This window comes from Prionailurus bengalensis, chromosome E4 (genome assembly GCF_016509475.1).
Source record: "Prionailurus bengalensis isolate Pbe53 chromosome E4, Fcat_Pben_1.1_paternal_pri, whole genome shotgun sequence".
In the NCBI taxonomy this organism is placed as follows: Eukaryota; Metazoa; Chordata; class Mammalia; order Carnivora; family Felidae; genus Prionailurus; species Prionailurus bengalensis.
The window spans coordinates 2,006,115-2,137,855 of record NC_057360.1 but is presented as its reverse complement, the minus strand read 5'-3'; the positions used below and the strand labels follow the sequence as shown (position 1 = coordinate 2,137,855).

Sequence of the window (131,741 nt, the reverse complement as noted above, 5' to 3'; positions counted from 1 at the left end):
GACAGACTGCGTGCGGGGAGGGACGGGAGCCCTGGGCCCGATTCGCTCCTGGTGGGCGGTTGGGGCGGCAGGGACTGTGTGTCCAACCCTTTGGGCTCTCCCAAAGCGGGCAGCCCTCTTCTCCACCTACCCGCCCCACCCCTCCTCTCTCGGTCTCCCTCCCCCGCCCTTCCTCTCCCTTCCTTTCCTGGATCTTGGAGTCTTCAGGCAGAGGGCAAGTGGACGGGAGGTCAGACCCTCTGTCTGACTGTGCTGGGTCCTTCTTTCCTGAATCGTGGGAGGCTGTGCTCTACTGAGTTCCTATGCCGGGTTTACAGATCAGGAGATAGTTCCAGAATCCAGAGAGGCCCCGAGGACTCCCAAGCCGGCCTCCACAAGAGACTCGGGTGCTCACTGGTCAGTTCCCCTGCACCCTCCCACGGGAGGCCGACACGCCCGTCCCCTCCAGTCTTGGGGGGCGTCTTTCAGGCCCCTTGGGCTCATTAGGTTCCCCGTCTCAGGCAGTGATGATGGAGCCAGATCCCCGCAGCCCCAAAGTGCCCTGGGTGTAGCCGCCCCCCCCTCCCCCCGGGACCGGGAGGCCAGCCTCCGAGGAAGGCCGAGCTTTGCTGGCTGTGTGGCCGCGGAGGTGAGGTTTTACAGTCCCCGGTGGCCCAGCCAGAAACTCTGCCCAGGGTCAGGAGTCACAACGATCCCGGGCTGTGTGGACGCCCCCGCAGTCCTGTGTCCCAGCCCCATCCGTCTGTGGCACCTGCTCCCTGTGCCCCCAGAGGACAGACCCGCCCAGAGGGACGAGGTGCTGCCCGTGGGCGGTCTTTTCTGCTTTTTGAACTGGCAAGAAATGCCAGCATTCGGGCCGCCTGGGGGGACTCAAGTTGGCTGAGCATCCGACTTGGTCGTGACCTCACAGCTGGTGGGTTCCAGCCCCTCCGTCCATCTGGGAGCCTGGAGGCTGCTCCGAATTCTGTGTCTGCCCCTCCCCTGCTTATATGCCTTCAAGCGCTCTCTCTGTCTCTGTCTCTGTCTCTGTCTCTGTCTCTTTCTCTCTCTCTCTCTCTCTCTCACAAATAAATGAACATAAAAAAAAGAAAAGCAAAGAAAAGAAAAGCCAGCATTCAGTTTGCAGCCTGGTCATCCCGCACACTGACTACACATTTTCCTTCATGACTTTTCTGGAAGGCTCGCGGTATATCCCCCGCGTTGAAACGAGATGGCAGCCTTTCCCTCTCTCCTCCCTCTGCTCTCGATGAGGTTTTAATTGCGTGTGCTGGTATTTACCTGAGAAATAACCTCGGTGGGGACACAGTGGAAACCCGGGATCGCGATCGGGAATGAGGGGTTGCGGAGGGAGACTTTATCTTACACCTGCTGGTGCTGCTGTATTTTTGTTTTTGAACTGTGCATATGTTGGTGTTATACGTATATTTTGAAAACCTAGGTTTTTTGAAGGTATTTTATTATTTTTTCAAATGTGTCACTTATTTTTGAGAGAGCACAAGCCGGGGTGGGGGGGGGGGGACAGAGGATCCAAAGGGGACTCTGCACTGACAGCAGTAAGCCTGATGTGGGGCTCGAACTAACGAATGGAGAGATCAAGACCTGAACTGAAGTCAGAAGCTCCACCAACTGAGCCACCCAGGGGCTCCAAAATGAAGTTTTTGATGAATAAGTGGCAATGTGGTATTCCGGGTTGGATCTGGGTTTTTTTGTTTTTTGGTTTTTTTTTTAATCAAGTCTACACCTGGGGCGCCTGGGTGGCTCAGTTAAGCGCCCGACTTCGGCTCAGGTCCTGATCTCACAGTCTGTGAGTTCGAGCCCCGCGTCGGGCTCTGTGCTGACAGCTCAGAGCCTGGAGCCTGTTTCAGATTCTGTGTCTCCCTCTCTGCCCCTCCCCTGCTCTTGTTCTGTCTCTCTCTCTCTCTCAAAGATAAATGAACATTGAAAACATTTTTAGAAAATAAAAAAAGTAAAGTCTACACCCAACAGGGCTGGAACTCACAACCCAAGATCACATGCTCCACACCGACCGAGCCAGCCGGGTGCCCTGGGTTGGATCCTTAGAAAGGACAAAGGACATTAGTGGGAAAAACTGGTAAAATCTGAATGTTTTTATAAAACTGTTAGAACACGGAAGCAGAGGATGCACGTAATGTATCTGGAACGAGATACTGTTTCACCGTGGGAATAGATTTCCCGGTTCGGGATTTGCGCTGACCAGCGTTAGGAAGCTGGAAGCTTCTACACATCTCATCTGATGTGTATCCGTTCGCTGAAAATTACAGGCTTCCCGCTCCCCTTCTGTTTGCCAGGCACGTCTAAACTCCTAAGTGGTTTTTGCCAACCCCGAGGTCGGGATCCCCTACCCAGTTATCCTGTTGGAAGCATACGATGAGTGTTTTTGTTAATTCTTCTATACCCGTTTTTGGAAAACAGAGAGAACCCCATCCCTGGCAATATCTTTTTTAAAAAAATCATTCTGGTGGGGCTCCTGGGGGGCTCAGTTGGTTAAGCGTCCGACTTTGGCTCGGGTCATGATCTCGTGGCTCGTGGGTACGAGCCCCGCGTCGGGCTCTGTGCCGACAACTCGGAGCCAGGAGCCTCCTTTGGAATCTGTGTCTCCCTCTCTCTCTGCCCCCCTCCCCCGCTCACACTCTGTCTCTCTCTCTCTCAAAAATAAATACATGTTAAAAAACTTTTTTGAAAAACAAAATCATTCCGGCAAGTTATTTGCTCGAGGCTCCGTAAGGCACTTTCCTCTACCAAAGCCAGTTTACCAGTTCTGGAATGGCTACCCTGAGGTTCAGGGTTAGCCCAAGGCAAGGGCCACGGACCGGGTCGAGGTCCCCTCTCATCCACATCTGGGCTCCGCCCACTCACCACTTGGCCTGCTCGGGGTTTGGGCCCTTATTTGCATTTGGTGCGTCGGTCACCCTTGTCGAACCAGAAGGGGTGGGCAAGGGGAAATAGATGACCCACATCCAGGAAAGAGAAGTGAAGAAGAAAGCGAAAAGCAATGAGCTAAAACAAAACAAAAAAGGATCGCGATCTGCAGCAGCCCCAGCGGGCAGGCGGGAGCCACTCGGGGTCACTGTCCTTCCTTTGCATCCTTAACCTTTCCCCCCACGGCTCCTGTCCTTGACGCCCCCAACATCACAGACGCCTGCCTTTCCTCTCCAAGTGCTAAGTACCCTCTTCCCGGCTTTGTTGTTCAAGTCAGGCCCTCCACGCGGCCCTGAGAGCCGCCCCCGCCCTGCTCCGGGGCTGGTGTTTATTGATCAGAGACCCAGGAAAGGGAGGGTCGATGGCTTCTGCTTCCACCCTGAGTCCCTTTGATCCTGGCCTCGCTTTGATTTCCCCTCCTCTCGCTGCCCTGCCCGGCCTCTTCAGTTCCTGAAGTGTATTCTGGAAACAGAGGTTACAAGAGATTGAGAGACGACACCCCCCCCCCCCAAAAGGTATTAATGCGCCAGGAAAGCGATAAAAGGTTAAGGAGCCTCTTTTGTTGTTTGGTTAGCGCCAAACACATTCCAATACAGCCTCCAAATCGCTTTTGAACTCGACACACACGTTGAGTTGTTTTGTTTTTCTTTTTTTCCTTTCTTTCAGTTATTCCCACCCAAATCCTCTGGGTAGCGTCTTTCTCCACCCAGACTCACAGAAGCAAGTGAAGTTAAAAAGAACCCCTCCACGCCGGAGACAGAGAACCATAGGTTTTCCAGGTTTCTGTCCACACGCTTGATAACAAAGAACAGAAAAGACCGGCAGCAGATTTGGCCCTCGCACCCGACATTCGTCTACACCTGTCCCTGCAACACGCCTGTTGAGCGCTTTGAAGGGGGCCTGGTGCCCCTGAGCTCGTATCTTGCTTAATTTCACGGTAACTGATTTCAATAGAAGCGGCCTCTCGTGGCTACAGGCAGCTGACAGGACGGCTCTTAAATCATCACCCAGCAAATCCCTCTTCCCTGAGAACTGTTTACAAAGACGTATGCAGGTGGCTCAGAATCGCCCGCTGGGTTTGAATTCTAGACTCTCCTTCTCCGTGGCTGGAACAGAACTCTGGATCGTCGAAATGACTACCTCGGTTTCGTCCCGGACAGTCTCATACAGATTTGGCTGAACGGTGTGTTGAATATCGCTGTAGCATCCGTGCACGGTCTTCTTTTTATTATTGTTGTTTTTTCTTTGTTTTCTGAGACAGAGACAGGGAGCCAGTGGGGGAGGGGCAGAGAGAGAGGGAGACACGGACTCCGAAGCAGGCTCCGGGCTCCCAGCCATCAGCACAGAGCCCGACGCGGGGCTCGAGCTCCCCGGAGTAACCGAGGACCCACTCCGGCCTTGGTGTCCCGGCCGGCAAGAGTATTGGGTGTGTGTTCCCAAAATGCTTCCTTTTGCTGGATATTTTTGCCTCTAACAGAGGAGAGACATCGTGCGGGTAAAATACAAAGCCAAGTTGGTCCAGTCAGACGCAGGCTCCCGGTGGGTGTGGGAGATGAGCCGCTTTCCAGTAGGTACTGTTCCATTTTCGTTGGTCCCGGGAGGGACCTCTCGGCCTGTGGGCGTGTAGCTGTCAAGGCCACATGAACTTCCCGCACTCTCTCAGGGGAGGAGCCAGCGACACAGGCCCCTTCTTTCCGATTGCGCTCAGCAAGCCCGGAGCGCCAACCCTGAGCCGGGCACTGCGCTCCAGGAGGGAGAGGAAGCTCTCCTCGCCGCTGGGCCTTCCTGGTGAGCAGCCGGGCTGCCCGGCCAGCGGGCCAAGTTAATCCTGTATTAATAAAGCCCACCCAAGCGCCACTGACCCAGAGCAAACTGACCCGGGGGAGCGGGCGGTAGAGACTCAGCCCGCTCCCTCATAATGCCCAAAATGTGCTTTCGCTTCGGGCATATCACCTGAACAAAAACCCTGCCAGAGAGGGCCCTGCTTTGAACTTGGTTGACCATTCCGGGATTGTTTAAACTCATCCACGGGCAGACTGTGGTCTCCCCGCGCCACTTCCCGTGCAAAGGAAAAAGAAAAAGAAAAAAATGCTCTGTGGAGAAATGGCACATTCCAGGCCAGTATTCCAGAGTCTGGAATATTTAGTCATATCTGCAGAGGACAAAAGTATTCAACACTACTGAGGCATTCTCTCGAGGAAGAAGTCGAAGAGGCCCCCGCCGGTCAAACAGGACAAGTGGAGCGCCAACAAGAATAACAAAAGCAATAGGTTGCAACACATCGAACATGTTAAAGTCCATTCTTTCGTGATGGTCATAAAAAACGAAACTGATCACGTTCGGCCGGTTCTAGGGAACAATCCCTTTATCTAAGAGCTGGCAGGCAGGGGCGCCTGGGTGGCTCGTCGGTCGAGCCCCCGGCTTCGGCTCAGGTCATCACCTCGCAGTTCGTGGGTCCGAGCTCGGTGGGTTCTGTGCTGATGGCTCGAAGCCCGGAGGCTGCTTCGGATTCCGTGTCTCCCTCTCTCTTGTCCCTCCTCCGCTCCCACTCTGTCTCTCAAGAATAAATAACACGCGTAAAAAAGGTTAACAACAACAAAAACAACAACCTGGTACACAAAGTGTTTATCCTGCCTTTATCTGTACGACTGTAACTCAAGGTACACAGTGGATAAAGAGAAGGCCCTCGGGACGCAAGCGCTCTGCCGACACCCAGACGTGGAAATGCTCTGATCAGCGGAGAAGGAATGACAGAGGTACACAATCCTCATCTTGCAACCTTTAATGAAGGCGTGAGCCTGACAGCGATCCTCATGGCTGCTAGCTGTCCTTCCTTGTAGAAATATACACCACCACCTCGGAGTGAGTCATTCTCCCCAAAATAGAGATCCGGATCGTAAGCCGGCGATTGGAGCTCGCCACCGGGTCAACAGAAGAACGGGGAGCAGTAGCAGGTCACGAAGCGCCACAGGGACACCGTCAACAAAGCCCAGACTGTGGGAAATTCAGGACAAACGTCAGCCTCTTCATCGAGTACATTGGAGAGAGAGAAAGAGAGGGGGGGGAGAACCATCTATAGACCAAAAGGGACCAAAGAGCCCTGTCGACTCGATGCAATGCTGGGATCCTGACGTGAACAAACCCCCCCGTAAAAATTCATTTCTGGGGGGGCGCCTGGGTGGCGCAGTCGGTTAAGCGTCCGACTTCAGCCAGGTCACGATCTCGCGGTCCGTGAGTTCGAGCCCCGCGTCGGGCTCTGGGCTGATGGCTCAGAGCCTGGAGCCTGTTTCCGATTCTGTGTCTCCCTCTCTCTCTGTCCCTCCCCCGTTCATGCTCTGTCTCTCTCTGTCCCAAAAATAAATAAACGTTGAAAAAAAAAATTAAAAAAAAAAAAATTCACTTCTGGGGCGCCCGGCCGGCTCAGTCGGTGGAGCTTTGGGACTCTGGGTCTCCGGGGTGGTGAGTTTGAGCCCCACATTGGGCACAGAGATGACTTTAAAAGAAAGTTCATTTCTTCGACCAATGAGGCATTTCGACATGAGCTATGAGAAGATATTAGGAAATTGGGGTTAATTTTTTGTGTGTCATGAGAGCGATTCTGTGTCATATTTTTGCCACCCCCAACCCTTTCGTGTAAAACCTCTTCCGTGCTTGTGTGCAATGTACACATATATGTAACTGTTCAGGGAAACTATACACGCGTGGTTTTTATACAGACAAATCTTGTTTACCTAACCCGAAAATAGTTTTTTTCATGTCTATTTATTTTTGAGAGAGAGAGAGACAGAGTGCAAGCAAGGGAGGGGCAGAGAGAGTGGGAGACAGAGGCCGAAGCAGGCCCCAGGCTCTGAGCTGTCAGCACAGAGCCGGACGCGGGGTTTGAACCCACAAACCGCCACATCGTGACTTGAGCCGAAGGCGATGCTGAACCCACTGAGACCCCCCCAGGCGCCCCATACCGCAGTTACCCTGAAACTCTTGTAATCTCCCATGGGTTCTAGGCTTGGGAGGACTCAGGATAGGCCCAGGATGCCCCAGGGCATTTCCCCAGCCGCCGCCCCCCGCCCCCCCCCCCCCCTCCCCCCCCCCCCCCGCCTTCTGGGAAAACCCTGCTCTGAGAGCACCTGAGGGGAGGCTGAGTAGGGGGCTTGCCGGGATGAGGAGTCAGTCTCTCTTACCTGGGGTCCGTGAGGCACCTTGGACCTGAGGGCTGGGGTCTCAATCTCAGACTCTAAAAGGCCTCTGTTTCGGCCCCACGGCTGCTCCTGGCACTGAGCCCAGCTCCGTGTCCTCCCCACGCACATGGCCTCGTCCACACAGCCACCCCAGCTCCAGGCCTGGGGAGGACGGCTTGGCGCTCTGTCCCCACGAAGTGTGGGTGTCAACCCCCAGAAGGAGCCCTGGCCCCCAGACCGGCTGGGGGGTGGGGTGGGGAGGGCTTCTGCGGGGTCCTCCCGGCCCTCCTGCCCGCTACACCTGACCCGGATCGCCAGCACCTGCCTGCCCTCCCTGGGGACCCTCAGAGGCTGGGTCTGGCTTGTCCCCCCTTTCCGCCCCCAACGCAGTATCTGGAACCCGCAGAGGCTCAGGGCACGGTTCATCATGAATAACAGGCGGGGGTCCGCAGCGTCCCTCGTGAGTGAGCTCGGGCAGGTCCTGCCGTCTCGGGGTCCAGGAACTCCGACAGGAAGCACCGATTCTCAGACTTGTCTTCAGTCAGTCCCTTATCACTTGTCGGATCCGGGGCAGGCCCCCACCCCTCAAAGCTTTGCTTTTCTCGGGCTGCAGTGTCTGGGGGAGCAGAGGGGCTTACCCACCAGGGGGGGCTTCCTTGGCCGGAAGTGCCGGCCAAGGGCAAGAGAGGGCTCTCCAAGCCGGAAGTCCGGGCCAACACGCGCGGTAATGAACACGCACCGGAACACGGCCCTGGGGGTCCCGATGACCCCGACGGCGGTGCTGGAGGGACCCTGTGCGCTCTCTCCGGCTCTGCCCACCCCACCCCCCCCCGCCCGTCTGTCACGTCCCACCAGCTGCCCTGCAGTGTGTCCTCAGCTGTGTTCACCTGGGCGCCCACCTGGCCTGCGAGCTCCCCGTGGGGCAGGACCCCAGGTGTGCGGGGTGGGGGGCGAGGGGTGCTCTGGGGCCAGCTCAAAGGGTGCACGAGGGCCGTGAGCCCCCGAGGGTGCCGCGGTGAGGATCGCTGAGACAGAGGACACGGGGAGGGGGGGTATCCGTGCAAGAGCAACCGTGAGGTTCACCGTCTCTTTCTAGAAGGCTCCATGGGGTCTCTGTCAGCCCCTGTACGTCTATGTCGCGAGGAACTGACCCGGGTGGTGGTGGGGGGGCTCAGCTGGGGTGACTGACAGCCGCCCCCCCCCCCAGCCTCCGTGTTGCCAGCAGGGAAATGGGCGCAGCGGTACCCGCCTGCCACCTTCTTCCTGGAGGTTCTCTGAGGCTGGAAGCTTCTCGGGGCATTTTCAAAGGCTCCGATGAAAGGCGCTGGTGGGATGAAACGTTCTCGGGGCCATAGGAAGTTTCTCGCAGTTTTGAAGCCTTGGAGGCTGCAGGAAGTGGTCAGTGACGGGTACTTGTGAAGCCCCGGAGGGTGATGAGGGTGGAGAATTAGCAAGCGGATCGGATCGGCCACACCTGGGGCGTGAGGGGCCCTTATCTGGGAGGAAAATCTGTCATTTCCCTGGGGGTGGGGGGTTTGGGGTAAGTGGTGGAGGCCAGAAAGGCAGGGCCTTGGACAAGGCCTGCCCCTCCTGGGGCCTCAGTTTCCCCACGTGTGAAAGGAGAATGACTTTAAAACCCTGACTGCAGGCTGCGCCCCAACTCTGCTGCCCTCCCTGGCTTGGAGACCCCAAGTCAACACGCTATCCCCGCCCGGGGTATGCTTGCAGGGGTGCTGGTTTGAGTCTCACCGGGTCCCACGAGGGACTCTGGACCTGCCCCGGGACCTTGCCGGGCAACAAGGATTCTTTGCTGGGCCACGCTTTAGTCTGGCCCCTGAACCTTCTCCCAGCCCCATCTGGAAACTTCTGGGTAAAAACCCAGTGTTAGAAAGGACGCTGCTGGGTCAGTTTGGCAGGAACACGCCCTCCCTCCCCGCCTTGTGCCCCGATGTTCTCCACTGTCCCCAGGTGATCTCTGGCCCCCTTGGCCTGCCTCCGACAAGGATCCTGTTGGGTCATTTCAGCCAGAACCCCCCCGCACCCCGCCCCCTGCTATAATTCAATGTAATTTTAGTAATGACCTTTCAGTAATCTTTCCTGCACTGCCCCACCTGCTCGTTGGCTGTACCCCCACTTGCCCGTGCGGTGTTCCCAGATGAGACCGATCTCTGTCCCTCCTCTGCAAGAGTCCATTGTATCAAGATCGTCCCGGGGAGTCTGAGTGGCTCAGTCAGTTAAGTGTCCGACTCCGGCTCAGGTCATGATCTCGCAGTTCACGAGTTCGAGCCCCGCGTCCGGCTCTGTGCTGACAGCTCGGAGGCTGGAGCCTGCTGTGGATTCTATGGCTCCCTCTCTGTCTGCCCCTCTCCCATGCGTGCTCTCTTCTCAAAAATAAAGCTATTACAAAAAAAAAAAAAAAAAAAAAGATTGTCCCGAATAAAGTCTGCCTTTCCACTTTTCACAAGTGTCCTGCTAAATTTTTTCTTTACCGCAGAGTCTGGCCACTTGGAACACACCGTGCGGGGGCCTCCTGACCCAGAACGGCCCTCAGGCTGTCTGTCCCCACAGGTACAGGAAATGGGAGAAGAGTGAGTGATGTGTTGGGAGTTGCAGGGACAGAAGGGACAGACAGAGGTGGCCAGACACCCAGTGGGTTTTTCTTTTGCACCAAGTCCTTTGGCCCCCGGCCCCTCCTTCCTGTTGCTAGGATCGCTGCCTGCCCCTCCTCATTTTCCAGAATCTTCCCTCCCTTCCCCCCCTGCCCCTCCCCCCGCCCCGCCTCCACGTCTGAGGCTCTGTGGCCGGCCCTGAGCGATGCCCCAGGCCCGTGTCACTTCATACAACAAGGCTGCAGTGTGCAGTGGACAGAGGCGGCCCTCGACTGCCCAGACAGCCACCTCCTAGCTACCTGTGTTGCAGGTGCATTTTCATCCGAGGCCTCAAAATCCTTAGGACTCAATACGTTGAGCTTTTAGTCCAAAATCTTTACTTACTTAATTTAGTTTTATTTTTAAAAAAAACTTGTTAACATTTATGTATTTTTGAGAGAGACAGAGACAGAGCGTGAGCAGAGGAGGGGCAGAGAGAGAGAGAGAGAGAGAGAAGGAGACACAGAAGCTGCAGCAGGCTCCAGGCTCTGAGCTGTCAGCACAGAGCCCAACGCGGGGCTCGAACTTGTGAACCAGGTCATGGCCTGAGCCGAAGTCGGACGCTCAACGGAGCGAGCCACCCGGGTGACCCTACCTCTCTCTGTATAGAGCAGCACTCAAGCCTGTAGCCTAAGCCCAGTGCTGACAGCTGGTTAAAGTCCTCGTAAGAATACAGGCGGATCATGGGGCGCCTGGGTGGCTCGGTCGGTTGAGCATCCGACTCTCGATTCCGGCTCAGGTCATGATCTCACGGTGTCCCCCGTGTGCCTGCCTAGAGCCTGGCGCTGGGAAGACCATGAGTGAACACAGCGCTCGCGTTCTGATGGAGAGGAAAGAGAAGAAACAAAATAAGCGATTGATGATACAACAATTTAGCACGGCATACCCACATGGCTTATTAGAGGTGCTACAAAGAAACAGTGGGAAGGAGGAGGGGGTGTGCGGAGCCGATGCTCTTGAACGCAGGGCAGGGCCCCCCAGGGAGAAGGCCACACTGGATAACGACTCCCGGGTGGTGGTGGCCGTGGCCACCTGGGCAGGGACAGCCCGCAGCAGGCCCTGGGGACAGCAGGTCCAGAGTATGAGGTAGGAGGCAGGGGAGAGATGGGGGGGGGGAGGTGACAGCAGGTGGGGTGGGGGCTCCAGGATCGCCCTGGGCGGTGATCTGTGACAGCAGCCACTGATTGCGTCCCCTTGTGCTGAGCTCTGTACTCACTGCGGTCCCTGCTGGAACATTCTCTACTCGAAGCCCCGAAGCAGCCCCGGGGTGGTAACTACATTCATCGGCCCGTTTATTGCCCTGCTTTCATGGAGGTGATATTCACGCAGCATGAAATTAACCACTTCTGAGCATCCGAAACAGTGACGCTTTGTACACGTGCAGCCGTCCGCGGTCACCTGCGTCTGGACACGTGGTGTCCTTGGCCCCGAGGAGACACCGCCCCCCCCACCCCGGGCCCACTCCCCAGTCCCGCTCTTTCCCTCCCCCAGCCTCTAACAACCACCGGCCGGTCTGTTGTCTTTCTCTGCCGACTTGCCTCTTCTGGGTATTTCATATCACGTGTGACCTTTCGCGACCGGCTTCTTCCATTTGGTGCAACATTTCCAAGGCTCACCTAACGTGTCTCCTACTCCGTTCCCTTTTATGGCTGGGTAATATCCAGTTGTGTGGACATCACTTATTTCACAGGTAAAGAAATTGGGGCTTTGGGGATGGGACGGAATAACTGACTCAGGCCTCGCTCACCCAAGGGGCTTACCGGCCAAGGCTGGACTTGATTCTGTGTCTCCCACTCTCTCTGCCCCTCCCTTGCTCATGCTCGCTCGCTCGCTCTCTCTCTCTCTGTCAAAAATAAATTTAAAAAACATTAAAAGAGGAAAAAGAAATTGTGTTGTGAAATGGCATTTATCGCCATGAGCGAACAATATATTGCTGAGTGGGAAAAGCAATGTTCGTGACAACACAATACGGGAAATACACCAGTTTCTACAAAGAAAATACGCACACGTATATTCGCAGAAAAGCTTCGGGAGGGGGCATCTCCCAAAATATTAACTCTGCTTATTTTTAGATAAGGAAGGTTATAGGTTGCACTCACTTATTAAATCTGGGGTGGGGGGGGTCCACCAATAAATGCTGCTTTAAAAATCCATCAGTCAGTTGGAGGACTCCCCAGAGAAGCTGCCCCAGAGGCCGCTTGCTGCCCTCACCTGCATTTCTCCTCCGCGGACAAGGAGAAACCGCTGCGAAGCTTCTCCCAGAGCCGGGAGGATCCTTCTCTGCAGGAAATCCAGGAAGGTGGGGCGCGAGGTGGGGACAGTGGGTGGGTCAGCAGAGCTGTGGGGACTTTGGATCCAGTATGGCTCCTCCGGGTGGCTCAGTTGGCTGAGCGTCCGACTTCATCTCAGGTCACGATCTCGCGGTTCGTGAGTTCGAGCCCCGCGTCGGGCTCTGCACTGACAGCTCAGAACCTGGAGCCTGTTTCCGATTCTGTGTCTCCCTCGCTCTCTGCTCCTCCCCCACTCATGCTCTGTCTCTCTCTCTCTCAAAACTAAACACATTAAAAAAAAAAAAAGGGGGCGCCTGGGTGGCGCAGTCGGTTAAGCGTCCGACTTCAGCCAGGTCACGATCTCGCAGCCCGTGAGTTCGAGTCCCGCGTCAGGCTCTGGGCTGATGGCTCGGAGCCTGGAGCCTGTTTCCGATTCTGTGTCTCCCTCTCTCTCTGCCCCTTCCCCGTTCATGCTCTGTCTCTCTCTGTCCCAAGGATAAATAAATGTTGAAAAAAAAATTTTTTTTTAAATAAAAAAAAAAAAAAAAAAAAAAAAGAATGGGCAAAGACTGTCTGTTCCCACAGCCCTGCCTCCCAGACAGCCTAAAAAATTCCTTTTCAAATAAACAGATGATCCTGATATACGACAGCCCTGTGCCGCGGGGACACTCTTGGTACTTATTTTAAGGTCCTTTATAACGGAGATTTTATTTGATTATCACCCTGATGTCTGCCGGAATCCTGCAGTCTGACACCTAGAAGACAGCCCCCAGGTCCCTGCTCCGGGGGCTCGCTCACCACATTTTCCTGGATATCAGGACATCCTGCTGTTTGAAGATATGCGGTGTGACCAGGGCTGTTCTTCGGAGGTTCTGCCTCTGAAGCCTCACAGGCGTTTCTGTTTTTCTCGGCCTTGGGGGACAAGCAGCCTGGGCGGGTGGGGATCCGTGGGCGGGGCTGGGGACACTAGGATGTCTGTCCTGCCAGGCTCAGATCCTTCCCCCAGACTCTCACTTCCTGCGGCTGGACAGCCGTGGAGACCACAGGCCAGTCGGCGATCCATCCGAGCCCAGGACCTGAATTTGACCAATGAACACGGTGAGCGGTTTGCACACTTTGAACCCACGCTAAAATTTCCGGGGCGGTATCGACGCCGACGCTAATTTCTCTCGAGTTGTTCGCAATTTCAAAAATCCTATCACCGACCGCAGCCCCCCGCGATCCGGCTGCTTTCGTGGCAGATGCTTTCCAGGCGTTTCCATGCACGGATGAAACCCTGGCCCGCTTGGCTGTTACCCCGGAAGTCACGCTTAAACGTACAGAGTTCTGTTACCAGAAGCTCTGCCTGCCTTTCTGTTTCATAGAACATTTAAGACCCGGCGCAAAAATGATTGTGCAGATATGTTCTTTTACCTCGGGATTTTTTTTTTTTTCAGATAGTAAACGGGATACTAAAAATGATCCATTTTATAAGACGCTTGGGGTCTCGTAAGGTTGAGATCCACGGCCCTCGGACCTCCAGGCTCATCAGAACAGGACCACGTCTGTCTGCGCCCGAAATATATTGCCCGCTAAATATTCGTTGAGTGAATATCTCAATTACGGCAATAATTTGGGGAAGTTGCCACCAGCCCCTTGCTCTGTCCTGTGCATGTAGTAAGTGACTGTTACTCTCCCTCCGCAGAGCGGATCCTGGGGATGTGTCCTTGCAACCCCAAGATCAAGAGTTGCACGCACCACTGACTGAGCCAGCCAGGTACTAAATTCCACTTAGTGGATGTATATATCCCCCTTGTCCCTTATGGTGTAGGGGCGCCCGGGTGGGTCAGTCAGTTAAGCGTCCGACTTCGGCTCAGGTCACGATCTCATGGTTCGTGGGTTCGAGCCCCGAATGGAGCTCTGTGCTGACAGCGTGGAGCCTGCTTGGGATTCTCTCTCTCTCTGTCTAAAAGTCAATAAAGAAACATTACAAAAAAGTGATATTAAAAGAACAGACATTTACGAAGAATTTATTGTGCCAGTGTGGTTGTGTGTGTTGACACACGCCTGGTAAGGTACGATTATTGTCACTTTGTGGCTGTGCCACTGAGGCCCAGAGTGGTTATTTAACATGCTCGAGATCACACAGCGAGAATGGTGGGAGAACGGGCTCCAGAATTGTACGGACCGGCTCTAGGGTCTAGCATATTTAGTAACCATACTCGCCTGCCTTCGTCCTATTATTATAAATCTCCCTGACCCTCTGTTTCCTCTTCCGTGAAATGGGTTCATAATACCTACTTCACGAGACTTTGAGGACTAGATGAGGCAAGGCACGGGAAGTGCTTGGGGCATGGTATGTGCGAAATAAATTCACCGACCATCGTGAATATCCCGGGGGGGCTGTTTATCCAGATGGCGGTTCCAGGGCCGGGGTGTCTGTGGACAACCAAGGTCTTGCAAGGACGCATCGCCTTGAGCAACACCCATGATCCGCTCTGCGCAGGGAGAGCGACGGCTGGTGGCGGCTTAGGCTCTGTGGCAGGGACGTTCGGAGCCCCGAGAAGCTGTTAGCAGTGTTAGTTGGCTGAATGCAGGGGCCCCGCAGGCCGCTAAGACTCCGGGGGTACAGGCCGACCGGGGCTGGAGACACAGCCAGCCCTTCAGGCTGAGGAGTCGGACAGACCTGACCACACACGGAGACTTCTCCACCGGCTCTGTGACTCAGTTTCCTCATTTTACTGATTGAGTCAAAATTTTAATTTATTTAAGTAATCTCTACACCCAGCGTGGGGCTCAAACTCACGACCCCGAGATCTCAAGTCACATGCTCTACCCGTTGAGCCCTCCAGGCATCCCCCAGTTTCCTCGTTTTAATATAGGAACAAGGGGACTTATTTCAAACAGCATTTTTTTTTAAAAAGTTTATTTATGTATTTTGGGAAGGAGAGAATGAGAGAGAGGGAGAGAGAGGATCCCAAGCAGGTTCTGCACCGTCAGCGCAGAGCCCGACGCAGGACTCGAACTCACGAACCGTGAGATCGTGACCTGAGCCGAAACCAGGAGTCAGACGCTTAATCGAAGGAGCCACCCCTGAAGGGGAGTTCTTTAGCACAAAGAATAGACAATGAGGCACCAAACGAGTGTTTACTTAGAAAGAGAAATGACACCCCGATGACTCGCAAATGTTAAAAAGAGCTGACCCGTAGGGCAAAATTCAAATGACACGGGAATCGTGGCTGTCATTCCTGTCGCTTGACTTCCTGAGACACCTCTTCGCTTATTTTTCTTCCGACTTTTCTTTTGGCTGCATGTCCCTTGTCTCCAGGCGATAACAATGTCCTGTGGAGAGAAAGGAAAGATAATTCGGTCCTTCCTCCAGCATGGCTGATGGGCTCTGGGTTTTCACATCCTTCATTTAGGGGAAGTGTCACCGTGCTCGGTGTCTCGCCCCCGCCCCTCCGCGCAGAGCCCCGGCCTTTATTCTGGCTCTGCGGAGCCCAGGCGGAGCCACAGAGGCCGTCGCCACCGACGCCCCCAACCTCCTGCGCCACCTAGGCGGTGGCCACGGGGCCGCGGGGCTGGGGCCGCAGGGCTGAGTCCGCAGCCCGGAGAGGACGGGAGCGCAGGGAGTCCACCTGCCACCGCGCTCCCGCCTCCGGCCAGCAGGTGGGGCTGCGGGGCCCTGAAGTTTCAGCATTAGTCTGAGCAGCTTTTTAACAGGTCCTTGAATCAAGGGCCTCCTCTCCTAACCAGCTTCTTCCTACTGTCAGTGGGGGGTACTACTTCGTAATAACTATTTATTACTATTATCATTACCATCATCACCACCATCATCATCATTATTATTATTATATGGATTTAGCATTTGCAAGACGGGAAGAATGTACCCCACATTGCTAACACTGGTTAGATCTCAGTAATGGGGGGCTGCCTAGGTGGCTCAGACAGTTAAGTGTCAGACTTCAGCTCAGGTCATGATCTCCCTGTTCGTGAGTTCGAGCCCCGCATCGGGCTCTGTGCCCACAGCTCGGAGCCCGGAGCCTGCTTCGGATTCTGGATCTCCCTCTCTCTCTGCCCCTCCCCGGCTCGTGCTCTGTCTCTCAAAAATAAATAAATGTTAGGGGCGCCTGGGTGGCGCAGTCGGTTAAGCGTCTGACTTCAGCCAGGTCACGATCTCGCGGTCGGTGAGTTCGAGCCCCGCGTCGAGCTCTGGGCTGATGGCTCTGAGCCTGGAGCCTGTTTCCGATTCTGTGTCTCCCTCTCTCTCTGCCCCTCCCCCGCTCATGCTCTCTCTCTGTCCCAAAAAAAAAAAAAAAAAAAAAAAGTTGAAGAAAAAATAAATAAATGTTAGAAAAAAAAATTTTAAGCAAAGATCTCAGTAATGGGATTATGGGAGATTTGTTTTTAAAAATACATACTTAAAAATTTTTTTTTAAACATTTATTTCTGAGAGACAGAGGGAGACGGAGCATGAGCAGGGGAGGGGCAGAGAGAGAGGGAGACACAGAATCCGAAGCAGGCTCCAGGCTCTGAACTGTCGGCACAGAGCCCGACACGGGGCTCGAACTCACAGGCCATGAGATCATGACCTGAGCCGAAGTCGGACATTCAACCGACTGAGCCACGCAGGTGCTCCTAAAAGCACATACTTTAAAAAATATATTTATTTTTATTTATTTTTAAAAGAGAGAGTAGGGGAGGAGCAGAGAGAGGCGGACAGAGGATCCGATGCAGGCTCTAGGCTGACAGCCCAGAACAATTTTGACTTTTTTCCAGGTAAAGAGACAGAGGTCCGGAAAGTGAGTCTAAGGTCACAACATCTAAAAACTGACAGATCGAGGGGCACCTGGGTGGCTCCGTCCACTAAGCGTCCGACTTCAGCTCAGGTCATGATCTCACGGTTCGTGAGTTCGAGCCCCGCATCGGGCTCTGTGCTGATGGCTCAGAGCCTGGAGCCTCCTTCGGATTCTGTGTCTCTTTCTCTCTCTCTGCCCCTCCGCCGCTCACGCTGACTCTCTCTCAAAAATAAGTAAACATTAAAAAAATTTTTTTAAAGAATTATCAGGGGCGCCTGGGTGGCGCAGTCGATTAAGCGTCCGACTTCAGCCAGGTCACGATCTCGCGGTCCGGGAGTTCGAGCCCCGCGTCAGGCTCTGGGCTGATGGCTCAGAGTCTGGAGCCTGTTTCCGATTCTGTGTCTCCCTCTCTCTCTGCCCCTCCCCCGTTCATGCTCTGTCTCTCTCTGTCCCAAAAATAAATAAATTAAAAAAACGTTGAAGAAAAAATAAATAAATGTTAGAAAAAAAAATTTTAAGCAAAGATCTCAGTAATGGGATTATGGGAGATTTGTTTTTAAAAACACATACTTAAAAAAAATTTTTTTAAACATTTATTTCTTTTTTTAAAGGATTTTTTTTTCAACGTTTATTTATTTTTGGGACAGAGAGAGACAGAGCATGAACGGGGGAGGGGCAGAGAGAGGGGGAGACACAGAATCGGAAACAGGCTCCAGGCTCTGAGCCATCAGCCCAGAGCCTGACGCGGGGCTCGAACTCACGGACCGCGAGATCGTGACCTGGCTGAAGTCGGACGCTTAACCGACTGCGCCACCCAGGCGCCCCTAAACATTTATTTCTGAGAGACAGAGGGAGACGGAGCATGAGCAGGGGAGGGGCAGAGAGAGAGGGAGACACAGAATCCGAAGCAGGCTCCAGGCTCTGAACTGTCGGCACAGAGCCCGACACGGGGCTCGAACTCACAGGCCATGAGATCATGACCTGAGCCGAAGTCGGACATTCAACCGACTGAGCCACGCAGGTGCTCCTAAAAGCACATACTTTAAAAAATATATTTATTTTTACTTATTTTTAAAAGAGAGAGTAGGGGAGGAGCAGAGAGAGGCGGACAGAGGATCCGATGCAGGCTCTAGGCTGACAGCCCAGAACAATTTTGACTTTTTTCCAGGTAAAGAGACAGAGGTCCGGAAAGTGAGTCTAAGGTCACAACATCTAAAAACTGACAGATCGAGGGGCACCTGGGTGGCTCCGTCCATTAAGCATCCGACTTCGGCTCAGGTCATGATCTCATGGTTCGTGAGTTCGAGCCCCGCATCGGGCTCTGTGCTGATGGCTCAGAGCCTGGAGCCTCCTTCGGATTCTGTGTCTCTTTCTCTCTCTCTGCCCCTCCGCCGCTCACGCTGACTCTCTCTCAAAAATAAGTAAACATTAAAAAAAATTTTTTTAGGGGCGCCTGGGTGGCGCAGTCGGTTAAGCGTCCGGCTTCAGCCAGGTCACGATCTCGCGGTCAGCGAGTTCGAGTCCCGCGTCGGGCTCTGGGCTGATGGCTCAGAGCCTGGAGCCTGTTTCCGATTCTGTCTCCCTCTCTCTCTGCCCCTCCCCCATTCATGCTCTGTCTCTCTCTGTCCCAAAAATAAATAAACGTTGAAAAAAAAAATTTTTTTTTAAAAATTTTTTTTAAAGAATTATCAACGATGGGGTGCCTGGGTGGCTCAGTCGGTTGAGCGGCTGACTTCAACTTGGGTCATGATCTCGCTGTCCGTGAGTTCGAGCCCCGCGTCGGGCTCGGTGCTGACAGCTCAGAGCCTGGAGCCTGTTTCAGATTCTGTGTCTCCCTCTCTCTGACCCTCCCCCATTCATGCTCTGTCTCTCTCTGTCTCAAAAATAAATAAACGTTAAAAAAAATTAAAAAAAAAAAGAATTATCAATGATCAATCAGAATTCTCTCTTCAAACCCTCCAGGCAGGATGCCATTTTCTTTCTTCTGTATTAGGGAGTTACAAACACGAATACATGCCCATGGTGGCCACGCAGGTACCACTGTAAAAAGATATTGGTGCAAAATGATCCATCAGAGCAAGGACGGTGTCCCTCACGACTGGCTGGGGCGACTGTTGCAAACTTAGAGCACATGTCCCTCCTCAAGGAGGCAGCCTCCGGTCAGGGTCATCCAGCGCCAAGGGCAGGCGCAGATCTGAAGGCGGTAACAACCAATTCAAGCTAACAACCTCGCAAGCCTCATAAAACGCTTCTATCCTGTGACAGGGGCTGTGGGGCTCCAGAGGCATGACCTTGGCCCTCCCTGTGCTTGCAGTCAAGGAGTACAAAATAATTATCCCCACTAAAGCGTTCTGTGCGACTCAAGCGCAACATTTATGGAGTACTGATTATCACAGAGAAAGCAGGAAACGCACGGAGTTGAACTCAGTCTCTGGGAATCTAATAACATTTCGCAGAGAAGGTGAATACCGTGCGGAGGGAACAGAGGGAAACGTTGATCTGAGGGAGGAAACTTCTAAAAGAATCTCAGAAATGGTAAAACTGGGACCCCTGGGCGGCTCAGTTGGCTGGGTGTCTGACTCCTGATTTTGGCTCAGGTCATGATCTCATGGTTTGTGGGATCGAGCCCCATGTTGGGCTCTGGGCTGACAGCTCGGAGCCTGGAGCCTGCTTCGGATTCTGTGTCTCCTTCTCTCTCTGTCCCTGCCCCCCCCCCCCCCCCGCCCCGCTCACACTCTGTCTCTCCCTCTCAAAAATAAACATTAAAAATTTTTTTTGAAAGAAAAAAAAAGCCTGCTTGGGATTCTATGCCTCCCTCTCTCTACCCCATGCTCTCTCTCTCTCAAAATAAATAAACATAAAAAAGATTATTCAATATGTTAAACTCCAAAACAGTAAAAAAAAAAAAGTCAATGATTAGTTTATCAGATTTTACCTGTCCATCTTCCTAGGTATGTTCTATAGGTTTTAATGCTTATACTGTTTTTTTTTTAATCTTTTTTTTTTTATGTTTATTTTTGAGAGAAAGTGAGAAAGAGCGAGTGCCGGGGGAGGGGGGCAGAAAGAGAGATGGGAACAGAGAATCCAGAGCAGGCTCCGTGCGGACGGCACGGAGCCCGACGCGGGGCTCGATCTCACAAACCCGGAGATCCTGACCTGAGCCGAAGTCCGATGCCTAACCGATTGAGCCACCCAGGCGCCCCTATTTATACTTGTTAAAAAAAAATTTTTTTTTTTCAGGTTACGAAAGGAATGCTTATCGCAGAAAACTCAGAAGACGGAATCTGTATTTCCAAGAAGAATTCTATTTACTCATCACGTGACAGTTACTGGATACTCAGGCTGGAGCAGTGAGCCTAGCACATCAAGGAAATACAGTTGGGACTTCTTGGCGCTTTGGCCATGTAATATGAATGCGAATAAATATGTAATATGTAATACGAATAAAGATCCAGGCTAAGTGGAAACAAGTCACTGGGGCTCAGAGTAGCAGAATGAGAGTCCCCTACGACTAGAGGCGGCTTCACCATCAACGAACGAAGCTCGTTCCTAAGCCCGCGCGCACACAGGCCCTTCCAAGGCCGCTGCGGTATTTTCGCCTGGTCCAAAGCTTCTGTCGAAGTTTCTAAAACAAGATACGTAAGCCCACTGTCTCTTTGCGTCCTCCCTTCCCTCTGTCACTCCTCCGCGTTAGAGGGTTCAGGAATGGGACTTTCTGGGGACCTGGGGACGATGATTAAGGGATACCTTTAACTGGAGCTCTGTTAAATCAGTGCTCACGGTGGCTGTAGGAACGGCTTTCTGAAATACACCTACTGCCCGTAATGTCAACTCAGCCAGCACCGTGTCACAAGCGTGCAGGGCCAGGGGGCAGAGGAGCTCTGTGACACCTGGCACAGAAAATACATGGGCAGTGGGGGACCGAGGCGGGGGGGGAGGGACAAGATGTGAAAGGAAATGAGAAACTGGTCCACAGGAAATCCTTGCAACCGTCAAGAGGAAAAAATTATTGGTGGAAGAATCAAGTCTCTCAATGCCTAATCTCAAATGCCCAACCAGGGCGCCTGGGGGGCTCAGTCAGTTAAGCGTGTGCAACTCTCGGTTTCAGCTCAGGTCGCGATCTCACGGTTCGTGGGTTTGAGCCCCGTGATGGGCTCTGTGCTGAATGCTGAGCCTGCTTGGGATTCTCTTTCTCTTCTCTCTCTGCCCTCCCCTGATTGCACTCAATCGCTCTCTCAAAATAAACATTAAAAAAATAATAATAAGGGGCGCCTGGGTGGCTCACGATCTCACGGTTCGTGGGTTTGAGCCCCGTGACGGGCTCTGTGCTGAATGCTGAGCCTGCTTGGGATTCTCTTTCTCTTCTCTCTCTGCCCCTCCCCTGATTGCACTCAATCGCTCTCTCAAAATAAACATTAAAAAAATAATAATAAGGGGCGCCTGGGTGGCTTAGTCGCTCGAGCGTCCGATTTTGGCTCAGGTTATGATCTTGTGGTTCACGAGTTTAAAAAATTGAAAAAAAATAATGGAACATATTAGAATTCTTGGGTTTACGGGATACAAACTCCTACTCTTTCTTACTACAACGAATCTGTCTGTAGTTGAAGTCACATGTTTTGTTTATCTTAATGAATCAGAACCTGTCTTAACGGAGCAGACAAATCTTGTTCTGAAAAACACTGGGAATCCACCAAAAACCATACGCAAAATGCCATTCAAGCCGCCAAACATCCCTGAAATATTAGAGCTCAGATGTGAAAGAAACTCGATACAGGTTTTTCCAAATTTGACAATAATCTTTAAAACAATACACTACACACTAATAACAGTAATGACGCGGGAAACTAAAACATAAACAATAATACACTTTTTTTTTTTTGGCCTGTCAAAGTATCTACGACTTTATTTTTCATTCTCAAGATAGTTAACATACAGTACAGTCTTGGCTTCAGGAGTAGAACCCAGTGATTCATCGCAAATGACACCCAGGGTTCATCCCAACAAGGGGCCTTCTCAATGCCCATCACCCATTTTCCCCACCCCATCAACCCCCGGTTTGTTCTCTGTATTTAAAAGTTTCTTATGGTTTGCCTCCCTCTCTGTTTTTATCTTATTTTTCCTTCCCTCCGAATAAAAAGTTTTTTTAAAAAAATATTTATTTTTGAGAGACAGCGCGAGTAGGGGAGGGTCAGAGAGAAAGAGGGAGGCACAGAATCAGAAGCAGGTTCCAGGCTCTGTGCTGACAGGTTGGGGCTCGAACCCACCAGCTCTGAGGTCATGACCTGAGTCGAAGTCAGACACTTAATCAATTGAGCCATGAGCCACCCAGGGGTCCCCTAATAAAAAGTTTTTGATCACCATGCTGAGAATAAGACTGACCTTTCTATTTTCTTTATAGAAACTATTACAAAATGTCACAGGAAAAGGTAATTGAAAGTATGTGGCCTTGGGGCACCTGGGTGGCTCAGTCGGTTAAGTGTCCGACTTCAGCTCAGGTCACGATCTCGCGGTCGGTGAGTTCGAGCCCCGCGTCAGGCTCTGTGCTGACGGCTCAGAGCCTGGAGCCTGCTTCCCATTCTGTGTCTCCCTCTCTCTCTGCCCCTCCCCCGTTCATGCTCTGTCTCTCTCTGTCCCAAAAATAAATAAACGTTAAAAAAAAAATTAAAAAAAAAAAGAAAGTATGCAGCCTGAAAATGTGGGGAAAATTATCATAAATGGTGCCCATAAAGTCTAGACACACAGGTAAATATGCACAATGCTGCCAAGGGCATTTTCAATCTTTAAAAAAAATAAACTGTGTTTCTGGACTTTTGGACACCCTGTAGAAGTGTGTCAGGAAGGTAACAAATATTTTACGGTCGTGTGTGATGCTTGTGGCTTTTTTCAACTTATCAAAGTGTCATTTGTGATCTCTCTTTCTAAACGTATTTACCTACATAATTTTTGGATTTTTTTAAAGAAGGGTTTTTTTTTTTAAGTTTACTTATTTTGAGACAGAGAGAGAGAGAATGAATGAGCAGGGGAGAGACAGAGGGTGAGGGACAGAGAATCCCAAGCAGGCTCCTCACTGACAGCCAGCGTGTAGGCGGAGTCTCGAACTCACTAGATCATGACCTGAGCCAAAACCAAGTTAGATGCTTAACCAGCCGAGCCCCCCCAGGAGCCCCTTGGGTATTTTTTTTAATAGGGGCCCCACAAATCGTAGGAGCTCCCGGTCCTGCAAAACCAGCGTCTACCAATTTAATACAACCTCACAGGAGCCCAGGAACTTTCTGCAGCCTCAGTTACCCCTTAAAAAAAGGCATTGGCTCAGCATTTCCTTCGGTTTGCGTGGAGACCAAAGCAGAGTGGGGGGCGGTTGTGGGAAGCACACGACCCCGCGGACGGGAGGAGTCTCGGCCGGTAGGGCAGGACACGTGCCCGCAGTCACCCCAGCTCTCCCGTCGGCGACCCCAGTTCCTCTGGCCCCGCCCCCAGTGGCCCCGCCCCTCCGCGACCACAGCCCCGCGGGCCCCGCCCCTCCGTGACCCGCGCCCCCCTCCGACCGGAACCCCGAGGGCCCCGCTGGCCCCGCCCCTCCGTGACCCCCGCCCCACTGCGGCGTCAGCCCCCGCGGGCCCCACCCCTTCCACGACTCCGGCCCCCTAGGCACCTCCCCTCCGCGACCCCCACCCCCATCTCCGACCCGAGCCCCGCGGGCCTCGCTGGCTCCGCCGTTCCCCCGCGACCCCGCCCCGCGGGGCCCTGACCGCCGTGCTGAAGGAGCTGGGGCGGGCGGGGGGGGGAGGACGACGCCCGCGGGCGGACGCGGGCCGGGGGGGCGGGTCGGGGCTGGCCGGGGCGGGGCCAGCGGACCTGGGGGTCGCGGAGGGGCGGGGCGCGGGCCTCAGCCCCTCTCGCGGAGCCTGAGATCCTTCTCAGCGGCGGAAGTTCCGGCGTCGCCGAGGGTCAGAGGTCAGCAGGAAGTCGATACGTGGCCGCCGCCTGTCCCCCGCCGAGGAGGCGCAGCAGCCGGAGATGGCGGCGGTGCTGAACGCAGAGCGGCTCGAGGTCTCGGTCGACGGCCTCACGCTGAGCCCGGACCCGGAGGAGCGGCCCGGCGCGGAGGGCGCCCCGCTGCTGCCGCCGCCGCTGCCGCCGCCCTCTCCTCCCGGGGCGGGCCGGGGGCCGGGCCCCGCAGGGCAGCAGCCGGAGCCCGGGGAGGCGGCGGCCGGGGGCGCGGCGGAGGAGGCGCGGCGGCTGGAGCAGCGCTGGGGCTTCGGCCTGGAGGAGCTGTACGGCCTGGCGCTGCGCTTCTTCAAAGGTGAGCCGGCCCGGCCGCACCCCCGCCTCGGCCGCCCCGCGGAGTCCGCCCGGGGCCCGAGCGTGACGGGGCCAGTGCCCGCCTGGCCCGCCCGGGCCGCGGCGACCCGAGCAGGCTGCGTCCTTGGGGGGGGGGGGTCCCCGAAGTTTGTCTGCCCCCTCTGGGCCGCTGGGTCACACACCTCCGACGGGCCCGGAACCTGGGTGTTGCGGTCCTGGTCCTGCCTCCCCGAGGTTACCAGGACGTTTGACCTGATTCAGCTTCTCGGGTTTCCACGGGCCGGGGTGGAAGAATGAGCCGTTTTCTCTCCTAGAGGATCCCGTTCTGGGATGGTTTTTTGTTTGCGGTTGGTCTTGGTTTCGTTTTGTTTTGCTTTGCTTTTTTTTAACGGTCGTATTCCTTTTCTTGCTTCCTGTGGCTTGGCACACCAGGTTCCCCCGATTTTTACCCCTTTTCTGGGGAGGAAGATACCTTCCCATCGGTTCCTTACTTTCCCTTTGCAGTCTTTCCGGGGAACCATCAACTCGAATAGGACTTGCACACCTGGCGGTTTTGATGTGGCCGCGAGGAAGTATTAAGCTAATGCGTCCCCTCCGGCTCGTCCACCTCTAAAAGGAAGGGGTGCCCTCAGTGTTCTAGTAACTTCTAGATGGTTAAAATTGTACTGGGAAGCAATGTGCAAGAGTGAGTTCTCAGTTAAGGCCTACAAGTACCCTCTGTTTCTCGCACAATTAATTGTAAGACGTCTCTTGTCTTGGAGCAGGATTGTGGTGTGTGGGTTGTTTTTTTTTTTTTTTTTTTTCTTTCTCCTTTTTTGGGTGATTCACTGGTGGCGATACCAATCACATGATCTTTTCAGTGGGAAAGACTGATGAGACGCCTGTTAGTTTGATTCTTAGAGATATTTAGATCTTGTGGGGCGGATCCGCGGCCGAATGCAACTTTAAAAGTGGTTGCTAGGTTTCGGGTACATTCCAGAACAGCATATTTATGACACTTTTCCCAGAGGGAGTTCCTTTTGGAGGGCAGGACATACTTGAGTAGCTGAAGTTGTGTAGTTCGTGGTAGGGATACGTTCAGAAGTTACTTGTTTTCTCTGGGCATAACTTTGTGCAAACTAATGGAAGCGTTTTATAAGTTTTCTAGAACATTTGGTTATTCCACATTCATTGCATTTTTTTTTTTTAATTAAAAAGCTTACCCTTGAAATGTTCATGGTGCTTGCACATTGAGTTCAGCCCTCTGCGCACTGGCCAGCGTGGGGAATTGTAATGGCTAATGGGTCTTAGGTCACTGGCTTGAATTTCGTGTTTCCTATGGTGGTGATAGATTACCACTTAGATAAAAATCTGGTGGCTCCTATACAACTCCTCTATAACTACATTTTACTTCAAACTTTTATTTTTGGAACTTGACTTTTCCAAATGTTCAATAAGCTTCAAGTATATTGTAGCACAAAGGTATTTGAGACTAGGAAAGGGCCAACTTTTAATCCTAGCTTTGGCCACATGACCAACAACAAAAAAAAGGTAACAATCTTCTGAGCCTGTCTTATTTGAAAATAGTAATATTTTCTTTGTAAGATTAAAACACTGTATAACCTGCAGTAAATTTGGCATTGTTTCGGGGGTCGGGAAGCCCCCGGATTCTATTTACCATGTAAATTCCTAGGCAGTTAACTTTTCCAGACTCAGTTTCTGTGTGTGTGTGTGTGTGTGTGTGTGTGTGTGTATACAGCTGGATTAGATGATGATATTTGACGTCTCCGACATAAGACTTGGTCTAAAGCTAACATTCTTTTTTTTTTTTTAATTTTTTTTTTCAACATTTATTTATTTTTGGGACAGAGAGAGATAGAGCATGAACGGGGGAGGGGCAGAGAGAGAGGGAGACACAGAATCGGAAACAGGCTCCAGGCTCCGAGCCATCAGCCCAGAGCCCGACGCGGGGCTCGAACTCACGGACCGCGAGATCGTGACCTGGCTGAAGTCGGACGCTTAACCGACTGCGCCACCCAGGCGCCCCTAAAGCTAACATTCTTTTAACATTCTTGTTGAGTAGTAGGAGTCCTTGAGGAACCTGTAATTTGGGGGCCTAGTTACCAGTGACCTTGGAGAATAAAAGCTACATTGATAGGTATGGTTCTTTTAGTTCCTAAGTTAAGCTCTCAAAGCGGCATTCAAATACTTAAAAGGAGAAATAACATGGCAGTTAAAGTTACCTTTCTGTGTAGATCACTTCGTGGTCAGCAATGATGAGGCTGTTAGGATAGGAGACACCTGGTGGGGGGCGTCTGAAAGCAGTCAGAATTATGGGTGAGTCAACTGTTGCTGCCTTTGTTTTAACGTGTAATCCCAGCGCGGTGCTTGGCATTTTTGTCAGTTTTGCAAGGTTTTCTTTAAAAAAATTTTTAAAGGTTTGTTCAGTTTTGAGAGGGAGAGTGCGAGCGGGGAAGGGGCAGAGAGCGAGGGAGACAGAGGATCCAAAGCAGGCTGCATACTGACAGCAGAGAGCCTGATGCGGGGACTCGAACTCATGAACCATGAGACCATGACCTGAGCCAAGGTCAGACACTGTAACCGACTGAGCCACCCAAGCGTCCTGCAACGTTTTCTGATAGATCACTGTTTTGTGGTTTTGTACTAGAATCTCAACAAGAATTAGAAATGACATTCCATTTTATCTTCTGCTGTGGAATAAATAGGAACCTTGAGAGTGTGGATATCTGTTGAAAATAACTTGGATTGGGAGTCACAGACCCCATTTCTCATTCCACCCCTGTCACTGTGGTCACAAGCCAGTAACCGGACCCAGTATGTCAACTACCTACTGTCTTAATTTTATGCAGGTAAAAATAAAATCATAGATGAAAATACAGGTAAATGTCAGTTAGCATCTTCCCATCTAAACTTCAGACCTCGTTGGGTACCCGGCTGGCTCAGTCGGTAGAGCCTGTGTTTCTTGATCTTGGGGTTGTGAGTTCGAGCCCCACACTGGGTGTCAAGATTATTTAAACAAATGAGTTTAAGACTAAATAAACAAACTTGAGACGGTGTTAAGTCCCCAGTACAGATAACGTTCTAAGTAGGTGGGTCAGGTCACCAATATAGATGAACAGTACATTCACTTTTGCTGTGAAGGGACTTAGGGTCCAAGAGAGGAGTTAAAGACCCTGTGGCAGTCACATCAGGTACCATTTTGAGAACCCTAGATATGTTATTTTGTTGCCACAGACCTTTGAGTATTTGGGGTATTGTTGGGGCTTCCTAGTTGAGAAACTTGATCCAGGCCACTGGCGCGTTAGAGGCAGGGCCGGCTCGCTCTCTGATTCCAGAGAGGTCTCCCCACTGCAGGAGGTGGAAAGCACACCCTGCTTCTTCTGAAGGTGTGCTGAGGAAAATATTCAGAGTTACTACCCTGCTGCCTCATCGCTTTTTGGGAACTTTTTAAATATGTTTGCCTGGAAATATTAAGGGCTCATGGAAAGATGCATACGGTTTTTCTCCACGTGATCACTTTATGGAGTCTCTTTGGATATCTGGAGGAGTGAAGCGTGAGAGAGCCATCTGAATTCCTATGTAATATTGCTATCAGGTTCGAGATTTTGAATGTAATGGGGCAAAAATTGCCTCCAAAGGACTGAAGTAAATGTGCTTATCAAAATATTGACCTGCTAAATCCCATTGCTGCTAATACAGTATTAGATTTTTTGGGAGGCCTGCACTTAGCTAATGTAATGATCTTTTTAAACTCGTGTAAATTGAAAATGGATGTGTTAATTCATTAGGGATTGAAAAATGGTGATAGTCTAATGGTCTTTCTTTCACTGGAATGCTTTTCTTCATATGCTATTTGGTTTGGAGTAGAAATTCAAACAGGAAAGGAAGAATGCGTCTTTCCCTTTATTAGTTTTCAGAATAATGAGTTCTTTCTCTAGTGGCCTCAACAGGTGACACTTTTTTTTGATGTCATTATGTACTCATGCTTTTAAACGTATTTGATTTTTTTTTTTTAAGCTCTTGTCGATGCTCAATACTGTCTTTAGCAAGTGGGAGCCTTGTCAAATTCGCTCATAAGTTCCTTTGACATGACTAGTAGTTTTTCATAGCTTCCTTGCTATCTGGTGTGGTGAGATTTTCCAGGTTATTCGTATACATTTCCTGCCTCAGCAGGAATTAGCCGTTTGTCCAAGGAGACGAGGTTCCAACCTGTTAGTGGGAAACAGCCTTTGAAGAGCCATCATCTGGGTGATAGGAGTGGGTGCTCTTTGCTACTGGATTGGTCATTGTTTCTAGGCCTTTTCAGTAGACAGATCTAGGGATCTGGGGTGTGTGTGTGTGTGTGTGTGCGCGCGCGTGTGTGAGTGCATGTGTGAGAGCGAGCAAGCGAGCATGACAGGAGTATTTTTGAGGGTATGGTATGTAAAACCTGTAGTCGAATTCGGCAGAACTGAAGTCGTAAGTCTTGGACTCAGTGTCTTTATGGAATTGTTGATGCATTTCCACTAGCATTCCTGTTGATTAGACTTGGTCGTATGCTCAGTTATGTTACGGGTCTCAGAGAGGCAGTCACGTGGACATGCTGAGATGGTTCCATTCGTTTTGTCATCTTTAAGCACAGGCATTTCCCACCATTTGTATGAATGGCCCCATCAAGGTTTTACAGTGATGTGCAGCTGTCGTTCATTCTTTGGTAGCCTGTGTCATTAGTGTGTGCCTCCTGGACTTGAGTGGTCTAGCCCCAGATAATTTGAAATTGAATTATTACTATCCAACATCTATTAAATTTTGAATTTATATTTTCTGCTTTCTTTATTGTCTTCACCTTTAGATACAAGGGTGTAATAGTGTAAGAGAACATACAGACCTACGAGACCGTCCTAAGAAAGGAACGATAGGCGCTGAGAATAGTAATACCTTTCACGCGTCTGATTTTCTTACTGGCTAGTTCATGTTACATTTGAGCTGAACTGAAATTTTCATGTGAAGACAGATTCAGGGATGTGTGTACGTGTGTGTTTCATGTGAATTACTTTGACATTCCCCCGGAAGCCTCCCCTTCATTTAATACATATTCAGGAAAGTACACAGCTCATAAGTGTGTGGTGATGAACTTCCACAAGGTGCCCCCTCTGGAAACCGTCCCCAAGAGGAGATAGTGTCTGCAGTAGCTCCCCTCACCGCTGGTTTCACCCCCCACGGTGGTCAGCTGGGGTCCGGAAGCTGGTGATCTTCCTGACACCGCGTCAGAAGGTCGTGGTAGCCTTGATGCCGCGTCCCAGCTCCTGCGTCGTTTACCCCACATCACCTCGTTCATCACCTCATTCATCGCGTGCGTGTTTTATCATCTCCCGTCATCACAAGGGTGAGTACGGGCCAGTAAGGCCACGTCCACATCACTTTTATTACAGTGTATTGTTAGAATTGTTTTATCTTAGTATTCTTGTTCTGTTACTGTGCCTAATTTGATAAATTTAGTTTTATCACGGGTGTATATGTATAGGAAAAAGCATTCTATATAAAGGGTTCGGTCCTCTCCGTGGTTTCAGTCATCCACAGGGGTCTTGGATTGTGTACCCCACGGATAAGGGAGGTCTACTGTGCTTTTATCTGTTTGCTACATGGGAGCTACTGTGGCTTAATATTTACTGAGTTGAGCTCTGGAGTCAGCACCGTCTAGGGTGCTTTTTCTTATCCTGCCACTCAGTTTTGTAAACCCTGTGTCTTCCTTTATTCAGAGGTTTGTTGTGGGGCACCTGGGGAACTCAGTCGGTTAAGCATCCGACTTGGCTCAGGTCATGATCTCCTGGTTTGTGGGCTGGAGCCCCGCATCGGGCTCTGTGCTGGCAGCTCAGAGCCTGGAGCCTGCTTCGGCTTCTGTGTCTCCCTCTCTCTCTGCCCCCCCCCCCCCCCCAACCAGCACATTAATCTGATCTCGGGCTGGTTTGATGGAAATACAGTATCTAGGGTGAGGGAAGAGAGAGACATGCTGCTCTCTTCTGTGCAGATCCGACCATCCCTGGGTAATGCTTTTTGTTTGAGGCAGCATCCTTTAGGGTTAAAGACAAATCGAGTCTTTCAGAAGAGAGCCACTTGTCCAGGTGTGGGACATCATTAGCATAATGGCCACTGTCAGTGTGTGCTTTGTGGGCACTCCACCAGCACATTGGAACACGTTGTTTGTAACCCTCACAAGAACCCTGTGGAGAAGTCATCTCCATTTTATAGGTGACAATATTGAGGCTCAGAAAGGTTAAATAATTTGTCCCTATTGTATACTTAACAGAGCTGGGATATAAAACGTAGATCTTTAGCAAGTGTGAGGGAATTAGCTACGGATGTTTAGCCTAGAGTGTAGAGAACTCTGGGCAAACATGATGGGTATTTTGTGGCTTTTTTGAGGTCTTATCTGTGAAATGTGTTTTCTTTAATGCCGAGAGCTGGAAATAGACCCTGTGGATAGAAATTTGAGAGATCGAGAGGCCTGGGTGGCTCAGCCAGTTAAGCTTCCTGCTCGATCTCAGCTCAGGTCATGATCTCACGATTTGTGAGATCGAGCCCCGTGTCAGGCTCTGCACTGACAGCACAGAGCCTGCTTGAGATTCTCTCTCTTTTCCTTTCTCTGCCGCCCCTGGTTGTACACACTTGCTCTCTCTCTCTCTCTCAAAATAAATAAATAAAAAAAGAAGTGCGAGAGATCGACTCAGTAAAGAACTAAAAACCACAGCCACGCGGAGATGGAATCGCGTGCCTGGGACAGGGAGTTCCCATCACCTGCACCTGCTCAGGCGTAAGGTAGCAGTTGCTGGGGGGATATGCTTTGAGTCCCCTTTCTTAATCGTTGGTGAACCTGCTACAGGTTTTTTCTTTGCGGTGACCGCGAGACTTAGTGAAATAGTTTCTAGTTCACATTAGTTTAAGCTGTAACCTCCACCGCTTCTCCTTCTCTCACACTCCAGGGTTGCTGCTGCTGCTGTTCACATCTTTATTATGTTGTGTATCCAGAGACACGTTGTTGTGGGCCATGTGGAAATGTACAGGGGGTCTGAGCTTTGGTTGCGAGATTCAGTCACTGATCGTCACTATCCTCTCCGGCTCATGGATTGTATGGTTTCATTTCACAGATAAAGGCCAGAAGGGACATTGAAATGGTTTGTTACATCACTCCACCTTTACCTCCAAAGAAAAGAGAAAAATAGGATTTCTGTGTATAAACCTATTCTTGCAGTCGATGTGTGAGACTAATAACCTTTTGTATAATTAATTTCAGGTGGAAGGGACTTAATTTTTCAGAGCTTTGGGCTTGCTAACTGACTCCAGTACTGTTACCAATTATGTTGTTGTATTAGAACTGTTAAATACTTGTGCATTTTTTAATATGACACTATTATCAGATTATGTTGTCATATTAGAACTGTAAATACTTTGAATTTTTTTAAAGTTTATTTTGAGAGAGAGTGTGTGAGGTGAGCAAGCGCGGGGGAAGGGCAGAGAAAGAATCCCAGATAGGGTCTGCACTGATAGCATGGGGCTCGATCCCACAATTCGTGAGATCATGACCTGAGCTGAAGACAAGAGTCGGATGCCTAACCGACTGAGCCACCCAGGCGCCCCTTTATGAATTTAATAAGAACATAATCTAGAAGCCACTTCTATTTTTAGTTGCTTGGGAAAATATGTTTTGTGTATTGTGTTAGTGTCCTATTACTGCTGAAACAAATTACCACAAGTTCAGTGGCTTAAAACAACACCTGTTTTACAGTACTGGGGGTCAAGAGTTCAAGATGAGTCCCTTCCCAGAATTTCAAGGTATAATTCCATTGTGTTCTAGCTTTCAGTGTTCCAGCTCTAAAGATGTCTGTAGTCTTTCTTATTCCTGATCCTGTGTTGTGACCTGTTTCTCTTCCTACAAGTTTGAGAATTTTCTCTGTCTTTAGCATTTGAGAATTTCTGTTTATCTCCTTTCTGTTTATTTTTTGAATGATGATGTTCAATATTTGATAGTCATTCTAGTCTCAAGCTGCATCCTTCATTTCTGGGAAATTTCCTTATATTATTTCATGATAATTTCCACCCTTTTTTCCTCTGATTTCACTCTATGGTAATGTTAATACTAAGTTACTGGAACTTCTGGGGCACCTGGGTGGCTCAGTCAGTTGAGCATCCGACTTTGGCTGAGGTCATGATCTCACGGTTTGTGGGTTCGGGCCTCATGTCAGGCTCTGTGCTGACGGCTCAGAGGCTGGAGCCTGCTTCCGATTCTGTATCTTCCTCTCTCTCTCTCTGCCCCTCCCCTGCTTGTGCTGTCTCTCTCTCAAAAATAAACATTAAAAAAAATATATTGGATCTTCTGAATTGAACTTATAATTCTCTTATCTTTTCCATCTCTGTCTTTTAGGAGATATTCTCAACTCCATTTTCTAGCCAATGAAATATTTAAAAATACTTTTTTAATGTTTGTTTTAGAGGAGGGGGGCAGAGAGAGGAGACATAGAATCTGAAGTAGACTCCAGGTTCTGAGCTGTGAGTACAGAGCTAGGTCAGGCTTGAAGTCATCAACTGCGAAATCGTGACCTGAGCCAAAGTCGGATGCCCAACTGACTGAGCCACCCAGGCGCCCTGGAAGATTTTTTTTTTTAATTTGTTTTTACATTTTCCATTTCTAAGAGTTTTTATTCCCTAAATTGTCTTTCTTTCTCGTCCCTCGTTTTGCTTAATGGACACATTAGCTTCTGTCTCTGAGGATATTAAGTGTAAGTTGAAGTAATATTGAAAGTTGAAGGATATTAAGTGTAAGCCTGGGTGGCTCGGGCGGTTCAGCGTCCGACTTCAGCTCAGGTCACAATCTCGCAGTCTGTGAGTTCGAGCCCCGCGTCGGGCTCTGTGCCGACAGCTTGGAGCCTGGAGCCTGCTTCGGATTCAGTGTCTCCTTCTCTCTCTGCCCCTCCCCTGCTCATGCTCTGTCACCCTCTGTCTCTCAATAATAAATAAATGTTAAAAAAAAAAAAAAAAGGTTCAGGTGTGGGGGTGTGGGTGTTCCCGTGTTGGAAGCATTCTCAAATATCTGGTGATCGTCAAGTATTCATTCCTGTTGGAGGGTAAGGGACCGAATGGTTACTGTAGCCTTGAGTAACAGCCTTAATTGTAGGGTGATAAAGCAGAGGTTTCATAGGGGAACCCTCAAACCATCAGTACCTTTCGAATTAGTAATTGTAGGGTTTTTGTTTTTTTTTTAACATTTATTTATTTTTGAGACAGCATGAACAGGGGAGGGTCAGAGAAAGAGGGAGACACAGAATCTGAAACAGGCTCCACGCTCTGAGCTGTCAGCACAGAGCCCGACGCGGGGCTCGAACCCACGGACCGCGAGATCGTGATCTGAGCCAAAGTCGGACACTTAACCGACTGAGCCACCCAGGCGCCCCAGTAATTGTAGGTTTTATCTTTGGGGTCAGTTTTTCCCCGCAGATACTCCTGGCTGCTTCCTGGGTTGTAGGAACTTAGTTGTCAGCATTCAGGAAGTAGGCCGGAGAAGGGAGGGTGGGGGGAAGTTGTTGACCGTTGATGAGGGCAACTCGTTGCTCGGTTTTTAGTCCTGCATTTCACTCCCAGCCTGGTGCTCCCCCATCTGGAGCACGTGTGATTCGGGTTCTCCAGTAAACGTCAGCCCTCTGCTGAAGTAGGGGCCGGGTAGCCGCCTGCCTGCTTGGGGTTGTCGAACACAGTGGGAGGGAGGGGTGCCTCCTTCTTAGTACCCCTAAGAAGCATTACTTTTTCCATCTAGACTCCAGCTTCTTATGAACCTGGAGCCTCAGGAACCCGGTTCCTGAACCTTCCCAGCGTTCTCTAAATTGCCTCCCTTGTTTGTTTGCGTGGAGGTTTTTCATCGAGGATCAGAGCTAATGGTGTGTGTTTAATTCATCATGGTTAGCTGGAACTTTGTAAATACTTTCTCTATCCTTTTAATTATACTGGCATTTTTTTTTTTTTGAATACCTGGAAGTCATTTGGCTTCTGAGTTTACTTCTTCCTCTAGTCAGGAGTCGGCAAACTTTCCCTATAAAAGGGCCAGATAGGGGGCGCCCGGGTGGCTCAGTCGGTTAAGCGTCTGACTTTGGCTCAGGTTATGATCTCGCGGTTTGTGGGCTCTGCTGACAGCTCAGAGTCTGGAGCCTGCTTCGGATTCTGCGTCTCCTTCTCTGTCTGCCCCTCCCCTGCTCACATTCTGTCTGTCTATTTCTGTCAATAAATAAACATAAAAAAAAAAATAAAGGGCTAGATAGTATTTTAGTCTCTAATGGCTACATATGGTCTGTGTTCATTTATATTCTTTGTTTTTGTTTTTCCATTTTTGCTTTTTTGTTGTTGCTTTACAGCCCTTGAAAACTGTAAAAGCCAGGGGCACCTGGCTGGCTCATTCGGTAGAGATGTGACTCTTGATCTCAGGGTCATGAGTTGAAGCCCCACGTTGGGCATAGCGCTTACTTTAAACAAGAAAACTTGGGGCGCCTGGGTGGCGCAGTCAGTTAAGCGTCCGACTTCAGCCAGGTCACGATCTCACGGTCCGTGAGTTCGAGCCCCGCGTCAGGCTCTGGGCTGATGGCTCAGAGCCTGGAGCCTGTTTCGGATTCTGTGTCTCCCTCTCTCTCTGCCCCTCCCCCGTTCATGCTCTGTCTCTCTGTCCCAAAAATAAATAAACGTTGAAAAAAAAATTTAAAAAAATAAACAAGAAAACTTTACAAAAGCCATTCTTAGCTCCCAGGTCTTATAAAGACAGCAGTGGGCATGATCGATCCAGTTTGCCACTCCCTGCTTTAGTCTGTCTCCTTTAGGTAAAACTGATTTGTGACCTTTTATCGGTCTTCGGTTTTATAGAAAATGAACTTTTTAAAATCGTTGTTGCTGGACAGATGCCAACAGGTGATCCCTTTCAGTCCAGTCAGTTAAGAATGACTAGCTTTGCGGGGCGCCTGTGTGGCTCAGTCATTTAGGCATCCAACTTCGGCTCAGGTCATGATCTCGTAGTTTGTGAGTTCGAGCCCCGCATCGGGCTCTGTGCTGACGGCTCAGAGCCTGGAACCTGCTTCGGATTCTGTGTCTCCCCCTCTCTGTGCCCCTCCCATGCTCATGCTCTGTCTCGCTCTGTCTCTCAATAATAAATACACGTTTAAAAAAAAAAAAAAAAGAATGACTAGCTTTGCAGTCACGCTCCCCTTTGGTGATGGTAGCCGTCTGCTTGTTGCTGTGTCTTTATGCGGTTGTACCTGAAAAATAGCCCTGCCGTTTCTTTCTAAGCGTACTTCACGTTTGTTTTTTGGTTGCCGTAGAAAACAGAGTATAACTTGGTAATAATTAACCGTGTGACTGCAGGAACCTAAGGTGATGCCAGTCTGTATTCCTTTCCGGCAGCACTGAACTAGAACTTCCCTTTAGGAATGTGGTCCTGGTGAGAGATTTTTGAGTTTCATCAAGGCTTTTTCTGTGTAGTTAATGGCGTTACAACTTCCCTATTAAGCGTATTTAATGCCTGTGGAACCGTAAGTAATTGAGAAGAAAATTATTCTCATCTGACTTGGAAAACCGGACAAAACACATCCTGTGTTGAGAACACGAGCACTGTGTGGGCTGTGTGTACCAAGGGCGGGATTTGCACATCCTCCTGGGTTGTGGCTCTTCCTCCGGGGAGGATAATGGATCTGTTAACCTTGTCCCAAAGGCTGAAAGATGAGTTGTCTTGACTTTTTACAAATGTTTGTTAAAAAAGGAAAAAGTGTACATGTATTTGATATTAAAGTACGTTATGCATATTGAAGAAAATTTGGGAATATAAAAAATGACTAAAGAAAACTCTGTAAGCCGATCTTTCAGAAAGATGACGTTTCGATGCATTTCCTTTTCTTTGTCTTGTCGTGCTTGTTTTTGGTTCAGACACATTTGGTCCCCAGGTTGGATGATGCCGATTAATGTGAAGATCCCATAGTAGAATTTAACGAAAGATGATGGAACAGTTCTTGAACAAGTGTGCACATGATTCTGTGGAAATGCCAGTACAGTTGATAAGAACGAACATACCGTTTTGCTAATTCTCACAGAAATTGACCTATGAAGTTAGTTTTTTCTTTAGTCGGGCATGGGTTAGGTGGTACCCATGAACCAAGCGTGGTGCTGAGTGCTCGGGTTCATGGTGGTGAACAGATTAATTTGACGCTGGGCCACAGCTAACACTGAAAATGTATTCTTTCTTTCTTTCTTTCTTTCTTTCTTTCTTTCTTTCTTTCTTTCTTTTTTTGTGTGTGAGATTTTATTTATTTATTTCTTTACATTTTATTTATTTTTGAGAGAGAGAGAGAGAGACAGAGTGCAAGCAGGGAAGGGGCAGAGAGAGAGAGAGAATCCGAAGCAGACTCCAGGCTCCGAGGTGTCCGCACAGAGCCCAACGTGGGTCTCGAACCCATGAACCGTGAGATCATGACCCGAGCCGAAGTCGGACGCTTCACTGACTGAGCCCCCCAGGAACCCCTGTGAGATTTTATTTTTAAGTAATCTCTACACCCAGCCTGGGGCTCAAACTCACAGACCAGACGTCACGAGTCCCATGCTGCTCCAGCTGAGCCAGGCAGTAAAAAGGGCAGATGTTAAAACGACATTCAGAAATCCGGAAACTCACCCTGCCTGTGGATGAGTCACTTTTTAGGGCGGGAGGTTAGGCTGACAACTTGCTAATTAATTGTCACAGTTTCGTTGTTTGCCTACCCTCTCCCTTCTTCCCCTGCTCCTAGTTTGCAGGGCTAGGTCTTTGAAATAAAGGAGTAAATTCATTACCTGGTAAGAAATGGACCCTCCCTCCACTGAAATAACTGTAGTAGTCATAGGCTAGAAAAATTGTGTTGATATGTACTAGACTGTTGGTGTCAAATCCTCTCCCTGCAGCAAGTAGGAGAGAGTGTGTGTGTGTGTGTGTGTGTGTGTGTGTGTGTGTGTGTAGGTTTGAAAATTGCTATATTACATGACTAATCGGGAAAGTGGTCTTCTAGTGGATAAAGTTTCCATCTGATTTTATCTTTATTTACATTTATTTAGGTCAAAGCAACCACTTCCATACAATTCAGGCTTTTTTTTTTCCCCTAAAGGAGAAAGCAACAAACCCCAGCAATCCTGACTGAACAAAGCAAGGACTTGTACCTCCTGTGCTCCACCCCTGCTGTTTCTTAGGCTCACTTCACCTTGAGTCACCAGCACGTAATTTCTTTTTATAAGGCTCAAAATGGTATCCTTAGAAGTAGTTCTTTTTGGCTTTAAAAAACAAAACATGGGGCACCTGGGTGGCTCAGTCGGTTGAGCATCCAACTTCGGCTCAGGTCACGGTCTCGCAGTCTGTGAGTTCGAGCCCCTTGTCGGCCTCTGTGCTGACAGCTCAGAGCCTGGAGCCTGCTTTGGATTCTGTGTCTCCTTCTCTCTCTGCCCCTCCCCCACTAGTGCTGTCTCTGTCTCTCTGTCTCTCTGTCAAAAATAAACATTTTTTTAAAATACTAAAAAAAACCCAAGACACCTTCTTCTTCTTTTTTTAGGTTTATTTTTATTTATTTTGAGAGCGAGCGAGAGAGAGAGCACATACGCAAGTGGCGGAGGAGCAGAGAGAGAGAGAGAGAGAGAGAGAGAGAGAGAATATGAGAGAATTCCAAGCAGGCTCCGCACAGTCAGCACAGAGCCTGACCAGGGCTTGAACCAATGAATCGTGAGATCATGACTTGAGCCAAAACCAAGAGTCGGATGCCTAGCCGACTGAGACCCCCAGGCACCCTGAAATAGCATTCTAAGAGATTTTGAAGTGGGAATTGCCTCTTACTTGGTAAATAAATAACTCTGCTAATCCTGTCCAAAAAGCTTTAGAGGAAGTTCCTCCTTGGTGCTAATTGTCTAGTGATACTGTTTGCTCAGTAGCAAAGACAGATGGCAGGTCCACAGGTTGCTTGAGTTGTTTGGATTTGTATTAAATAAATAAGATCAGTGTCCCAGTGTCTTTTCTTAATATTTTTTTCCAAATACCGCATGAGTTTGTTCTTACTGGAAAAAAAAGTGCAGGTACATAGAAGTATATAAAAGTTCTCTGGGGCTCTTGGGTGGCTCAGTCGATTAAGCGTCTGACTTCGGCTCAGGTCAGGATCTCACGGTTCGTGAGTTCGAGCCCTGTGTCGGGCTCTGTGCTGACAGCTCAGAGCCTGGAGCCTGCTTGGGGTTCTGTGTCTCCCTCTCTCTGCCCCTCCCCAGCTCATGTTCTCTCTCTCTCTCTCTCTCTCTATCTCTCTCTCTCTCTCAAAAATAAATAAACGTTAAAAAAAATTAAAAAAAAAAAAAGGAAACTCCTCTTAACAGTTCAGCTTACGAGCACATTTTCCTTTGAAAGATTACAATGACAAGTAAGGCTTAAATTCTCTGTGAGACTCCTTCGGTTTCCTTTGGTGTGATGTGACTCCTGGATTTTTTTAATTTGCATTTACATTCATGTAAACGTACCTGTAGAATATGTATGTGGGTGTGTTTACTTGCTGTATTGTGTCAACTCTGAGATCCTTTTTTTTCCCGTTTTTTAAAAGTTTATTTTTGAGAGAGCACGTGAGTACGTGCACGTGGGAGGAGCAGACAGAGAAAGAGAAGGAGACAGAATTCCAAGCGGGCTTTGCGCTATCAGCACAGAGCCCGATGGGCTCGAACTCAACTCTGAAACCATGACCGCAGCCAAAATCCGGGGTCGTGTACGCTCAACGGAGCTACCCAGGCGCCCCGTTTTTAAAAGCTTTAAGACTCCCTAATATCTTACATGCTATTAAGAAAGAAAACCTGCTTATTTGTAACTTGAAAATGTCAGCTGGTAAAACCAAGTCTGATTTTAGAGATGTTCAAGTGTGTGGTTGGGGGAGTGCTTAGGATTGATGAAGCGTGTTGTGTGCTCTGACTGTGTATCATCTTCTGCCGCTTGCGTTTTTCACTTACTACTTCCTAGAGTCATATATGCCACAGTCCAAATATGTTACATTATTTAGCCGTTTCTTTCTCGAAGAACTTTTAGATTGTTCAGGATGGCAAGCACACAGCGGCAGCGAATATCCCTGCACGTGCCTCTGTCCGTTTTCGGGACAGTATGAAGGGGAGAGAACGAGAATTGGAAGGACTGGATGGCAGGGTGTGCACCTTTATGATTTTGGAATCTATCGCTAACTTGTCTTCCAAGAAAACTTCTAACATAACTGTTACCTTCCAAGGTAACCGCGTATACTTGACAGCATCGTCCGGGAGCGTGGGTGCCTCTTTGTCCCGGTCTTACCAGCTCTTGATGTTACCTGACTTTTTTTTTTTACCATATCAGGGCACAAGTTTTGGTTATGGTTTGGTATGGTTTTGATTGCCATTTTCGTGACTAGTTGATTAAATATGTTGGGATGCTTATTGGCCGCTTCTTTTTTTTTTTTTTTTTTTTTCCTGCTGAGTTTCCTGTTCATAAGCTTTAACCCACATTCTTTTCTCATCAGTGATTTTATTTTGGTGACGACTATGTACTAGGATAAAATTTGTAGGCAATACATACTACTTTTTGTAATTAAAAAAATTTTTCTTTATTTAAAGAGAGAGGGAAAGAGGGAGAGTGCACAGGATGAGGGGGAGAAGCAGAGAATCCCAAAGAGGCTTCCCAGGGTGGAGCCCGATGAAGGGCTGGAACCCGTGAACCATGAGATCATGACTGGAGCCGAAACCAAGAGTTGGACGCTTAACCGATTGAGCCACCTGGGCTCCCCGAGTGTCCAACTCTTGATTTCGGCTCAGGGGGTGATCCTGGGTTGTGGGATCAAGCCCCTCATTGGGCTCGACACTGAGTATGGAGCCTGCTTGGAATTCATTCATTCTCTCTCTCTTTCTCCCTCCCTCTCTCTCTCCCTCCCTCTCTCTCCCTCTCTCTCCCTCCCTCCCTCCCTCCCTCCCTCCCTCTCTCTCTCTCTCTCTCTCTGTCTCTGTCTCTTCCTCTCCTCCACCACCCCTGCCCCTCTCCCCTGCTCCCATGCTCTCTCTCTGAAATGAAGTTAAAAACTGTAAAAATGATTGTTGAACAAGTTTTAATATGTAGAAAATGTCAGGTGGTACAGTTTGTATGTGTGTGCCTGTTAGCTTGACAGATTGGTTTCTTCTGTAGAAGTTTTAACATAGATATCGGTGCTTGGCTTCATTAAAAACAACTCCGCATAGGGGCGCCTGGGTGGCGCAGTCGGTTAAGCGTCCGACTTCAACCAGGTCACGATCTCTCGGTCCGTGAGTTCGAGCCCCGCGTCGGGCTCTGGGCTGATGGCTCAGAGCCTGGAGCCTGTTTCCCATTCTGTGTCTCCCTCTCTCTGCTCCTCCCCCGTTCATGCTCTGTCTCTCTCCGTCCCAAAAATAAATAAATGTTGAAAAAAAAAAATTTAAAAAAAAAAACAACTCCGCATAAAGGGTTTCTGCCTTAGACTCTATTAAAATTCAGTATATGAAATAAAACTCTCACCGTAAGATCTGTATCTATCGCAGGTAGTTTGTGACTACCTTAGAGAGCGAAACGGCGTCGTCGGATACCAAAAGTACTTTTTTTTTTTGCCAATTCTGATTGTTTCTGTGTTTCTTTTTCTTGCAGAAAAAGATGGCAAAGCCTTTCATCCCACTTACGAAGAAAAACTGAAGCTTGTGGCACTGCATAAGCAGGTTCTTATGGGTCCATATAATCCAGACACTTGTCCTGAGGTTGGATTCTTTGATGTGTTGGGGAATGACAGGAGGTAACGATGTTTTGTTGTATAACGGATTTAGCGACAGTAATGTTGAGTCGAGTGGAGAGCCAGTTGGTTAAGATGTAAACAGCGGGCTCCTTAGCTTAGAGTCAGACTGAAACAGACATTGCCGCTCGCAGCTTCTGGAATCTTCACGTGTGTGTGTGTTTGGCGTGGAGATGTGTTTGCATAAATAATGTGGAAGAAGTTTACTCCTCTGATTATGAACATAAGACAAGCGCGGCTAAAGTTGATCCTCCCCAAATAATACAAAAAGCAGCCACATAAAGTATACAGTAAGCCGTGTCCTTGTGGGACGCGCACAGAGTTGTGGCAGAAAAAGAATGCACCGTGGAGCGCGTTCAGTTACGACTAAAATGCGGTGACAGGAGGAGAGGGACTCTTCGATACCCCTTTGCTGGCGTGGGAAGGACCCGCAGGGCATTCAGTCGCGGTTACGGCTGTGAGTTTGGGCCGCGCGTGGCCTAGCTCGTTTAGTCAACCCCACTTGCTCGTTGAAACTGAGGACTTGAGCCTTTGCCTTATACTAGGGTCCCTCTCCGATTTAGTTCTGATTGAGAATTGCTCGCGCGTAGGCTTATGTGAAGGCACGTTCCGCTCTGTGGCGAGGAGGTGACCTGTCCCGCTTTCCCTCCAGGAGAGAGTGGGCGGCCCTGGGAAATACCTCTAAACAGGACGCCATGGTAGAGTTTGTCGAGCTCCTGAACAGGTGTTGCCATCTCTTCTCCACGTACGTCGCGTCCCACAAAATCGAGAAGGAGGAGCAAGAAAAGAAAAGGTGAGGTTCGAGGGCACGGCGCGTGTCCTCCCGGTGCGGCCCGGCCCGACGCTGCTGCGTGTGGGATCTGTCCTCCATCGGGTGCCCACTCCTTAGGGCGGTCGTCCAGCCCCGCTGGTGGGAGCGGCCGATTGTCCTGGGAGTTTGGGGGCTGGGCTGCCACTCTCGCCTGGCTGTCCCTTCCGCAGACACCTCCGCCCCGTCGTGGCGGCGTTCCTCGTCCTGGTCACGCTGAGGTTTTGAGCGAGCTCCCCCGTAACCTGGGCCACCGTCCCCACCCTGCGCCCCTGGTCCGACTCACCCTTTGCTGCCTTTTCCCTCGATCTTCTAGAACAGTGTGCTCCGTAGCACGGCTGTCACCCGTGCTACTCGGTCGGCCTTATGGAGACATTCGTGTTGGCTCTGGCTCCCAGATGGCCTGTTAGGTATTTGCAGAGGTTGGAGGGGGAGTTGCTGAGTACGCTGTTTAGGTTTATGGGGTTTTCTGTCGTGGTTGTGAGTCCAGCAGCATTGCGGTGAACGCGTTTATCTACAGGGTGTACTTCCGATGACTTTGATTATCTAAAATTTCTGGGTAATGAAAGTGACACCATAAAACCGGTTTTTCCTCAGATTGTATTTACTTTGGAAACAGTTGGTTCTCTGGTGTTCTACCTTAACCTGAATTGGAAACAACAGAAGAGAAAACAGCCTGATAGGAAGAAGACAGAAACCGTGAAAAATAGGCACAAACACTAGAGAAGGATAGCGGTCAGGGCCACTTAACGTGAAGGTGAACTTCTCCGTCACAGCACAAGGACGTAGACAGCCCTTGTGTCTGTGGTTGTAACCACCGGCTCATCAAGGGACAGCCCTAGGTGCAGTCCGTTCCTGTGTAGGATGATAGGAAATCGTTTCGGACGTTTTCAGAAGGCACTTATCCAAAAGAAGATTGTTTTTATCCAAAGGACAAGTTTTGATTTTTTAAAAAACGTTCGTTCATTTGCGTATTTATTTATTTACTTGTTTACTTATTTAGATATTTATTTTTTTAAATGTTTGTTTATTTTTGAGAGAGCACGCGCAAGCCAGGGAGGGACAGAGAGAAAGGGGGACAGAGGATCCCAAGTAGGTTCTGTGCTGACAGCAGCAAGCCCGATGTGGGGCGCCAGCTCACAAACTGTGAGATCGTGACCTGAGCTGAAGTCAGATGCTCAACCGACTGAGCCACTCAGGCGCCCCACGTGTTTGTTTATTCTTAAGAGAGCGTGTGCAAGCGGGGGAGGGGCAGAGAGAGAGGGAGACACAGAATCCGAAGCAGGCTCCGGGCTCTGGGCTGTTGGCACAGAGCCCAAGGTGGGGCTCGGACTCTTGAACTTCAAGATCATGACCTGAGCTGAAGTTGGAAGTTTAACCAACTGAGCCACCTAGGCGCCCTGTATTTTTCTTTTTAACACTGTAGTTCTGTCATGAGATCAAGTTCATCTAGCACTCCTTGAAAGCGTTTAAGACTAGAGTTCCTCAGTCCAGAAGTCTCGCTCTGGCCTTGGAACATCTTACCCCCTGCCATCTGTGACAGGTTACAAGTAGGTCATGTTATCGCTATATTTTGAGCCTTGGCTGTGGCTCGGATGTGTTGTTAATCAATTATAGGAGTTTTGGGAGAAAAGCGGGGTGACCCACGCAGTTGTCATGGTAAGACCAAGAAGTGTGGTGTCTTCTCAGATGCTCAGAGATCTTCTGTGTCCCGTCCTCAGCCACCCTGCCGTCCGCACCGCGCGTAGCCAGAGAGGCACCAGGGGAGGGCGAGGGCTGGATGGGGCGGCACCCACATTTCCTGCTGTTCTTTTTCTCTTTTATGTTCAAAGCTTTGTAACTTATTTTTTTAAATAATTTTTTTTTAATGTTTGTTAATTTTTGAGAGAGAGAGAGACACACACACGCAGAGCGTGAAGGAGGGAGGGGCAGAGAGAGGGAGGAGACACAGAATCCGAAGCACGCTCCAGGCTCCGAGCTGTCAGCACAGAGCCCATCGCGGGGCTCGAACTCACGAACCGTGAGATCGTGACCTGAGTTGAAGTCAGACACTTAACCGACTGAGCCACCCAGGCGCCCCTTATTTTAATTTTAAGTAGGCTCCACCACAACGTGGGCCTTGAACTCACAACCCTGAGATTAAGAGTCTCATGCTCTACCAACTAAGCCAGTGGGCGTCTGAAAGCTTTGATATTTTTTATTTTTATTTATTTATTTTTAAATTTTTAAAAATTTTTTTAACGTTTATTTATTTTTGAGAGAGAGACAGAGCATGAACGGGGGAGGGTCAGAGAGAGGGAGACACAGAATCTGGAACAGGCTCCAGGCTCTGAGCTGTCAGCACAGAGCCCGACGCGGGGCTCGAACCCACGGACCGCGAGATCATGACCTGAGCCGAAGTCGGCCGCTTAATCGACTGAGCCACCCAGGCGCCTCTTATTTTAATTTTAAGTAGGCTCCACCGCAACGTGGGCCTTGAACTCACAACCCTGAGAGTAAGAGTCTCGTGCTCTACCGACTAAGCCAGTGGGCATCTGAAAGCTTTGGTATTGTTTAAACTCAGAAGTAACCTACAGATCTGTGCCCTAGAAATGTTTTTCATTAGCAACACGTAAAGCACAGGCCAGAGCCCTGTCCCCGCTTTGCTGTCAGTGCCGTCTTCTCTCCGCAGATGGTAACGGACCCAGGAAGGCGTCCTTTGTATTTGCCTGCTCTTCGCATTACACGAGCAGAGTAAACATCAGTACGTTCGGCCACGACTCGTAGTTTTGTGGCTCCGTGGCACTGGAGGGGCAACGTTCACTTCTGTACTGGTGTCGAGAGCACCGTGCCGGGCTGGGAGGGCGCCGGGCTGGGAAACCTTCGGGCTGTGGGCGTATGGTCGTGATCGCAGTGGTGTCTTCCCGACGGACACCTCTCTGTGCTGCCCGGTGGCCGATGTCCCTGCCGTGGTCCTGCGTGCGGTGACGTGGGCTCCGGAGGGGAGATGGCTCCTGGCGGAGCGCGCACGTTTCGCAGCGTGAGAAGACCACCGCGTCCTCTCGGGGCCGAGTCCGCGGTCACCGGGAAAGACGGCCTCGGTTATTTTGAAGCGGGAGCCCTCGTGCGGCGCTCACGGTGTCTGTCCTCCCTGTCCTCCCCCGTAGGAAGGAGGAGGAGGAGCGAAGGCGGCGGGAAGAAGAGGAGCGAGAGCGGGTGCAGAAGGAGGAGGAGAAGCGCAGGAGAGAGGAGGAGGAGCGGCTTCGGCGGGAGGAGGAAGAGCGGCGGCGGCTGGAGGAGGAGCGGCTGCGGCTGGAACAGCAGAAGTGAGCCACCTGTGCCCGCCGTCCGCTCGCTCTGTCTCCGGGTCCCCGTGACCTTGTCTTGCTTCCCCGCTTGTGCGTCTGCTTTGCCCTCTCTGGGTGTTCGTGCATCCGCCAGACCGGCCAGAGTCCGAGAGGCCCAGAGACACGGGCCCGGGACAGAGAATCCGGGCGGTGCGGCCCATGGCAGGTGCCGTTCTGAGTACGGGGTTTGGGACCCGAAACCGTTTCCTGTTCGGGGCGGTGAGCGCAGCCGTCTCCCAGGGGACCGGCTCTTGCAGAGGGAGCTCTGGGTACAGGCAGGATGGGCTTAACGCTGCAGACATCGGGGAAGGTCTGCAGAGAACGTGAGGGTCCGCTGATGTCTCGTTATTTCTCGGTAGTTCCTCGGAAAGGCGTCGGGCTAGTTCCCGACCCACCCCGGGCCTCGTTCCCTCTGGGGGCGGCCAGGCCCAGTGTCATTGTGACATTCTGCTTTATCTGTCATTGGCCTGTTGAGGTCTTTGTGGAGTCGGTCACATAACTGAGTTAAGCACGTGGAGCCTGTGTGGAAGAACACGACAGACATTTATAGTAACAGGTGGGCCCGGAGACCGTTTTCCGTGTTCTCCTTTAGGGCGGGCTTAAAATTTTTTTTTTTAATGTTTGTTTATTTTTGAGAGAAAGACAGAGTGCGAGCGGGGGAGGGGCAGAGAGAGAGGGAGACACAGAATCCGAAGTGGCGCTGACAGCTCAGAGCCTGACACGGGGCTCGAACCCACGAACCGTGAGATCACGGCCTGAGCCGAAGTCGGCCACTTAACCGACTGAGCTATGCAGGCGCCCTGAGGCGGGCTTTAAATTAGATGCAAGAGACCCTCAGGTTTTCACTGGCTTCCTTTCCACGTCCCAGGGCCCCTCGCGTCCTCTTCTAGTCACTCTTCTGCCCCTCGCTGCTCCTCCTCTATTCAGGTCGAGAAGCCGCGGCCCACGGTTCAGTGTCTCCCCTCCGGCCTAGAGGCCAGTCCCCCTCTGACAGCGGCCGGGTCCGAGAAGCCTGCCGGGACTTGAACCCCGGCCCCGGCCGCTCCGGCGGCGTGATCTCGGGCACGTCCCCGGACGCCGCGCCCCGCCTCTCGGCCTCGCCCGCGCCGGGGTGCTGAGCGCCGGGCGGCCTCGCGCGGAAACGCTCAGGCCGAGGGGTGCGCACCGGAGGCCGCGGGGTCCGTCGTCGCGGCGGCGGCGCCGGCGCCGCGTCCGGTGGCGCGTAGTACCCTCCGCGTCCGTGCCGGCTCTTCCTCGGAGAGCCTCCCGACGGGCCCGGGCCGACGGGTCCGCGTCGGCCGCCCGGAGCCTTCGAGGGGCGACGGCTGGTCGGGACGGAGAGCGGGGACGCGCGGCCCGGCGCGGCGGCCGTGGTGCGACCGGCGGGCGTTCTCCGCGTTTTGCAGGCAGCAGATCATGGCGGCGCTGAACTCGCAGACGGCCGCGCAGTTCCGGCAGTACGCGGCGCAGCAGTACCCGGGCAGCTCGGAGCAGCAGCAGCTCCTGGTGCGCCAGCTGCAGGAGCAGCACTACCAGCAGTACATGCAGCAGCTGTACCAGGCGCAGCTGGCCCAGCAGCAGGTGCGCCCGCCGCCCGGGGCCGGGGGTGGGGGTGGGGGTGGGGGGTGGTGGTGGTGGTGGTGAGGGGAGCGGGACGGGGGCGGTGTCTCCCAGGGCGGCCCTGGCAGGCGGGGGTCACGGGTGGACCACCGCCCGCGGGAGGACCGTCCCCGGAGGCCGTTGGCTGATCCGGCAGAGCCGGGCTGGCCGCGTTGACGGCGGCGGCAGGTGCCGTGGCCGCCGGTGCTCCTCCAGCTCCCTGCCCCACGCAGGAGGGGAGAGGCGCGGCAGTGCGGGGGGGGGGGGGGGGGGGGGGGGGGGGGGGGGGGGGGGGGGGGGGGGGGGGGGGTGGGGGGGGGGGGGGGGGGGGGGGGGGGGGGGGGGGGAGGTGCCACATGACACTCGGATCCTGTCCCGGCTCTGCCGTTGTCTTGTTGCCTATCAGACGCGTCACCTGCTGTCTGAGTTTCCCACCCTTTCCCCTGGTCCGCGAGAAGGTGACGAAAGTCCCGGTGCCTGTCCCGTTACCCTCACAGAGCGAGCTGCCACGTGAAAGTGTCCGGTGCTTCCGGCGGAGGGCCGGTCTGGCACTCGCGTTGCCCATCGGGCCGAGGCGTGACTGCCTCTGGAGTTAGCCTGGCCGGCTTTACTCATGGAGTTTTCGCTCCTAAAGCACCCGTTGCCGGTCCAAAAGTCTGAGCGAGGAGAACGTGGGGCGCGGTGGTGGCTCTGCGTTCCTCGTCGTCTTGCCTACCTCTTTAAGTTCTTTGAAAATTCACTCCTCGCTTCAAGTACCTCTTCCCTGGGGTCTTCAGCGTTACCGAGAGGGAAAAGGCAGATTTTTGTCGTTTGTGAGAGGGTGAAAACGACGTTCACCTAGTTTATTCAAGACAATAAGTGGGAATTCCGAGGGGTTTCTCTGCTGTCCTTGAAAGCCCGTGTCTTATTTTAGCCTGCCACCCCCGTCCCTGCTTCTGTGGTGGGCCTCGAGGTGGTTTTTCAGCAGGGTGGCTCACACGCCCCGTCCTGTTTAGAGGTTGCTGTCGTTTAAATAAGAGAACAGAATCTTGCAGTCAAGAATCTTGCAAATCAAGATACCTGCAAACCAAGAATCTTGGAAAGAGAACCAGAAAGAACTGGAATCCGTAATTTGGATTACCGTGATCGACCATATTGGATGTCGTTGGGAATGGAGAAGGAAAGGGGTTGGGGAAGGATCAGAGGAAACCTCAGCCCTCATAAAGTGTTAATTTTCTTTATAAATACCGAGCAAAGTGACAGAATGCTAAGACTTGTTCGTGTGGAGGTGTAGTTACGTGGGTGATTGTTCTATACCTTCCGGTGCTTTTAAAACTTCCCAAAGTACAGATGAGAGATGATATAAAGAAAGAGGTATTGGGGCGCCTGGGTGGCGCAATCGGTTGAGCGTCCGACTTCAGCCAGGTCACGATCTCGCGCTGTCTGTGAGTTTGAGCCCTGCGTCGGGCTCTGGGCTGATGGCTCAGAGCCTGGAGCCTGTTTCTGATTCTGTGTCTCCCTCTCTCTCTTCCCCTCCCACGTTCATGCTCTGTCTCTCTCTGTCCCCAAAATAAATAAAAACGTTGAAAAAAAAAAAAAAAGAGGTATGATCTGTTCTACGTGATAGTTAGAATCCGTTGGTGGACAGTGGGATCCCCAAGGGGGTTCGCTCTGCTGGAGGAATTCAAGCGTGGCCTCCTGGACAGCGACCCTGTGAGCCGGGCCTGCTGATCACCAACAGAAATGCTTTCTTTTGCTTGCCTGTCATTCACTGAATGTTCTGGGTTTGCCCACTTGGGTTGGTTGCATGCTCTTTTTCTGGACGCTGGTACTCTTTCTGGAGACTGATGGGGAAAGACTGAGAATCCGGGCCTCGGAAGAAGGTATTTTGAAGTCTTCCGTGTATCACTCGCCTGCGTTAGCACCGGAGAAAGTGTCGCTGTTCGTTGAAGTAGTCGGTTTGCAGGTGACACGTTAAATGTAAATACAGATACGCTAAACTGCGTCACTGTCCTGAACCGTGAGATTACCGACGCTTTTTCCCCTGTGCTTTATTTTCTACTTTCGTAAACATACGCTTACTTATGACCTCTTGTTTTAAAGTTACTGAAATGCCCAACAGTAAAACAGATGAATTTTGTAATTTCACAATGAAATGTCCTAGCAGCGCAAATTACAATTACTTGCCACTCTGTGGGTGAACCTTACAGAAATAATGTTTAGTAAAAGATGCCAGACACGAAAAAGAGCATTTATTATACATTCCAAGTGGATAATGTTGACACACAGGCAAAGCACATCTGCAGTGTTCTAGGTGAGGCTGATCATAGCGCTTACAGCGGGGGGAGGGGGACGGAAGGCCCGGAAGGGAGCTTTTACCAATGATAGTTTCTGCCTTTGTGAGTTTTCCTTCGTGATCATTTATTTCTACCCAGTGTAATTTTCCTGATTCAGATTGTAGGTTTCTGAATCTGATCGAGATCTTCTTGTGTCCGTTTTAAGAACAAATGTTACTGTGTTCAGTGTTTACCTTCGGTTGTATTTGGGGTTGATTATGTCTCTCTATTTTAATTTTTCCTAGTCAGTTTTTCTAGTGATCCTCAGGTCATGCAAACGTGACCTTCCGTTGCAGGTTTTGTCCGTGATAATTTGGATCGTTTTTAGCTTTTACTCCAACGTCACATCTGTAATGTTCATCACAGATGGGATACAGTGGATGAAGTCTATTAGTAATTTCTTGGAGCGGAGTGCTTTGGTAGGACCCAGACATGGGCCAGAGTCTGCCCCAGGGCTCACGTGTTGTATGCCGGCCCAGTCAGCGTATATTCCCTCTTTCTCCACTCGCAGGCGGCGCTCCAGAAGCAGCAGGAGGTAGCAGTTGGGGGAGCCGCTTTGCCTACGCCGGCAAAGGTGACCGCAGCTGTGCCGAGTGATAGGACGTCGGTTAACGGACAGGCCAAAGCCCACACGGACAGCTCCGAGAAAGACCTCGAACCGGAAGCTGCAGAAGAAGCCGTGGAGAATGGACCAAAAGGTATGGTTTGGCCTCTGTGTTGATCTGTCCAGAGGTCGTAATTGAGTTCACGGAAGGCACGTCGGAGGTCCGGCTAACTAGCTTTGGAGAGCAGTTACTTATTTGTGAGAGTTGGATGCTTTTTTACCCTTTACGTCAGAATCTGATGCTTCTGGTGACCGTTAGGACAGCATGGAAGGAAGGGCAGGTCGGATGTCTTTTGGACACTTGGGGTTGTGTGTTGGTTATCTGCTGCTGTGTAACAAATAAGACCCAAATTTCGTGGCTCACGGGTAACCAGTGGTCGTCGTCTCACACGGTGGGTGAGGGATTACGGGGGGTTCGGGAACGGAGGCGTGGCTCAGCCGAGCGGTGGTCGTCCTGGTCCCGTGGGTCAGGATGCTGCCAGGGGGCAGAGGTTCTGCCCAGGGTGGTTCCTTCTCCCGACTGGCAAGTCGGGGCTGGCTCTTGGCGGGAGACCTCGGTTCCTTGCCCCGTGAAGCCTCTCCTCCAGGGAACACGGTCCAAGAGATCAACGCAGAGGTGGCACGTCTCTTACATTCTGACTTTGGAAATCACGTGTCCGCGCTTCTGCTGTATTCTCTTGGTCCCACATACCGGCCCCGGGACATGGTGGCTGGCGACCTCCCAAGTGCGTGACTCCCCAGAGGTGAGGCTCACGGGGTGGGGTGCGTCTCAGAGGCTGCCTGTCACGCGTTACCTGTGGTTTTGAAACTGGAGTACCGCGGTCGTAGGTGGAGAGTGTGTGATGAGGGGACTGTGACCTAGTCACAGAGGTCAGCAGAGGCTTCCTGGGGAAGAGACGACTGAGCCGCGAGAGCCGAAGCCAGGGTAGGAGCTAACTGAGGAAGGAAGGGAGAGCGTTTCAGGGACACGGCCTGGGCGGTGGTGTGGTTCACAAGAAAGGCGGTTTCAGATATCTGCCTTGTCTTGTTAGAGTGAGTAACAGAAAACAGCTTGGAAAAGACCTGATGTCCTGTGGTTTAACCCCTCTTCTTTTTTTGCCTGTAAGAGTTTATCAGTTTTTTGTTTTTGTTTTTGTTTTTGTTTTTTTCAAGTAATCTCTATACCCGATGTGGGGCTCGAACTCACGATCCCAAGATCCCAAGTCGGATGCTCTACCGACTGAGCCAGTCAGGCGCCCCACGTTTGTCAGTATTTTCAGATGAACCTTTGTCAAGGGTTCTGTGACCACATCTGGGAAACCTGAGTAGTCTGGTGCACATAAAAGCGACAAGACTTAATCCTCTCTGTTCAGTCCCTAGTGGGGCCAGTCCTGTCCGAGTTTTTCTGTTTCTTTGAGCTCCTTTAGAATAGCCCCTAGAACTTGACTTCAGAGGTCAAGAGTGTTGTTGTTGTTTTTGTTTGTTTGTTTTTGACAGAGTGATTGAAGTCAAAGCCCGGTTTTCTTTGTCCAGATCCAAAAGTGAATTTATTCCTAAATCCAGATCTCCCTTCTTTTTCTTCTTTTTAAAAAAAAATTTTTTTTTAATGTCTATGTTTATTTTTGAGACAGAGAAAGAGCATGAACGGGGGAGGGGCAGAGAGAGAGGGAGACACAGAATGGGAAGTGGGCTCCAAGCTCTGAGCCATCAGCCCAGAGCCTGATGCGGGGCTCGAACTCACGGACCGCGAGATCGTGACCTGAGCCGAAGTCGGACTTGACCGACTGAGCCACCCAGGCGCCCCATCTTCTCTTTTTTTTTTAAGTTTGTTTATTTTGAGAGAAAACGTGTGTGCACATGAGTGGGGGAGGGGCAGAGAGAGAGGGAGAGAGAGAATCCCAAGCAGACTCCACACTGCCAGTGTAGAGCCCAACATAGGGCTCGAACCCATGAACTGTGAGATCATGACCTGAGCCGGTCAAGAGCTGGATGCGTAACCGACTGAGCCATCCGGGGCACCCGGGTCTCCCTTCTTTATTAGAATATTTTCCTGGGTCCAGCTACGAGTTTTCCAGGGTCAGTCTTAAATCCCTATACGTAATCGGAGTGTTGGAAAAAAAAAAAAAAATCACTTCTTAGATTGTGGATTGCATTTGTTCCCTGAAGTGGTGTAGTGGCCTCTGGATAGCTGGTGACATTGGCAGATGTAGCCAGTGGGGGGGAGACTTCCACAGGAAGCCCATATGTTCCTCGGAGTCCTCAACCCCAAGTACAACTGAGGTAGAACAGATGGCCCTTGGTGCGCCTGCCTGGGGCGGGCAGGGGCGGTGTGCGGGTTCGGTGCCTCCAGGTGAAGGCTCGTCCTCTTCAGCGTGTGTCATTCCTGCATTCCTGTTGTCTTTAGAATCTCTTCCAGTAATAGCAGCTCCGTCCATGTGGACACGACCCCAGATCAAAGACTTCAAAGAGAAGATTCGGCAGGACGCGGACTCCGTGATTACAGTGGGCCGAGGAGAAGTGGTCACCGTTCGCGTCCCCACCCACGAAGAGGGATCGTATCTCTTTTGGGAATTTGCTACAGACAATTATGACATTGGATTTGGGGTGTACTTTGAATGGACAGACTCTCCAAACACTGCTGTCAGCGTGCACGTCAGCGAGTCCAGTGACGACGACGAGGAGGAGGAAGGTAAGGCCGTGGGTCCGCAGTGGCGGGTGCCGAAGGGGGTGGGGGGTGTCACGCGTCAGCCCGCCTCGTGCTTCTTGGTTAACACTTTTGCGACAGGGATTCGTGTCTTCGTTAGTGTGACCTTAGCCATAAAGGCTGAGGGACGGGCCAGCCTCCCGGAAGGGACTGGGGCCTGAACGGGACATTGTTGTAGGGCCCAGCAGGGCTCTCTGGCAGGGGGCTGTTTTACTGCCTCCTGAATAGTGTTTTACGTCGAGCATTTTGTGTTGGAAAGCCAAATGTGCAAGATGATTCTGAAAATTTTTTAAAGAGTAAGCAAGAAATCCTGCCAACTCTGGAATTTACTTAAATTTACATTTCTGATCATTCGCTTTTTTGATTTTACTCTTAAGACTTTGTTTTTACATAGATACAGAAGCTCATGCCAGAATATCGTAGCTAAAGAAAAATTTCAGCCATTCCCCATTTTACAGGAAAGTAATTTTTTATTTTCTCTAAGTAAGCAAAATGGAGTGTTTCCAAGAGCAGTGTAAACTCTCTCGTCTGGGAGGTAGGTTATAAGATACACGCTTACTAATTGAGAAGATGGTCTCCTTGGTTTTGTTTGCATGGAAGTGAGAGCCCGGGGCTTGTGCGCGTACTAGTTGGGCGCTTGGGTCCGTGTGTCAGCTCGGTGGAGGGCGGCATGGGAGGAACGTCCTGACCGTGACAGTGGAGAGGCACCTCCTCCGTCCTGGGACCCGGCTCACCTTTCGGCTGACTTGTGAACAGACCGTTTGTCCTGGAGAGGGTTGGCGGTGTTTCACGGAGATCCCGCTGGGGTAGATTAAAAGAGGTGGCTGTAGGGAGGCTAAAAGTTGAGTCGGCTCTCGAGGTGGGCAGTGGGACCGCATCACCGCACGTGTGCACGCCTGGCCCTCAGGTCACTTACGGAAACACACGCGTGGGCCCGGGGCCTGGAGGGGGAGCTCTGTCTTCACGTGGCATTCTGTTCGCAGCAGCCTTGTCTCGGGGTGGCAGCACCTGCTGCCTGGACCAGAAGGACGGGCATCGCGGGAGTCTGGGAAGGGGAGCTCGTGTGCGGACGGTTGTGATTCCGAAGGGCTTCGTGAATCAGAGAGAGGCAGTCTCGGTTCAGAAGGAGACAGATTTCTCCAGGCCCGCCTGCTGGAGCCTCTTGGAGGGAGGTTGCTTCCCGGTGTGAGCCCTCCGCTGAGTCGTTTGGGGGCTCTCGATTTTGGGAAGGGCGCTGGTAAAAAGGGCTGGGGTCCGGTGCCTGTCCAGAGGTGGGACCGTGACCCCGGACCTTTGCCCTAGCATTCGGTGCCCCTCGGGTGGGAATGGAGTCCCCGGTGCCTGTGCTGTTCCCAGTCATGAGATGGTTGCCATCTGCAGCTAATCCATTCGTCCCTCTGTGTGGACGGAGACCGCAGTGAGGATTTCCGGCTCCCGGGAGATGTTTGCCAGGAGAGAGCCTGTCTCCTTTGGGAGATGAGCTCCCAGGCCGCGTTTGTCCGCGTGCCCCCTTGCAAAGTCCACTGCGCTTTTGATGGGGGTCCCCGTAGCTTGGTTTAAGGGGGAAGGGCAGGCCAGTCCTCCCGTTCGTTGTCTTGGTTTTTCTCCACTCAGGCTTGAAAGCCAGAGGGGTTGGTTTCCTCTGTGGCCGGTAACTCCTTCCTGTCCGGATTCGTCACTGGCATTAGTGTTGCCAGGTCCCGAGTCTTTGCTTAACTGACGAAAGGTGCACTGCTCATGTATCCCAGCGGCCTCCAGTTTTACAGATTTTGAACAGAATCGGGATCCTGGGTTAATGGACCAATAATCCATGGGTATCCTTATAGGCAAGGGTTTGCATTTTGTTTTGTTTTGATTTTATTTTTTTTTTAACGTTCATTTTTGAGACAGAGACAGAGCATGAATGGGGGAGGGTCAGAGAGAGGGAGACACAGAATCTGAAACAGGTTCCAGGCTCTGAGCTGTCAGCACAGAGCCCGACGCGGGGCTCGAACTCACGGACCGTGACATCATGACCTGAGCCGAAGTCGGCCGCTTAACCGACTGAGCCACCCAGGCGCCCCAAGGGTTTTGCATTTTGAATGACTCTGTATTTCCCATTTGCAAACACTTCAGTATTGCTGCGATAAAGCAAATTGGATTTGGGCCTATTTTATCAGAGTGTCGTTTGCTCTTTTTTTTTTTTTTTTTTTTCCAATTTTTTATTTTAAAACAGTCTTAGACTTACAGAGAAAAGTCGCAGATAGTACAAAGAGCTCCTGTATACGCGCACCCAGCTTCCCCTGTTGCTAGCATCCGTGTTGTACTGCGGTACGTTCATCGTCACCGATGGACCCATGTGGCTACGTCGTCATGAGCTCAAGGCCGTTATGTATTCAGATTTCCCTAGTTTTTGTCTAACGTTCCAGGATCCCGTCCGGGATGCCGCATTACATTGAGTCACCCTGTCTCGTTCAGTTCCTCTGGACCGGAAGACTTTCTCAGACTTGCCTGGTTTAAATTCCTGACGACAGCCCTCGCGCGGTTAACTGCCGTGGCCGGAATTCACCGTGCCGAGTTAGGAACCTGCATGTTCCTCTGACCTGCTTTCCCGACCGTGTTTATGTTCAATACGTGAAACCGATTTTAAGCCGGTTCGACGTTGTTCTCGCTCGCTCTTTTTTCCTAACCTCATCTCATGACAGTTCGGGAACTGTTCCCAGGGGCAAACCCAGAATCAGAACTCGTGTTTTGCCACTGGGATCATCCCTGGGTTCCACGGGCCTGTGATGACGTGATGGGCTCTCAGAGTATCTCTCGGTGCCTCCCTCTACCGTGGCTTCCCCATTTTGCTCTCTATATCTAAGCTCGACAGAAGGTAACGGTCCTCCGGTCCCCCTTCCCGAAACGGGGTTTTCATATTGTCGAGGAGGGAGAGAACGGAAGCTTCGTTTCCCTTGGTGTCGCTCGGACAGCGAGATGCCGCCCACCTGGAGGAAGAGGAGGCTGGCTGGGTGCGGACGGGGGGCGGGGGGAGGACCGGGGCTCCGAAGCGGGAGCGGTTGTCAGAGTCCAGGGGGAGAGAGGGCGCCGGCCGCCCGCACCCCCCGATTGTGGCTGCTCAGGGAGAGGAGTGAGCGAACCAAGGAAGGTGGGAATAAGCCCGCGTGCGAAAGTCACAGACGGCTCCGGAGAGTTCCCGACGAGCAGTTTCTCGAAGGATGGGGTTTCGGTGCTGGACGCACGTGGCTTTCCCGGACCCGTTCACTGACGTGCCTCCGTTCTTTCCCACAGAGAACGTCAGCAGTGAGGAGAAAGCCAGAAAGAACGCCACCAAGCCCCTGCTGGACGAGGTCGTGCCTGTGTACCGGCGGGACTGTCACGAGGAGGTGTATGCCGGCAGCCACCAATACCCAGGGAGAGGAGTCTACCTCCTCAAGTTTGACAACTCCTACTCTTTGTGGAGGTCAAAGTCGGTCTACTACAGAGTCTATTATACTAGATAAAGATGGTGTCGCGGAGTCTGGAGTCTAGGGTTGGGCAGAAGACGGCACTTGGTTCGGAATTTCTTTTGACTTTTGTGGAGCATCGCAGTCAGCGTCTCCCCTTTTGATTTCGGTCTGATGGTCCGTGAACTCTCGTCGGGACTCAGGGTTTCCTTGAGACTCTAGCGTTAATCCTCTGGGGTTAGAGGGAGTCCTCGGACCCGTCTGGCCCTTGGGTGCCGACCGGCAGGGTCGCTAGTGGATGCAGAAGTCACGCGAGCAACGTGTGAAATCTATAAGGTCTCCGAAATAAAACCTCCCCGCGTTGACCCCACCCAGCTGACGGTGAGTCCGTTGCTGCCCGCTGCACGCGGTTGACGAGAGCCCGTGGTCACGGTGACCTCGGATCGGAAATCCTTACGTTCGCAGTCTGCCCGAGGTGCAGCTGACTTGGACGAAGGTCATCGTTTTGAAATGAAGGTCATCGTTTTGAAAACTTACAGACTCAAGACCCCACAGGTTATAATAGAAAAGTTGCCTCGATTCGCTTTTGTTCTGAACGACCCAGATTGTCTTTGCTTTGAGTACGGCCGTCTAGTTCAGAGGCCTGTTACAGAGAATTATTTTCCGAGATAATCTTAAGAACGTTCAAAGCCGATTGGTAATTGAACCGTCAAGACACACAGCACCTCAGAGGTCCATGTTGTTAGCAGGCCTCTGCAAACTCGGGTCCTTTTCTCTCCCTCCGGGACTCCCCCCTACCGGTGACAAAGCAGAATTAATTCATTTTTGTCTCGATTTGGCTTTGTAGAGCATCTCAAATTGAACCTGTTTTCTACACGAGCATATAGTTAGGGGGTTTTGTAAACTCAAATTGACACCTACTGAATTAAAGTATGTAAAATCACTTCAGTACAATTGAGTGTACGGGGAATAACGTTGCACTAAAAGGAAATCACTGCCAGAGACAGTCCGTTTTCCTTTCCTGTGTTCATGCTTAGGCACGAACCCTACCCAGTTCCGGTGGGGAATCGCGTACTGGAGAGAATTGGAAAAAACAGATGCCCATGCTTAAATTGTTCTATAGCTTTAATCTGCATTATGTCTTTGTAGATGGGAAGAGGACACCTTCGTGTCCCTTACCGAGAACATATATGGATAAACAGCCGCAAGTTGGTAGAAGTGATGGACTAGCGTAGAGATTCTTGTTTTCAGGAGGGAGGGTGGTGTAGATAGAACGTGACCGAGACGGCACTACACACGAAACGTTACTGGATGTTGTTACTGAAATACTTAGATTTTTAGATTTTTAAAACTTCAGATCTTAAATCACTTCTTGTAGGAGGGTCTCCGTTGATTAAGCTGCGTTCTATACAGTTCACTACACGAGGGACTGTTTGTCGTGTGTGCGTTTCTTTTCTGGTTTTTAATACCTGGTTTTGTACATACCTAACCCTCTTCTCTTTCGGTTATTCGGAAACTGGATTATTTTCTCCTCTGAGCAGTGCTTGATTTGTGTTCTTTAATTTGGATTCACTGGTTCCAGCTCAAAGACGTCCACACCGTTCTGTCCAGAACACGTTCAGGCTGTCCATGCGCGTGCGCGTACGTACGGTAGAGGAACCATGGGGTTAGGCGCTTCTTGGCTTTTTTTTTTTTAACGAGAAAATATTGTATTTAAAATGTAAAATAAACTTTTAAAAAGCAGGCACTAATATATATTTCTTCCAGCCTTTGAGTACAGATTTGTTCTTGCCCACGTTAAGATAAATCGTCTTCTGAAAAGACCCTCGTTCTCGGGAGCAGTTTATGTCACTTTACGTAGCGGTGGTTCGTCATGTGCTCACGTCAGAACATTTTTGGTTTTAGACTTTTCTATTGCCTTTGGCTGTTGATTAGTACAGTACAAGTGCGATTTCAAAAAGATCTTGAAAATAATATATTTAATCAATTAAAATGTTTATCTGTAACCTGTTGACGTTTCATTGATACCGTTACTCTCGGAAGCGTTAGTTCCGTATTGCCTCATTTTAGACGGACCAGAAGAGATGTCCTAAATGATCTTTCCTGTTTTAAGAAGTTAAAAACCAACAACAAACTATTTCTGACTGATTATTGATAGTTTTTGCCATGAATTATCCCGGTGAGTGAAAATAGATTTTGAACTTTCCAGACTTAAGACGGAAAGAATTCTTGAGGACGTATAAAATCATTTTCCCTGTACAACCACGTGCATAGCGCATTCCTTGAAGGACGTGGGGACCACCCGCTTTCAAATAGCTCCTGAGGTGTGACGCCCGAGAAGTACCCATCAGGGGAGTTCCCCGGTCCGTATCACGCGGAGTGCCAGAAACTTCTCTAAAAATGACCCCACTGAGACGCAGGGCCACTCGGACCTTAAATTTAAATTCTGTTTGGTTGAAACTTGGAGACACAGGATGAGGTGGTCATTCTGAGCTGTTGGGGTTCCGGGAAGCCAGACCAGAGAACAGCTGAGAGCTGTTGATGTGTGAGCGCATCCTGGACCGTGCCGCTGAGCCTTGACCGTCTGCCTTCCGGAAGAGGAGAAGCAGCCGGTTCGAAACACGCGACTGCTGATAATTCACTGGCAGTCTGCAGCCAAACCTGTCTTTCCCCAAGCTCAATCCAGCACTCCTGTCTGCCGCCCAAATATGTGTGCATGTGATCTACTCGGGGTAGAGCGAATCTTAACTTTATTTCCCTTCACTTAATTTTTCAAAAATGTGTACTGATCAGAGTTGCAGTTTGATCTCGCATATTATTTGCCTAGGATTCTTTGACCTTCTTATTCAAAGTTTTTGAAATCAACTTGGTTATTGTCCTTTTGACACCCTTATTTTGAACTTGTTACATGATCGCTGTCTCAGGTACTTAACTGTTTTGCCCGATTTCTCTTGTAACGAAAGAAGCATTGGCTCCGTTTCCATTAGCTGACGTGCCCCTTAGTAGGTTGTGATTTGATTAGGATACTTAATCTAAGTACCGGGAAACCAGCTGGCTGGCTTCTCCAGAATTGACCTTGGCATTTGGACTCGGGCCATCACACGTGGGATAACAGTATGTAGACCGGAGCACTTAACTCCTTCCTTGTAGTTCTCGAACCAGGCCTTAAGCGTGATTGCGCAGTTCAGCCTGGCGCTGAACTGGCAACTTGCAAGTCTGTGAAGAGAGCAGGTACAAATTTGATTACAAGTGCTGATTTGTTTTAACCTTTCTTTAACGTCGTGTCTGTACAAGTCCAAGTTTTTCCCCTTTGCCAAGATCACTAACTTAAATATCTCGTTGAAGGTGACATAACGTGTGTGTGTGTGTGTGTGTGTGTGTGTGTGTGTGTGTGTGTGGCAAAATAGAGAAATGTAAACCTGGTTTTCGTAAGGCCTGCGTTTTGCAACTTTTAAAATTCCAGTCTGTGTTAATGGGGGATTTTCCTTTTACTAAGTGTAGGTCTGCCGTGTTCTTGCCATCGGCTGGGTCTCTTCCACAGAGTGCTTCTTTGGCCATTTTTCTGTGAATTGAACCTCTGAGGTTGCTTCTGATTTTTCATCCTAAGTGCTGTTCCAGTGAGCACTCTTTTACGTGTCTTTCCGCACATGTGCAGATACTGAGAAGTGAGAACTGCTGGATCATGAGTTCTGTGCATTTTTAATTTGAATACACCCTGCCAAATTGTCCTCCAGAGTGGCTGAACTAATTTCCCCTCCAGCTCCATAGTGTCCGAGAAGATACTGCTTTTTCCAACCCTTGATATCATCAGACTTCAGTCGAAGTCTATCCGACGGGTGAAAGATGAAGTTTCATTTTCATGTGTGTTTCCCTGATAACCAGTAAGGTGAAGCATCAATTTTCATTGGTCCTTTGTATTTCCTCTCCTATAAATTGCCGGTTTGTGTCCTTTGACCCATTTTTCAATTAGATGGTTTTTATATGGATTTATTAGCATTAAAAACATAGGCTGTATGCTAATCATTCATTAGATGTAAGTATTTCTTCCAGTTTCTTGCAGGTCTGTTAATTTTGTTTGTGGCGTTAGGTGTGTTTATACGTGTCTGTGTTTGGTCGTAGACATTCTAAACCACATTGTTAGTTTTTTTTTTTTTTTTTTTTTTTAATTTTTTTCAACGTTTATTTATTTTTGGGGGGACAGAGAGAGACAGAGCATGAACGGGGGAGGGGCAGGGAGAGAGGGAGACACAGAATCAGAAACAGGCTCCAGGCTCTGACCATCAGCCCAGAGCTCGACGCGGGGCTCGAACCCACGGACCGCGAGATCGTGACCTGGCTGAAGTCGGACGCTTAACCGACTGCGCCACCCAGGCGCCCCCACATTGTTAGTTTTATTCAGCTTTTTCGTTTATGATTTCTGTTTGTGTCCATAGATAATATATATGTATATCTATATCCGCTTCTGAGCTCAGTCCCATTTATCTGACAATTCAGTGTGCTAATACTATAAATTACTATAGTTTTAAAATATATTTTCATACGAAGCAACTCTCCCCTGGGTTTGTTTTTTTTTTTTTTTTTGATGCTTTTTCTTTACTATTTTTGAACCATTTTTCTGTATGAACATTTAATCATTAGCCTGTCATATGTCATGAAAAACCTTCGTGGGATTTACTTTGGAATATTGTAGTACTTTCTAGGTTGATTGAGAGAGCTTAGATTGCCTTCATAGAAGATTGAGGGGTGCGTGGGTGGCTCAGTCGGTTAAGCATCTGACTTTTTCTATTTAAAAAAACGTTTTTTTTAACGTTTATTTATTATTGAGAGACAGAGCATGAACAGGGGAGGGGCAGAGAGAGAGGGAGACACAGAATCGGAAATAGGCTCCAGGCTCTGAACTGTCAGCACAGAGCCCTTCACGGGCCTTGAACTCACAAACTGCAAGATCATGACCTGAGCCGGAGTCGGACACTTAACCGACTGAGCCACCCAGGCGCCCCTAAGCATCTGACTTTTGATTTTGGCTCAGGTCATGATCCCCAGGGTCATGAGATCTAGCCCTGTGTTGGGCTCCATTTTGGGCGTGGAGCCTGCTTAAGATTCCCTCCCTCCCTCTCTGCCCCACCTCTGTTCATGCATACATGCACCCATGTGTGCTCTCTTAATTTTTTTTTAAGTTTATTTATTTAAAAAAATTTTTTGTAAATGTTTGTTTATTTTTGAGAGAGACAGAGACAGAAAGTGAGTGGGTTAGGAGCAGAGAGAGAGGGAGAATCGGAAGCAGTCTCCATCCAGGCTCTGAACTGTCAGCACAGAGCCCGACACGGGGCTCAAACTCAGGAACCGTGAGATCATGACCTGGGCCGAAGTCGGACACTCAACCGGCTGAGCCACCCAGGCGCCCCCTTAAATTTTTTTTTTAAACGATAAATAAATAAAAGATTGATAGTTCCGTGTTCTTAGGTGGTATTTTCAGTAGCAGAGATGGAAAATGCACCCCTGTAGCGGTCTTCCCTGCCGTCATTAGTTATGATGCGGGCTAACCTGGGACAACAGAGGCTCGAAAATAAAGTAGCTCAAATAAGATCATTTGATCTTACGAACAGGCCAGAGGAGGCAGGCAATGCGGGGCGAATCTGTCTGGTACGTCATGAGGTGAGCGAGAGCCCCGAGTTTCTCTTAATTTTATTTTAGAGAGAGTGGGGGAGAGGAACAGAGACAGGTTCAAGCAGGCTCCGTGCTCAGGGCAGAGCCTGACGCAGAGCTCAATCCCGTGACCCTGGGATCGTCCGAAATCAAGGGCCCGGATGCTCAACCAAGTGAGCCGCCCAGGCGCCTCCCCCAGGTTTCTTTAATCTTGTTTCTCCACAGCACCATCCCCTGGGACGGTGGTGTTTTGTGTGCATGGTTAGAAGCAGACCTGCCTAGGGGCGCCTGGGGGGCTCAGTGAAGCGTCCAACTCGTGGTCTCGCACAGGCCATGATCTCACAGTTTGGTTTGTGGGATCAAGCCCCATGTCGGGCTCTGTGCTGACGGCACGGAGCCTGTTTGGGCTTCTCTCTCTCTCTCTCGCTCTGTCTCAAATAAATTAAAAAACAAAAAAGCAGGCTTGCCTGGAACACATTTCCACTTTGAGGGTGGGGTGCATGCCCACTATTAAGGAGAGAACCCTCACTTCCTTTTCCACCCACGAGTACTGAGTTCCATGGCCCCCTCTAGCTGCAGACTCACGCCCAGCCAAAACTCAAGACACGGCGTGTCTGCTCTGAAAAAGGAGTGGACAGACTGCATTTGTCAGGTGAGTGTTGAAATAGAAATACATAGCTCTCGTTAATTTTTTTTACCATTACAAGAGTCCTACTCACTTATTGTGGAAAATTTAGACAGTATATGCAGATGAAAAGCAGAAAACTAAAATTATAACCTTACCACTAAGAATAGCTGTCATTTGGGAATTTCCTTCTGGTCTTTTTTTCCCCTAATTTTCAGTTAACAAAAATCTAGCATTCGGAAAAGTGTGCGGTATGAGACTCACGTACCTACCACCCACACTGGTCACATTTGCCTTTTTTTTTTTTTTTTTCCTTTGCCTTCTGTGCTTCAGAGCTTGTCGAAGTATTAAAACGTTAATGAAAGAGTTTGATCCCTATGGACCTTTTCCTGATTACACTTGCTCTTTCCTCCTCCCAAAGATCGTTACCCTGATTTTGATGTTTTAATTCCATGTGATGATTGTAACAATGTCTGTTGCCAGAAAAGGGAGATAATATGGTTATGCAGAATGCTTTTGAACTTTATATGAAATCCAAGGAGATAAGTACACATTTCTACCTTCTCCCTTAATACACTCTGTAGCTTTCTTCACTTGAAAATTATTTTGTGGGGCGTCTGGGTGGCTTAGTCGGTTAAGCGTCTGGCCCTTGATTTTGACTCAGGTTATGATCTCATGGTTGTGAGATCGAGCCCTGTGTCAGGCTCCCCACTGAGTGTGGGAATGTTTATTAGAGAGAGAGAGGGAGGGCACCTGAGTGGAGGAGGGGCAGAGAGAGAGGGAGACAGAATCCCAAGCAGGCTTTGCACGGTCAGTGTGGAGCCCAATGTGGGGCTGGAACTCAGGAACTGTGAGATCGTGACCTGAGCTGAAATCAAGAGTCGGACGCTTAACCGACTGAGTCCCCACGTTCCCCGCCTGCCGCCCAGTGCCGGCGCCCCTCAAGAGTGACCGTTTTTATTTTAGCTGTGTTGTTGTCATGGTCTCCTGTCTCCTGCTTGTTCTACCACCATTTATTTAAAAAACGATCTTTCCTCTTGAATTACCTTGGCATCTTTTGTCAAAAACGAGTTGATCATAGGGGCTTCTGGCTGGCTCAGTCAGTAGAGCATGGGACTCCTGAACTCAGGATCATGAGTTCAAGCCTCATGTTGGATACGGTGATTACTTTTAGAATGAGTGAAGGAAGGAATGAATCAATCATATGTGTGGGAGAATTGACATCTTAACAATATTGGGTCTTCCAGTTCATGAACATGGTATATATCCATTTATTTAAGCCTTTAACTTTCTCAGCGGTAGTTTGTGATTCATACTGTACAGTTCTTAAACATTTTTTTAGAGTTATTTCTAGGTATTTTATGTTTTTTTGATATTATAAATGGTACTTTTTTTTTTCCCCTGTAATTGGATTTCCAGTTGTTCAGTTGACTTTTTTAGTATGGAGTGTGTACTTGCTAAATTTTTTTACATCTAGTCACTTTTTTGTAAATTATTTAAGATTGTCTATGTAGTGGGGCTCCTGGGTGGCACAGTCGGTTAAGTGTCAGACTTTGGCTCAGGTCATGATCTCACGGTTCTGGGAGTTCGAGCCCCCCACCGGGCTCTGTGCTGACAGTGTGAAGCCTGCTTCATATCCTATGTCTGTCTGTCTGTCTCTCTCTCTCTCTCCCCTTCCCCCGCTCGCACACATGCTCTCAAAAATAAACATTAAAAAAAAGAGAAAAAAGACTGTCTGTAGAAGATGATGTCCTCCATAAAGATGGTTCTTTCTTTCCAGTCTGTATGCCTTTTATTTCTTTTTCTCGCCTATTGTACTGGGTAGGTTCTCTCCAGTACAATGTTTAGAAAGAGTAGGAAGAAGTCCTTTCTTCTTTCCATCTTAAAGGGAAGACATTCAGTCTTGAACCTTTAAGGATGATGATTGCTCTAGGCTTTTCTTTATCAGGTTGAGGAAGTTCCCATATACTCTTAGTTTGCTGGGAGTTTTTATTGTATGTTGAATATTGCCAAATGCTTTTTCTGCATCTGCAGAGATGAGATCACGTGACTTTTCTTTATTAGCCTGTTGCTGTGGTAAAGTACACTGATTTCTTTTCAGATGTTGAACCAACTTCATGTTTCTAGGATAAACCCCACTTGGTAATGATCCTTTTTATATACTCCTGGATTCAATTTGTTAATACCTATGAAGGATTTTTATGCCTGTGATCATGAAGGCTATCAGTATGGAGTTTGTTTCCTGGTAGTGTGTTGGTCTGCCTTTGGCGTCACCAATGAAGGCCTCATAAAATGAATTAGGAAGTATACTCTTCTATTTGCTGGAATAGTTATTTCTTCTTTAAATTTTGGGAGAAATCTCCAGAGAAGCCACATGTAGGCCTGGAATTTTATTTACTGATTGATTTTACCTGTGAATTCCTTTTCTTTGATGTGTATATTTGGGTTATTGATTTCTTCTTGAGTGGAGCTGCTTTGTAGTTTTTTTCCTTTCAAGGAACTTTTCAACGTTTATTTATTTTGGGGACAGAGAGAGACAGAGCACGAACGGGGGAGGGGCAGAGAGAGAGGGAGACACAGAATCGGAAACAGGCTCCAGGCTCTGAGCCGTCAGCCCAGAGCCTGACGCGGGGCTCGAACTCACGGACCGCGAGATCGTGACCTGGCTGAAGTCGGACGCTTCACCGACTGCGCCACCCAGGCGCCCCTCAAGGAACTTTTCCATTTTATCAACTCACTTCTATGCATAAATTCTATCATAACTTTTCACGTCATATACTATCTTGGTCTGTAGTGTTGTCTTCTTTTGTTCCCATAGGTCATTTCTGTCTTCTCTCTTTCTTGATCTCGTTGGCTAGAGAAATATAAATGTATTGATTTTCTCAAAGAATAAGCTGTTGGTTTCATTGATTTTTTTTTTTCCCCCTCTCATTGTCTCTATATCTTAAGTTGAATTGATTCTACTTATTCATTCTTTTTGCTTATTTTGGGCTTAATTGTCCCCCTTTCACACCAGTTTCTTAAGGTAGAAACTTAGGTTATTAATTGGAGATCTTTCTTTAATAATCTGAAGGTGTAAATTGCCCGTTAAACTTTGGTTTAAAACGCTGCATCCCGGAAGTTTGGTATTTGGCTTTTTTTTTTTTTTTTTTTTGCCTTCATTTAAAATATTTTCTAGTTTGTTGTGTGATTTCTTCTTTGATGCAGGAGTTATTTAGATAAGTGCACGGTTTCTTTTTAAATATTTGGGTATTTCCCGAATGTTTTTCTGTTGTTGGTTTGTAATTTAATTCCATGTGGGCAACATAGGGAAGCTCGCAGAGCCCACATGGAGCTCTGTGCTTTGGAGCATCTTTTTGTCTGCCTCTTGGCTGTTTATATGTTTGCTCCAGAGAAACACCTATTCGAGTCCTTTGCCAGTTTTTAAATCGGGTCGTTTTGTCGTTGGGTCGTGGAGGTTCTTTGTATCCTGGGTAGCCATCCCTTAGCAGCTCTGTGATGAGCGAATATTTTCTCCCATGCTGTGGGTTGGACGGACGAATTTGGGGGAGGCCGTTGCTTTTTGAGTGGCACGAGTCGGATTGCTAAACCCGTTCGACGACCAGCGCAGAGGACGGAGAGGAGGGGCTGACACGCCAGCCCACCCGCTGGACTTCAGAGTCCCCCTCCGGTCGGAGGGACGGCCCTGTCGTGGCTGGTGGCTGATCATCCTTTGAGGTGAGCGCTCGGTTAAGCATTTCCTTTGCCGTCTCAAAGACGTTTATTTGAATGCTCTTCGAGGAGTTTATGCCCTTGGTTTTTTTTTATGTTTTTTTTTTTTTTTTTTTTTTCTCAGTCTGGGAGGAGACTGAGGGGCTCGGCCTGTGTTTTCCCCCACAGTGGTCAGGGGTCCTCAGAACCGAGCCTTTTGTAAATATGCAACCAGCGATAGCCTGAAGCCTCAGTTAATTGTGGGTGGGGTGGGGGGTTGGGGAGTGACAGGGCTGATACCTGTCCCCAGAAGCCCTTCCTGGTGAGCTGCCTGGGGGAATGGGCCAGAATCTCTCCGGAACAGGCTCATTTAGCTCTTTTGTATGATTAAATGCCTCAAAGGGTTGGAAATCCTGCGGCCAACATTCACGTCCCATTTACCACTATTCTGTGAGTGTGGTCTCTGGCCGAGGGGCTGTCCGTGGAGTCGCGGGGAAGCCGGCACAGAGCACGCGGACAGCCAGCCAGTCCTGGGCGATCACGTACGATGAAAGGGTTTTTGTTTCTCGTGGCCTAAAAGTGGTGTGCTGGAGTCTCGGGAGTACTTTCTGGCCCCATGTGCTAGTTGCTAGCGCCCGAACGGGCTGCCTGTGTCTTTTCCTCAGTTTCCCCGTCTTCCCGGGACGGCCGCTCCCACCCGTCACCCAGCGTGACGGGTGCGCACGGCCAGCAGCTCTGAGGCTGACGGGACGGTAGACTTCCCTGGGCCAGACTCGGGTTCCTTGCCCGTGAAGTAGGAGGGTCGGACCAGACGACTGACGTCTGAGGTGCCCGTGACCGATCTTCCCTCCTGGGGGCTGGTTCGCAGTGCTGGCTCCCGGCCGTGATCTGAGTCCGGCCCCCGGACACGGAGGACAGGGAGGGACGGAGGAAAGAGGCCGCTCCAGGTGGGCAGGGGGCAGGTGCAGTGAACACAGGGAACTACCTACGAGGCTGCAGGATGCTGGACCCCCGCACCTGCCCGCCACGTCCTAACAGTTCACAGAGCGGCCGCAACGGGGTTCGGTCACCCATACCCTCCAGATGGTCCCGGCGCCGCATCTCTATCTCAAGGCCGTCCTTGGGGCAGCTTCCCGGAGAGGGCTCCCGGGGCCACATTCCAAGGACAGGAGAGGAGGTGAGGAGCCTCCGGGCGCGGGGGTCCATTCGTGCTGGTACCCCTACCACAGAGCTCTCCGTCCTCCACCCTGGCCAGAAACAGCCCCAGGTTCTGGAGACACATTTAAAGGAAAAATGAGCGGAAGCCAAGTCCATACTTGTCACAGTCCCCAGCGGCCTGTCCCACCCCCTTCCAGCCACCCCACACCTCCCTCAAACGTGTCATTTGTGGCAGAACCCAAACTAGATTTGAAGCTACCATTTCACACGGGAACCCTGGTCTTCTCATCCTGTGGGCCTCGATATGTGCGCTCCGGTGGATTTACCATTTTCCTGTAAATACAGGCCCGTGACTGTGGTTCATGGGTAAGAGCGCCACTCGGGGCGCTGCGCCACCAACAAAGTGGGGACGAGGCTGCCGGTTCGTGGAAGGTTTGCAGGACGGGCAAAGAGACGCAAGCCTGGAGCCTGTTTGTTGCACACACACCCCCACCCCCTCTGCTGACCTTGTCCCCGCCGCCCCCACCTGGCCCCGCTCCTCGTTAGCCCGGAAGCAGGTTCACGGTCCTCACAGAGGAAGAAAGCTCGAGTCCCCTGAGCCCCGCACCATTTGCTCCTGCCCGCTCTCCCCCTCACCGCACACCGCGGAAGGAGTCCTGGCCTCTGCGGTCTCCACAAGAGGCTGGCTTGTGCCCCCCCCCCACCCCGGAAGGTCACCAACGATCTGTGGGTAAAGCTATCGCTACCTCTGTGCCCGGCTGCTTTACGGTATCTGACCCCAGTGACCGCTTGCTTCTTGAAGATCATTGCTCCGCTGGCCCCCAGTGTCCTGCTGGCGCTGTGCCGGTTCCTGGGCCGCGGGTCTCTCAGGCCGGGGTTCCCGGGGACCAGGGGAGGCCGGTTTAGGGGCGTCCGCCTTTGTAATCCAGGAAATGGGAGATCCTGCTTGGCCCTCTTAGCTGGCGCAGAGAGATTTGTGTGTAAACGCCCTTGGCGGTCAGTAAGTGAGAGGCGCCCAGTTTGGAGACACAGTTACCCTCTGGAAACCTGATGAGCCAGCTTTGGATGCGGGGCCTTCTCCGCTTTCACCCACCTGCTCTGCGCCCAGGACCGTCCGTCTCCCACCTCCAGCAACCACCAGCAACTGCCGGTACCGTCAGGCCACCTTCAAACCCTAGTAAGGAGTGGGTGGTGTCCCTACAAGGAGTGTCGTTCCCCACCCCCACCCCCAGAGCAGGCGATGGGGCCGACGCCCTGGACTGTGCTGGGGAAGGTGGCTGAGTCTGTCGTTGAGGGGGACACCCGATCATCTCAGCTTGACACTAGATGCTGTCGGGGACAGGGAGGTCACCAGGCCGCACAAATGCATTGTTGGGGCTCGGAAGCACTTTGGAGCCGGGACTCTACAACATTCAGTGATAAGTCACAGCAAATAGCCTTGAGCACCTGCCCTCGCGGTGTGGATGCCCGTGACACCAGGGCATCGAGCCAGCAAGGGCCTTGCCATCTGGCAGCCTTTTGGGCAGGGACACATCAAGTTGGGAGTCACTGCTCCACCCCCCCGCAGGCCCGGGGCTCTCTCAGTTTTAGCAAACCGTTCAGGCCCAAGCGGATCGGACGGTCGGTCATCCCCGGCTTTGGGGTTGTGTTTCAGTGTCTGATGCTGTGAGACCCACCAAAGCCAGGATGGAGTGACCTAACTACCTATGTCGGTCGCGAATCTGCAGCTCGGGTCGGGCCAGCCCACCGGTGCCCATCTCTGTCACCTCTGCTGCCTCTGGCTCAGGCTGCCGTGACTCCACCACTAAGACTAGGACAGCGAGGCCTCGGTGTGTCTGGTTCCCTGCGGTCCCGCCGCCCGACATCTTCGGGGTAGGTGGACTTCTCCGCGGCGCTCAAGCGTGGAGGGTGGGTGAGATGTCCCTGGAGAGAGCGTCCAGTGCCAGTGCGTGGACTACCGTCTTCGAACGTGGCTTCAGAAGTAGTCCCAGGCTCCCCAGATCCGAGGGGAGGAAACGGAGCACACACACACACACACACACACCCCATTGCACAAGTGTGCAAGGTCACCCCGGGGTGGGGGCGCTCACCCATCCTTGGGAAATCCTCTGGGCCACAGCTTGTCTCGCAGCCAGAAGACTCTGGGGAGGGGATTCGAATCAGCCTGGACTCTGTTCTCCACAACCCCCCTCCAGCACCTACAGTGTGCGGGAACTGGGGCTGGGGGCTAATGTTTCTCTGCAAATTCATGTTTTCTTAATGCTTATTCATTTTTGAGAGAGCGCGCGCGCACGTGAACTGCGGAGGGGCAGGGAGGGGGACAGAGGATGCGAAGCAGGGTCTGTACTGACCGCAGAGAGCCTGATGCAGGGCTCGAACTCACTAACAGAAAGATCACGACCTGAGCGGAAGTCCCAGGCTCAACCACCTGGGCCACACGAGTGCCCCTGCAAATTCATTTCTTTAACAAAGGCAAGCAGGAGTGCCAGTCCCCGGGTGGGCGCGGGGAGGAGGGGGGAGACGTGGCCCTGCTGTGGGTGGGTGACCTGGCGGGGGGCGCTGAACTTGGAGACAGGGAGGTTGGGGATGGGACAGGAGGGGACAAGGATCACCTCCTCCCTCCCCTGGCTGCAGGCTGGGGGCTCCCGCGAGTCTCCCTCACGTCACCCTGTTTGGGAACCGACCCACTAGAGCAGGGCCCAGAACGCCTACTGTGGTCCGTCCAGCGTCTCTTTCCTCTACCTGATGGCAGGCCCCCCGGGTGCGGCCATCCAGAGCCATCCCGAACCACGGTGCCCAGCGGAGAGAACCCCCGCCAGCTTCCCCTGCAGGGGCAGGTGACGGGGCGCGCGGACCCCGCAGTCGCTCCTGTGGGCCCCCGCTGGTGCTCCCGGAAGTGCAGTGAATCACGAGCCCGCCCCGGGGGCCTCATGTTCCTGGCGTTGGCGCCCTCTAGTGGCCATGCCGGAGCAGCCCCGCACTGCCCGCTGGGAAGCGGGAGGCGCAGACTTGGGAAGCCTGGAGGCGGGAAGCGCAGACGCTGGGAAGATGGTGGCGCGGGAGGACGCCCGGCTCACCTGGTCCCGCTGATCGCTTAGATTCCACCCACATCGGCCTAAGTAACGCAGAAAACCGCCAGAAGACTAGCAGAACGGACTCTCCGGAGCCAAGCGTAGACGAGAGGCCCACGAAAGAGGGTAGGAAGGCCGGAGAGCCGGTGCGCGCTGCACGGACTGGCGGGAGGGAGCGGCGCGCGCGGAGGGGCAGCCCGCCCGGCAAGACAGAGCCCCCGGAGTCTGGCCGGCGAAAGCGGAGGGGCCGGACTGCGTGGGTTCTGACAGCCAGCGGGACTCAACCTCTGGAATTTTAAAAGTCAGCATCTCTGCTCTCGGGGAGGGGGGAGGGCGAGTGGACGCCAAGTCCTCCCTCTACAAAGACTGCGGGACAAAGAGCCGCGGGGATACCGGCCGGAACCACAGTTTGAAAAGCGCCTGGGGCCTACGGGAGGGAGTTGTTGAGCCTGGGAGGACAGACTTGGCGGGGGAACAAAGGAGCTGGCGGGCGCCATTTCCCTCTCCCATCCCCCAGCGGAAATTCCAAAGGGAACCAGTTCCCGCCACCGAACTTGCACGCGCAATTCCCCAACGCTGTGCTTCTGGGGATCCATCCCTCCGCCGGGTCTGTCCTCCCGGTGCTGCAGGGCCCCTCCCGCGGGGGACCGCCGTGGGCAAAGCGAGCTAAACCTGTCCCTCCCGCCCCTGTGCAGATCCACCCCCTGGGATCCGCTCGGTCGGTTCGTGGCCAGATCCCATCGAAGCAGCACCACAAGCCTGGCAGTGTGCGAGCAGCCCAGACGGGCCACACCACTCCACAGTGAGTCCTGCCCCTGGGAGAGGGGAAGATAAGGTACACACCAGTGTGACTGCGGCCTGCCCACCAATAAACCTTTTTCCTCCCCCCCGACAGCACAGGGGAAGTGCCCTGCAGTTTGGAGCTACCGCATCTCTAGCAAACTCCGGGTCTGATCCAGTGCGCCCCAGACCGACCCACTAACCGCACAGGGACCCGATCCTGCCCACAACAGGGAGAGCCACTGCACGGAAGGCGAGCGCAGTTCAGCCACAGCAGTAGCAACTGCTACCGTAGCAACGCACACAGGGACGCCCCTGAAGCGCCATCTTCCCGTTAACAGGGGACACTGCACCGCGGGGCACTACAGGACCTCGTCTTCCTAAGGCCACTGCTTTAAGTGCGGGAGACGCAGCTGACTTTGCTGACAGAGACACAGACGCAGCAGTAGACAAAATGAGGAGACGGAGGAATAGGTCCCAAATGAAAGAACAGAACAAAACCACAGCGAGAGACGTAACCAAAACGGAGACATGTTCTGTAACTGATCTAGAATTTAGAGTAACCCTCCTAAAGATGTTGGCTACAGTCGAGGAAAGCCTGGAGAACATCCAGAAAGACCTAAAACACCTAAAAAAGGACCGGGAAGAGATGATCAACTCACTAAAAGAAACGAACAAGAGACCATCTGGAAAAAATAACAAAGAAGAGACCGGACAAGGGCAGAGCAGCAGCCCAGACAAAGTAGTGGAAAGTCACCAAGCTGAGCCAGCGAGAGTGAGAAAAGCTGTGCAAGATGAGAACAGACCTAGGGAACTCCGCGACACCATCAAGCACAACAGTCGAGTTACAGGGGTTGCAGAAGGAGAAGAGAGAGAAACGGAAGCAGAACATTTATTTGAGGAGATAAAAGCTGAAAACTTCCTGAATCTGGGGGAGGAAACAGAAACCCAGACCCAGGAGGCGCAGAGAGCCCCCCAAAAAACCAACCCGTAGAGTTCCATACCAGGCCAGCCAGTAAATAAAATGGCAAAACCTAAGGATAAAGAGAGAATTTTGAAAGCATCAAGAGGAGAGAAAGCAGTGACATCCAAGGAAAATCCCATAAGGCTATCTGGATTTTTCAGCAGCAACTTCAGAGATTAGAAGGGAACAGCATGATCTATTCAGGTGCTAAGAGGCAAAAGTCTGCAGCCAAGAACACTATCCAGCAGGGCACTCCTTCAGAATGGAAGGAGAGAGAGAGAGTTTCCCAAACCAACAAAAGGCAAAGGAGTTCATGGCAGGGAGGAAAACCAGCCACTTCCCCGTCACACACGACGCCACCGGCCTGTGGGTCCCACATCCACAGTCCAGCCACCCTCCTGCCTGAGTCTGCTTCTTGGGGGCACTAAAAGAAACAAACCCAAACCTGGCCTCTTAGAATTTTGAAAATGGGGGGTGGGGGCGGCTGGTCAGTACACGGGCCTCTGGGAGGGGGCGGGGGGGGGGGAGGGAGGCTTTCCTCTTATATACTCTTTCTGTACATTTTTTTTTTAAGAGAAATAAGACAAAAAAAAAAAAAAACGTGTTGCCGTCCTCTGACTCCTCCCCTTCCTGGGCTACCAGGCCCCCAGTGGCCCTCTCCTCTCTCCTCGGGATGCCCTCGGCCTGGGATGCTAGCGCCTTCCTACATCTCACGCCCAGCACGGGGCTCTGAGGCCTGTGTCTTGCTGCCCCAATTAAGGGGGGGGGGGGTTCCAGCGTCCACACCGCCTTCCTCTGGGGAGCGATCCCCCTCGTGTGAGTCGCCAGGGGTGACAGGGTCCAGCTACCCTTTCTCCCCCCTGTGGGGAGCTGGGGCGCAGAACCCAGACCCAGGGGGCGCACCGAGAGCTCCCCCTGGAGCCAGCGAGGCGGAGATGCAGGGACATGTGCCACCCGTCCCCCGACCAATAACTCTTCTGCTGAAGGTCGCCAGGGTTGGTCGTGATTGCCGGCCACCTCCCTGTGGGGCCCAGGCACCTTTCAGGGGTTCCTTCCAAGTGCCACAGGTGTGAGGGACACCTGATCGGAGCAGCGACCTGTAGTCTGCGGAGCGAGGGGCTGCGGCCTAGCAAGAAGGGTCAGGACCCAGGTGTTGCGGGGGGGGGGGGGGGGGTGACCTTATGAAGGCAGTTTCCACAACCACAGGAGGCGATATGGCCGGGTTTTCAAAGTAGTTGAGGACCTAAGAGGCTTGGTGAGCTGTCACTTGGGAGCCTCATCCCGATAGGACCGACCGCGGTCGCCCTCAGCACGTCGCAGGAAGGAGCCCGAGAGAAGAGCCGCCTGGCCCGCGTTGGCTGCTGCCGTGCTGTCCCTAGGTCCCCAGTAAGCTGCCACTTCTACGAGCTGTGAGCTTAGTACCCTTTCACCCAGGCTCGGCCCCGCGCCGCCCCGAGGGCCACCTCACAGGTGCCCTTTCTACCCTGTGGGACCCTCGGCCTTATTCCCCCCCCCCCCCATTCCCCCAATACCTGGCCAACCTGCAAACAACCTGCAGCCTCTGCTCCTCCAAGCGGTTCCCCCCCACCCCTCCCAGAAAGGCCCCGGGCACCTGCCAGGTTCAGGCCCCGGCCCCCACCCCCACCCCCCTTCCAGTCCTCTGCGCTCGGCCACCCCCGCCACCACGCGTGCGGGTCCCGGGGCGGTGCTTGCAGTGCCCCGCTGTGACTCCCTGCTCGTCCCGCCGGAGGGCCCGCCCCGCCCCCGCCCGGCAGCATCGAGGAACGGAACGCAGTCCCGGGCGGTGGCGGCCGCCAAAAACTGCCCTCGCTTCTGGCTTCACAGGCCAGGCCCGGGCGCCTCCCGCTGCGTCCGCAAAGGAAGGCGGTTCTTAGGACGCGGAGGGGCCCGGGGTCTGTCCCGGAGCTCGGGGCCCGGCCGCGCTGGGGACCCGCGGCGGACGGCGCCCGCAGGGGAGGAGTCGCAAGGCGGCGGACAAAGGCGGCGCGGGCCGGTGGGCGGGGCTTGACGTCACGGGCCGGCGCCCCGCCCCCCCGGGGTGGGCCCCGCGCGGCCACGACAATAGGCGAGGGGGCCGCTCGCCGCCGCTCCCCGCTCTCGCTCTTCCGCGCCGGCTGGGCGGCTGGGGCTTTGCAGACCGCGGGGCCCTAGCGATCTCCTCGATTTTACAGAAATTCGCTTTCGGCGCCGACGTGCTTCTTTTAAAAAGGAAACGCGAGCGCGAGGCGGTCCCCGGCCGCTGTCGCCCCCGTCCGGCTGCCGGCCGGGGGACTCCGAGCGGCCGGCTTCCGCGCGCGGCGGCCACCGGAGGGCGCCTCGGCGCCGTCGCCCTCTCCCCGGAGCACACTCTGCCTGGGACCCAGACCCGGGCGGGCCACCCCTGCCTCGGGGTCACCCGTCGGAGAACCCAGCTGGGTCACTGTGTGACCTCAGGGCAGGTGCTGGCCCTCCCTGTGCCAAGGTTTCCCGCAGGACGATTTTCATTCTAGAACGTTAAGGGAAGGGCACAAGTGTCTCTTGAGTCGGCTACGCCTTCATGGCCTTCACCTCAAATAGCTCACAGAGGGGCACATTCTGGGGAGACTTGCTCTGAACCCCTTCGGGGCCAAGGGCAGGTATGCGATGGGGAGCCGGCTCGGGGCTGGTCAGTAGGTACCTGTTTCCTCCTGGTCCCTCTGTCCTTTCCAGAAGGCAGTCAGGATCCCTGGCCCACTTAGCTCGGGGCTACTAAAGCTGGGTCTCATCCTGCCTCAGTTTCCCCTTCTACACCCCCACTCCCTAGGACAGATTCTTTGGCCACTCTATATGCCCCAGCTGGAAGCGATCTGGAGACCATCTGGGGAGCATTCTCACTGGCCAGCTGGCCTAGGTGTGCTGGTCAGGACCTCCAGCCCTGCCTGGAGTGGGTGCTGCTTGTGGGGACCCCCACTCCTTCCCTGCTCCCCACCACCCCAGTCCAGACAAGACTCCAGGATGGAGGAGACGGCATCTTGGGCTCGAGGACTCCATGTGGGGTGTGGGCCCTCTGGCAAGGAGAGACTCCAGCGTAGGGGTGGCCACTCTGCCCTTCCCTGGGCCATTCGGTGCTGGGCAGGGCCCGTCCATTAGTAGATGTCACTGCCAGTTCGCTGCGTTGAAGTCCCCTGCACTTTGTGAAATTTTCCCGAGTCCGAAGAGGCGGCCTCCCGGGCTGCGGGAGGAGGCCGAGGCCAGGGAGGCCGGTCTTTGGCGGGGCCCTGCTGACACCCGTCTGGATTGTTAAGCCCCCTCCCCAGCAGCCTTGTGCCTCCTCTGGGGGTGACGCCCTACCTGCTCTGGCCGGAGGGTGAGGGCCACCTGGGGCCACCTGCTTGCCTTCCACACAGTCCCCCACTGTCCCGGACCCTTGCGACGTGGGAGGCTTTAGAGGCCATTCAGGAGAGAGGGGCCCCGTCCCGTGGGCGGCAGGTGCAGAAGGCCCTGGTGCTGCAGATCTCATTCGTCCTGTTCTGTCTGTTCTTCATGTATTTGTCCTGCCCGCACTTCCTGACCCTTCCTCTGAATCAGGCTGTCCCGAGGAGCTGGGGGTTCCCAGAGAGCACTTCTTACTTCCTAATACTGGGGCAAAGGACTCTGATTTCATTGCTTACGAGCTGTGTGGCCTGGGCCAAGTCCCTCGGCCTCTCTGAGACCAGGGGTGCCTTGCCCAGAGGCCTCCACCGCCAGGGTTGGCCAAAAGGCTGCGAGAGGTTCCCCGTGGAACTTTCTCTGGCCACGGCAGGATAGCCTGGGGCTCGGGGCTGTGCACGTAGCCTGGACCCTCCTCCCTGAAGCCCCTTGGGCTTTCTTCCTTCCATTTTCCCACATGTCCCCCGCCTCCTGGAGGCAGGTGCCCGGCCTCAGAAGCCTCCTCGTCCTCCCTCCCCCTCCTCCCTTCTCCCTTCTCCCTGTCACTGAATATCGCTCCCTCCCTCCCTCCCCCTCCTCCCTTCCTGAACATAGCGCACAGCAGCCCAAGGTCGGAGGGGTGACAGATGTCACAGAGCATCGCCCTCCCCCTCGGCCATCCTGCCGAGGAGCCCCGGCGGAGCCTGCAGGGGTGCGGGGCCTGGCTGATGGGCTCGGCTCCCTCACAGTCATCATCGTTACCGTCAGTGTCGAGGGGGGGCTCCTTGAATGAACCTCCCCGCTGATGGCAGACACTGCCCCTCAGGAGGTGACATCGCCCCCCCTGGAACGGGATCACCTGACGGGGGAGAATCCCCCCTGACTCGGACCCACCCCCCCCAAGGCTACCAGCCCTCGCATCATCCAGGGTACGTCTGGCAAGAGGGGGCCTCTCTCCCAGGGACGGGGGTCACCCTCGGGAGCTGCCTGGAGGTGGGGGTCAGAGACACCCAGAGTGGGACGCTTTCCTGACAGGCCAGGTCCCCGAGCAGCCCGAGGGAGGGTGAGCGGGGCTCAGCAGAAATCCGAGCCCAGAAAGGAGAGGCGCTCTTGTGATCACGGGGGAGACAAGGCGCACGTGAGGCCACCGGCACCCGTCCCCAGGGCCCAGGCGGAGCCGTGACTCCCAGAGGGAAGGGAGAGTCATGCAGTGTCCCCGTCCGGGCCCACGAAGCCTGATGCTGGGGCCCGGGCAGCTGACGGTCGTGCTGTTCCAGGAAGAGACACGGCCAGCGTGGGGTGGGCTGGGACACAAGGGCCTAGCTCTCCAGTCCCGGGACCTGGTTGTGGCTTTCCCCCTCAATTCGGGGGCCCCCCGGTGTCCCCCGGCCGCTCTCCCAGCTCCGTCTCTCCGGGTTCATTGTCACATGTGCCCTGGTCCGGGACACCTCCTCCCTCCTGCCATGTCAGCATGTCAGTCTCCCCCCAGGTCCCGGGCCCACTCTGGCCTTGGCCGTGATCGCCGTCTGCACCCCTCAAGCCAGGGCCTCTGTTGCCTCGTGGGGTCTTGTCCTCGTGACGCATCCAGATGGGGGCATCGCGAGGGCAAAGGCCTCACTGCCCGCCCCAGTGCCTCACATCCTGAGAGCGGGCCCCACGAGCCCCCAGGGCTTTGGGGTCCTGCACACTAAAGTTAAGGCCTGGATCGGCCCCGTGATGGCGATAAAACGTGCCCTCGATTCCTCGGCACGACTCCCTTCCAGGGATGGGGCACAGTCCCCTCCCGTGGGGTGCCAGCTGGACCTCGCCTGGTGACTCCCGTAGAGGGAACAGGAGGTGGCGGTCATGACAGGTGACGTCCGAGCCTGGGTCACAAAGGGTGTCGCGGCCTCCGCGTGCCTCCCTCTCGCTGGCCTTGCTCACTCTGGGGGAAGAGGCCAGCGTGTCGTGAGGCCCTTTGAGCCACCTTCGGAGAGGCCCCTGGCGAGGGGCTGAGGCTCCCGCCAACAGGCCGCACTAACTCGCCAGCCGCGGGAGTGAGCGGCCTTGGGGGTGAAGCCTCCGGCCCCGGTCAAGCCTTCAGATGACTGTAGCTCGGGCTCCTCTCCTGGCGACAGCCTCCCGAGAGACCCGGAGCTAGAAACAGCCAGACCTGAACTCCCACACACAATGTGAGGCATAAGCAAGATGTATTGGGGTTTTTTTTAGTTTTGTTGTTGTTTATTTTGAGAGACAAAGAGAGTGAGGGGGGGAGGGTCAGAGAGAGAGAGAGAGAGAGAGAGAGAGAGAGAGAGAGAGAGAGGCTTCATACTATCAGTGTGGAGCCGGACGTGGCACTTGAACTCACAAACCACGCGATCATGACCTGAACTGAAATCAAGAGTCAGACGCTTACCTGACAGAGCCCCCCCAGGCGCCCCAAGATGTGTTGTTTTTAAGTCACTTGAGTCTTAGGGTAATTTGTTACCCAGCAGTAGGTAACCAATAAAACTCCTTAAAAGCTGAGTGTCCTTTGGGAAGTCACCTGAGTTTTCTGAGCCTCAGTTTCCCCTGAGTTAAAATGTTAAACGGTGTTTGCCCCCTTGATTGTCCACCCCTCCCACGAACACACGCTGGGTCCTTGAAGGACAAGGCCTCCCTCTGGTCAAGGCGGTCCTGCCTGCACAGTGGCCCCATCACCCCGGTGGCAGGGACACATTTGCCGTGTGGCTGGGAGCTGGAACCTTCCGCTGGGCATGCCGAGCTGGGTGGGCCTCCACAGACCGGGCTGGCGTGCGGGGCCCCCGGGATGGAGGGGGCTTGGCCCTCGGTACCTTTTGGATCCTTTCCAATTCCGAACCACGTGACTGTGTCATCTACACGAGTAAATAAGTGAGTCAAATTCGTATCAAGAGTGAGGTGTGCAAAATCACAACAGAGTCACATACTGTTCAAAACAAAACAAAACAAGAAGGGGCTCCTGGGGTTGAGGCCCGTGGGTTGAGCGTCCGACTCTTGATTTGGGCTCAGGTCATGATCTCACGGTTCGTGAGTTCACGCCCCGTGTCAGGATCGGTGCTGACAGGTGGGAGCCTGCAGCCTGCTTTGCATTCTGTGTCTCCCTCCCTCGGCCCGTCCCCCACTCACATTCTCACGCGTGTTCTCTCTCTCAAAATAAATTTTAAAAAGAAAAGACAAAACTGAGCAGGGAGCAGGAGCCACACTCCACAGGGTTCTTCCTATTAAGCCAATGAACGCCCAAAATCCAACAATGACCATGGCAAGGGGAGGGCCGGGAACCCAGACCTGGTACCATGTATTATCTAAAATGTCCACTGGGGGGCGCCTGGGTGGCTCACTCTGTTGAGCGTCCAGCTCTTGGTTTGGGCTCAGGGCATAATCTCACAGTTCATGGGTTCGAGCCCCGCTTGGGGCTCTGCGCTGATAGCGTGGATTCTGCTTGGGATTCTCTCTCTCTCTCTCTCTCTCTGCTCCTCCCCCACTGCGCTGTCTCTGTCTCAAAATAAATAAACTGAAAATGTCCGTTTGTAGGACCGCCTCTCGATTTCGGGTCAGGTCATGATCTCACCGCTCGTGGGTTCAAACCCCACCATCAGACTCCGCAATGACAGTGCAGACAGAGCCTGCTTGGGATTCTCTCTCTCTGCCCCCCACCCCCCACTTGCGCTCAAGCTCTCCCTCTTTCTCTCTCTCAAAAGAAATAAACTTTAAAATGTCCGTTTGTAAAAAAAAAAAAAAAGTATTCGTAACATGACAGAAAATAAAATGTCCATTTCTCAATAAAAAAAAAGAAGTGTGAGACGTGCAAAGAAACAGGCAAGTTTGACCCGTATTCTGAAAAAAGGGAGGGAGTAGAAACTCACCGAGGGACGCAGGTGTTGGACTTTGTCCCTCTCCTTCTCTCCCTTGCCCAGTGCCAACTTCCAGGGATCTGGCCGTGTGTCCACCCCTGAGGCTGTCCACCTTAGGGGACCAGGGATTGGGAAGGCTATAATGACACGCCAGGTGGAAATTACCTCCTTGGATGAGGATCAGTCCCCAGAAAAATAGAAGGGTCATCGACTCCAGTCCAGGTTGTATATTAAAAAAAAAAAAAAAAAAAAAAGGCATTTTAAGAATTTATTTGAGCAAAAATCGTTTGGCCTGGCCCAGCACCAAGCAGGAAGTGGTGAGGAGGGCTCGGCCAGGAGCCAGGGGCAGGACTTAAATAGAGAAAGTGCAGAGCAGAGAAAGGAAATGGTGCACTTGGCCATAGCCTAAGCCCCCCACTTTGTGATCCTGTCTCCATCTTGGATATTGGGACCTTGAGGCATTTACAGACTAGGATTTTGGTTTGCTCAGGTGGGCCCCAGGGGATTGCTGCCACATCAGTCTCGTGGCCTCCTTGTTTAATTAAATGGAACAGTGGATACCCCAAAGGTGTCTGTCCTCTTTGCATCAGTGGGAGGGGGAAACACAACACCCCAAAATACACCACCTCAGTCCGGTCTGTGGGTTATTTAGAGCCCAAGGCAATCAGAACCCAGCAACCCAAGAAAAACCTTTACCCTGGGGCCACTGGGGCGGCTCAGTCGGTTAAGCGTCCGACTTGGGCTCAGGTCACCATCTAGAGGTTCGTGAGTTCGAGCCCCACGTCGGGCTCTGTGCTGACAGCTCGGAGCCTGCAGCCGCCTTCGGATTGTGTCTCCTTCTCTCTCTGCCCCTCCCCCACTTGTGGCCTCTCTCAAAAATAAATAAATGTAAAAAAAAAATTATTATTATTATTATTTTTTTAAATAAACCGCGCTCCAAGAAATGGCTGTCGGGGCTCCTTCCCTCAGTCCCTCTGACTCTGTTCTTGCCCATGGTCACGTCTGGGCTGTGCGGCCACAGGACAAGGGCGGGAGCCCCGCGCCGCTCAGGGTGGGCCCTGTGCGACAGGCAGCTCCAGACTTACAAGGAGAAGACAAAAGAACCAGGGACAAGAAAAGTAAAAGGTATTGAAATAGGCTCAGCTACTTTGGGGTTTTCCTTTGTATTTATTTTTAGCAAGGATTGTGTGCCTAACTCTGCATTAAAATAGCTGATGCTACCAAAAGTGAAGGCAGCTGGTGGGCCCGGGCCACCCAAGTGGGGAGTGGGCATTTGTGTCGCGGACCCCCCCTCCCCCCACCCCCACGGGCCGCTCTGGTAGCATGAATGCAAACAGAAGCAGGGCCCTTTGGGTCCAGCTCAGGGCAGCGGGGGAAGCTCCCGGAGGCAGCCATGCTTGAGGACTTAAGCTTCCAGAAAGCCTCCTCAGCTGACTGCAGCCAGCAGAGGGCTGAGATTCCCCCCACTGATCACCAGGCCCCGCGTCCCAGGGAGACAGATGCGACAGCCGGCTCTCCGTGCTCCATCAGGGGGCTTTAAGTATTGTTCCTGCGAGGGCGCGTCCGGGAGGACTTTCTGGCTGGCAGGTCCCACCTGAAAACGCCCGGATGTGTTCCATCCTCCTCCGGCCACCTGGGAGACACACGGGTGGCGGAGGAGGCGGGGAGGTGGAGGGGACCCTGGCGACGAGAGTAAGAAGGCTCACGAGCCAAACTTCCTTTGGCCCAAGTTTCCAAGTGTGGCCCTGGAGTGGTGACCCACCTCCACGCCGAGCTGGACAGAGTCCCTGAGCAGGTGGGGGCCGATACCCCGGAGCGGAAAGGTTGCCCTTGTGTCCACGGCTGCCTTCACAATACTGGGGAAGAGAGGGACGCCTGGGGAGCTCGGTCGGTTAAGGCTCCGACTTTGGCTCCGGTCATGGTCTCATGGGTTCGAGCCCCGCGTGGGGTCTGTGCTGACAGCTCAGAGCCCGGAGCCTGCTTCGGATCCTGTGTCTCCCTCTTTCTCTGTTCCTCCCCTGCTGACGCTGTCTCTCAAAGGCGAATAAACGTTTAAAAAAGAGAGAAAGAAAATACTGGGGAAGAGACAGTGCCATGTGGCTGTGCGTGTCCCTTAGCATTTGTCAGGAACCCACGACTCCAGAGGCAGCTGTCAACCGCTTCCGATCTCATCTACACATGCACCTGAGGGATGTTAAGAACAAATTTTCTTTGGCGAAGTGATTGATGCGCCGGGGGTGGGGGGGGGTGGGGGGGTGTGATGGGCGCCGCGCAGGCCTCTCTGCGGCGCCCGAAGGGGATCGACGACACCCGGCAGGCTCCCAGGTGCCGCGTGCGGGCCGGCAGCTTCCCGCGGTGCCCCTTTGGGGGCCGATTCCGTTGGCCGCTACGACAGGATCAATCCTGTTACGCCTGCTTCCAAGGGACCGCGTCGCGCGAGACACGTGTCAGAAACCTGGGCCCTCGCTTGGGCGGCGGCGCCGTGACCTCAGACAGCGTGCCGAACTTCTCTGAGCTCCATTGTCCGTCCCCCTGTGCAGACTGGAGCTGACGCTGAGCTTGCAAGGTGGCGGCGAGAAGCACGCAAGTTTCAAAGGTCAAGCGGCTGCCGCAGCGTCCTCCCGCCCCGTGGCTGCACCAAGGTCGCGGCGGGCGTCCGGACCTCGGGGCCTCCAGGTCGCCCCCGCCCGGGAAGGGGTCCCACCGCCACCCCGCCCGCTAATCGCCCAAAGGTGGCGGCCCGACCACCCCGCCCCGCTCCCGAGAACCCGCACCGACGGGGACGGTCCCGGGAGGCGCCAGGACTGCGCCCCGCCCCCCGCGCAGAGAGCAGCTGCCAGGAACTCGAGTATTAATAGGAGCAAACTTCCTGGAAAGATTTTCTGGTCCCAGACGGAGGCCCCGCCCCCCTCCGCCAGCGCAAATAAATACCGGCCGCGGGGTGGGGGTGGGGGGGTCGGCGGCCGCGAGCAGGGAAGCCCCGCGCGGCTCGCAGGTGCCCGGGAAGGGGCGCCTCTTTGTGCGCCCCGCGGGGGCGCGCCCGCCCTCCGCGCACCGCCCCGCGCCCTGCGCGCCCCCGCGCCCTCCCCCGCGCTCGCCTCCCCCGCCTCCGAGGCCTCCCCGCGCCGGCGCCCTTCCCGGCCGAGCGCCCGCCTTCTCGGCGCGGCCCTGCGCGCCCCCGCGCCCTCGCGCGCGCCTCCGCGGCCTCCACGCGCCTCTTTTGCGGCCCCGCGGGCGGGACGGAGGACGGAGCGGGGGGAGGGCCGCCTGGGCCCTGGGCCCACCGGGGCCCGGGGTCCGCGGCTCCTCCTCCCGGGACAAAGCCCGGCCCGCCCGCCGGGCCGTGCGTCGTTCAGGGTCCTCGACACCACCCCCCCACCTGGCGTTGAAAGCCGCGCTCTGCTGCTTCCGAGTTTCCGGATCCGCATCCGGATCTGCCCGGACCCCCTGGGCCCGGAGGCGGTCGCCGCCCCCGCCTTCCCCGCAACCCCTTCGCCCGCCCGCAGAGGGCAGTTCCGGCGCGCGAGGCCTCCCCGCCTCCAGGCCCCGGAAGGTAGCAGCCGCCCCCGGGTTTGCGCCAGGGCTTTCCCCGCCTGCGACTCCATCCGTTCGTTCAAAATGTGTATGCGGGGCCTCAGAGGTTCCAGGGCACCGTTCCGGGCACTGGGGATCGAGCGGAGGTTGTGATGGCAGAGACAGACTAGCCTCAGTGGAATGCGCCACATGTTGGCGACGAGGGCTAGGGGAACAGCAGCAGGGAAGGGGGGGGGTAGGAAGTGTGCTCACAGGAGAGGTGGCTTTCAGGTAGGTGACTGGGAAGGCGACGGTGGAGTTTGAGGACAGGCCTGAAGGAGGCAGTCATGCAGAGAGAGACACGTGGTGGCCCGCCGCGCTCCAGAACCGCCGGGGGGGGGGGGGGGGAGAGGTGGAGGGGGGGCAGTGTGGCGGGAGCAGCAGGAGCTGGGGGGGGAGGGGCACCAGGGCAGGGTCACGCGCTGGATGGCCTTGTGGGCCACCGCTGACTCTCTCCTGGGGGAGTTGGGAGCCCTGCAGGCTTCTGAGCGGAGGGGGGCACAAGTGTGACTTCTTTTCCAGGCAGCGTTCTGAGTGGGGAACAGACGGCAGGAACCGCGCCCGGAGCTGCCGGCCCAGACGGAAGGTCCTCAGAACAAATCCCAATCCCAGGAGAGCCAAGGAGGGTGACAGGGACAGGAGAAGTGGTCGGTGGGATTCTGGAAGTCTCTCGAAGGGCTTACGGCCGCGCCAGATAGGAGGTAGGAGAGAGGGAAGGGAGTCCAGGAGCACTACGGTTTGGGCCTCAGCAACCGGAAGAGAGTCGTTGTCATTAACTGGGTCGGGGAAAACGCCTTGCTAGTTGTGGGAGCCCGGTTTGAACAGGCCGGGCCGAGGCACCCGTTAGACATCCAGGCGCAGGGGTGAGCAGACACCGGTCCGACGGGTCTGCAGTGCGGAGATGCGCGGGCCGGACATAAATACGGGAGGTCACCGCACAGCCCTCCTGGCCGTTGACAGCCACAGTTTGCTGGGATTATCTAGCTCCGCGCTGTGGCCTGCGGGAGCCACCAGCCCCGTGTGGCTACTGAGCACTTGAAATTAGTGGAGGGACGCCTGGGGGCCCAGTCGGTTAGGCCTCCGACTTTGGCTCAGGTCACGGTCTCACGGTTCAGGGGTTCGAGCCCCGCGTCAGGCTCTGTGCTGACAGCTCGGAGCCTGGAGCCTGGATTCCATGTCTCCCTCTCTCTGCCCCTCCCGCACGCGTTCTCTGTCTCTCAAAAATAAATATACATTAAAAAAAAAAAAAAGAGTTTCCAATGAGGGGCACCTGGCTGGCTCAGTTGCAAGAGCACTCCTGACCTCGGGGGGGTGAGTTTGAGCCCCGGCCTTGGTGTCGAGATTACAAAAAATAAATTTTAAAAGTCCAGTGAAAATTTAGTGTCCACATTGAGAGACGCTGCAGGTGTTCAATGCAAACTGGATTTCGAAGGTTTAGTACAAGAAAGTAAAGTATCTCAATAATTTTTACATCGAATACCAGGTGCCCCTTGGGTTAATGTAGTCTTAAAATCAATCTCGCCGTTTCCTTTTTACGTTTCCAACCTGGTTCCTAGAAAATTGATTTTATTTTAGATTCTATTTTGAGAGAGAGAGAGAGGGGGCACAGGTGGGGAAGAGGAGAGGGAGAGAGAGAATCTTAAGCAGGCTTCTCGGAGCCCTGCTCGGGGCTCCATCCTGTCACCCGCCATCATGACATGAGCTGAAGTCAGGAGTCAGACGCTTAACCGACCACCCAGGCGCCCCTAGAAAATGCTAAAGGACACATGCGGTTCATATTAGGCTTGCATTGGACAGTGTCCATCTAGGGAGGGACTTGGAGAGAGAAGGGGTCCGCGGACTGACTGAGCCACGGACCCCCCATAGCACAGCCAGTCAGAGGGAGGGAAAGCCTGCAGGAGCGGGGAGCCGGGTGGGAAGGCGGGCAGGTGTGGCGTCCCACAACCCCCTGGGAGGGTGTCGCCAGGAGGACGGAGTGAGCGTCCTGTCCCTTGTCGCAAGGTCGACGATGAGGACTGAGCACGTGGTCCAGCGGCCACGAGGTCACTGCTGAGGTGGCAAGAGCCTTGCTGGAGGGGCCAGGAGGGGAGCCCAGGGTGGGGCCAGGAGGAAGGGGCAGGCACGCGCCGCAGAGTTTCTAAAGGGAGAGGAGCGGGTAGCTGCGAGGGAGGTGAGCTGGAAAGTGCTCCTGTGGCCCGAGAAGTGGGAGAAATGGTGGCACTGTCCCTGCCGCCCGAGGTGACCGGTGGAGAGGGGACAGCGGCTGGAGTCACGTCCTTGAGGGGACAGAGAGCAGAGGCCTTCGGTGGGGCGTGAAGCGTCCACAGGACCTAGGGCGAGGCAGCGAGCTAGGGCCTGGGGCCTGGCGGTGGCCGGGCGGGTGGCCGGATGGGTGGGTGTCCGGATGGGTGGCCCGGCCGCTGGGTAGTGCTGTTCCAGTGCTGCCGGAAGCCACCCGATTTGCCCCTAGGTGGGTGTGCCCCCCCTCCGAATCCTGCCCGCCTTTGTTTCTCCTCTGAGATTTGAGTCATCTCTACATCCAGTGTGGGGCTCGAACTCACAACTCAGCTCAAGAGCGGTCTCCAGGGACTGAGCTGGGCGAGGAGAGCTCATCTCTTTGACTACAAAACAGGGAAGTAGCCAGGGGAGAAGGAAGTGGCATTTTTCCTTTGCTTCCTGTGCACCCCAGGGCGCCCCTCCCTCCCCCTTCCTCCTCCCCTCCCCCTCCTTTCCTCCTCCTTCTCCCCCCTCCCCTCCCTTCCCCCTTCGTCCCCCTCTCCTTCCCCCCTCCCCTCTCCTTTCCTCCTTCCTACCCTTCCCCCTCCCCTCCCTTCCCTTCCCTTCCCCTCTCCCCTCCCCCATTCGGGCAGAGCTGGCCCCGCCCCCAGAGTTACTTCCTCTTCTCCGGCTGTGGGCGGGGCCTGGCGCCCCACTGGACACAAGGAACTTGGTCCTTCCCATCCGCCTTCGGGGAGCGTGCTGGGGAGGGGTGCGCCTTCGGGGAGCGTGCTGGGGAGGGGTGCGGCTGGCAGTCCTCCAGGTGAGGATCTGTGCACCCCAACGGGCGCCGCCCTCGCTGAGCCTGGAGCCCCTGCCTCGCGCCTCACTGGCCACCCGCCGTCCTACGACCCTGGGTCCCGGGGCGCCGAGCAGAGCCCAGCGCGGTGCCCGGTGGTCGGTAACGAAAGGAAGCTGGGACTTGGGAAGAAGCGGCGCCTTAACCCAGCACCGGCCTGCATGGTGGGCAGAGTCCCCCTGAGGGTGCCCTGCGCTCGCCCACCCCCAGGGTCCTGGAACAGTGGGACTGGGGCGAGGGCAAGGCTTGGAGAGATCCGTGTGGGCACTTTTCCTAAATGGATCTGACCTGCGACCCCTTTAAAATGCTTGTTAATAACACCCGAGGCCGTGAATATCCTAGGGAGGATGTGCTCTCTGGGAATTTCTCCCCAGGGGCTCGTTTCAGCCAGCTCAGGGGCCCCGGATGCATCTGCTCAGGGGCTGTGCCTCTACCCTCCCGGCTTGCAACGCACCCGCTTCAAGGGTGGGCAGTTACCGGAGGACCGGGAGGGCCTTCGGGTGAGCCCGCTCCTCCTAGGTCTCCTGGCCTGGGCCCGGGGCCTGCCTCTGAGGCCACATCTACCCAAAACACCGGCCCCACCCTCCAGGGTGGACCCGGGGTCACCTCCCCTCAGCCGTGGGCTGCTCTATTGACTGCAAGGTCGCACACACGTTAGGGGTGGGAATTACACCCATCTGGCAGAAAGATTCTTCTCTTTCGAGTGGCGCTGCAGGACTCTCGGGTGCTGTTTAGTCATTGCCCACCCGAGCGGGGAGTGACGCATTTGTAAGCCTTGTGCCAACACGGGCAGGGCATCACTGCCAATGGAATACCGAGTCCCAAAGGCCTCCCTGAGACTCATAAAGTGAGTCCACGGGGAACAGCGACTGAATCTGCAGAGAGATGATTCGCACAGAACGTTTTAGGGGACCGTTGATTAGCACGCAGGATCGTCCTGCATGTGGAAGTCAGTGAATGAAAAGTTTATCTGACGGGCAGGCTGTGTTTCAGGAAGACGCGGCTCGTGCGACACGACGTCAACTTGAACGGAGTTACGAGTGTCTATGACTTTGCGTAAAAAGTCGGGAGGCAGGGACTCCAGGATGGGATGGCAGCCGCACGGTTACAGGAACCCGGGCTTCACCATTTAATTCTCATTTAATTCTTCACCGTTCTCGAGGCTGCCTCGTGACACAAGATGGCTGCTGGCGCTCTGACCCTTGCCTCTCAGTTCCCCATCGGCCCCAGCAGGTGCCGGGAAGGAGCCCCGGGAGGGAAGCCGCCAGCGCGGTGTGGCCACTCACAGCGTCCCCGAATGTCGTCCACCGCAAGGTGACCTGTGCTGGGTGTCTGCAGCAGAGAGAGAGCGCCGTGGTTCCTGGCGGGCTCCCTGAGCCCGAAGCCCGCATTTCTGTCCAGCGGCCAGGCAGGGGGAGGGAAGGGAGGCCAGGGCCTCTCCTGGAGCCGAGTCCCGCCTTGTGCTGGACGGCCTTCCGAGAAGAGTCTCTCTGGGACGGTGTCACAAGTTCCTGGCGGTGTCCGAGCATCTGGACACGCTGAGGGTCACTAAACCGACGGGCGGACAGGTCCTGAGGCTCGTCCTTGCCGCCCTGCCCTCAGGAGGCAGACAAGCCTAAGGTTCACCTGGGTTGCAGAGTCTCGGGGATGCGACTCGTTTTCCAGGGGGTGAAATGAGCCTCGTTTCTTGGTGTTCCTGTGAGTTTTACTGAGTCCAGGAAAGATCTGAGACACCGTAGGTCACCAGCCTCTCCGTCTGTGTGTGGGGGTGGCGGAGGGTGGAGGGAGTTTCCCCAGTCGGCTCTCTGGAGACGGGGCCTTGCTGCGGTCTCTGACCACAGCAGTTTCGAGAAGCAGTGTTTCCTCTGGGTGCCCCCCAGGGAGCCCCTGCAGCACGTCAAAGAACAGCGCACCTCCCGCCCAGCTGCCCAGGAAGGCGCGGCCTTGTGGAGTCAGGAACCTGGACCCCAGGATCAGAGGAGGGTCGCCATTTCTTGAGCACCCACCGTGTCTGTTCTAGACACTTGACATCTTTTTAAAAAATCTTTTATTTATTTATTTTGAGAGGGAGACAGAGAGAGTGAGAGACTGAGCAGGGGAGGGGCCGAGAGAGGGAGAGACAGGATCCCAAGCAGGCTCTACGCCATTAGCGCAGACCCCCATGTGGGGCTAGAACTCGAGAACCGTGAGATCGTGCCCTGGGCCGAAACCAAGAGCCGGACACTTCACTGACTGAGCCCCCCCCCCGGCACCCCGACATCTAGTTCTTTAATAATAACTTTATCGGGGCGCCTGGGTGGGTCAGTCGGTTGCACGGCCGACTCCTGACTTCAGGTCATGATCTCACAGTTTGTGGGTTGGAGCCTCGCATCGGGCTCTGGGCTATGGATGCGGAGCCTGCTTGGGATTCTCTCTTGTCTCCCTCTGTCTCTGCCCCTCCCCTGCTCAGCCTCTCTCTCTCTCTCAAAATAAAAATAATAATAGTAATCACTTTATCGAGTCGTATTTTCCATGTTGTCTGATTCACTCATTTCGAGGATACACCCCAACCGATTTTTAGTAGATCGCCTGGCCGCGCCCGTCACAGTGGGTGGGTTTGTAGAGCACGTCTGCAGCACAGATAAGATCCCTCACGCCCCTTCTCTGTCGCTCCTGCTTTCTTCCTGCCCCAGACAAGCACTCATCTATTTTCTGTCTCTATAGATTTGTCTTTTCCGGACATTTCACATAAATCAATTCTACGATGTGCTGTCTCTCACGTCTGGCTTCTTTCCGGTGCAGAATGTTTCCAAGGCACATCGTGGCACAGCGTGGTGTCGTTCCTGCTTCTCGCTGGGGAGCCCGGCTGGCCCCCGCTCCGCCTACCCATCCAACCAGTTGACGGTGTTTCCAGTTTTTGACTCTTGAGTAACGCTGCTAAGAACGTCTGTGTGTAGACAGTTCCACTGTGTTGTATTTCTAACCCTCCCGATCCTGTGTCCTGGGTATGATCGTCCTTGCTTTGTGGATGAGGACACTGACGAGGACAGAGACTCGGTGACGCATCCACGGGCACACGGCTGCCATATTTTATCCGTTCTAGGGAGTCCCTTTCCCCCCCTTATTCTTCTGTTTCTGAAACCGGGATGCATCTTACGGTCAGGGCCTTGTCATAGCTATTTTGCAGCTTGTCCCCCTGGGGGACGTGGCTCGTGAAATGTTAGTATGTTTTGCAGTCAAGGGTTTGGGGGTTTGTTGAGATGTCGCACTAAGGGTCACGCTGAGCCAGGATTCTTGGTGGCAAGTGACAGAAATGCAACTTGGGGAGGAATGCACTAGCCCGAGAGTCGGGCAGGAGCCTGGGAACAGGTGGGGGAGGAGCTCCGGGGACTCGGCACCGTTGGGTCTCTGTCCATCTGTCATCTCTGCTCGGCCTTGACAACAGGCTCTCTTGTTCCCCCGTAGGGCAGCCAGCCCCTCTTTAGAGTCCTGCGATTAGGTCCCCTGCCAACTCCTCTTCCTGCCTTTGTGGGTGGATCGTAGGGAAGGGCTCTGATTGGCCCTGCCTGGGCCACGTGTCCCTCTCTGGCCCAATCACTCAGGCGTGGGGAATGGGGTCCTCCACGCGGCCCCACTCAGTGCCGCTGCAGACCGCACAGACTGAGGGGTCTTTCGAAAGACTAACCGAAGCGTATGGTTCATTTATTGTGTTGCGAGGTAATGTTCTCAAGAGGTTAATTACACCTCCCAGAACTATGCTGTTTGAAGGATTTAATAAAGCAGTGAAATATGCACGTAACACGCGAGGTGCAATTATGCTTAAGCTGCTCATCAAGTAGAGATTTGTTTGCAGACAGTTCCCTAATAGAAACAGGAAAGAATCGTGTAGGATTGGCCACGTTGGGTTTAAGCCCCACGGCACCGGCTCCTCGGTGTTTACCGAGCCCTTTGAACCGCGGACCGTGGCCTCCGCGTCTCCCCCGAAGGATCGGGCGCCCTCGCGCGTCGGCCCTGTGCCTCTCCTTCCTGTATCTGGACTGCCCTTGGCCCCCACTTCCGTCTCCCCGGTTCTGGCCTCCGATTTCGGCCTCTGTCTCCGCAGGGCCCTTGCTCACGGCTCCTTCTGAAGGCTCTCTCTCTCCGCCTTCCGATCTCCCGCGGCCCCCTCGGTGGCACCTGCTACGCGGGGCTCCTCACAGCAGGTGAGTGTCCAGCTATGTTTCCTGCCTGTGTGTTTCCTGTCCCGTGTTAAGGAAGCAGACGGGCTCTCCGGTGCCCTGCGTCTCAGCGAGGGTCAGCTCACCGGGCTTGAGACACTCACTTCCGGTATTACTTGGGTGGAGGCTAAGCCGGGGTAACTGAGAAACCCCGAGACAGCGACTCAGGCAAGATCGCGGTTTCTTTCCGTCCCAGGCACCGACGCGGGGAGAGCAGAGCGGCTCAGGACGGCTCTGCTGCTGTCGACCTTCAGGGACCGCGGTCTCCTGGGTGCCGTGGTCCCTCCACCCCCTGGAGGGGTCGTAAGGTCAGCCCATCTGTGTCCCAGCCCGCGTGCGGGCACGCGCCCCAGGTCCGCAGACGCGTTACATCTGCTCACACCCCGTCGTCTGGGACGGAAGCAGGCAGATGTAGCTCGCTCCCAGGGATGCGGCCCAATGTGGTCCCGCCGCCCGGGCTAACCTGAACTGGGCCACGTGACTATAGAGGAGGGGAGAGGGTATTGGGGACACGCCTGGCAAGGTAGTGAGTTACCACCTTGTCCTTTCTGGCCTTAGCTGGGTGCCCCGGTGGGGGGCGGGGGGGACACGTTGTGAGGCCCGCAGGAGAGAGCCGGGGACAGAAGAGGGGTCCTGCTGTGGTTGCCTGTTCCTGCAGAATGAACGCCCCAGGACTTAGCGTCAAGTTATTTTGCTCACAAATCTGCTATTTGGGCAGGGTTTGCCGGGGACAGCTGGTCTCTCCTCTGTGGCATCGCCTTGGGCCTGGACTCAAAGGCTGGGGGCGGAATCACCGAGAGGACGGCTCGATCACACGCTGCTTGTTGGCTGGGACCTCAGCTGCACCTGTGGCCACGCACCTGCACGTGAACCTGCCACGGGGCTGCTGGGATTTCTCCCCGCCTGGGGCCTGGGCCCCGCGAGCAAGCGTCCTTCCCTGGAGAATAAGTATGTAAACTTTTAAGTTTTTAAATTTTATTTATTTTGAGAGAGACAGAGACAGCGTGAGTGGTGGAGGGGTAGAGAGAGGGAGAGAGAGAATCCCAAGCAGGCTCCATGCCACCAGCGCAGGGCCGGATGCGGTGCTCGATCGCACAAACCATGAGATCGGGACCCGAGCAGAAATCAAGAGTCAGAAGCTTAACCGACTGAGCCACGCGGGAGCCCCCAAAATAGAACCTTAAAAAAAATAAAGAAAAAAAACCCCAAATAATTAAAAGACCTAAAGACTAAAATGACCTAAAAGATAAAGAGACCCGTTTGTGCGTAGTTACCCTAGAGAAATGAAAATTTATATTCACGCAAAACCTGTACAGAAATGCTCACGGAAACTTCTGGAAGTCCCCGAAGACCGGCGACGCGTGGTCAACCACGGTCAGGATCAGATGGTCCTTCTTCTGACTCAGCCTCAGAAGGTCAACGGTAGCCCAGCGCTCCGTCAGGTACGCACGTCACCTCCCCACGGGAGCATCTCATTGTCTCACATCGTCACAAGATGGGGGAGGAACACAGGACAATAAGATATTCTGAAAGCGAGAGAGAGAGAGAGAGAAAGAGAAACCGTTTGCACATACCTGTTATTACAATACATTGTAATAATCGTTCTGTTTGATCATTGGTTACTGTTGTTCACCCCTCGCTGTGCTTAGTTTAGAAATTAAACCTCCTCGGAGGTGTGTGTGTACCAGTCTGGGTGGGGCTCAGAGCCAGCTGCGGTCTCAGGCGTCCCCCGGGGGTCTTGGCAGGCGTGCCCCAAGGATAAGGGGCCGGGGACGGCTGTCTGCAAATTCAAAAACCGAAATGCAATTGTGCTTCCCAACAAGTGATGCCAGAACAGCTGGACATCCGCATGCAAAAAAGGGGACGCGAGACACAGACCTTCCAGCCTTCACCAAAGCGAACTCTCACGGGACCCCAGGCCGAAATGTACAATGTGGGACTGAAATTCCCAGAAGTTACCCTTAGGAGCATGTCTAGCTGACCTTGGGTCTGGGGACGACTTTTTATTTTTTAGTATTTTTAAATGTTTTTAATGTTTGTTTATTTATTTATTTATTTTTGAGAGTGAGAGACAGAGTGTGAGTGGGGGAGGGGCCGAGAGAGAGGGGGACACAGAATCCGAAGCAGGCTCGGGGCTCCGAGCTGTCGGCACAGAGCCCGACATGAGGCTCGAACCCACCAACTGTGGGATCGTGACCTGAGCCGAAGTCTGACGCTTAACTCACCAGCCAGCCAGGCGCCCCTTGGTGACGACTTTTTAGCTGCAGCATCCAAGACGTGACCCATGAAAGAAATAATTGAGAAGCCAGACTTCATTAAAGTTAAAACCTTCTGCTCTGGGACAGAGATGCTATCAAGTGAACGAGAAGAGAAACCCCAGATGGGGAGAAAATATTTGCAAAAAAGATGCATCTGATGACATTAAAAAAAAAAAATCAATGCTTCCTAGTATAAATGCTCTGGAATTTAGCAGAGAGACTATAATTTGGGAATAGGATCTGGTGGGACTTCCTCATAATCATGTGCCGTGCATTCCTACCTAATAATTACTTCTCTATTTCTCGACTGGAGGTCTTTCAATAAATAAGAATTTATCAAGGGGCGCCTGGGTGGCTCAGTCGGTTAAGTGTCTGACTTTGGCTCAGGTCATAATCTCGGAGTTCGGGAGTTCGAGGTTCGAGCCCCGCGTCGGGCTCTGCGCTGATCTCTGCTTGGGAGCCTGTCTCTCCCTCTCTCTCTGCCCCTCCCCCCTCTCAAAATACATAAATATTAAAAAAAAACAATAATGATGGTGGACCCACAGCATGTACAGCCCAAGCATGAACCCTAAACTGCGGCCTTCTGGCGATTGCGATGTGTCAGCACAGGGTCACTGACTGTAGCAAATGTCCCACTCTGGTGGTGGGGGGGGGGTTGACAGTGGGCTGAACTATGCAGCAAATGACCGAGGCCGTGCCTGTGTGGGGCAGGGCTGTAGGGGAACCCTGCGTACATTTTGCTTAATTTTGCCGGGAGCCTAAAACTACTCAAAAATGTAAAGCCTAGGGGCGCCTGGGTGGGTAAGACGGTTAAGCGTCTCAGTTCAGGTCTTGATCTCAGGGTCCTGAGTTCAAGCCCTGCGCTGGGCTTTGTGCTGAGCAGTGAAACCAACTTTAGACAGATAGATAGGTAATTGATAGATGATAGATAGATGATAGAGAAATGAAAACAAAGCCTATTGGGGTACCTGGCTGGCTCAGCGGGTGGGGCATGAGACTCCTGATTTCGGGGTCATGAGTTCGAGCCCCATGTTGGGTGCAGAGCTTACGTAAAAATGAATAAGTAAGAAAGCCCGTTGAAAACAACTAAAAAATAAATAGATAAAAAAAACATCGTGGCAGTGTATTAACTTAATAACTGAGCAGTGCAGAGGTGGAGAGGGCTTGCAGAGGTGGAGAGGGCTTCCAGAGGTTTCTGACGTCACCAGGGCCCTGGCTACTTCTCTCTGCCCCTCTCTCATTCTTCGCGCTTCTGTTAGCTTGCTTCCCACGCCGACGTCCCTCGCGTGGAGCAGGGCTCACTTCTGTACGCAAGGGCATCCTGATGGAGAAAGAATGTTTTTACCCTAACATTTTATTTATTTTTTTAACGTTTATTCATTTTGAGAGGGAGAGCATGGGCAGGGGAGGGGCAGAGAGAGAATCCTAAGCAGGCTCTGCACTGTCAGTGTGGAGCCTGACGTGGGGCTCGAACCTACAAAACCGTGAGATCGTGACCTGAGCTGAAACCAAGAGTCAGATGCTCAACCGACTGAGCCCCCCACCCCGGGCGCCCCAAGTCCTGGAATTCTTATGGGACGTGTTTAGTTTAAGTGCCTCCTCGTGACCCGTTTCCTTGGTTGAGACATGACAACGTGCCCCCAGCTTCACCTGCGGTCACTTAGAGACAGCTTCAGGCTGGGTTTGATTTAGGGGCGCAGCTCTCCCTTTTGGGGCCCGGTTTGTTGCTGTTGCTGTTTTCTGCCTCGAATCTGGTTTCGACACTCGTAACTTTCCTCCGAAAGCTGGCTCCCTCTCATGGTCAAGGCGAATTCGTCAGCGCCTCTTCTTTGGCCGTGGGGTGGGGGGCTGTGTACGTGTGGGGGGGCACCTGTGGAATCTGTCTCCAAAGAGGGAGAAATCCTCATTGTTTTCTCAGAAGGTCCCATCGGGGGCGCCTGGCTGGCCGGGTGGGTGGAGCGTGCGACTCTTGGTCTCGGGGTTGTGAGTTTGAGCCCCACGCTGCGCGTGGAGATTACTTAAAAATAAAATCTGAAATGCAAAAGTTCCCATCAAATATCCTCTCCACTGTCATTGGCTCCAAATGAGTCACACAGGCCCCTGCCCCGAGCCCGAGACTGTGCCGACGTGGGGACTGTGTGGGCAACGTTGGCCCCGAGCCTCGATGTCCACCTCCAGAGCCTGGACACAAGGCAGCTTTCCGCTGGGGGCGAGGGGACAATGGGTCCTGAGGGAGAGACCCCACGGTCACCTAAAGAAGGCCACCGGGAAGGGTCTCCCACACCTACTGCCGTGTAAGAAACCCCCCAAACTTGGTGGCACAAAACAACCATTTGTCTTGAAGGCAGATGGTTCCTGCGGGGCGGGAGTTTTCAAAAAGAAAAAAACAAACCCACGGTTTGAGTTTGAGCCCCGCGGCCGGCTCTGTGCTGATGGCTCAGAGCCTGGAGCCTGCTTCGGATTCTTTGTCTCCTTCTCTGTCCCTCCCCTGCTCACGCTCTGTCTCTGTCTCTCTCAAAAATAAACGTTAAATTAAAAAAGAATTTTTTTAGAACAAACCCACAGTGAGGCCGCTTGTTTTTACCCCGAGATGGCTGGGGCTCCGGGCTGGGGGTGACCTGGGTCCCGTAAGCCTCTGTCGCTTACGCCTGGTCCCAGAAGAGGGCTCTCCTGGGGCCTGGTCACTTCAGGGGCGTCAGATTGCCTACCCGGTGCCTCGGGCTCTCACAAGGTGCACCTGGCGTCACTGTCCGTGGCACAGAGTCACTTCCGTGGCTTTCCGCTGACTACAGGGGAGCCGTGGGTCCATCCAGGTTCAGGGGGATGGTAAGTAGACCCTCCCTCCCCCGATGTGGGACTGGCATTAGTTCTAGAAGAACCTAGGGTGGCCCATCTGCCATAACAGCCGAAATCAAAGTTCTGCCCACCTTGGTGGCCAAGGGCTCAGAGTCAGATTTCAGCTGGTTCCAAGAAACAAGAACTGAAAAGTGCGGTCAAACAGCTGTGCCCGTCCTGCCCCCCCTCGCCCCTGCGAGCGTGTCCCCAGGGGGGACTGCAGGGCCCTGGGTATTTCAGGGAGCGTTCAGATGGAAAGTTCTTATTTTCAATCAAGTATTTGTTTTACTTACACACAAGGAGAAATACAATCAGTCCATCCCAGACGCCACTGCTAAGGGTGAGGTTGCGATCATGCAGGTAAAAAATTGGGGGTCGTTGTAAAGATATACAGGAGGCGAGAGTTTCGAGTGAGGACCGGAGCAAGCGAGAAGGTTCTGCGGCCAGGGCAGGGGGCGGGGCAAGGTCCTCTTCTGTTTGGACCCGGTGATAGCAGATCCGATAATCCTCGGGCCTGGGGGCGCCTTGGGGAGGGGTGGGGTGGGGAGGCTCAGTCGGTTGAGCATCTGACTCTCGATCTCGGCTCAGGTCATGATCTCACAGTTCGTGGGTTCGAGCCTCACATCAGGCTCTGTGCTGATGGCGCAGAGCCTGCCTGGGTTTCTCTCTCTCTTTCTCTCCTTCAAAATAAATAAACTTAAAAGAAAAGAAAAGAAGAGAAAAAAGAAAAGAAAAGAAAAGAAAAGAAAAGAAAAGAAAAGAAAATTCCTGTAATCAGCTGAGAGGGAAAGAATTCGGGTGTAGTTTACGGATGGTTCCGCAGGAATGGGCAGCAAGGGGACAGCGGCAGCCCTCCAGCCCTCGTCCGGGGAAGCCCTGGCGGACGGCGGTGACGGGGATCCTGCCCCGGGGACAGCGCTCCGAGGCACATTTGTCTGGACTGAGAGACGGCCAGAAGTGTGGATCCGCACAGGTCCGCTGGGGGGGGCGGGGAAGGGAGGGAGGGACTATGGTGGGCACTGGTGACAAGGAGGCCGGGGGAAGGACCCGACGGGTCTCTCCAAACGCACAAGGCATGTCAGGGTACCTGTGTCCCACGCGACTGCCCCCTGGAGGGTATCCACTGCCGAAGAGGCTCCTGACGGGTGAGGAAACTCGTCCTCTGGGCATCAGTCAGCGTCTTGTCCCAGGGACGAGGCAACCGAGCGGCTGTGGTGGCAGGTGTGGGGCTCTGCGTGGCCTCCCCTCCCCAGTGCCGACGGGGCCACCTGCTGTCCCTTTGCCAGCGGCAGAGACCAACCACGCGGGGCCTGGCCGGCCTCCTAGCAGCAGGCTGATGACGCCGGTCCCTTCCCCTCGTGGAAGGGGCAGAGATTTGTCCCCCGCGGATTCTACCCAGATCCTGGACACGGAACTGTCCTTCCCACCCGGAAGGGGTCCCCCGGCACCACCACGCACGGGCCTGCCTCGCTCATATCCTAACCTTCCACGCGACACTGCTTCCGATCAAGGAAGTCGCTTCACATCCGAAGCGCAGCAGCAAAGGGGCCGATGTCCCTGGAATTAACTGGTTTCACCACACACTCATCACTCAGAAGCAGCTGGCCTGATAGACTGACCCAGTTGCGGGGCCTGTGGGGAGACACCACATTGAAGGGTTCCAGCGGAAGCTGTGGAAGGGTTCCTGGCTTCCGGGCTCCAGCGGAGGCTCTGAATCAGAGCCCACTGTGTCGTGCTGTCCCTCCCGCGGCCACAAAACTCGGGCCTGGGCAGGAGGGGGCGGGAGAGCCCCGGACACCCCACGCCTGGTCCCGAGACAGAAGCCACCCATGTGTCACAATGGACATTTATTTTAAAGGAGTCTTGGGATGCCTGGGGGGCGCTCCATGGGTTAAGCACCCGACTTTGGCTCAGGTCACGATCTCGCGGTCCGTGAGCTCGAGCCCCGCATCGGGCTCTGCGCTGACAGCTCGGAGCCTGGAGCCTGCTTGGGATTCTGGGTCTCCCTCTCTCTCTCTGCCCCTCCCCTGTTCATGCTCTGTCTCTCTCTGTCTCAAAAATAAATAAACATTAAAAAATTAAAAAAACAAAACCACAGGAGTGTTAAGCACGTAAGAAAAACTCGTTAGCTAGTAACCGAAAGGTAAGGAGAAAACCGTGAGGCCTCATGAAGGCAGCGACTGCTGGAAAAGGCCAGCCTCCCAGGGCTGCAGGAATTAGGAGAGTGTGGAAACTTCTCACACAGGGACCTCCGAGAGGGCGCTGCTCTGTGGGCGCTGAGCCTCGGCTGGGGGGTGGGCTCCCGAAAGGGGCCCCGTCCACGCGGGGCTAATGTCTCTGGGGATGCGGCCGTGTGACGAGGAGGCCAGACAGACTACGAACCGGGTTGAACACTTCAGACTGGGGGTGGCATGCCCGGGACCTGGAGGCCCAAGAAGGAACACGGGAGGCCCACGGGGGAGGAGTCCCCTTGGCCTCCTGCCCAGTGCTCCCAGTGGAGCCTGCTGGGGCAGCAGGAAAGCAGGAGGTTCGGACCCGGGCCGGGGCAGAGACGCCCAGGTATGGTCCCCATCGGTCCAGCCGGAAAGCCACCGCTCACCGGACCTGAGAGTGGGTCCGTGTCCGTCCTCAGCGGCCTCACAAAACCTACCGAGCATTTCACACCTTTCCTAGGTACCGTATCTGGAGTCATTCTCCAGCCCAAATTGAAGGCGGTCAAGGTTGCTTTGCAATTCTGACTCTGCCCCTTAATGGCTGTGTGATTGGGGCCTGTCATCTCACCACCGGCAGCTTCAGTGTCCCTGTCTCTGAAACAGGGGGGACAACGCTTATTTCCGGGGGGGGGGAGGGTGGCTGTGAGGGCAGCGTGAAAGCTTAGCACGGTGCTTGGCTCGTGGTGGAGAAGATATTCGAGAACATCTCTGTTCACCCCGAATACGAGGCCAAATCTCCCCCTGAAAGGGGTTTGTCAACCATTTTCAACATTAGGTTCCTGGGTCTCCGGAAATCTGGGTCTCAGCCATTGTTCTTTACTCCCCCCAGAGTGGGAAATACTTCCTTGGTGCCCCCCCCCCCGCCCCCACCCCCTGCAGAGGGGAAGGGAGGGAAGCTCTGGGGAGATCCTGGGCTGAGATCCCCAGAGGGAGGAAGCACCTTCTGGCTGGATGTGCCCTCTCCTTGGAAAAATAGCTTGATTCTGTCTGGTTGGGGGGCGGGGAGGCAGTCTCTGATGTATAAAATGGTCCTGTTAAGACCTCTGGGCAAGGCTGCCTTGCAGGTGATGCTTGTGCTGGGGTCCCTTCCTCCGGCCTCCCCACGCCCTCTCCCCAGGCAATGGGAGCTGAGCCTTTAAGGCGCCCTTGCCCTTGGGAGTTTCCACCGTGGGACTGCGGAAGGCCACCTATATACCCGTCCACCTTCCCTGTCCCCAAGACTTGGCTTCTCCAGGACTTGGGATTCCCTCCTCCCCAGGGGCAGCTCCGCAGGCCTTGGGGTGACCTCCTAACCGACCTCTTTGCCGCAACTCCGCAAGCCTGGTTCCTAAGTGAAATCTGATCCTGAGCCCGAGCGCGGCCGGGTGTTTCTCTCTGGTCCTGACCCGTGTAAGCCCTGCTCACCGTCGAGGCGGTCGGGAATGACACCCTGGCCAAGCGCTCAGTCCCAGCCCCTTCCCTCCCGCGTGTCCCCGTAGGACGAGCCTTCTCCCGACCGGGGACCTGGGGGCCGCCGGGTCATCCTCTGTCCCAGCTCCTAGCAGAGGCTGAGCCCGAGACCGCGGCCTCGCGAATGACGAAGCCGAACCCGGAGCAAGCTGGGGGCTCCGCCGCCGCCGAAGAGATCATTCTCTCCCACCTGCTCGGGACGCGGCGAGCACTAAGCAGCTTTGTCTTCCGAGGGGCCGCGTGCCGGGCGCCCTCGGCAGGAGGCGCGGCATTCTCAGGGCCGCGGCTGCAGCTCGCGGGCCGGGGTCCCGAACCTGTGGCCGGAGGGGCTGCGGGGACAGCGAGCCCGCGTCCAGCTCCGGGCGGCCGAGGCCAACGGTCGCGGGGGAGACTCGCGCGGGGCGTGCTGCAGGGCGGAGCGCTAGGCGGGCGCGCAGCGGCCTGGACGCGGAGAGGCGTGATCAGGGGCGTGGCCTGGGACCCGGCGGGAGCGCGGGGGCGTGGTCTCGGAGGGCGTGGTCTGAGAGGGCGCGGCGAGACTCTCCAGGGGCGTGGTCTCGGGAGCTGCGCTTGGGAGGGGCCCGAGGACGCCCCGGAAGCTGGAGGGCGTGGTCCGGGAGGGCGCGGCGGGATCCCGAGGGGCGTGGACCCCGAGGGGCGTGGTCTGGGGACGGCCGCTGCAGCCCGCGGAGTGCGGGGGAGAGGCGAGGGGGCCTGGAGGAAGGCGGGGGCTGGCCCGCTCTGCTAGCTCGGTGGGGCGGTCTCCGGGACGCCTGAGGGAGGGGAAGAGGGGGGAGGGGAGACCACAGGGGAGGGGAGGAGAGAGCAGGGGAGATGAAAGCAGGGGAGGTGGCCAGGGAGTGGAGGGGCGGCCGCAGGGGAGGGCTGGGGAGCGGAGGGGAGGGCAGGGAAGGGGAGGAGAGGGGAGGGCAGGAGAGGGAAGTCCGCAGGAGAGGGGAGGAAAGAGGAAGGCGGGGGGGTGGGCAGAGCAGGGGAGCGGAGGCCGCAAGCAGAGGTCGGGAGACGGTTGCAGAAGCGCTCAGACGGGGAAGAGCCCCCGGTGCGCCCTGCGAACGTGGGGGCGATGTGCGGGGCTGGAGGGCGTGGAGGGCCGGCGTCCCCGAGCGGGGGTGGACGGGACCCCGGGGACCCTGGCTGCGCGGAGCCCTTGTCGCGCGTCCTGTCGTGTCGTGTACGCACCCCGCACGGCCGCCCTCCGCTTCGGGCCCCGCCGGCACCCTCTCCACGATTTCATCCGCTCACGACGCAAACCCAAAGAGGTGCCGTCCGGAACCCCAGGATTTCTTGTACCACGTGTCTTTTACGTCTTAAAAATGCTCGGTCCTGGGCGCCCGGCTGGATCGGTGGGTGGAGCGTGGGAGTCCTGATCTCCCGGTGGGGTGGTGAGTTCGCGCCCCGCCTTGCGGGTGGAGATTCCTCAAAAGAAAGAAAGAGACTTAAAAAAAAAAAAAAAAAAAAAGAGGCTCACTCCTAATAAGCCCCATGAAATCTCCTCGTGCCTGTCCCCGTGGTCCCTGTGTTTCGGACTGGTAAACTGAGGCTGGTGGAGGTTACGTGTCCCGCCCGCGGGTATGGGCTAGGCCGCCTGCCGGTGCCGCAGTGCACGCGTTGCTGACAGCAAAAGGATGCCACCCGGGGGTCCAGACACGACGGCTCCCGCGAAGCGGAACCAGGGACGCGACGGAGACGCGGACCGGGCGGGGCTGGGGAGGTGGGGACGCTCTGAGCCCGGGTTCTGCCATCTCTGCGGCGCACACGGTGGCGCTCGGGCCCGAAGGTCCCCGGGAGAGCCAGGCGCGGTTAGGGCGAGCAGGTGTTCGGCGCTCCGTACGTCCTTCCCGCCGCTGTGACAAGTTGGGCGGCGGCGTCTGAGGCCTTGCTCCTGAGCGAGTGGTTGCCCTGTCCCAAGGTCCCCCTGGGGCTGGGGCGGTGAGCCGCCCGGCGGGCGTGTCCAGACCTTTCCAGGCCCGGGCCTGTAATATGTGTGTGTAATATGGCCATCTCCACGCACGTACCTACTGAGGTTCTGGGGGGGTGTGTTCACTGCCTTTGTTGTTAAACTCCTAGAAAGAAACCTACTACCCGCAGTGTGCTTGTTCTGTGTCACTGTAGAGCTTGGACCTTTTCCCACGTCAGCATCTATAGGTTTCTCTGCCTCGTTCTGTGTAATGGCTACACGGTACTTCTTAGTATCACTCCATAAAATTTTATTTAGCCATTTCTCCACTGATAGACATTTGGGTTGTTCAGATGTCTCGGTTATACAAAACAGTGCTGCCATTTGTAGGTTTATTGCGGAGATGTTGGGGAAGCGTATTAAAACATGTGAAGAGGGGCGCCTGGGTGGCTCAGTCGGTTAAACATCCGACTTCCGCTCAGGTCACGATCTCACGGTGGGTGAGTTCGAGCCCCGCCTCGGGCTCTGTGCTGACGGCTCGGAGCCTGGAGCCTGCTTCAGATTGTGTCTCCCTCTCTGCTGCTCCCCCACTCATGCTCTGTCTCTGTCTCTCAAAAATAAATAAACATTAAAAAAAGTAAAAAAAAAACCCAAAACAAAACACATGCTCTCTCGTGAATAGTGCAATTCTCTTTCGCTTTAAAAACTCGACGGGTCACCTTTAGCCAAGTTTTCTTTTTCTTCTTCCTCTTCTAAGATTTTATTTTATTTTGAGTAATCTCTACACCCAAGGTGGGGCTCGAACCTACAACCCCAAGATCAAGAGTTGCACACTCCACGGATGGAGCCAGCCGCGCCCCTCTTATCCAAGTTTTTAACACTATTATATATTGCATTCCCACACAGTCTGGGTTCTGTTTCTTGACTCTTTAGTTCCATTGATCTATTTGCTTACCTTCTGCAGGTATTAGTTTTACATCTTATAGCTTTATAATATACTTTGACGTTTGTTTCAAGGAAGTTTCCAAAATTTCTTTTTTTTTCTTCAATTTTTTTTTATCTTTATTTGAGAGAGAGACAGAGTGTGAGCAGGGGAGGGGCAGAGAGAGAGGGAGACCCAGAATCCAAAGCAGGCTCCAGGCTCCAGGCTCCGAGCTGTCAGTGCAGAGCCCGACGCCGGGCTCGAACTCATGAACCGTGAGATCATGACCTGAGCCGAAGTCGATGCTTAACTGACGGAGCCCCCCGGGCGCCCCTAAAGTTTCTTAATTCTTGCATGCATATTTTCTCTCCCGGATGAACTCAGAATTAGCGCCAAGTTCCATTAAAAATCTTGTTAGAAATTTTGTTGAGATTGTCTCAGTGTGGAAGAATCTAAAATCTTTACAGTATTGAGCATTTCCATCAAGGAACATACATCTTTCTTGATGTAGTCAGATCTTTTCTATGGTCTTCAAAAAAGATTTTTTAAAAATAATTCTCACACACTTCCTAAGCTTATTTTTTGGTGTGTTATAGAGAAGTGGACATTGTAGATAGAATTTTTTACATTACAGTTTTTATGTTGATCTTATAACCAACAATTAGTTTCATTATAAATTTGTAACTAGTTATTGGTAATGTATAGAAATTCTGTTGACCTTTGTGTATTTTATAGCCTGCTATCTTACTGAGATCTCATTAAAACCGATAATTTTGTGGGGCACCTGGGTGGCTCAGGCGGTTAAGCGTCCAGTCCAACTTTGGCTCAGGTCATGATCTCACGGTCTGTGAGTTCGAGCCCCGTGCCGGGCTCCTTGCTGACAGCTCAGAGCCTGGAGCCTGTTTCGGATTCTGGGTCTCCCTCTCTCTCTCTGCTCCTCCCCTGCTCATGCTCTGTCTCTTTCTCTGTCTCTCCAAAATAAACAAACATTAAACTCTTTTTTTTTTAAACCCAATAATTTTGTAATTGAAACTCTTAGGCTTTCAGGATAAGTATTATTTGTTAGTAACAATTTTAGGGGTGCCTGGGTGGTTCAGTCGGTTGGGTGGCCGACTTTGGCTCAGGTCATGATCTCGCGGTCCGTGAGTTCGAGCCCCGCGTCGGGCTCTGTGCTGACAGCTCAGAGCCTGGAGCCTGTTTCAGATTCTGTGTCTCCCTCTCTCTGACCCTCCCCCGTTCATACTCTGTCTCAAAAATAAATAAACGTTAAAAAAAATGGAAAAAAATAATAATCTTATAACAAAACTAGCAGTGAATATTTATTGAGCATTTACTACGTGCCGGAAAGAGTTCCAAGCACTTGCCATGTTTTGATTCATACAATCCTCACAACCCCAACAACACATAGAAGAGACTCAGTAGCAATCATTCTATTTCTCTTATCTTACAGGGAGAAAAACACAAGCCAACCAACCTGCGGTCCTGTTTTCTCTTTAGCTACTTTCCATCTCCCTGCATTTTAAGCAAAACTTCTGGAGTTCCCTCTTCTTGCTGATTCCAATTCCTTTCCTCCGATTCTCTTTTTATTTATTTTTTCAAGTCAGCTCTAAGCCCACTCAACATGGGGCTCGAACTCACCACCCCGAGAGAGTCGTGCTTTCCATCCAGCCGGCCAGGCGCCTGCAAGTGCGATTATTTTGACTGAAGCCCCGGTCTCTTCTTGAATCCACTCCCATCGGGTCTCGCGCCCTCTGTTTCACCAAGACTGTTTTTGTCAAGATCACGATCACCTCCGTGTTGCCAATCTCCAGCGGACAACTCTCAGTTCGAGCCCCGCGTCGGGCTCTGTGCTGATGGCTGGGAGCCTGGAGCCTGCTTCAGATCCCGTGTCTCCCTCTCTCTGCCCCTCCCCTGCTCGCTCGCTCTCTCAAAAATAAAATGGCTCTCCTTTCCTTCAGGCAGGTCTTTTTTTTTTTTTTAAATGTTTATTTATTTTGAGAGACACAGCAGGGGAGGAGCAGAGAGGAGGAGAGAGAACCCAGGGCCCGATGCAAGGGCTCGAACCCAAGAACTGTGAGATCGTGACCTGAGCTGAAACTGAGAGTTGGTTGCTTAACCAACTGAGCCCCCCAGGCGCCCCTACTTTATTTTTTAAAAGTGTTTTACTTCTATCGTCTATTTCCCCCACGAGACTGTACTTTCCCCAAGAGGACTGGGGACGTTTTGCTCTCTTCCATATTCCCACCACAGCGCCTGGCGCATAGTAGGTGCTTCCTACATACTTCATGAATGAGGCATGGGAGACTGGGCAAATTTTCCGAAGTCACACCGCTAGGAGAGTGGCTTAGAGTGGCAGTTCAGCTCCTGAGATCTTTACCAAAAAAAATTTCTTTTTAGTAATCTCCACACCCAAGGTGGGGTTCAAACTCATGACGCTGAGATCAAGGGTCATGTGCTCTTCTGAGCCAGCCAGGCGCCCCTCCAGAGCCTGAACTCTTTTTAATTAAAAAAAAATTTGGGGCGCCTGGGTGGCGCAGTCGGTTGAGCGTCCGACTTCAGCCAGGTCACGATCTCGCGCTGTCTGTGAGTTCGAGCCCCGCGTCGGGCTCTGGGCTGATGGCTCAGAGCCTGGAGCCTGTTTCCGATTCTGTGTCTCCCTCTCTCTCTGCCCCTCCCCCGTTCGTGCTCTGTCTCTCTCTGTCCCGAAAATAAATAAACGTTGAAAAAAAAAAATTTAAAAAAAAAGAAAAAAAAATTTTTTTTTTAATGTTTATTCATTTCCTGAGAGAGCGCACCAGAGTGAGTGGGGGAGGGGCAGAGAGAGAGAAGGAGACAGAATCCCAAGCAGGCTCCGCACGGTGGGCACAGAGCCTGACGTGGGGCTCAAACTCACAAACCGCGAGCTCATGACCTGAGCTGGAGTCGGATGCCTCACCGACGGAGTCACCCCGTCGCCCCCAGAGCCTGAACTCTGAACCATGAAGGCGTCCTGCAAATAATGATTTCCTTTTTCAAAAACATATTTTCTCCTTGACTAGAACTTTCCAAGAGACGTTTAATAGCGCTGAAAAGTGTTCACGACGACTTTAGGAGAATGCTTCTGGCCTAGGGTTTCGCCACTAATGTTATCGATTTGACTCCCCTTATCAATGGTGAAGGTACACCCTCCCGGTCCTGATTCGTTTAGAGCCCCGCACCGAATGACATGAGGTCCAGTGGGGATCCAACAGCACCCCGTCCGTGAAGGTCTCAGGAGTGTTGTAATCGGAAGGAAAGCGGCAACACCCCGTCCCTCCAGCGGGACTCCGGCCGATTTTCATACAGGCTTACTCTGTGCCTCCCCTGGGGCTACCGTGGAAAGCTCGCGAAGCCTGGTTCTTGCAGCTCGTGTTAGCGGGCATGGCCAATAAAAAAGCGAACGAGGGCATTTCAGGTTTCGATGCATCCTCAGGCAATAAAGCCAAGGGGGTGACAAAAAGGCAGGTGGGCAGGGGTTTGGCTGCAGCCTAGTAAGCGACAGGTGGACAGACTGGAAGGCCAAGTCACATGGGGACTCGTGAGCCAACGAGTTTAGGTGGTAGTCAGTGTGCAATGGAAACCATTTGATATTTAAAAAAAATTGTGTGTGGGGGGGGGACACCTGGGGGGCTCAGGTCATGATCTCACGACTCATGAGTTCAAGCCCCACACCTGGCTCTGTGCTGACAGCTCGGAGCCTGGAGCTGCTTCGGAGTCTGTGTCTCCCTCTCTGTCTGTTCCTCCCCTGCTCTTACTCTCTCTCTCTCTCAAAATTTAAAAAATTTAAGTTTATTTATTTTGAGAGAGAGAGCACAAGGGGAGGGGGGGAGGAACGGGGCAGGGGAGAGAATCCCAAGCAGGCTCTACACTGTCAGTGCAGAGCCTGACGTGGGGCTTGAACCCACAAACCGTGAGATCATGACCTGAGCCGAAATCAAGAGTCGGATGCTCAGCCGACGGAGCCCTCCAGGCACCCTGACCATTCGGTATTTTTTTAAGTTGGGGACGTCCTGAAATGATTGGCTTTAGCAGCATTTCTCCGGAGGCTGTGTGAAGGGCCAGGGGTGGGGGTGCAGATATAAGGTGTTGCCGTGGTCTGGGTGGAAGGTGGCAGCTTGGAGTAGGGGGCAGGAGTGTCACTGCAAAGTCTCAGATGCCTTTTTGGAGTAAGGGTCAGTGGGATTTACGGAGGTGAAGGAGAGGGAGGAATTTAGGGGACTGCTGGAGACGGAACAGGTGGCAAAAAAAGGCAGAGGGTTTTCCTGTGATTTCTATCATCTGTCCCCCTCCTTCCCAGTTTTGTCCTTTTTCCTGACTTGTTCCCACTGTCAGAGACTTTCCCTAACGTCTGTCACTCCCAGCAAAAATAACGCTCAGAGCGTGGCAGTGGGAGGGCGAGGCCCTGGACGGAGTCAACTGGAGACCAAATCCTGTCTGGGTGAACTGTGACCTCGGACAAGCTTCTTCAGGTAGGACATCGGTAGAGAAGGGTGACCCCGTCCCGGCTGTTGAGTTGCAGGCATCTATGCTTTTACATCCTCAGCATCTAGCAGATCCTTGATGGGGTCAAGCCTGCAAATTGGAATTTATTTCCTCTCGGATTTTAGACTGTACAGACCGGAGGGGAAACTTGGGGACTTTCGGGCACCTGCTCACCCAAGTCTATCAGCCAGGTGACATTCGCTCCACTTGCTTAAGAGACGGTCTCCAAATTCCTGCCCCAAAGTTCTCCCAGTTCAAGTATTCCCCTGATTTTCCAAGACCTACCGAACCTAAAATTATTTGTATCTTACGCTGTAATGTCGGGTTTTTCTTCTGTAAGACTTTAGGAATATTTTCTGGAAGCGTAAGAGGCGCTAACTGGCTGTTTTGGCAAGTTACTTTGGTCTTCCAAAGTGGGTCAGCTTGTTGAAGATGTGGAAGACTGAGCTTAACCAGGCGTGAGGAGTTGAGCCGCAGCCCCCCCACGTCACTTTGGGGGCAAATCCGATTGGGCACTTTTCCCGGGTGGCGTTGTCAGGTAAGGATTCCAAAGCGTAGCGGGGGAGAGGATTACCAGCCTGTTACTGAACATGAACCCAGGGACCAAGGGGCCGGCAGGTCACTCACACCCGCGAGTCCGGTAACGGCCCCGAACTAAAACCGTGCGAGTCGTACACACCGGTAACGAAAAATAATCCTCCCGAAGTTATCGCCTCCTTTGTAAGTAGGAATGAATTCCCCGCCTCCTCGGAATAGAACACATCAGATGTTGACAGACCGTGGAATATCGGGACGAGCCCATCACAGCGTGCGCGGAGCGCCAGCCTCATCTATGCGGTCCCGGGCGGCTTCTAACCGCCCCGTCTTATAACCTGCGACTTACTGTATGTTCGTGCCCGGACCGCAGCAGTTAAGGACTCCTCACTCAACAAGATGGGTTAACGGGTACCGTGACCGCTTCATGCGAAAGGCAGAAACAGGCTTTTTAGTTGGCAAAGCTAAAGCTTTGTAAAGCACGGTTTAGTACAAATCCTAAGGGACTCGGCTCAAAGCGCGGCCTCTCCTACCCCATCAGAGACGCCCGCTCTCCCGTCCGTTTCCACGAACAGGCGGCGAGGGCCTATTGTGCGCGCCTGCCAAAAGCGGACTGGGGAAGCTCATTAAAAATTGGCTCTTAGGGGGCGGCCGGGCCGGCTCAGTCGGTGGCGCATGTGACTTCGGACCTCAGGGTTCAAGCCCCACGTGGAGCAGAGAGTTTACTTAAGAACAAACACAAAACTATGACCCCATGTCAACAAACTGGAAGCAGGCTCTGAAATGTGTGTCTCCCTCTCTCTCTGCCCCTCCCCCGCTTATGCTCTGTCTCTGTCAAACATAAATCAACATAAAAAATAAAAATGAAAATGAAGTCAAGAGCGAGCCCGTGAACGAGCGGCGCAGCAGCCCAACGTTCTCCCGGACTGTTCTCGGCCCGAGTTCCGCCGGACTCGAGAGCAGTTCCACGCGCTGCGGCGTTGGAACCAGCGCGTCCACCAGGGCCGCGTTCCCGGCCGCAGAACGCGCGCTCCCCTCCCCGAGGGAAAGCGCGCCGGGAAGCAAGTCTCGGGGCCTGACCGGTCACCTCGGGGTGGACGCGCCTCCAGGGCCCTCGCTGCGGAGCCACACTTACCGTTACACGTGCCGAGCAAAGTTCGACGGCGCAGGTCTGTCAATCGACAGGCCTCAGGAAGGTTTCCCCGTTTCCATGTGCTTCGGCCGGGTGGGTGGGGACTCGCCCGTTTGGAGCACCACGTATCCAAAGGGTCAAGATCTGGTTTTCACGAACAGATTTACTCTCTGCAAATTTTAAACCAGGAGGAAAACCAACAGCTCCAGCTTCCTTTCCACACAAAACGTATCCTTTCTCCGTCTCTCAACGGTCTCGTCTCAGACGGGAGGTGACAAACCGCTTGGCACTAAAATGACTCTTAACGGTTCAAGTGACTGAACTACACGGGCAGGGGTGAGAATAAAGACCAAAAGCAGGTACAGTTTAATGTATTTTAATAGCAAACTTACAGGAACAGCACAGAAGACAGACAACATTAAAAACATGTACTTGCATGTAGGACAACTCAGTTAGAAAAGTATAGTGAATGGATGGAATCTACCGTATGATAAAAATGCTACAAACACCATTTAGTTGCCGTCAATAAGAAATTTACTCGTTTTAAAAAAATCCAAATGCTGGCATTGTCCAGAAAAATTTAACAGGTTTATTTATAATTGTTATAAAGTTGAACTGCTGAAACGTGTTCACTGAAACATTTTGACTTGCATTAATGCTTTATGTCCCCGCATTTATATTAAAAATTCACACACGAATGAAAATGGAAAAACTGCCAATACCTGATTTCTGTCCCCGATTTTTCCATTTGCAATCATATACTTCGGTACCTTTTGACCCCATGGAAAAAAAATATCTAACGTTCAGAACTACCAATAACAGGAAGAAGAGAAATTTTTTTTTTTTTTTTTTAAAGAATGAAACGTTTTCCATCAGAGTGGATTCTTAAGCACGCTCTCCACGTATGCGGCGCGCTAGCTGGATGTCTTTTGGCATAATTGTTACACGTTTGGCATGGATAGCACACAGGTTGGTGTCTTCGAAGAGGCCCACCAGGTAGGCCTCGCTTGCCTCCTGCAAAGGAGCAAAGAAAAAGGCATCAATGGCGTTATTAGCACCCGTCACGGGGAAGTCTGTACCGGTTCAGATGATGAGGTTTTCGGACCTCTGAAAAGCCGCTCCAGAAGACGCTGACCTGTTCACCAAACGGGTACGTTTTAAAACCTGGGGGACAGGCTGAAAGGCAGTTTAGGAAAAGCGGAAGGCTCGAGCTTGGAAATCTTCAGCAAATTACACAAGAGTCAAACGATTTCATTACTAAGCTTCGATTTTTTCTCCTGTTAACGCGCGATCTCTTATCCACCGAAATGTCTTCGGTGAATCCCATTGAATCCAGGAACTCCAGCTTAGACTCTAATCCTGTCTCCTCGCCAGCGTCCTCCTCATCCCGAATCCCGCTCGCCCCGGAGTATCTGCCTGAACCTTTGCTTGCCAATAATCCAACACAGCGGACAACTGGCTTCCATCACATGGTCCCCATCAACCTTTTCTTTTCCACCTCCGTTCTATCACATGGGGCCCACGGGTCCCAGAGCACAACACGCCGGCGTTGTTTACATTCTTGGACCTGTTTGGCCTAGATGTGCCCCCTCCAAGCGCACCTTCCTCTGTGCTCCCCAACCCGCAGTGACCTTTTCCCCTCTCGTATTAATATGGATCCCTCCAGTTTTTCTCATTACACTCGAGGAGTCTTTGAAGGCACGCCCCTCTCTCTATCACCACTCAGAAACCGCCAGCTGTGGGAACTGTTCACGGACACTTGGCAAGTCAGGTTAGTAGACCGTACAGCTGTCTGAAAAGCTAAAGAGTCCTTTAGCCGAAGTCACATTTGCTTCCTCATTCCGAGAGGCAGAAACCGTTTTACCAGTCCAGTCACCCGCCCAGCTGTTTTAGTGGCTCAGGAGCATTAGACGGGGCTGTCTGGCCTTGTCGCCTTCTCTGTAGAAAAGTTACTTCTCTGATCAAGATACTTAGAAAAACCAAGATGCCTGTAGTTGCTGTTGTTGTCCTAATAAAAAAAATATTTTCCATTTTGGAACCCTTAGGTAACAATAAAGCGAAAAATGATGCCACCCGACACTTGGGCAATTTCAGCCACTTATGCCACGTAACACAAAATATGTAGACAGAACAGGCAGATTCGCTTGCGATTTTGCAACAGAACTACGGAGACTTGCTTTCCCAAGCATCAACGCAGCAACAATTAATTCAACTGGTTCACATTATCATCTTATGAAAAAGTACGCCCTTCACATTTATAGATCTTCAACTTTTTTGCCTTATGTCTCTCTTCTATGAAAATTTGTTTCATCTAAATTTTACAACCCCTACAATGTTCTTCTTCTGCGTTTTTAATGTTTATTTAGTTTTGAGAGAGAGAGAGAGAGAGAGAGAGAGAGAGAGAGAGAAAGAGAAAGAATCCCAAGGAATCTCTATACTAATGGATGTGGGGCTCGAACTCAGGAACCGCGGGATCATGACCTGAGCTAAAATCAAGAGTCAGACGCTTAGCTGATTGGGCCCCCCAGGAGCCTCCTGCTGCATTTAAGAGTCAGGTTTTATCTACCCACTAAGGCCTAGCTCAGACTTTCCGAGCAGGAGGAAGCAAGCACTTCCACTCCCAGCGGCACAAAGCCTTGAACTCCTTCCTCCAGACTCCCTGCTGCTTCTCTGGCCTCGTACAGCAGAGCCAGAGCCACCCTCTTACGTACGTAACTTTATAATAGAGTCTTGTTTTCTACTCACAACGCCTTGCCTTGGAGTAGATGTTCAACAAATGTTTGCTTTTTAAATCTAACCCCAAGTAAGTTTACATCTTTTCCATGCAAACATTCCAAAGGATGTAATGAAGGCAAAAGCCCTTAACAGCCGGGGATTCATTCTTACAATATTCTAAGGAATAGGTGAGAGGTGTGGAGACCAAGGCATAGTAGGGCTCCGATGGGCTCACCACACACATCAGATAGGACTGACGTTCCTCAGGCAAGACACCAGTTTGATTTTGTTTCGCCCGGCCTCACGCCCATGCAGAATGCTTCTGCAAAACGTAGCACTGTGAGCTGCAAGATGGACAAGCCAACAGGTCCCGTGGTTCTGAGACCATTTAAGAGCAGAATGATCCATGGGCTCCCTGGTACTGCTCCGAATGGCACGTGGCCATTCTCACTTCTGTCTTGGAGCCCGGCTACTGGTTTTATAGGGTTATGTCTGGTCGGCTCTGGGAGAGTATTCTATACCCACGGGGGATTTGACCATGACCCATATATTTCTAATTCTATTACACAGATCCTAAAACCTTCTCAACGGGAAGGCTCTAATGGGAATGAAAGACTGCCACATAAATTTATAGCCCAACAAACCAATTTTGAGATAATGGCAAAAGAAAAAATACCTTACAACTAGAAGGAAATGTTAATTTACAATGCGTTGACTATATTCAATGTCTGATTCTCCCACCATTTCGAAACACCAATGTCTACATTTTTAACACGAGGATACCTCAAGTCCAAACTCTCAGACATTAAAGACAAAGGTTAGATTTTAAGTCCGTCCGTTCCTGAGTATCGCATGGCAAACCCAGACTAATTTCTTTACCCCTCACCCCCCCGCACCACCTCCCCGTCTCATTTAGTTCTATTAGGAAACTTGTCAACTGTGTGATTCTAAACCAAAAATAAAAAGACTTTTTGAATTTTATTTCAACTGCTCTCTTCTGTTATTTCCACCAGCAAATTCTCCATCCCTGTCTTTAAGAGAACTGAAGTGCGTGGATACAGAAAGCAAACACGTGCACAAAAAAACTGGTAACAAAGATTACTCTTTCCAAACAAGAGCCATCTAACTGCTGGAGTACAGGCAGCAGAAGGAAACATTGTGCTCAAAACCAATACAGGAACACTTGCTAACCTAAACCACACACCTTCGTGCCAGTGACCATGAAGTTTACATGTGAACTGGAAAGACAATAGTGTTTTGCCCAGATTGCTTAGTAATCTCCATTTACAAGGCTCTACCACGGACCGACCGTTTAACACGAACACGTTGGGACTTCCCAGTATAATGGGTTCTTTAAGCACAGTCCTGGCTAACTGGGACTAGGAACCAAAACTAGCAGCTTTGTATCAAATGCCTGACAATCTTGGAAAATACAGCGGGCAAAATGTGACTTGCAACTGTACTGATAGATGAAAGGAGACCTTACGGTAAACAACGATTAAAACAGAAAAAAGAGTTTTAAGTACCAGCGCTAGAAGATTTTAGTAGTTTGAAATTTCAGTAATTTCAATTCATTGAGAATTTAATGGATGCCTACTCCTGGAATCCACCAATCAAACCCAGTTCAGACTAACCATAGAAACAGCTCACCCAATCGCACTTCAGCATAGAACCCACCTATCAAATCTCCCTCACATGTAAAGCCAAAGCTTGCCACGGCAACAGCAGCCTCACAATCCTCCAATGGAGTGTATGTGGACTGTGGTCCCCGCACCCCCAGGGATTCTGATTCACGTCTGTGGTGCCTAGAAATCCGCACTTTTAGTCACTTCCAAACCCCTGCTCTCATGGAGGCAGTAGTCTGAGATACACCGATCTAAAACATGCCAAACACAATATAAAACAGGGTACACGTTAGTGATTGGTATTAATTATATTCTCACCCCTAATCCAGTTTTAATGCTGGCACAAGACACAAATATTATGGCTATGCAACCACCTCTAAGACCGTACTTCCCAGAGTTCTGACACCTGGTGTGGAGATTAAATTCAATGTGCTTCCCATTTAATCGGAGATCATAATCCTCTTTGGCCAACTCCAAGTCCTGACATCCCTGCCCCTTAACACGTACGGTGTGATCTCGAAGCACACCCTTTCTCCCTACGGCCAAGCCCATGCCAGCTAGCTGGGTGCTTCCTTCAGCTCAGTGCACAGCCTCCCCACCGACACCGCGCTCCCCTCTCGCGTGGCCTCTGCACATCCAGAAAGACACCAACTCTCCATGCCTTTTCCAGCGATCACTGCTTAAAGCTGAGGACCAACACAGACCTTAGTCCCACATCTTTGTAATGTCCCGCAGCACCCATGACCGAACAAGAGGGTTCTTTTTTCCTCGAGACACCGTTCTCAACGCAATGTTTAAAAAACTGAAAGACGGTATGCCGGAACGAACGGTATACCGTTCGGAGCCAGATGGGTTCAAATGAGGACTGTCACCCAAATGGGTTCAAGTCGCATTTTCGGTGTGTATGACCTTGAGCAACCTAACCTTTCTGACATCTCAACGGTGAAGCAAAGGTATGGCCCACCTTACGGGCTGTGCTGATCAAAGACGTGGAAAGATTTAGAAGTGTTCTTGGTACACAGCAGGACGGCCGACTCTCAGAGCCGTCCCCACCCGCCACTTTACCTGCAAAGCACCGATAGCCGCGCTCTGGAAGCGCAGGTCTGTTTTGAAGTCCTGAGCAATTTCTCGCACCAGACGCTGGAAAGGAAGTTTGCGGATCAGAAGTTCAGTGGACTTCTGGTAACGTCTAATTTCGCGGAGTGCCACGGTACCAGGCCTTAACACAAAACAAAACAACATTAAACAAATGGTTATCGGACATACACAAAAACATACGAGGATAAGCGGTTAGCTTTAACAAACCCAGTCATTTTCCAAAAAATAAACCACCCGTTTTCTGTTTTTTAGCTTGGGTATAAAATTTCCCTCATCGGTTTATGATCTGAATATTCAAAGCTGTCGAGAGTAACAGAACAATTCCTTGAAATCAAAAAGCGTAACATGAAAGGAGATTCTGAGCAGGGCATTTATCCGAGTCCCATTCACTTTCTTCGTCTTAACACAGGGGCGTCAATAGCGTATCATTACTTGGGAGGGCGTGAGGCCACTAATAAAAAGTCAACATTCAGACTCTTGTCAATTTGGTATTACTAGCTTTGCTTCTTCTAAAAGACACACCAACACCACTCAATGGGCTTCATTTAAAAACACACTCAGGTATATTCAAGGCCCATTTCCCAGAACACGTTTACTTTGACGACGGCTCATCCGTCAGGAATGATGAAGTCTGGATACTCCTGATGGCGCGGTGTGCCTTCCACAGGGCAGAGTGTTCGTGCATCTTTTTTTTTTTTTAACTAAGTGTCAACAAAAACGTACCTCAAGTCTGACTTATTTCTTCCACTCTATGAGCTTTTATTTTAGAGTAACTATAAAATCATTTGCAGAGGCTAAGTACAGACAGCTTCTGCCCTCTAACGGCAGATGCCCTTAACAACACCGCTGAGGACAGCTCAACACCAGACTGCTAACGAGGAAATACACCAATTTAAGTAAATGAAGGAGAACTTTACTCAAACAAAACACCCCACCTTGAGTATTATTAAAATAGAATTGATATCAAAATGTATTATTTTGCCAAAAACGAGTGTCCATCCTCACACACGTACTTAAAAAGCACTTTATTACTTTAAAAACACACGTTGCTAACATAACAACTAAATAAAACGAGAACCTATCTCATTAACATCATCGGTGATTCAGTCGGTCTCCTTTGGGCTCTGGGTAGCTTCAAAATAAAACATTCCGACAAAACCCAACACTATGTTTTGGGACACACACGCGCACACGTTTTTAAAGTATTAGCAAATATTCAAAAGGGGAAAAACATCGGTTTCCCTAGATCAAAAAGTCTGCTGGTTATACATCTTTTCATTATATTTTACAATTGCTGCTTCCGTAGACGGACTCTATCCCACTATTTCCTCTTTAAAAAAAAAAAAAAAAATACCTGTAACGATGAGGTTTCTTCACCCCTCCAGTAGAGGGCGCACTCTTGCGAGCGGCTTTTGTAGCCAGTTGCTTCCTCGGTGCTTTACCCCCGGTCGATTTGCGGGCAGTCTGCTTTGTACGAGCCATGGTACTGAGACCTCCTCACTTACCTACCAGCATCAAAAACAAAAATCATACACACGACCCCCCCCAGACGTTCAAGTTTTCCTGCCACTGCCGGCCCCCGCCCCCGCCAGGCTGGAAATTAGGCCCAGCACAAAACAAAACAAAACAAAAAACCCGACAATGTCCGTCATGTTATATAATTCGCCAGGGTGCAGATCACGCCTGCCACCCAGACAGGACTTCTCGAAACAAACTGTGGGACTCGGAAATTGGGACCTCTAACGCCGACCATCCCTCAAAAGACCGACGGCAAAACAAAAAAGACCCCCCTAACGGCCTCGGCCTCCCTCTCTTTAATTAAAGTAGAAATCAGAAACGTCTGCAAACATCCGACCCGCAAACAAGTCCAAAGAACGAAGCCACAAAACACAGAAAGGTCGAGTCAAATCTCGGCAAAAAGCCTCCGGTTCCCCCCCCCCCCGGCCCCGCGCCCCCCACCGCCGGGCGCCCGGCCGCGGACGGACCCGGGCGAAGCTCTGAAAACACGCCTGGGGTCGCGTTTCCACAGCGTGTTGACAACACGGCGCCCGGGGACGCGGGAGGGGACAGCGGCGCCCGGCGGCCGGTTCTCCACAAAGCCCGGTCCCGCGGCCGGCCGTCGTGGGCTCCGCCGCAGCCGAGCGCCCCGCAGCCGGGCTGTGATCGCCGCCCGCGCCGGCCCGCGGAAACTTTTGGGCCCGGCCCCCCGCGCCCCCGCCGCGGCCCCCAGCGCCCCGACCCACACGCCAACAATCGGCGCCCGGAGCCCCTTCCTCCCGGGGGCACGACGCACCCAAGCCGCTCCGAAACGCCCCGATCCCCCGCCACGTGCCGCCCTCCAAAATGCAAAAGTTTTTTTTTTTGCATTTCCAATGCATCAAGTTTCCGCTTCTCCAAAAAAGGAGAAAAAAAAAAATGTCCCTCTCTGAAAAAATTCTCCTCCGTTCTCGAAACGGGGAACAGAGAGAGACGGGGGAGAAAACATGGTCGGTGACCAGAGAAGAGAGACAAGATGGTGAAGCTCAGCAACAACTGTGGGGAGGCAGCAAAAAGCGAGTTAGCCCGGGGTGCGAAGCGGCGGCGATTTCCCCCCTTTTCCCGCCCGAAAACCGGGGCCCGGGGCCCGGGGGCGGCAGGGAAGGGGCCCGCGCGGGTCGTGGTGAGGGTCTGGGGTCCCGGGAAGGGGCGGCGGGCGGGATTTGGCCGAAGAAAGGGGAGCCGGGGGCGCGGGGAGGAGGGAGAGCGGCTCGGCGCCGCGGCGGCTGCTGCTGTGGGGCTGAGGCGGCGAGAGACGGGGGAGAGCCGCCGCCGCCGCCGCCTCGGGGACGCGGAAACTCGCTCCTCACCTCCATTTCTGGGCCAAAAAGTTTGCGGGCCGGGCCCGGGGGGCCGGGGGGGGGCCGTGCCCGCGGCGCCGGGGCCCGGGCGGCGGCGGGCGGCGAGCGGGGCCCGGTCCCGGGGAGGCGGGCGGCCGGGGAAACTTACCCCCCTTCTCCTTCGGCTGGAGCTCGGCGAGCTAGAGGCGGCGCTGGCGTTAGCGAGCGACGGCGGCGCGGCGGCGGCTGCGAACACAATTGAAAGATGGCTGACACCGAGGCTGGCCCCCAACACACGCCGCCCCGCCCCCGCGCCGCGCGCCAGCCAATCACACACAATGGAGGGAAGGCTCGGCCCCGCCCCCGGCCCCCGCCAGCGCCCCGCCCCCGCCCCTCCCCCCGCGCGTTCGTTCGCTGGCGCGCGCTCGCCCCTCCCCCGCGCGCCGCCCGCTCCCTCCCCGCGGCCGCCTCGCGCCGAGTGTGTACAAACACAAAAGACGTGCCGGAGGGCCGCCGGCTCCCGCCGCGACGGCCGCCCGGCCGCCCGCCGGCCCGCCGGCCCGCGCGCCCCCGGCCCCGGGCCCGCGCTCGGCTCCCCCCCCCACCGCCCGCCGCCCGCCGCCCCCTCCTCCCCCCCCCCCACCCCGCTGGCGCCCACGTCATCCCGCGCCCGGAGCCCGGGGTCGGGGCGCCCAGGGGCGGTGGGGGAGGGGCGGCGGGCGCGGCCGGTGAACGCCCGGGCCTGCGGGCGGCGTGGGGGCGGGGCGGCGGGGGGGAGACGGCCCGGGGGGGGGGTGCTACGCGGCCGCGGGGGCCCCGGGGCGGACGGCCCGCCCGCGCGCAACTTTCCCCGCAGGTGGCGGCGCCGGGCCGCCCGACGCAAGATGGCTGTGCTCGGCGAGCGCGACAACAATGCGCGGCCGCGCGGCCCGCCTGTCGGTCCCCGCACCTCCCCGCCGGCCGCCCGGGGCCCCCCGCGGCCGCGGCCCGGTTGCCCGGGGACCGCCGGCCGGGGCGGCCCGCACAGCTGGCGCGCGGCGCAGAGCGGCGGCCGGGAGGGAGGGGCGGTCCGGGGACGGTCGCCTTCACCCGCCTTCCAGCCCTCGGTAGCCCGGGAAGCCGAGCCGCCGCGGCCCGGGACGCCCGGACCGTCCCGGGGACGGCCCCGCCAGCGCGGCACGGCGGTGCGCGGGCGCTTCCCCCGGGGCTCCTGCGGGCATCCCCGGGGGATAGCGCGGGAGCTACGCCGCCCGGGCGAAGGGCGAAGTGCCAGTCGCGATCCCCAGATTTTATAAAGCACCTTAGTCGTAAACATTACCCTGAAACGGGCGCGCGGAAATCAGAGAGCAGGGAGGGAATGGGTTTGTCCAAGGTCACTTAAGTAAGGGACAGACCTGGGAGCAGCAGAAAAACTCCAGGCCTCCTGTCTCATTATTATTTAATGGATGTTAAGTGTCCGTGGTTGCTGTGCAGAGCACATGCGATCTGGAAGCCTCTCCTAAAAGCACACATGCAAAAAACAAAACAAAACAAAAAACAGCCCAGGCAGAGCTGCTAGCGGAGAGTTCCTGTCACTGGGGCCGAGCAGAGTTTTGTTTTGCTTGTTCTGTTTTGTTTTCAGGGAAGCGAAATATTTGCTGTTGAATCGATCCAGGAAAGCCGGGCCCCATCAATTAAATTCGTTATCTCCTCGAGAAATGTTAAATGGCGTGGGTAACGTTCCCTTCACGGGCTCCATTTTTCCAGAGCGTCTATTTTTTTGGCTGTAAAAAATATTCCTAAGGAAGGGAGAGACTTTTACATGAAATCGTTCGGGTCTTGGATGATCTGAACCAACTGAGCTGTCCATCTGTGAAATGGAAGTGTTATCTATCCCTGTGAAGATAGGCCACAAGTTCATTCTAGTTGTGGAGTGGAATACATAAGCACCTGGCTACGTGTCCGGTTACTTACCTGGTGGATTCTGGAAGTTCACTCTCGCTGCGTGAATATGTATCGAGCGACAACTGCGCGTCAGGCACAATTCTGGATGCTGGGAACACAGCAGCGACCGCGCAAGCAACAACCCTGTCCTCATAGGGCTTATGATCTCTAGGAACATGGCTAGGAAGAGGCGCTTGGACGAGGGACAGGAAGGGGGTCTTCTGGAGCTCCTACGAGTGGCAGAAAGCTGTAGCGACAGAAGAAGGCTTTCCAGTCCAGGCGGTGGAGCGGGAGAGCTGCCCCGGCAAAAACAGGATGCTGAAGGGGCACCAGGGTGAGTCCTGAATTGGCTCTTCCTTCTCAAGCTCTTGGCTGGGGCGCCTGGGTGGCTCAATCGCTTAAGCGTCCGCCTTTGGCTCGGGTCATGATCTCGCGGTTCGTGGGTTCAAGCCCCGCATCGGGCTCTGTGATCCTATTTGTTTACTTGTGTATTATCTGTCTCTTCCCCCAAAGAATGTGAAGTCAAGGATAGTAGCAGGGTTATCTGTCCGTCTCCACTGGTCTAGTACCCTAACTCCACTCCCGGTTAGGGACCTTTCCGAATTTGCTGTACGTCCTTAGCCATGGAAATCATCAAAGATATGACCAAAGTAGAAAGAATAGTGTAATGAACCCCCATGCACCTATCATCTCGCTTCAAAAATGAGCTATTCGTGACCAGTCTCGCATTTCATCTACTCACTTGTCCTGCCTGTCCCACTTGAATTCTTCTGCAGCTAATCCCAGACTTTTTTTTTTTTTAACATCATTTCATCTATAGATATTTCAGTAGGTATCGTGGGAGTCAAATAAATGGCTGATCTGCCTATTAAATCTCTTATCTATACATTCTCTCCTTTGCACTTTATCGAAAAATCCATCCTGAGGCTTTGGATCCCAGTGCTGTCCCCAGAACTGTTTTGCCCTTCAGTCTTGCCCAGTAAAGAGCACCGTGATTTACTCAGTCCTCACACCAGGAAGCACAGGCATCCTCCTGGAGACCCCCCTTCTCCCCCTCGTGGTCCTGCTGGTCCCTCCCTCTGAAAAGTCCTCAGGATGACCCACTTCTGTCTCTCCTCACCTTTATAGAAGGTAAATCAGCTGAAGTCGCATCCTTGCTCAAATCCACACAGGGGCTCCCACAGCTCTGGTGACAATCGGCGCTCGCAGGACGGGGATCGCTCCTGGAAATTGTCAAAGATATGACCAAAGTAGAAAGAATAGTATAATGAACCCCCACCTTGGGGCTGTTTTCACAGGGAGCTACCTCACTGGTCTTGTCGGGCGGTATTTCCCACTTTCTGCTATCTTTTTACTCTTAGAAAGGGATCCTGTTTGTAGGGTACACGGAAGAAAAGTGGAGGGGATTTGGAGCCATTGCTTAAAAAATTTCATTATTCAGGGGCGCCTGGGTGGCGCAGTCGGTTAAGCGTCCGACTTCAGCCAGGTCACGATCTCGCGGTCCGGGAGTTCGAGCCCCGCGTCGGGCTCTGGGCTGATGGCTCAGAGCCTGGAGCCTGTTTCCGATTCTGTGTCTCCCTCTCTCTCTGCCCCTCCCCCGTTCATGCTCTGTCTCTCTCTGTCCCAAAAAATAAATAAATGTTGAAAAAAAAATTTCATTATTCATTTTTCTGCCTTACATAATCAGTAAACAAAACTGGTTGCATCTTAAGGAAGATATTAACCATGAAACTAGCGTAACACTCCCAAGTAAGATGTTTTCAAAGGTTTCAATTGGCAGCATTGAGCTTGTGTCTGTGAACATAATATTTTATATCAAGTTTTATGCTTGAAATGGGCATATTCCATTCCCGATCAAGACTTTATAATGAAGATCTCTTTAAATTCTTTTTTTTTTAAGTGTACTTATTTTTTTTTTAATTTTTTTTTAAAGTTTATTTATTTTGGGGACAGAGAGAGACAGAGCATGAACGGGGGAGGGGCAGAGAGAGAGGGAGACACAGAATCGGAAACAGGCTCCAGGCTCCGAGCCATCAGCCCAGAGCCCGACGCGGGGCTCGAACTCACGGACCGCGAGATCGTGACCTGGCTGAAGTCGGACGCTTAACCGACTGCGCCACCCAGGCGCCCCAAGTGTACTTATTTTTGAGGGAGAGAGAGTGCACGGAAGTGGGGTAGGAACAGAGAGACGAAGAGAATGCCAAGCAGACTCTGAGCTGTCAGCACAGAGCCCGACACGGGGCTCGATCTCACAAACCGTGAGATCATGACCTAGGCTGCAACCGAGAGCCGGACACTTAACCGACTGAGCCACCCGGGCGCCCCAAATCCAATGAACTTTTGAAAGGTCAAGTATTTACAAATAATGATGCAGCTCAAAGCTGTAGCAGGCACCCGTGCCTGGGTCACCACCGAAAGGGCCTGGGCGCTACAGTGGAGAGAAGTACCCGGCAGGGAGACGGAAATTCAGGTCTGCCCCGGGAGCCTGTTTCGCCTCCTTGCCTCCAACCCTAGCGGCCGCATCTGGGGACACACCGGTGCTCCTCGGGGGGGCCTGGCGTGAGTATTCCTCGTGTCCTTGTCCACGATGGGACTGCTCCCCGCCTCGCAGGACTAAGGCAGGGATGGGAGGGGCTGTGGTCATATCACGTGGAGCCGTGAGTGGGGGGGCGCCGCCCTCACCATGGGGCACAGGTCTGGCCCACGCTGCTGAGGCCGCCCTCCCAGGGGCCCTAGTCCTTAGGGCCGAAGGGACCTATCTCCTGTCCCCCCCGATAGCCCACAGACCGCTGGGCTGCTCTGAGGTCTCAGGGCACGACCCCAAGTTCCTGTGTTCCCATCCCTACCGCCCATATTGTCCTCTGTCACCTTCCCGGGATCATATCACAGCAATGCTCACAAGCTGATATTTTGCTGACTTGCTTCCTGATTTGTGGTCTCTCCACCTAGACTGTAATCGCAGAGTGAGCAAGGACTTGGAGAGTTTTTATTTGTTTTTAATGTTTCATTTATTTTTGAGAGAGAGAGAGACAGAGACAGAGCGTAAGCAGGGGAGGGGCAGAGAAAGAGGGAGACCCAGAACCCGAAGCAGGCTCCAGGCTCCGAGCTGTCGGCCCAGAGCCCGACGCGGGGCTCGAACCCACGACCCGCGAGATCAGGAGCCACCCAGGTGCCCTGAGCATGTAGCTCTTGATCTCAGGGCCGTGAGTGCAAGCCCACGTTGGGCGTGGAGCCTACTTCAAACAAAACTAAGAGGTGCTTGGGTGGCTTAGTTGGTTAAGCATCCCACTCAGGTCAGGATCTCGCGGCTTGTGAGTGCGAGCCCCACGTTGGGCTCTGCGCTGACAGTGTGGCCCCTGCGTGGTTTTTCTCTCTCTCTCCTCTCTCGCTGCCCCTCCCCTGCTCTCTTGGTCTCTCTCAAAATAAGTACACTTAAAAAAACATTTTTCAAAAAGTATACGACGGAAGAATAAACAAAAAGCAACTGTACTACCCAGGGTTTTGCAATCGACCGCGAGATGCATTTCGCAGGAGAGGCGCTTCTGGAAAGATGTGCCTTTCCTTGCACACGTTTCCTTGTATTCTCAGCGGGAAGAGGGCAGTTGGAAATGTTTTTCTCGGGATGAGGATGTGAGCGTGAAATCTGCCCGTTGGCCTGGGGCGGTCACTATGTTTTATTGATTTCGGGCGCACTGTCAATGATTCGTGGCGTCCCCTCCGTATTCCCTGCTCCCCGAGTGGCCGTGGGATTGCAGCCGGGCCCCCTGTGTACATTGGGGATGCCTTCCCTGGACGCAGGAGACCGTCACCTTCTCCGTAAATGACGAAACAGGTGCCCTGGTTCCACCAGTCAGTGTCGGCCCGCCGTGAGGAGGGCGTGCCAAGAAGTGACAGCAGTTTCGGAGGCTGGAGGCCCAGGGCCACGCCTCGAGTCACCAAGCGAGTGGCACCTGGGAAGGTTTTGTTTTTTTTTTTTATAAAGTCATTTTCTCAAAAAAAATTTTTTTCAGGTTTATTTATTAATTTAGGGAGAGAGGGAGCAAGCAGGGGAGGGGCAGAGAGAGCGGGGAGAGAGGGAATCCCAAGCAGGCTCCACGCTGTCAGCGCAGAGCCGATGCGGGGCTCGAACCCACGAACTGTGAGATGGTGACCTGAGCCCAAACCGGCCCCCCCCCTCCCTCCCTAACCCCCAGGCACAGCAGGGCTAAAAGGAGGCCCGGCGGGAGGGGGCGAGGCTTCAGGATCGAATGGGCCTGAGTTTGAATCCTGCTCTGCCGCTTCCGGCTAGTTGAATATTAGCCTCTCTGGGTCTTAGTTTCCCCGTCTGTAAAATTAGTAAAATTACCTTGAAGTGTGCCACTAATCCTGCCCCGCCAGGTCCCTGGGAGAGTTCGAAAGGATGGGTACGGGGCACTGACAGATTCCGGGCTCACCGTGCCAACTCTGCCTCTACCGTTTCCAGAAGGCGTCATCTGCCGTGTCTGACCACAGTGTGCAAAGGCCGTGTTCGTTCTCACGTGCACGCCGTGACCCCTTTGGAGGCGGGCAGGGCCTGGTCACCTTTGGAGGATTCGTCATGCTTGATTTGGCTTCCGTCCCCTGCTGGGTAGCCAGTCAGTGTCCCCCAGGGCATAGCACGGCCCGGTACTCCTACATGAGGGTTAGGGAAGAAGCTTAAGGAAGAGGTAGACACGTTACTCGAAGCCCCACAATGTGCCTCAGCCTCTGCGGCAGGACGGTGATTGCAGGAACAGGAGGGAGGGAGGAAGGTCCTTCTGTGCCGGGTCCACAGGAGCGTTAACATCTCCCTGGGAGAGAGAGAGAGAGAGAGAGAGAGAGAGAGAGAGAGAGAGAGAGACTGAATCCACCTGGGCCATCTTTGGGCCTGCGAGGGCTGTCCTTCCCCAGATACTCGGCAAGGACACCCCAGTGCTACTCAGCATCGACAGGAAAAGTCCATTATTCCATGGAGAAGGGTCCCCCCACCCCCACTTTATGTAAGACTCAGTTATCCCAGATAATACCTTTGCACTCCCTCCAAGGGTGATTAGCTTTTCCTGGCTCTTCTGGGCTATCTTGGACACCAAAGTGGCTTATTCACAGCTACCTACCAGGAGTCACTGATGGGGCATCTCTTGTCATTATAGAGGCAAGGTTCTGTCCCTCCGTCCCTTAACCTTAGCAGGAAACAAAGAAACTCCAACACTAAGAGACCGCCAAGGAGGGAGCCTCCTGGGGGGCTCAGTCAGTTAAGCATCTGACTCTTGATTGGCTCAGGTCAAGATCTCACGGGCGTGACATTGAGCCCTGCGTAAGGCTCTGTGCTGACTATGGAGCCTGCTTGAGATTCTCTCTCTGCCCCTCGAGGGTGCGAGCTCTCTCTTAAATTAAAAAGAGAGAGAGAGAGAGAGAGATCACTATAAGTTTATCTGTTGCACTAAGGGCCCCTACAAATTTTCATTTGTGGGCATAGAATCCCTGTTCCTAATCGGCCCAGTGCTTGGAAAATTTAGAAGTCAGTATATGTACTAGCAAATGGGAAAAGAAAATTAAAAAACATCGATCCAAATAATTCCGGTTAAAACGTAGTGGGTATTTGGATGGGTTAGATTTTTGTTTCTTGCTTTAGTCTATGCTTCCCAGATTTTAATTTCTTTTTCTTTTTTAATCTTTATTTTTGAGAGCAAGTGAGCAGGGGAGGGGCAGAGAGAGAGGGAGAGAGAGGATCCCAAGCAGGGTCCACGCTGCCAGCACAGAGCCCGACTCGGGGCTCGATCCCGTGAACCCCGAGATCACGACCCGAGCTAAAAATCAAGAATCTGCTGCTTAACCGACTGAGCCGCTCAGGCGCCCTCAGATTTTAATTTTTTTGCAGTAAGATTGTATTCTCTCATCAGCAAAAATTGAAGTATAAAAACTGGGAGAAGGTGACCCCGGCTCCTGACAAAGTGGGAACAGCAAAGTCACCTTTTACAGATGTGAGGCCAGGGTCTGCCCACAGGTCTTTCCCGGGTCTTCTAGTGGCTCACGAGGGGTGACGAGGGCAGTTTGACAGCATCTATTGAGTGCCTACTGTGTACCTTCTCTATGTGAGGCATTGGCTACAAAGGGAAAAATGTGGCTCCTGCCCCATTGAGAAAGGGGTGACCCTCAGCCTGGGGTGACGCATCCTCGGGAGGCGCTCGGGGTTCTGTGGAAGCCTCGGGGGGAGGGAGCGTTGGGGAGGGGATGAGTCCTAACCTTTCTCTACAATGTTTTTTTTTTTTTAATTTTTAAAATCTTTATTTATTTTTGAGAGAGAGACAGATTGCGAGCAGGGGAGGAGCAGAGAAAGAGGGAGACAGAGAATCCCAAGCAGGCTCCACACTGTCAGCACAGAGCCCGACGCAGGGCTCGAACTCACAAACTGTGAGATCATGACCTGAGCCAAAGTTGGATGCTTAACCGGCTGAACCGCCGCCCCTCAGAGAGATTAGTATCTAAATGCAAAAATCTTCCTGTAAGGACGGTAAGTTATCAATCATTTGCCATGTGAGCAGTGAAACTTACCAAACTTCTTTCTTCTTCTTTCTTCTTCTTCTTCGTGTTTATTTATTTTTGAGAGAGAGAGAGAGTATGAGCAGGGGAGGGGCAGGAAGCGAGGGAGACACAGAATCGGAAGCAGGCTCCAGGCTCCGAGCTGTCAGCACAGAGCCCGACGCAGGGCGCGATCTCACGAATCGTGACCTGAGCCAAAGGCGGACGCTCAACCCACTGAGCCGCGCAGGCGCCCTGATCCCGGCTTATTAGGGGAGAAACCCCGTGGGAAGGACCTGATTCCGCAGGTGCCCGCGAGTGCTGATGTCCCCGTCCCTGGGTCAGAGCCTAGCTGATTGGTCTGTGTCTGGCCCCCGTTGACGACCACGTTGCAAGACGAGAGTCGTTCCCACGTAGCGCATCTATGAGCAGAGCTCGAAAGACGACGCGGGGCAACGGCGCCTTCCAAGGGATTCGCAGAGAAGGAGGAAGGCTTTTCCTACGAGGCGGTGTGTGCGTTATCTTTTTTTTTTCTCCCGCTCACCTGGCTTAAAGACACCCCCGGCCAGTTTTTAACATCTTTAGCATCTCTTCTGTTTCTTGTCCATTTTGTACCTGTACTTTCCCTTCTACAGTGGGGTTTTGGGGGCTCCTGGGTGGCTCAGTTGGCTGAGTGTCCGACTCTTGATTTCGGCTCAGGTCATGATCCCAGGGTCACGAGTTCGAGCCCCGCGTGGGGCTCCGAGCCTGGAGCCTGTTTCGGATTCTATGTCTCCCTCTCTCTCTCTGCACCGCCCCCCCCCCCCCAAGCTCTCTGTCTCTCAACAATGAATGAAACGTTAAAAAAATAATTTGAAAAAGGGTACTTTGGTTGGAGAAATGATATAAAATTGTGTGGTTATTTTGGTAACGTGCTGGGAAAATTATACACTTGTGTATGCCTACCTACACGCCAGGCTAGTGGTATTATGGGTGGGATCTTTTTCTTCTTTTTTTTTTTTTTTGTTTTCAACGTTTATTTATTTTTGGGACGGAGAGAGACAGAGCATGAACGGGGGAGGGGCAGAGAGAGAGGGAGACACAGAATCGGAAACAGGCTCCAGGCTCCGAGCCATCAGCCCAGAGCCCGACGCGGGGCTCGAACTCACGGATCGCGAGATCGTGACCTGGCTGAAGTCGGATGCTTAACCGACTGCGCCACCCAGGCGCCCCTCTTTTTCTTCTTAATATTCCAAAATGTTAGTAATATGATTATATGGCTTTTATCGTGGAAAGATTTTTCATGCGAGAATTCTTCTAAGTACAATTAGAACCATATGATATTGTGATGTGCATTTTCACAACCAACAACACCAGGACACGTGGCCTGACGTCACAGTCTGGCAACCGGACCCCTGGTTTGAAATTGGAATTATACATGTGAACGGGCAATGACGGCTGCCGGCCAGAACGAATCGTGCCAATGGCTTTATTTGAGGGCCCCGCTCTGGCCACTGTGGTGTCAGTGACTTAAAGGCCACCCATGGTGCCATCGTCTCAGGGCAGCGTTAGATACCGGGGCACCAAATAAAATCGATGCCCTGCCCTCCTGTGGCTAAAACAATGGGTCTTTTGAGTTACTATCCGACCCAGGAAGCGTCTCTGTTGGCGGGTGTCGTCATTCTGTACAAAGGCAGGTCCGTCAGTCCTGACCGACAGAAACACTGTACGAAAGTTCACAACTTCTTAGCCATGATTTAGGGGCTTTTGGGGGGGAGTTCAGATGACCGCTTTGCCTGTCCTGGGAGAAGAGCCTCATTTCAGCGCCCGGTCCAGGGTGGAGGCCGGAGAAAAAACCAGATGCTCCTTTTTATGGTGGTTTTCTGGTTTCCGTGCCCCCCTGCCTCCCCCGCCCCCCGGCCGCTATTACATAAACTCCAAATTTAGTTTTAATACAAAGGTATTGATGAAAGTCCTGAAGATTCATTCAGTCATTTGTTCATTCTATTAAAGGGTTAATCAAAACAGGCATCGTGTATTGTGCGTTGGAATTGAAAGGGCACGGAAATCATCCCTTCCCCTGCCCCCGGTTTATAGGCGATGACGTCAGAGTCACAGAAATTGCTGGGGAAGGGGAGTCCGGTCTGTGTGTTTAGGACCTGGGGACTCCGTGAGATGGGCCACCTGTTCTGGGGGAGCAGAGCTCCCAGGGCAGGAGGGGAGGGGCTTTGGGGAGGGCAGGTGACCCCCCCACCCCCACCCCAGGCATGCTACCAGCTGGAAACTTGGAGGGAGATGCAGAAAGGGGAGGGGAGGACATACTGGGGACGAACGTCACCTACTAGACCACTTTGCCTACGTCTGTCTCTTGAGTGAGGGCCAGCAGGACAGCGGCGTCCCCCTGTGGCATTCGGTACCCTTGGGTCCTTCTGCTGGTAGGAGAGGGTCACGGCCACCTGCCCAGGAGGCTCCCTAGGAATTTACTGAGCCAATGTCTCTCATGCCTGAGGTTTGACGCATGACAACAGTGGGCAGGCAGGGCCGACACTCAGGGAGACAGGCTACTTCTGCACCTGCCAGGGCTGTGTGGAGTGAACGTGAGAGGCGGTGGGGGGGGGGGGAGGGGGCTGGCCTTTGTGTTCTTTGAAAGGATTTCTGGAGAGGGCCAAGCCAGAATCTTCTGGGCCTAGGAGATGGGAGGGCAACGTGGACAGGTCTGACCGAGCACGAAAAGCCTCAACCCAAAGGCCCCAAATTTCTGTCTTCACATTGACCTTGCGACGCGAGAAGAGAAACGCAAAGCGATCCTGCAGGGAATCTCCAGGGGCGATGCGCTTGCTGAGGCGGACGGACTACCCTGCCCGCTGCTGACGGACCAGGGCTGGGAGTCTGGCCCCCGGTCCCCCAGCTGGCGGGCTACACTGTGAATTAGCTGCCGGCATCTGATAGACGAGAGTGGCCGTGGGAGAGAAAATTAAGCAGAGGGCACTGGTCGAGACAGAGGTGAGCAGAGCAGCCCCGGGAGAGGTGGGGCAGAAGGGACCAGAACCCCTGGGAGAGCAGAGGGGAGCCTCCCCTTGCGTCCATCGGTCCCCTGAGGCTCCACCCACGCCCCCCCTGCCCCCCTTCCCTGCTCTTGGATCTAAGAAGTGAGATTTCCTATAGGGCCCTGCCCTCCACACCCTCTTTGGACCAGGCGAGCTCCGGTGGGTTCCTGTACCTCCAGCCCCAATTACCTGCCTGGATCAGCACATTGTCCTCGTGGGGCCACCCCGCCGTCCCCTTCCCTGGGTGGCCGGAAGACGGAGCCTACCTGTCCTAGCCCTGCCTGGCCCAGCGCATTTCTGGTTAGACAGCAAACACCCCACACCTGTCTTGGCGTGAATGAACAACCTCAGACGGGCCCCAGCTTTCCTCTCGGGGACTCGTCGCCTGTCCTCGGTCCTCTCTCCTTCTCCACCTCTTCCGGGCGGCCCCTTCTGCCGCTCCCTCTGGACTAATTACAGCCGATGTGTCCTCCGCGCCCGCCGAGGGCCAGGCGTTATTCTAGGTGCTTTCCTCGTGGAAGTCTTTTATTCTCCTGAAACTTCGGAGCAAATGCCCCCATTCCACGGCCGAGAGAGCTGAGGCGCAGGGCGAGTTTCCCCGTCCAGCCTCACAGAACAGGGATGATAGGACCGGACCAGCCCCGGGAGTGGCGTCCCTAAGCCCTTGTTAGTTTTGTGGTCATCAAACCAGCAGCGCCCGGCAGCCTAAATAAGAGAGCATAGCGAGGGCCTTATTCCTCAGGAGGGGCCAAGGCGACCACATCTTCAGGCAGCACGGTCTGGTTCTCCGTGGTTCAACCGTGGCCTCCTGGTTCACCAAAAACATCCAGGGAATCGGGCACCAGGTCCTGCTCCCCTGCAGACGTCCCCACCGGGCCGCCCTCCCCAGCGTTCCTGGGGCTCAGAGACCTGGGTGTCCCCTCACTTTCCTGCTCTGGGTCCCCGTACCGGCCAGAGGAGACAGTGGTCCCGGGGCGCTGTGAGGGGTACCTGGGAGAATGGGGTACAGTTGTGCTGGAGAGCAGCAAGCCTCGCCTCTCCCTCCTCCTGCCTCTCAGTTGTGTAGAGAATTCTGGAAGCAGGAGGGAGAGGGACGCAGAGTAGGGCAGAGGAGGGAGGGTCTTGGCCAAACAGGGAAGAGCCAGCTCTCAGACATTCCCTCTGTCCGGAACTATCAGCCTCTCCCCTTTTTGTTGGTTTCTTTTCTGGGCTCCATCAGAGAGAATGTTCCCTCGAGGCTAACTTCCCCTCTACCGCCCACCTCTCCCTTCCTCTGCGCGCAAGCTCTTCCCCAGACTAGTTTATAATACTTTACTTTTTCCCTGTTACCTCTTTAAAAATCCTCGCTAAGTTTTAGATTTCAAACACTCACTGGGTTATGCAAAAAAAGAAATTTTTTTTTAAAGTTTATTTCTTTTGAGAGAGAGAGAGCGTGAGAGAGAGCAGGGGAGGGGCAGAGAGAGAGGGAGAGAGGGAATCCCAAGCTGCCAGCGCAGAGCCCCATGCGGGGCTCGAACTCGCGAACCGTGAGATCACGACCTGAGCTGAAACCAAGAGTCAGACACTGAGCCGACTGAGCCCCCCCCAGGTGACCCACAAAAGACATCGTTTTCAGTAGACTCCCCGTCCGACGTGGGGCTCAAACTCACGACCTCGAGATCGAGAGTCAAACGCTTCACCCGCTGAGCTGGCCGGGCTCAGTTACGCAAAACTGCCCCGAGTTAGGCAAAATCTGAACACTGTAAAAATATACAACATAGAAAGTAAAAAATCCTCCATCGTGTTAAGCACTTCCCTCCACACACACACACACACACACACACACACACACAAACCCCAGAAATAACCACTCTGCCAAAAGTCTGATGCATGTTTGTTCAACTTTAAAAATATATATGTATAATCAGAATGGCTAAAAGAAACACCGATGACAACAGTAAATGCCAGTGAGGACACAGAGAAATCGGACCACGTGGATGTCGCCGGAGAGCGTGTGACACGGAACAGCCCGTCTCCGAAGGACCGTGGTTGGGTCCTTCATCATTAAGTCAGCACGTCCCACATGACCCCGCCGTGAGCGCCCGGGGAACCCGTCCCAGGGAAATGGAGACGTACACGGAACTAAATACACACACACACAGATGCACACAGACGGGTGTAGAGCTGGCCAAACCTGGCCCCGATGACCCGCCCTGACAGAGGCGCGGGCTGCAGGTTCGAGGCAACGTCCCCAGCTTCCCCGCTGTCACCCGCTGAACCATCACGCAGATCGGTGTCTTCGGTAGAGAGGCAAACAGGCAATTGTCATTAGCTCCCCGACGTGGGGAGACTGAACCTCGACACGGTGGGAACAGTGGGGAACGGCCATCCGTGTGCTGAGTAAACACCTCGGGGCTCCTGACAGCGTGTGTCGTTCAGCGTGTGTGACTCCTCTGTGTGTTCAGGTGAGTGACACTGTAGGGTGTCCATCCCGACGGGCAGCCTCGGGGCGCGTGGAGAGCCTTGCTCTCAGAGGTCAAGATCCAGGAGAAGGGAATACGGCTCATAGGCGCTCTTAGGCCGCGATGGCCGGCCGCGTGGCAGGGAGGCGCTTAGAGATGAGAGTTTGGTCACCTTGGTCAGCGCCGGAAAGTCCCATAATCGCTGGAGCCTCGGCTATGAGGTCCTTCTGCACGAGACACTAAACGGGTGCCAGCAAAGGGACGAGATACCCTCGTTCAACAAAAGATGAACTTTCGCGCATTGGCAAGTCGAAGCGAACGTAGCACCAGGGATATTTCTTCAACACAAAGGACAGGGTGGGCTTGACGGGAGAGAAGGCGTCTCTGAACGCTGAGAGAAGAGGCTACACCACCCGGTGGCCTCAGGGTGAGGGGGACGGCCCTCTTTTTCCAAAGAGCAAGCGTCGGCTGCAGGATGCAGGGTCAGCGGCCCGAGTCCCGTCCGGAGACCCCAGGGCGCGCGCGTCTCTTCCACCTGTTGGCAGAAGCGCGCATCTTGCGCCAAGGGACGAGTTAATTCGAACGCGCTCCGAACGCGGTGACTGAACATCAAACTAAGCCGGCAGAGGAAAGTGCCTCTGCCCCAGAGCTTCCCGTAATTTAAACGCGAGTGGTAAATGAAAAATAAACGTTTGCCGTGTAACGCCTAAAAACACGACAAGACAGGGGCACCTGGGTGGCTCGGTCGGCTCTTGACTCCTGCTCCGGTCATGATCTCGCGGTTAGTGGGTTCAAGCCCCGCGTGGGACTCTTTGCTGGCGGTGCGGAGCCTGCTTGGGATTCCCTCTCTCTGCCCCTCCCCCGGTCGTGCTCACGCTCAATCTCTCAAAATCAATAAACTAAAACAATTTTTTTTTAAAAACACCCCAAAGACAAACAAAAAAAAACACAACCGCAGGATATTCTGATATATTGATATTCAGTTGTTTACAAAAAAATGTTTGATTGAGCTATGATTCGCCTCCCAAAAGGTTCACCCTTTTAATGCGTGCAGCTCAGGGGTCTTAGTATACTCACAGAGCTGTGCCCGCAATCACATGCTTCGAGAACGTTTTCATCACCCCAGAAAGAAACCCTGACCTCATCAGTAGCCACGCCCATCCGTGGCCCCAGACCCACCAATCTGCTTTCAGTCTCCAAGCATTTGTCTGGCTTAGAGATTTCGTAGAAACGGAATCATGAAATGAGTGGCCTCTGATGTCTGGCTTCTTTCACTTGGCATAACGGTTTTCAAGGTTCATCCACATCGTAGCACGTATCAGGACTGCGTTTCTCTTCTTTTTTTAAAAATTTTTTTTAATGTTTATTTATTTTTTTAACGTTTATTTATTTTTGGGACAGAGAGAGACAGAGCATGAACGGGGGAGGGGCAGAGAGAGGGAGACACAGAGTCGGAAACAGGCTCCAGGCTCCGAGCCGTCCGCCCAGAGCCCCACGCGGGGCTCGAACTCACGGACCGCGAGATCGTGACCTGAGCCAAAGTCGGACGCTCAACCGGCTGAGCCCCCCAGGAGCCCCGGGACTGTGATTTGTTTTTTGTTTTTTGTTTTTTTAATGGTCAAATCAGTTTCACTGAGTGGGCTATGCTTCTCCATTTTCAGCAGTTGACGGACATTTGGGTTGTTTCCATTTCTGGGCTGTTATGCACGAGGCTGCTGGGCGCATTCGTGTCCGTGTGACTTTTGTCAACAGACGCTCCGGTGTCTACCTAGCAGTGGCATTGCTGAGTCGTGCGGTGGCTCTAGGGGGGACTCTGGATGAACCCCCAGACTGCTCTCCGAAGGGCTGCACCGTTTTGCAGTCCGGCCAGCGGTACAGGGATTTCTCCACACCCTCCCCGACGTTTGTCGCTGTCTTTATTATTACGACCACCCTAGCGGGCGTGCTGTGCCGTGGCGGCTGAGCTCCTGGCTTCCCCCTTGGCCCCTCTCCAGCCTCACATCCTCTCCTCGGCTGCCCGCGGCGCTGGGGACACAGAGAGCGCCCAGAGCGACGACGACACAGTACGTCACGGTGAGCGCACGGGGCTTCGCCTCTAGGTCTAAGCTCTTGGAGCTTCACTGATGGGCCGGTG

General features: G+C 53.3%; 4 protein-coding genes and 2 long non-coding RNA genes across 8 annotated transcripts; 4 read left to right on the top strand and 2 right to left on the bottom strand.

Annotated features, from left to right (window-relative positions):
* The first annotated feature begins 23,760 nt into the window (after nt 1-23,760).
* On the top strand, nt 23,761-57,675 carry ACBD3 (acyl-CoA binding domain containing 3). Of its 2 annotated transcripts, none has more exons than XM_043568570.1 (8): nt 23,761-24,114; nt 40,768-40,909; nt 41,559-41,699; nt 44,861-45,019; nt 46,447-46,621; nt 49,466-49,652; nt 51,942-52,226; nt 55,515-57,675. In XM_043568570.1, exons 1-8 carry the CDS (start codon nt 23,829-23,831, stop codon nt 55,724-55,726), a joined length of 1,587 nt encoding a protein of 528 aa, XP_043424505.1. In that variant the 5' UTR covers nt 23,761-23,828; the 3' UTR covers nt 55,727-57,675. The 2 variants fall into 2 exon arrangements, with proteins under 2 accessions (XP_043424505.1, XP_043424506.1); XM_043568571.1 differs by lacking the exon at nt 23,761-24,114 and adding an exon at nt 27,412-29,478.
* On the top strand, nt 46,986-48,706 carry LOC122476181. The gene is made up of 2 exons (XR_006295414.1): nt 46,986-47,992; nt 48,223-48,706. It is a non-coding gene; the product is annotated as an uncharacterized LOC122476181 (long non-coding RNA).
* An 11,427-nt stretch (nt 57,676-69,102) lies between the features above and the next one.
* On the top strand, nt 69,103-72,053 carry LOC122476386. 2 transcript variants are annotated; one of them, XR_006295479.1, is made up of 3 exons: nt 69,103-69,985; nt 70,555-70,661; nt 70,755-72,053. It is a non-coding gene; the product is annotated as an uncharacterized LOC122476386 (long non-coding RNA). The 2 variants fall into 2 exon arrangements; XR_006295478.1 differs by having other exon boundaries at nt 70,555-72,053.
* Nucleotides 72,054-81,101: 9,048 nt separating this feature from the next.
* LOC122476436 (atherin-like) lies at nt 81,102-91,782 on the top strand. The gene is made up of 8 exons (XM_043569081.1): nt 81,102-81,166; nt 81,382-81,573; nt 81,956-82,394; nt 89,572-89,671; nt 89,883-89,994; nt 90,405-90,634; nt 91,003-91,128; nt 91,510-91,782. Exons 1-7 carry the CDS (start codon nt 81,102-81,104, stop codon nt 91,110-91,112), a joined length of 1,248 nt encoding a protein of 415 aa, XP_043425016.1. The 3' UTR covers nt 91,113-91,128; nt 91,510-91,782.
* A 3,983-nt stretch (nt 91,783-95,765) lies between these two features.
* Nucleotides 95,766-104,261, bottom strand: LOC122476435 (proline-rich protein 2-like). The gene is made up of 3 exons (XM_043569080.1): nt 104,217-104,261; nt 98,632-99,185; nt 95,766-96,411 (listed from the first exon to the last, which is right to left on the bottom strand). Exons 1-3 carry the CDS (start codon nt 104,259-104,261, stop codon nt 96,300-96,302), a joined length of 711 nt encoding a protein of 236 aa, XP_043425015.1. The 3' UTR covers nt 95,766-96,299.
* Nucleotides 104,262-107,807: 3,546 nt separating this feature from the next.
* On the bottom strand, nt 107,808-115,997 carry LOC122476524 (histone H3.3A). The gene is made up of 4 exons (XM_043569322.1): nt 115,871-115,997; nt 114,240-114,390; nt 112,853-113,006; nt 107,808-108,461 (listed from the first exon to the last, which is right to left on the bottom strand). Exons 2-4 carry the CDS (start codon nt 114,365-114,367, stop codon nt 108,333-108,335), a joined length of 411 nt encoding a protein of 136 aa, XP_043425257.1. The 5' UTR covers nt 114,368-114,390; nt 115,871-115,997; the 3' UTR covers nt 107,808-108,332.
* Between the last annotated feature and the right edge of the window lie 15,744 nt (nt 115,998-131,741).

Excerpts from the sequence above, each read along its gene's own strand:
- ACBD3 (XM_043568570.1), top strand. The coding sequence starts at position 23,829 with ATGGCGGCGGTGCTGAACGCAGAGCGGCTCGAGGTCTCGGTCGACGGC. Across the intron at positions 24,115-40,767 it reads GGCGCTGCGCTTCTTCAAAG|AAAAAGATGGCAAAGCCTTT; the intron begins GTGAGCCGGCCC and ends TTTTTCTTGCAG. Across the intron at positions 52,227-55,514 it reads CGACGACGAGGAGGAGGAAG|AGAACGTCAGCAGTGAGGAG; the intron begins GTAAGGCCGTGG and ends TCTTTCCCACAG.
- LOC122476436 (XM_043569081.1), top strand. The coding sequence starts at position 81,102 with ATGGGCGCCGCGCAGGCCTCTCTGCGGCGCCCGAAGGGGATCGACGAC. Across the intron at positions 81,574-81,955 it reads CGCCCGCTAATCGCCCAAAG|GCCTCCCCGCGCCGGCGCCC; the intron begins GTGGCGGCCCGA and ends CCCGCCTCCGAG. Across the intron at positions 90,635-91,002 it reads CGTCCTTCCCTGGAGAATAA|AAATGCTCACGGAAACTTCT; the intron begins GTATGTAAACTT and ends AAACCTGTACAG.
- LOC122476435 (XM_043569080.1), bottom strand. The coding sequence starts at position 104,261 with ATGGTTCAGAGTTCAGGCTCTGGGGGCGACGGGGTGACTCCGTCG. Across the intron at positions 99,186-104,216 it reads GCGACGGGGTGACTCCGTCG|CAGAGCGGGCCAGCCCCCGC; the intron begins GTGAGGCATCCG and ends CCACCGAGCTAG. Across the intron at positions 96,412-98,631 it reads GCTCGCCGCGTCCCGAGCAG|GCCCCGCAACTGGGTCAGTC; the intron begins GTGGGAGAGAAT and ends GTCTCCCCACAG.
- LOC122476524 (XM_043569322.1), bottom strand. The coding sequence starts at position 114,367 with ATGGCTCGTACAAAGCAGACTGCCCGCAAATCGACCGGGGGTAAAGCA. Across the intron at positions 113,007-114,239 it reads AAGAAACCTCATCGTTACAG|GCCTGGTACCGTGGCACTCC; the intron begins GTATTTTTTTTT and ends TTTTGTGTTAAG. Across the intron at positions 108,462-112,852 it reads CGGCTATCGGTGCTTTGCAG|GAGGCAAGCGAGGCCTACCT; the intron begins GTAAAGTGGCGG and ends GCTCCTTTGCAG.